The following is a 140,450-nucleotide window of genomic DNA, read 5'->3' on the forward strand; positions in this document are numbered from 1 at the left end:
TCCCTTTTTATATCATATAATAAACTTAATAGACTATGCTTGTACCAATCAATAAAACAATAATCAACAATCTAATATGTAAAGAAGCAATAGCTATAAATCTGCAAATTCACAACAATGGAGATATCATGAGTAATAAAATAGTACATTTTAATATTTGTGAATTATAAAAAGGCACAATAAGAGAATTTGAATTTTTAAAAACAAAACTGGCAAAGATTTTTAGAGATCATTGAACCTATATATTTTTTACTATATTAGATAGTTGTTCAATGAGTATCCACTTTCTCACTCTCTATCTCCGTGGGAGGCTGGGCTTGGCCCCATGACCTGTTTCAGCAAACAGAGCATGAGCAACAGTAACTGGCCAGTTCTGAGCAGAGGCCTCTCTGCTCAGAGACATTGTGAAATTCTTCTTGCCCTTCTGGAAGCTTCTGACCTCTGTGACAGAAACACATGCTCCAGGGAGCTGCCCCTCTCCAGCCTTGGCTGCAGAGAGTGGCATTGCAGTGCAGATCTGAACTCAGCCTGCAGCCTAAAGCAAGCCACCCTAGCAGACTCAGGGCCCCACAGCCTGAGGCAGAGCTACCCAAACAACCCTTGAACACTGGAGTGAGGAAAAAAGTTTATTGTATATGCCATTGAGATTTGGGGGTCAGGGATTATTATGCAACAAAAGGCTGACTTAAGACACAAATTGGTACCTAGAAGTGAGTATTCTATAACACAAGCCTAAGACAGGTAGCAGTAGTTTAGGTATCAAACAGTACAACAAAACATAATAGGCTGATAAACGTGATAAAACGGTTACAGAAAGCTAGAAAAAAGCGGCCAGTGTTATTGTCATGAAAAGACAAAACTCCGTTCAGTTGTTGTCTGTGATAACCTGGAAGACTGAACATGTCTTTTGTGTTCACGGCTCTATGCCTGGCATCAGACTTTGCTCAAAGCAGATATTCAAACACCAAGGGAATGGCTCAAATATTTTGGGCTAAGATGAGCATAGGAAAGAGGTTGAAGGTCTATTAGAGGAAAATAACTCGATTTCCCTATCCACCTTAGTGGTGGTGTATGGACTTTTAAATATCCATCTCCGGCTGGGCATGGTGGCTCATGCCTGTAATCCCAGCACTTTGGGAGGCCAAGGCAGGTGGATCACTTGAGGTCAGGAGATCAAGACTCTTTACTAAAAATACAAAAATTAGCCATCTCCTGAATGGTTAATGCCAGCCACTTGATCAGGCTTGACTCATGGCTGATGCTGAAACGTGTAACAGGAAGCCCTGCAGGGCTCCCGAGGGCGTGGTCAGGACTGCCTGGGATATGGGGAGCATGAGGGCAGCTTGACCAGAATGCAGGGCTTGCCTCAAGGGGGTGGTGATGGGAGCTCTCCGCTGACCCTGGAACTAGGACTAGAAGTTTCTGGCCCTGGCCCGTCACACAGGCTTCATAGGTGCTCCGTTGCCAACTTATTTCATGTGGTTCCTCATTTCACATACCACTGGAGGAAGGGTGCCATCTCGGGCTATTTCTGAATATTGCTGCTCATAGAACTTGCTGAAAATCAAGGTCCTTGGGGGTACAACGAGTTGATTTTCAAACTTATGTTAAGTTGGTGTTTGTACCCAGGCACAGCCCAGGGCTGCAAAGCCCAGGGCAAAAACAGCCCCCTTGGTTTCCCATGAGTTTCAGCAGAAAAGAGGGAAGAAAGGGAGGCCAGAAGCCTCCCATGTCCATAACAGAAGCTTCACGGGATATCTTAAGGCGATAATATCTATAAATCTGTGCTCCAGCATTGCCCTGTCCTGGAATGGGCCTGATTCAAATCCCATATTGTTTCCACAGGCATTTGCAGAGAGTGGACCACTGACGGAACACTGCATTTGCTGGTCGCTACCCTGCTGTGCCTCAGTTACCACATATTTAGGGCATCGACTGTGTTTCTGGGAGACGATGCTCTGATGGCTTCTTCCTGTTTCTTCTCATGCAGCTTCCACCATCTGTGGAAAACAAGATCTGCTTGTTTTCCCCGAAGCACCATGTCTGCAGGGATGGTGACCCTGTTAGCGGTGGGTTTTCCCGTTTATACAATAGATGAACTATATGGAATTGCACTGGGAGCATTTCCAAATCAGCCCGATTTAAAATATTGAGTTTGACAAGTTTTTGCCCCTTTTAAAAATGTTTATTTTCTCCCCAGTGTTGAAGGAAGTGGTTAAGGGAGATGTGAGGATTCTAATCTATGAAATTTGAATTTCTGGGCTTCCACATCAGCCACACTCACTCCGCATCTTCTGTAACCGATTTCTCTTCAAAGAAGAAACTCCTAAGTATCATTTCCTCTTCCTGCTGTTACTGCTACAGTCCCACCATCAAGAACACCCCTGCTTGGAAAGAGGCAGAGAAGCTCCAATGACCTCCCACTGTCCCTGCCCAACCCCACTGCCCTTGCCCTCCGTCTGCAAAGAGGAAAAGGCCCAACCCATGGCCCTCAGCCAAGGTCAGTGCTGAAAGGCAAGGCCAGCGCTTTACCAGCACCAGGTCCAGGACCAACTCATGCTTCCCTTCCCAGGGTGAGAAACTATTGATAAATGAACCCCAACAGGGGCCAAATATGTCTCTTCCTCAACTGAAGGAAAAGACACTTATTTATTTATTTTGGGGGGACAGGGTCTCCCTCTGTTGCCCAGGCTGGAGTGTAGTGGTGTGATCATAGCTCACTGTAACCTTGAACTCCTGGGTTTAAGCGATCCTCCCACCTCACCCTCCTGAGTACCTGGGACTACAGGCAAGAGCAACTGCACCTGGCAGACCTTTATTTTAAATATGTGAGTTTCCTGTGAAATAGCCACACTCAATGATACTGTGCCGGGGTGTGCCAGGCCTCCTAACTCTTGGGGTCAAGCCACAAATTAGCAATACTCTGAGGATCCGTTTCCAAAAATTTCACTTTGTTTACAATAGTAACTCGGGCTGCTTTTGCCCCACACTTCACCAAATTGTGTTGATCATAAATGAAGTTATATAGTTACTGTATGATTTGTAGGGGGATGCAGGAGGTAGGGCTCAAAGATTTGCTCTGTTCTCTGTGAGTGCTATATAGGATCAAAGAGTGAGACGGCATTTCTGGTTAATAACAGAGCCTGAACCAAGTGTAAGTGAGACACAGTCTGCCCATTATGGTGTGTCCCCTTCAAGCAGATGCATTTTCACAGCTAAAAAGTCATTGTAACCCCAGGTGGTTTTGTATTTGAGGAATTTATGTGTGATGCCTCAGCATCCTCTTGTCTCCTCATTCCTGTATCAAATATTCCTGTTTCCTGTATTCCTGTTTCTTTACCCATCTGTCACTCACACCATCTGTATCTTATATTTTCATAACAACTTGCCATAGTTTGGAAAGGACAGGTTTTGCATGTCTGTGTACTTGTGGACATCAAGTGCTTGATTTAACGCCCTTCCCTTATGAGTGCAGCAGGATCTGAAGATAAAATAGTGATCCCTGTTCTTGGGCCTAGTGGAAGGTGAGGAAGGTTATTCTTGTCTGTCACATATATTCATATGCCGGGCAGTGTGGCAAGGGGCAAACTTATCACCAGCCCAAAGCATCTGAGAAGTCAAATGCTTGCTCTGTGTCTCCAAGGACAGATGACTGTGCCCAAAAGGGCGTGATTCCTCCTACGTGATAGTGCCAAACCCTTAAACATTCATTCCTTCATTCACTTATATAAAATAGAATCCGTCTATATCTGTTTTTGTAATCAAGCAATTTATCCTAAGCAAATGTCTAATGTACAAACATATTTGCATGTTAATGACCTCAAGGTAGTATAAACCAATGAATCGTGATTTATTTAATCGCACTCCATCTCAAAAAAAAAAAGTTTCTTAAAATTCAAGTGCTAGGTAAAAGCATGTGGACATTGAGACTTTGATACGTATTAAAAACTGCACAGCAAAAGTGAAACAATTTGCCTTTCCAGCAGTCTTATGGGAGAGTATACAGTCCATGTACTTTACAGAGCTTTGTGTTAGCATTCTTTGTAACCTTAGTAAATTTGGTAAACGAAAAATTATATTGGATAATTTAAATGCTGGCTTCCTTATATAACAATGTAAGGAAGTAACAATGATCTCACTTTCTTTGTTATCCATTTTTATATACACTATTGTTATCGCCTGTGGTGTCCATTTGCCCCCTTTTCTACCATGAAAATTTTTGCATTTGATATACGATAGCTTTCTAAAATATTAATTGATGATTAATATAATTAATAATTATTTTAATATTTTACCTATAATATTGTCAAAAATATTTCCCAATAATACTTTTATATTTAATTCACGGGAATTTTACTGTAAAATTAGTGCTTTTTATTTGTTAAATCTTTAATTTTGTCATTCTTTTACTTATGTTTTCTGAATCTGATATCATGACCTCTACAATGTTTGTTTACAAAAATATTTACTGATATATTTTCATATCTGTTGTTGTAGTTTGTTATGTTGAACTCATTAATATTTTGAGATTAACTTGGGAATGCAAAAGTACAAATGATAACATGAATCTTAATTTCCAAACAATTAACATGCATCGACTCCTGAATAAACCATTCTTTTCTTATTGCATTCAAATCCCACACATGGCCGGGCATGGTGGCAAATGACTGTAATCCCAGCACTTTGGGAGACCGAGGCGGGTGGATCACCTGAGGCCAGGAGTTCGAGACCAGCCTGGTCAACATGGTAAAACCCTGTCTCTACTAAAATTACAAAAATTAGCCGAGTGTGGTGACATGCATCTGTAATCCTAATTACTTGGGAGGCTGAGGCAGGAGAATCACTTGAACCCGGGAATTGGAGGTTGCAGTGAGCAAAGATCGCACCACTGTACTCCAGCCTGGGCCCAAATTGCAAACCATACGGCCCAAATTGCAAAACCATCATCTGGACCTGCCATAAAGCCTTTGTCTGTTCTAGATCTTACTCAAGGCTTTCAGCCTTCCCTGTCCCTAGTTATATGGAATAGAGTGGTATTCCTAGGTGTGGAATGTGTTGCCACCAGAAACCAAAGAAGATACGAGATGCTGTATTTCCTTCCCTGTGGTAGCAGATGCATGATGCCCCCTATATGCCTATCTCAGTATTCCGGGACCACAGGACACCAAAGAACTTCACTGAAATGGCAGGTCCCTGAATCTTCATAGGGTTTATCTCTCACTAAATGTGGAACTAATGTGTCTTAACAAGGCTTCCTCTGTACTAGCCCTCTTTTGTTAGTTCTGACTGATCAGCATGATGTTTTATCGATATAATGAATTTCATGTGATGTTCTCTGGTAGATCTGGACAATCCAGATCTTGTTACACTATATTATGACAGAAGGCAGGAGAATTCACATGGCTGTGAGGCAAAACCATAAATGAATATATTTGTCTAGTCTACCTAAATGCAACCTTTTTTTATTCCTTTTCCTATTTGGAAAGGAAAAGAATGAATCCACCATATTAATAACCACATACATGTTCATGAGGTCTTATTAATACGCTCTAGCAATGATATCACATCTGGCACAGCAGCTGTAATCAGGGCTACTATTTGATCAAGTTTGTAGAAGTCTAAGTTTACAGAATCCACTCAGTTTCTGCAGGGTCCAGACTGATGAGTTCAATGGAGATCTAATAGGGAACACCACCCAGGTCTTTAGTGGTGACACTAATCATCATCCTCAGGATGTGATATTATTTTTTATTTACTCTTGTGGCTGGGAGGACTGTTTTAGAGATTTCCATGTGGCCTTTTTCACTAAGATAGTTCTTATCCCACAGGCCAAGGACCTTGTGTTGTGATTACTCCAACTGTGAAGAGACCAATTCCAATTAAGCCCTCAGGAACTGTAGAAATGACCACTGGCTGGCTCTCCAGATCCAATAGGCCTACTGTAAACTAGACTTCATTTATTGAAGCAAGGACTTCACTTATTACCTGCACCTCATAAGTCCCCACTCTAACAGGAAGACCATAATGGTGCTTTGGGTCCCTGAGTATTAATGTCAACTGAGACCCTGTGTCCAATAGCCCTCAAGATGTCTAGGGATTCTTCTTTCTATACAGCCATCCAAGAAAATGCTCATATGTCCCTTTGAGAAGAAGTGGGACAATCATTACAGTATATACTTGCTTTGGTAAACGAAATCTTCATCCTAGAGACTCGGCCATCTCTTGAGTCGACAGAATCTGAAAATTAGCTATTGTTGTTTTTCAGTCTTCTAAAATCCACCCTAGCCATGAGTTTGACCTATCCCCTGGGATCTTTGCCAGGGTGTTAAATCTCCTCTTTCAAGACAGTGCCTTCCAGTCAATGAATTCTTTCTTACCCGGCCTACATTCCAACCTTCTTGAATAAGCACATTCAAAATTCAATACTAATGATAATCCTTGGTCCCAGCTAGCTAGCTAATTCTTTCAACTCCTTTGGTGGGTAATTTCTTTCTTCTCTTATCAGACACACCGCAGCTCCAGTCAGGTTATGCTGGGATTTAACACTAGTCATTGGACTGGCAACCAGGAGAGAAAGTAGGATAGATAAATAGGGAAACACCTATTGTCTTGTTGGGGAGAGGGCTCTTTAGTATCTTGCGCATAGGGGGAAGTGCTAGCTCTTACTAGGGAAGGGTAGGCCACCTCTGCAAGCTCTATGTGTTTGGGGATGGGGGTGGGGTGGGGTGGAGTAGTCTTCAGAACTCACATCCTCAAAGACATTAATCCAGGTACCCCCATCCCATATTTCAGTACCAGGATTCCCCAGCCAAAGTCCTCACCTTAGCCTAAGGGAGCTGCTTTGGCAATCAAACATTCCTGGACTTCCGTGGCTCCATCAGATCCTTGGTCAGCCACTCAGCTGTGTCTGGTGTCCTTCCTACTGCAGGAGATAAGGCCTCTCTGTAAGCTACTAAATATGTCCTTTAACTCTAACACTTAGCCTTTAACTGCTAGTTAATGACACTCAGTTTCTCCTTACCCTCTATAGGACATCAACACAACTCAACAATAACCAGACAATGCCTGTCTTTGTAGGCACTTTCCCCCATATATATCAACCTGAAAGACTCCTTTTAGTATTTCATTGTCATATCTGGGAATGAACTATCTCAGTTTTTATTCATCATCTGGGAATGTCTTAATTTCTCCTTTATTTTTGAAGGATAGTTTTGCCAGATATAGAATTCTGGACTGATAAGGATTTTTTTCTTTTAATACTTTAAATATGTCATCCCACTATCTTCTGGTTGCCATGATTTCTGATAAGAAATTGGCTGTTAATCTTATTGAGCAGCTGTCCCCAATCTTTTTGGCACCAGGGACCAGTTTCATGGAAGACAATTTTTCCACAGACCAGGGTGGGGGGGATGATCTGGGGATGATTCAAGTGCATTACATTTATTGTGCACTTTATTTCTATTATTATTACACTGTAATATATAATGAAATAATTATACAACTCAACATAATGTAAAATCAGTGATAGCCCTGAGCTTGTTTTCCTGCAACTAGATGGTCCCATGTGGGGGTGATGGGAGACAGTGACAGATCAGCAGCCATTAGATTCTCATAAGGAGTGTGCAACCAAGACCCCTCATGTAGATTTCCCACTCCTATGAGAATCTAATGCTGCTACTGATCTGACAGGAGGCAGTTGGTAATGCCAGTGATGGGGAGTGGCTGTAAATACAGATGAAGCTTCACTCACTTGCCTGCTGCTCACCTCCTGCTATGTGTCCCATTTCCTAACAGGCCACGGACAAATACCAACTCGTGGCCCCAGGGTTAGGGACCCCTGTTATTGAGGGTCTCCTGTATGACAAGTCACTTCTCTCTGGCTGCTTTCAAGAGTCTCTCTTTAGCTTTGGCTTTACTCAGTTTGATTATAATGTATCTCAGTGTGACTGTCATTGAGTGTATTCTACTTGGAGTTCATTGAGTTTTGTGGATTTGTAGATTTATGTTTTCCATCACATTCAGGAAATTTCTGACCAATTATTTTTTCAAATACTTTTTCTTCCCTTTTCTCTCTTTCTTTTATTTCTAGGTCTCTCATAGTGTATATGTTTGTATGCTTGATGATATAACAAAGTTGCTTAGGCTCTGCTCATTTTTCTTAATTTTTTTTTCTTTTTCCTCCTCAAACTGAATAGTTTCATTGTGCCATATTCAAGATCACTGATTCTTCATTCTGTCTGCTCAAATCTGCTGTTGAAACCCTCCATCAAATTTTTCTTTTTAGCTATTGTACTTTTCAGCTCCAGAATTCCTATCTGGTTTCTTTTTCTTATTTCTATCTTTTTATGTTTTGGGGGGGATTTTTTGAGATGGGGTTTCACTATGTTGCCCAGGGGCTAATCTTGAGACAGACAGACCAAGCCTGGAGACCCAGCTGCAAAATTCCAGAGATTACTTCAAGGCAATTAGTTAACAACCCAGCCATAGTTGAGATGGCACCAGCCCACGATCCAGGTAGACTGGGACCTAAATAGCCACCAGAACAAGACACACAGGCATTCTACTCAGCACAATTCTTGCATGCCTTCCTTATCAATGTTTCCCTTTTTAAACCCTGCCTTCCCCCCAACCCCCACCCAAAATCAAAACGGTTGCTTCGGATGGAATCCAGCCACTTCCCCTTTACTAGTTTTGGTTAATAAAATCACTTTCTTTCTACCAGACCTTGTTAATTGGACTCTGCAAGCAGTGAGCATCTAGACCTGAGTTCGGTTACATGGGTAACATGTATTTAAATGTTTTTGATAGACAGATACCTGCAAAGCCAGACCAAGGGGATTAAAACAGAGGTTAGCCTCATATCAATCCCTCACAGAATGCCAGGTAAGTCAAAAAGCACAACCAGAATTTTTTAAGAACAAGATCTGTATTGCCACCCCTTCCAGCAGCAGGAGGCTGCCCTAGGAATATGGGCCACCTTTCTTGTGGCTGTGGCTGAGCTGGGGATAGTAGACACTTAAGTAAAAATGCCGCAACACTCTGTTGCAAAAATTTAGCAGCTTGCTTCTTCATTAAGCACTCACCTGGCTGTTCTGTTTTTGATTAGATTCCAGAATTCAGAAAAAAAGTTGATTCTGATAATTTTTGCTACTTGGTAATTGCCTCACTGAAGGGACCAATTCTTGGCGCTCCCTACTCTCCCATTTTCATGTCACTCCCTTAACATATATTCACATTCCTAAGTGATCCCACCTGCAGAGTATTCCTTTCCACAGGATGTCCTGTCAGGTCACCACCAGGGAAACCTTTAGCAATTGAGCTGTAACATTTTTCCACGAATTACCTGAGCCTTTCTCACCACAGAGAGTGGCATTCTCCTTGCCTGCCAGAGGGTGAGTGAGCCAGTTCCAAATCCCCAGCTCACTGCCTGCTGTCTATACATTAATTTGTGTCTGCCAAGAAACAGACATCAAAATGGGATTAGATATAACAGAAATTTTTGGAGGTGAGGGAGCAGAAGAAGGTGGGAGAAACTTCAGACCATACATCAGATCTGAAACCTGTGGGACAAAAGAGAGAAGGGAAGATGATTGGATAGGAAGAAGCTTTTTTTTTTTTTTTTTTTTCATTTTCCTAAAGACAGGGTCTGGCCCAGGTCTGTCACATAGGCTGGAGTGCCAGTCCCGATCATAGCTCATTACAGCCTCAAACTCTTGTGTTCAAAGGATCTTCCTACCTCAGTCTCCTAAGTGGCGGTGACTACAGGCATGAACCACTGAATCAGAGACAGAGTTTTGCTGTGTTGCCCAGGCTGGTCTCAAACTAATGGCCTCAACGCATACTCCCATTTTGGCCTTCCAGAGTGGCGGGATCACAGACACGAGCCACTGTGCCCAGCCTTTAGGAAAAATCTTATACTGCAGCACTGTTTCAGAAATATGCACCCAGGGCGATGAGGAGTCTTCAAGCCAAAATCGCCCACTGCATGGGTCCAGCATCTCACCAACACAGGCCTGGCTTAACACTCCTGCCACATTCAGTGCTTTGCTGGGAGCAGCCAGCCAAAGCATGACCTCAGCACAAGTGGAGGGGTTTATCTTACTCAGAGGGGCAGCAGGCGAGACCATCAGTCGAGCAGGCTGTCCTCAGAGGAGATCACAGCAATGCATTTTCAGGGTCATCATAGACTTAAATGTTTGTTTTTGGGTTTTGCTTTTTTGTTTTTTGGTTTTTTTTGAGATGGAGTCTTGCTCTGTTGACCAGGCTGGAGTGCAGTGGCGTGATCTCGACTCACTGCAACTTCCGCCTCCCAGGTTCAAGTGATTCTCCTCCCTCAGCCTCCTAAGCAGCTGAGATTACAGGCACCCACCACCATGTCCAGCTAATTTTTGTATTTTTAGTAGAGAAGGGTTTCACCATGTTGGCCAGGCTGGTCTCGAACTCCTGATGTCAGGTGATCCACCCGCCTCAGCCTCCCAAAGTGCTGGGATTACAGGCATGAGCCACCACACCCGGCCTAAATGTTTTATCTCTTTCTAGCAACAACAAAGTCATAGAGAACAGCCTTATACCTCTCTCAAAGTAGACCACAGAATTACGCAACTTTCTTGGTCTGGTGGGTATATTTTGAAGTACAGATAAGAAGTAAAGTATTGAGCTTCAGGATGAAGACATGGTCCAGTTGAGTTAAGCCTCAGGCATTTCTCAAAAATTGCTTTACTGTGCTCTCTCAGAAGTCTGATGAAAAATCAAATATGGAAAGGAAAAAAAAGTCTTCTTCCTCCCATTCTTCTTGTTTTAATTTAACGTGCCGTATATCCACTGGGTTCTTCCCCTCTTGGTAATGGAAGTTTGAATATTTATGATGTAAATTTCACATTGTTCTCCCTTGAATTACTTCTAGTCCACAAAAAAATTGATCATCTTTCCTCTCACATTCAGAATACATGTAGTCCTTTTGATCTTCTCCTGCGTGAAGAAAGCCAGTTTCTATCTGTTTATTAGATGGTCCCCAGGGAGGCGTCTCAGGCTGTAGGCATGGTGTTGTTACTGCTGCATTTTGGCTGGACCTGGGTGAGTCTGTTGGTCTCAGATGACATGAAAGGTGAGCAGTGCCCCTGGGAGCTGAGAAAAGAAATGACCTGGAGAGATATCTGCATAGCCTTCATGAAGAAGATGCCTATTAATCAGATATATCAGAGTCCTATGGATATTAAATTTTTCATCAGCCTCATAGACCTACCAGCAACTGTAACTACTGTTTATGGTAATACCAACTTACTACAAAGCCTGTTTTACTGGAAATGTAGTTTCAACCACGAGGAAGGTGTGCAGCATAACCTCACATTGGGATTTCACCATCAATGAGAAACCAAACTTGCTTAATATTTTCCAGGGAAGTTTTGCTTTTTCACACACACAAAAACCATGAAATTCCAGGTTTCAAACAATTTCTACAAACAGTTAACTCCTTAAAATACCCAGATGATATTTTCCTTAGTCAACAATGGAGCTTTCTTTTTAGTTGCACATATTCTGAATTTGACTGTGAAGTTTTGGGGGGGATGTTCACTAAATACTTCCTTGGAGGCCATGCTCCTGAACCTTCTTGTCATGACCGTGTCTGGCTCCAGACACCCTGTATACAATGCTGTGTGTGCTTTCACCCATGGCTTCCTACAGACCCTGTTCATAGTGAGAGAAATGGAATCTATGGCTACGGCAGAAAGTTTAGTGTTTCCCTCTGGCAAGTAAAGTTTTTCTAAATTGTTTGATTCCCATTTTTGTCTAGTTGGCCAGAAAGCCTATAGGTTTTCTTTTTTCTTTCTTTCTTTTTTTTTTTTTTTAAGAAGAAATATTTCTCTGTTGCCAGGCTGGAGTGCAGTGGTGCAATCTCGGCTCACTGCAACCTCCACCTCCCAGGTTCAAGAGATTCTCCTGCCTCAGCCTCCCAAGTAGCTGGGACTACAGGCACACACCACCATGACTAGCTAATTTTTTTGTATATTCAGTAGAGATGGGGTTTCACCATGTTGGCCAGGATGGTCTCGATCTCCTGACCTCATGATCCACCCACCTCAGCCTCCCAAAGTGCTGGGATTACAGGCATGAGCCACCGTGCCTGGCCAAGAGCTTATAGTTTTTCAACAAAATAATCATTTGTAGGACTTTCTCAGAGCTCAAAAGATCAGATTGATGCAGGGCAAGTGAGCCCCAAAACTGGGGCTTAGCCTGGATGGGTTATTGGCTTTGCCTGGGAAAGGATTCAAGGGTGAGCCGGTGGTGGTAGACAGCAACTTTTATTGAAGCAGCTGTGTATAGAAGCAGCAGAGGTATAACTCCTTGTGGAGCAGGGCTACCCCATAGGCAGTGTGCCCAGAGTGGCAGCTCAGAGACAGGTCTGTAGTCATATTTAGACCTATTTTTAATTATATATAAATTAAGGGGCGTGTTATGCAGAAATTTCTAGAAAAGGGGTGGTAACTTCTGGGTCATCAGGTCATTGCCATGGAAAGGGGTGGTAACTTCCAGGTGTTGCCACAGCAATGGTAAATTGACATGGCACACTGGAGGGCATGTCTTATGGAAAGGTGTCTCCACCCCATTCCTAGTTCCTATTTTAACTAGTCCTCAATTTGGTCCAATGTCTGAGCCCTGCTTCCAGCATTGAGTCCCACCTCCTACCTCAAGATGAAAGGGTAAGTTTTCTTTTTTCTTAGTTATAGGAGGATCCACACTTGTTTCACTTTTTAGATGAGCTCTAGGTCTATGCCAACGTGGTAGCTATGAGCCTCATGTGGTTCCCTAAATTTAAACTTAAATTTAAATTAAATAAAAAAATTCAGCTCCTCAGTTGCAGTCGCCACATTTCAAATGCTCAGTAGGTAAAGGTGGGAGTGGATGCCATCCTGGACAGCACAGGCACAGGACCTTCCCATCACTGAAGAAAGTTTCGCTGGACAATGCTGCTCTAGAACATCAGTCACCTTGATATGAACATTTTCAGGTGGGAATCTTCATCAGAAAGAACACGGTTCTTCTAAATGATTTAGAAGACCAGGGTCAGGGTCGTCTCTGCCACACACAGCGTTCCCACACTTGCCTGCACTACTCTTTTCAGGGTGAGGATGTCTCTGACTTTACCCATGAGATCTTCAGGTGACTGAGTTAGAGGGATGAGCTCCTTAAGCTTCTCCTTTGTGTAAGACATCCTTTGGAGTCCTTTACAAAATGTATCTCAATTAATCCTGTACCATATTAGGAAGTAGTTATTATTATTCTCATTTTACTGATGAACTATCATCTGACTCTGAAAGAGTGCGTCAACTACGTCAATTGCAGGCTGAGGTCAATGGTTAGCCTTAATTTCAATCTCAATGTTGATAAATACAGACTGTTCGCCCAGGGCTACTTATCCGCAATAATGAAGGTGCCACTGACATTTAAATAAACATTTACATATCTATAAATATGAATATCTATGTATGTAGTAACATATAAGGTTTTCGTTTGAGTGTTTCAGATATGACATTTTTCTCCCTCCCTCCCCCCAGATTGTGGCACAATATAAACACAAATTTTCTTTTCCACATTTAGGACTAAAGGAAGCAGTGATTTTCCACAGGTCTAGAGAGTAAAATACTCAAAACTGTGGATTATTCCACATCTATGTAAACTATAGATGACCACATGCTGGTAAGTGATAGAAGGGGGATCTGAAGTCAGGTCTGTGAATCTCAGCCCTGCTCTTTCCACTGCGAAACAGAGTACCTGGAAGAAACGCTGTGCAGCATGAACAAAATGTCTGCAAGTCTCAATGATTCCAATGGGCCAGTCTGTCCTGTTGAGTTGAAGGTGTTTCGATGGGTTTTATTATTCTTTAGGTGTGATGAGGCCGAGATGAGGAGGTGACTGCTATTGGAAACATAGCTTATCATGCCAACAGGTCCCAAGAGAGGGAGCCCCCATGACGCCATAGTGGGGTCACATGGGGAGGCACCAGGGTCAGTCACAAGAGGGGCTGGGGAACTGTGGGCAAGAGTCTGAGTTGTGTTTTCTGCAGGAAGGAATGGGTGAGGCAGGGTGAGTAGGTAATCTCCGCAGGCTCTGGGGCACAGGTGCTGTCCTTGGTTGTCTGGTACCTGGCCCTGAGGTGATTAGGGCAGGAGGACAGTGGCCTGGATCATGAGAGCCCAGTTAGTACGGTGGTTGTGTGTGGACTCTGGATTGGTTGGTTTGTATTTGAAAAGCACATTCCTGTGAGGATGACTTCTCTCTAAGGAGGGAGAGGAGGCAGTGAGCAGGGAAGGGCCAAGGCTGGGTGACTCAGGCATGTCACAGGGTTGTCCAGAACCAGGTGGATCTGGCATACACATGCAGAGCAGATGTTAAGCTTCCATTTATAGAAACCAGAGACGTGATTGATCCAGAAGGGCTATTTCTGAGGCTCCATCCTTCGCTATACTGCACAGGCATCCCCTCAAATGCCAGTTCTGCGGGTATCAGAAAAGAGGACATCCTCGCTCCAGGAGATTCCTGTGTACAAGTAGGCCTGGGATTTCCATTTCCAGCCTCAGAAGCTGACAGGCTCTGTGAGTGACGGGCACCCGTTCCAGGGTCCTAGTGGTCTCAGCACACACAGGGCTCCACTTCAAAGGTGATTTGGTAAGTGCTCAAGTCCTGAATGTCCTCCATGACCTCGGAGAGAAAGAAATAGGTTTGGATAATTGTGCCTTATTCCCGGAGTTAGCATTTCACCTGCACACTTCCTTACACTTTAGCAGGCCCTTTTACACTCCTATTTTCACAATAATTATCATAATAAATATGTAATACAAACGTTCAAATAATGCAGAAAAACATAAGACAGAAAGTAAAAGTTTCTTTTATTGCTTTAAAATTACTATTTATTGTGTACTTATCATGTTCAGTCTACTTTATATATATCATCCCATTTATTACTTGCAACAATTCTACATAAATGGGCATTATTATTCCTGTTTTGGAGATAACAACAATGAAGCACACGGGGTTTATATAATCTATCCAGAATGTCTGCCAGACACCAAAATCCATTCTCTTAACCATTGCACTGTCCTGCGTTTCATTCTGACTGAACTGACTCTTATGCTTTCTCGCTTTGGCTCTGTCCTTTATGGTCTTTTCGGTCCATCATTTGTTTTGGTACTCCCCATACTATTGTTTTATAGTGGCAATATCATTCACATACCATCAAATTTAACCTTTTAAAGTATAAGATTTAGTAGCATTTGGTATATTCACAACATTGTGCAATTATCCCCACTAATTCCAGAATAGTTTTAGCACCCCCTAAAGACCCATTAGCAATCACTCCCCATTCCCCCCATCCCCAACCCCTGTCAGTCACCAATCTACTTTCTTTCCCTGTGGGTTTGCTTATTCTGAGCATTTTGTTAAAATGGAATCATACAATATGTGGCCTTTTGTATCTGGCTTCTTTCACACCATAATATTTTCAAAGTTTACCCATGTTCTAGCATGAATCAGTACTTTTTTTTTATGGCTGAATAATAATTTATTGTATGAATATACCACATTTTGTTTTATCCATTCACCAGCTCACACAACATATGACATTTGTGTTGTTTTCACTTTTGGGTTGTGATGAATATGCTTCTATGAACATTCAGGTACAATTTTAATGACAGACACCAAACCACAGATCCTGGAAGCTTAAAGAACACCAAACAGGATAAATACCCAAAAAACCTATACCTATACATATCATATTCATTTGATATAAATATGATTCATGAAATCAAAGATACAGAAAAAAATAGAGAAAGAGGCCAAAGGGAAAAAAATACCTTACCTATAAAGGAAAAAAGATAAGAAAGAATTACATCAACCACTCAGAAACCTTGCAAGCAAGAAGAGAGTGGAGTAAAATATTTAAAGTGTTGAGAGAGAGAAAAATCCACTAATCTAAAGTTCTATACCTTGCAAAACTATCATTCAAAAGGAAAGGAGAAATAAAGACTTTCTCAGACAAACAAAAATAGGGGGAATTTGTTGCCAACAGAATTTCCTAACCTTGTAAGAAATATTAAAAGAAGTTATTGCACATCAGAGAAAACTGAGTAAAATTTTAAAAATTTAATGTAAAAAATAGAAGTTATTCAGAGGAAAGGAAAATGAGATAGGTCAGAAACTTAGATCTCCATAATGGAAGAGCATTGAGAAAGAAATAAGTGGAGATAAGATAAAAACTTTTATTTTTCTTTGTATTTTTTTTTTTTTTTTTTTTTGAGACAGAGTTTCAGTCTTGTTGCCCAGGCTGGAGTACAATGGCACAATCTCAGCTCGCTGCAACCTCCACCTCCCGGGTTCAGCGATTCCCCTGCATCAGCCTCCCGAGTAGCTGGGATTACACGCATACGACACCATGCCCAACAAATTTTGTATTTTCAGTAGAGATGGGGTTTCACCATGTTGGTCAGGCTGGTCTCGAACTCCCAACCTCAGGTGATCCTCCCACCTCGGCCTCCTAAAGTGCTGGGATTACAGGCATGAGCCACTGCACCCAGCTATTGTCCTTATTCTTAATTGATATAAAAGGTAACCATTTGTCCAAAATAATAATAGCAATGTTGTGTTTGATTATGTATGTGAAATGAATGACAGCGCTGACACAAGGGACAAGAGGGAGGAATTAGGATTATTTTGTTATTATAAGGTACTCACGCTACCTTGAAGCAGTATAGAATTATTTCAAAGTGGACTTGGATTAGTTGTAAATGCATACTGCAAACTCCAGGGCTACCCTTTAAAAAGTAAAAAAATAAGTATAAATGATATGTTAAAAAAGGAAAGAAACTGGGCTCATATAAAATCCTCAATTAAAACCACAAAAGGCAGAAAAAGAGTGAAAGACAAAACAGAAATAAAAAAATAGAAACCAGTAACAAACATGGTATATATTCTTATTAATAATCACATTTTTTTTAAGAGACAAGGTCTTGCTCTGTCACCCAGGCTGGAATGTAGTGGCAAGATCACAGCTCACTGTAGTCTCGACCTCCTGGGCTCAATTAGTCATCCCGCCTCAGCTTCCCAAGTAGGTGGGACTACAGTCATGAGCCATCACACCCAGTTAATTCTTTTTTAAAATATTTTGTAGAGACAGGGTCTTACTATGTTGTCCGGGCTGGCCTTAAATCCTAGCCTCAAATGATCCTTCCAGCTTGGCCTCCCAAAGTGCTTGGATTACAAGCCCGAGCCACAGCACCCAGCCATAAATAATCACTTTAAATGTCAATGATCTAAATACACCAGTTAAAAGACAGAGATTGCCACAGTGGTTAAAAAAATAATGCCCAACTATATGTTGTCTCTAAGAAATCCACTTTAAATACAAAGACATGTATAGATTAAAAATAAAAGAATGGAGAAAGATGTTCTATGCTAACACTACTCAAGAGAACTTGAGTAAGTACTGCCTTTGCTCCTCTGTAAAAATTCAGTTAGCTATATCTATGTGGGTCTATTTCTAAGCTCCCGATTCTGTCCCATTTATATATTTTTCTCTCCTCTCACCAATACCACACTGCCTTAATTACTGTAGCTTTATAATACGTCTTTTTTTTTTTTTTGAGATGGTGTCTCACTCTGTCACCTAGGCTGGAGTGCAGTGGTGTGATCTCAGCTCACTGCAACCTTCACCTTCCAGGTTCAAGCAATTCTCATGCTTGATTCTAAAGTTTACATACCAGACAGAGCAGACTTCAAAGCAAGAAAAATTATCACAGATAAAGAGGGCATGACATACTAATAAAGGGGTCAATTGTCCAAGAAGACATAACTATCCTTAATGTGTACGCACCTAATAATAGAGTGGCAAAATACTTGAAGCAAAAACTGACAGAACTGCAAGAGAAATAGATGAATTCCATTAATATAGTTGGACTCAACACCTCTCTATCAGAAATGGACAGATCCAGATCATGAAGAGATTTATCGTTTGTCTGATGTATCTGGGGTGGGGAAAAGAAAGAAAGAAATGGACAAATCCAGCAGGTAGAAAATCTGTAAGGACATAGTTGAATTAAACAGCACCATCAATCAACAGGGTATAATTGACATCTATCAACTACTTTATCCAACAACAGTAAATACACACAAGATCACATGGAATATTCACCAAGATAGACTATATTCTAGCCCATAAAAAAAAGTTAGCAAATTTAAAATAATAGAAATAGCAATCAATAACAGAAAGATAGCTGGAAAATACCAAAGCACTTGGAGATTAAACAATACACTTCTAAATGACACATGGGTCAAAGAAGAAATATCAGGAGAAATTTTAAAATCTTCTGAACTAAATTAAAATGGAAATACAACTTACCAAAATGTGTGGTATGCACCAAAAGCTGTGCCTACAGGGAAATTTCTAGTATTAAATGCATGTATTAGGAAATAAGAAGGATCTAAAATTATCTAAGCTTCCACCTTAGAAAACTATAAAAAAGAGCAAATTAAATCCAAAGCAGAAGAAAATAAATAATAAAAATGTTAACAGAAATCAAAGAAATTGAAAACAATTCAAATTGAAATAAATGAACTGAAAACAAGGAAATTGACAGAGAAAATCAACAAAATCAAAAGCTGGTTCTTTGAAAAGATCAATAAAATCAATAGGCATCTGGCCAGCTAACTGAGAAAAAAAGAGAGAAGACACAAATCAGAAATAAAAGAGATGACATCACCACAGATCTTAGGGACATTAGAAGAATGAGAAACAAATACTATGCCCACAAATTTGATAACCTAGATGAAATGGACCAATTTCTTAAAAGACACAACTACTGAAACTCACATATGTAAAAATAGACAATCAAAATAGGCCTATATCTATTAAAGAATTTGAATAAAAAATTAATAACCTTCAAAAACAGAAAGCAGTAGGCCCAAATGGGTTTATTGTTTAACTGTACACCCAACATTTAAGGAAAAAATAATACTAATTCTCTACAATCTCTTCCAGAAGATATAAGCAGAGGAAATCATTTCTAACTCATTCTATGAAGCCAGCATTTATCCTAATACCAAAACCAGACAAATAAATTACAAGAAAAGAAAACTATAGACCAATGTCTTTTGTGAACATAGGTGCAAAAATCTTCAACAAAATATCAGCAAATAAAATCCAACAATGTATGAAATGAATCATACACTACCACAAAGTGGGCTTTATCGCAGGTATGCAAGACTGGCTCAACATACAAAAATCAATTAATGTAATCCATCACATCCACAGACTAATGAAGAAAAATCATGATTATATCCATAGATGCAAGAAAAACACTTCACAAAACCCAATACTCATTCACGATAAAAACTCTCAGCCAACTAGGAATAGAACAGAGCTTCCTTAACTTGATAGAGAACAAGAATTCAACTTGATAAAGATCTACAAGAAAACCTACAGCTAGCATCATACTTAATGGTGAGAAACTAGAAGCTTTCCTGCTAAGATCAGGAACAAGGCAAGGATATCCCTGATATCCCCTTTCACCACTCCTTTTCAACATCATACTGGCAGTCCTAGCTAATGCAATAAGACAAGAAAAGGAAATAAAAGGTATAGAGATTGGGAAGGAAGAAATAGAACCATCTTTGTTTGCGGAGGGCATGATTGTCTGTCTTTGTAGAAAGTCTGAAGGATTTGACAAGTCTATGGCCTTACCACCCTGAATGCACCCAGTCTTTTCTGAAAGAGTTCACACACACACAAACACACATACACACACACATACACATGATCCTCCTGGAACTACTAAGCAATTATAGCAAGGTTGCAAGATATAAGATTAATATACATAAGCCAATCTCTTTCCTGTATACCAGCAATGAATGGTGGAATTTGAAATTAAAAACACATTACTATTTACATCAGCAATAAAAAAAGAAATACTTTGGTATAAATCTAACAAAATATGCACAAGATCCAGGAAAACTACAAAAGCCTAATGAAAGAAATCAAAGAAGTAAATAAATGGAGAGATACTTAGTCTATGTTTATGGATAGGAAGACTCAATATTATCAAGATGTCAGTTCATCCCAGTTTGAACTATAGAGTCAGCATAATCCCAATCAAAATCCTAACAAGTTATTTTGTGGATATTGACAAACCAATTCTAAAGTTTACATACCTAAAGGCACAAGATCCAGAATGGCCAACACAATATTGAAGGAGAACAAAGTCAGAGCACTGTTACTACCCAACTTTAAGACTTACTATAGGTTGGCACAGTGGCTCATGCCTGTAATCCCAGCACCTTGGGAAGCCGAGGTTGGTGGATCACCTGAAGTCAGGAGTTCAAGACGAGCCTGGCCAACATAGTGAAACCTTGTCTCTACTAAAAATACATGCCTGGGACTACAGGCATGGTGGTATGTGCCTGCAGTCCCAGCGACTTGGGAGGCTGAGGCATGAGAATTGCTTGAACCCGGAAGGTGGAGGTTGCAGTGAGCTAAGATCACACCACTGCACTCCAGCCCAGGTGACAGAGTGAGACTCCATCTCAAAAAAAAAAAAAAAAGACATATTATAAAGCTACAGTAATTAAGGCAGTGTGGTATTGGTAAGAGGAGAAACAAATAGATAAATGGGACAGAATTGAGAGCTTAGAAATAGACCCACATAGATATAGCCAACTGATTTTTTACAGAGGAGCAAAGGCAATACAATGGAAAAAAGATAGTCTCTTCAACAAATGGTGCTGAAACACCTGGACATTTACATGCCAAAATATGAATCTAGACACACGCCTTACACTTTTTGCAAAAATTAAAACAAAGTGGATCACAGACCTAAATGTAAAACTGTGAAACTCCTAGAAGACAACATAAGAGAAAATCTAGATGACCTTGGGTATGGCAATGACTTTTTAGATACAATCCATGAAATAAATAATTGATAAGCTGGACTTCATTAAAATTAAAAACTTCAGCCTGGTGCAGTGGCTCATGCTTATAATCCCAACACTTTGGGAGACTGAGGTGGGAGGATCACTTGAGCCCAGGAGTCTGAGACCAGCCTGGGCAACATGGCAAAACCCCGTCTCTACAAAAAATACAAAAATTAGCCGGGTGTGGTGGTATGCACTTGTAGTCCCAGCTACTCGGGAGGCTGGGGTGGGAGGATCACCTGAAGTCATGGCTGCAGTGAGCTGTGATTGTGCCACTGCACTCCAGTCTGGATGAAACCCTGTATCAAAAAAAAAAAAAAAAAAGATTTAAAAACTTCTAGCCGGGCGCGGTGGCTCACGCCTTTAATCCCAGCACTTTGGGAGGCCAAGGCAGGTGGATCATGAGGTCAGGAGTTCGAAACCAGCCTGACCAATATGATGAAACCCCGTCTCTACTAAAAATACAAAAATTAGCTGGGTGTGGTGGTGCGCGCCTATAATCCCAGCTACTCAGGAGGCTGAAGTAGGAGAACTGCTTGGAGCAGGGAGACAGAGATTGCAGTGAGCTGAGATTGCGCCATTGCACTCCAGCCTGGGCAACAGAGCGAGAGCGAGACTCCATCTCAAAAACAACAACAACAACAACAACAACAACAACAAAACCTTCTGCTTTGTGAAAGGCACTGTCAAGAGAAGGAGAAGAGAAGTCATAGACTGGGAGAAAATATTTCTGCCAAATATATGCCTGACATAAGACTGTAATGCAAAACAAAGAACTCTTTAAAAAACAATAAGTAAAAGAACAGTTTGATTTAAACATGGGCAAAAGACCTGAAGACACCTCACCAAAGGAGAATACAGATGGCAAGGGGTTTATTTCTGGGCTTTTCAGTCTGTTTCATTGGTCTATATCTCTGTCTCCACGCCAGTACCACACAGAGGATTTTTAGGGCAGTGAAACTATTCTGTATGATTCTATTAATGATGGATCTATGTCATTATACATTTGTCAAAACCCATAGAATGAACAATACTAATGTAAATTTTGGACTTTGGGCAATAATGACATGTTAATGAAGGTTCATCGGTTGTAACAGGCACCATTCTGGTGCAGATTGTTAATAGATGGGGAGGTTATGCATGGATAGGGGCTAAAGGTGTGTGGGAACTCTGCACTTTCTGTATACTTTTGCTGTGAACCTAAAACTACTCTAAAAACTGTGTGTGTGTGTGTGTGTGTGTGTGTGTGTGTGTGTGTGTGTGTGTATTTTGAGACAGAGTCTCGCTTGGTCTGTTGCCCAGGCTGGAGTGCAGTGGGGCATATAGGCTTGCTGCAACCTCTGCTTCCCGGGTTCAAGCAATTCTCCTGCCTCAGCCTCCCGAGTAGCTGTGATTACAGGCACCTGCCACCGTGCCCAGCTAATTTTTGTATTTTTAGTAGAGACGGGATTTCATCACAGTGGCCGGGCTGGTCTTGAACTCCTGACATCAGGTGATCTGCCCACCTCAGCCTCCCAAAGTGCTGGGATTACAGGTGTGAGCCACCACACCTGACCAAAAAAAGAAATCTATCTTTTAAAAGTCTAATGAAAAGCTGATATGCAGCCAAGAATACGAGAGATGCCAGTGAGTTGCCTTTTAATCCATAAAAATTAATTAGGTATTATCATCATCAACATTTTTCTAAACAGAAGTTAAATGTTGCATCTGATGTTAAATGTTGTTGAAGTAGCAGAGTGAGGCTTTAACTCTTAGACTATGTGATTCCAAATTCCCTGCTAGCTCAATAGCATTGGAATAGCAATGAGATTTCATGAAAAATGATGAAGGCAAGTAAGGGCATCCTTTTGCTATGGAGTAGAAAGTTCTACCAGAGGGATATCCAGGAAGTAAGGAAAGCCAGAGGAGATAAATGTGGCAGCCTCGGCTGGTCAGAGAATAATTCCCCAAGGAGATGATGCATGTGCTAAGAGTTTCTCAGCAAGTAGAAATGAACCTGTGGAACTCAAACAAATCAGCAAGAAAAAAACAAATAATCCCATCAAAAAGTGGGCGGTGGATAAGAATAGACAGTTCTCGGCCGGGCACGGTGGCTCACGCCTGTAATCCAGCACTTTAGGAGGCTGAGGTGGGCAGATCACGAGGTCAGGAGATCAAGACCCTCCTGGCTAACACGGTGAAACCCCGTCTCTACTAAAAATACAAAAAATTAGCCGGTTGTGGTGGCGGGTGCCTGTAGTCCCAGCTACTCAGGAGGCTGAGGCAGGAGAATGGCGTGAACCCAGAAGGCGGAGCTTGCAGTGAGCCGAGATCGCACCACTGCACTCCAGCCTTGGGCAACAGAGCGAGACTCCACCTCAAAAAAAAAAAAAAAGAAGAAGAAGAATAGACAGTTCTCAAAAGAAGATATACAGTCAACAAACACATGAAAAAATGCTCAACATCACTAATCATCAGGGAAATGCAAATTAAAACTACAATAACATACCACCTTACTCCTGCAAGAATGGCCATAATTAAAAAGTCACAAAACAATAGATATTGATGGTGTGGAAGTAGTGAAAAGAGAACACTTTCACATTGCTGGTGGGGATGTAAATTAGTACAACCATACTGTAGAAAACAGTGTGGAGATTCCTTAAAGAACTAAAAGTAGATCTACCATTCGATCCAGCAATCCCACGACTGGGTATCTACCCAGAGGAAAAGAAGTCATTACATGAAAAAGACACTTGCACACGCATGTTTATAGCAGCACAATTCACAATTGCAAAGATATGGAACCAATCTAAATGCCCATTGACCAACAAGTGGATCACGAAAATATGGTATATATACATCATGGAATACCTCTCAGCCATAAAAAGGAACAAAATAATGTCTTTTGCAGCAACTTGTATGGAGCTGGAGGCCACTATTCTAAGTGAAGTAACTTAGGAATGGAAAACCAAATACCATATGTTCTCACTCATAAGTGAAAGCTAAATTATGAGGACGCAAATGCGTAAGAACGGCATAATGGACTGTGGAAACTTGGGAGGGGGACAGTTGGGAGCAGAGTGAGGGATAAAAGACCATATACGGGGTACAGTATACACTGCTTTATGGATGCACTAAATCTCAGAAATCACCACGAAAGAACTTATCCATGTAACCAAAGCCCAACTATACCCCAAAAACTATTGAAATAAATATAAAAACAAATCCATTGAAGAGGCAAGCTGGATAGCTCCCATTTACCCTTTTAGATCTGCTCTACACCCTTTCACATCTCTCTCTGCAACCAGATTCTGGGGGCCTCTGGCTCCCAGCTGGGTGCAGCATATGGAGTGGTTGTTTTATTCTGGGCCGCCCAGTGCCAACACCAACGCATACAGCAGCCTCTGCAGGGGGCCCTCTTTCAACCCTTCTCTCACCTGTTTCTCATTAAAGTCCTTCTCTGTTGCCCCATCAGGGCTAGTAATACTAAGTGTCTCACCATTATTGCTAGCCGCAGGGTGATTCCTCTCCTTGTTAGTTTCTCTAAACACAGCCCACACTTTTGGAAAGAGGCCCTACGGTTCCATCTATCAAGAGGACCATCCATCTCTTGCTGCAAACTTGACCAATACAGAACAACATTAAAATCAGAAGAACAATATTAAAATCAGCTGGGCATTGAGGAGTGAATGGGCATGGAGAATTAGGGTAAATTCTGAAACAGGGGTCCCCAACCCCCTTCACAGTACTGGTCCATGGCCTGTTAGGAGCCAGGCCATAGAGCAGAAGGTGAGCAGTGGGCGAGTAAGCAAAGCTTCGCCTGTATTTACAGCCACGCCCCATCACCGGCATTACCACCTGAGCACCTCCTCCTGTCTGATCAGCAGCATTAGATTCTCATAGGAGTGCAAACCCCATTGTGAACTGCGCATGCGAGGGATCTAGGTTGCAGGTTCCTTACGATAACCTAATGCTTGATGATCTGTCACTGTCTCCCATCACCCTTTGATAGGACCATCTCTAGTTGCAGGAAAACAAGCTCAGGGCTCCTACTGACTCTGCATTCTGGTGAGTTGTATAATCATTTCTTTACATATTACAATGTAATAATAATAGAAATAAAGTGCACAATAAACGTAATGCGCTTGAATCATCCCGAAATCACCTCCCCGCCCCGCCCCTAGTCTGTGGAAAAATTGTCTTCCACAAAACTGGTCTGTGGTGCCAAAAAGGTTGGGGGCCACTGTTTTAGAAGATTCATATGGCAGAATTGTAGATTACAAGGTTTAATAAATGCCAGGATTGTGGCTGGAAAGGAGGGTAGAAGTCAATTCCAGAAGGTGCCTTTCCTGTTGTGCAGTTGACTCAGAACTGGGATGCTAGAAAGTTGCTCTGTGATTTGTGGAGGGAATCCACACTAACCACAGGAAATCACCCATGACATTTGCAAGACAGAAGGAAGGAGAAACTGAACTAAAGGGTGGTAGCAGAACTGGACAGGAGGTAGTGCAGAGAAGAATTATTTACATGTTGAACCAATGGAGTTAAGAACTAAATGCTGGACCTCTTTTTTTTTTTTTTTTTTTTTTTGTGGAGATGGGATCTCACTATGTTGCCCCAGCTAGAGTGCAGTGGTGCAAACAAGGCTCACTGCAGCCTCAACCTCTTGGGCTCAAGTAATCCTCCTGCCTCAGCCTCCTGAGTAGCTGGGACTACAGGCACATGCCACCATGCCCAGCTAATTTTTAAAATGTTTATACAGATGAGGTCTCACTATGTTGCCGAGGCTAGTCTCAAACTCCTGAGCTCAAGTGATCCTCCCACCTTGGCCTCCCTAACTGCTGGGAACCACTGCACCCAGCCTACTGGGCATTTTTTAATGACCAGCCTTAGCAAGGCATCTGCCTCACAGCAGACACTCAATGACTAGCACCTGGTGAATTTAGTCCAGTCGCACCTTGATCTCCACCCAGCAGGTTATCAGTATTTGACTATACTAAACATTTCATGTAAAGAATGCTTTGAGCCCGGGCATGGTGGCTCATGCCTGTAACCCCAGCACTTTGGGAGGCCGAGGCGGGCAGATCACCTGAGGTCAGGGGTTTGAGACCAGGCTGGCCAACATAGTGAAATCCCGTCTCTACCAAAAATACAAAAATTAGCTGGGCGTGATGGTGCACACCTGTAATCCCAGCTACGTGGGAGGCTGAGGCAGGAGAATCACTTAAACCCGGGAGGCAGAGATTGCAGTGAGCTGAGATTGCGCCACTGCACTCCAGCTTGGGTGACTGAGACTCTGTCTCAAAAAAAAAAAAAAAAAAATGCTCTGCATGCCCGCCTGTAACCAAAAATAAATATTAATTGCTGAGTTACTTTTACTGTGGAAAAACTACTCATCTGCTTGACATTGCTCTTTCACCAAGGGGCATTCTGTTGTTTCACCTCTGCAATTTAAAATTTCTAGTGAAATTAAATTCTGTTACTTGTTGTGGCTGTGTACCATCTTAAACTATCATTAATCACAAAGACAGATAATACCAAGGAATGATTTCAATGCCGCACCTGCAAGTGGCGGAGAACTGCAAGCTGGAATCAGCCTCTGCCGAGGTGCAGACCCCAAGAGACAGCAGCATCTGTGTAGAAACCAAACACATGCATTTTTTTCCTCTGTGTTTATAGAATTGTCTTCCGTTTACAATTCTGGATTTCCACGTACACAGGGATATGAAGTTTCCCATTTTAATAGATTCCCATTTTTAAGTAGAAGTATAGAAAAACTCTAAAAGTTAAATGATGAATAGTAGGTTTGGCAAGGACTGTTCCATTTACCTAGTGCTGCACTAAAAAGCCATCCCAAAACAATGGCTTGAAACAATAGCCGAAGTTTATTTTGCTCAGGAATCTGGGGCTGACTGGGCTGCTAGGCAGCTGTTGCCTGGGGGCATCTCTAAGGTTCCAGTCCATGGAGGCTGCAGTCACACGCGAGTGTCCTCACTCACGCGCCCAGTGTCTGGGCTGGTAAGACTCCAGGCACTGGATGCTGGATAGGCTGGGCCTATTGGGTCTCTCTCTCTGAGGCGTCCCCACACGGCAGCTCAGGGCTGCCAGACTCCCAGCATGATGGTTAAAGGCTCCCAGAACAAGCATCCCAGGAGAACTGGCAGGACCTATGTGGCTTTCTATAAGCAGCCTCAGAAGGCACTCGGCTCTCTCCTGCTGCAATCATTAAGGGCTGTGGTTTAAGGTGAGGTTCGTGGCCTCTGTGTCTTGATGGGGAGAGTGTGGAAGAATTGGTGGATATGTTTGAAAGCCACCACCAGGGCAGAAAAAAAAAATACTGAGAGGCTGAACATTAGGGGATATGGGGAAATGCCCCTGCAGGTTTTGAAAGTCTTTCTCACTTGGGGTTTGCCTGACCTCCCTGCAACTCATTTCCCAGCTCTCTGCATTCTGGAAAGTCATGCCCTTCTACCTCTGGGCCTTTGACTCTGCCTTCCCCCCTGCCAGGCAAGCCATTCCTCCCTCTGGCAAATTCATTCTTCAAGATCCAGTTTCATGGTGCTGTCTGCTAAGACAGGGCCCCCACCTCTGCCCTCTTCCTGCTGTGACCACACAGACTAGGCATGTTTTCCAGACTCTTTCTCCAGAAGGACGGGGCACACAGGAAACCAATGACCACTCACTTCCCCAAGGTCACCTTTCCTCGGAGGCACTGGCAAGACTCACTGTGTAAGCACAGGTTGATTTCAGCTCACCTGCTGTCATCCGTGCTTGTCCCTGGGGATGCCTTGGCCAAACCTGAAAGAAATGCAGGAACCAGTGATGAACAGTCCTGTGCTAGTGCCTGAGACAGGCCGGGGGCCTCCTGCAGCCACTTGTCCGCACTGCTCATGTACAGATGCGTGGGTGCACCTGCTTGCTCATATGTCCGCCCGGTTTGGCTGCATGACAGCAAGGTATAAAAGATCCTTTCTGGTTTGAAACAGTGGTTCCCTGAGGTCAAGTTATCTCCCATGTGCCTGCTGGCCCCTTTCTCTCTCCTCCAGTGCTCTCTGCCACCCCTTAAAAGGGTCCACCACATTTCCCACGAGGATCAAAGCAATTGTGTGGGAGAGAAGAGCTTGCCTCTGAAGGCAGGCCTTGGAGATGGCCTCTTATTGATGGTCCTCACCCCTTCCTCATGGTCCTGTGCTAACCAGGCCACACAGACCCAGAGTCCTCACTGCACCAGGCACCGCCGCCCCAGCTCCAGGCTGCCACCCTCTGGGCTCCAGCAGCTGGGGGTGCAGAGAGCACCTGGCTCCTCAGGACACAGAGGAAGCACCTCAATGCTCCCCTGGGCAGCTCGGCCATGCAGGTCCTTTCAAGCTATCAGAGCAGGGAAAGATGTCACTGTCCCCAGAGGAGACAGTGGGCAGGGTGCATCTGTCCCAGCCATCAGCAACCTCCACCCAAAGGCACCCCATGCACTCCAGTTAGCTCTGTCTTCACATGCCCTGGCATGGGCTGCAGCACTGCTCTGAGCTCCGGGAGCCAAGGAAGACAGCCAAATCCCCTCGGGCACAAGGTCACATGGCCCTGCAGCTCGGTCCCCGTTGCCCAAGCTGTGACTTCCCACTCCTGTTCCCTGCCCTCCAGGAAAAGCCACATGTTATACTCACCCTCACCTGCACCTCCCTTCACCCCTGGGTCTGGAATTGCTGGTGGGTTCAGGGATGAAGGATTTCCCACTGAGCAGACCTTGGGTGTGGACTTGAAGCTTCAAACCCTCCTTGCTCACTTCTCAGCTTAGTGCTGGGGCAAACAACCTGAAAACCGATCTGAGTCTCCAGGAGTGCTGCCCTCCCCCACGCCACCCCCAGCCCAGAGGGGCCCAGTGGGTCTTATTTCTGTTGGAAATTTCACTGCTGGGTGGTTTAGAGTCCTTGTCATTCTCTTCCCTGTCCTAGCTCATGGATGTGTGTTACTGTTTCAGTTTGGAGCAGGGTCCTTAAAGGGGCAGGGTCATGGCTCCCCAGCCTCAGGGGTGTCATCAGTAATGTTCTGGGCCGGGTGTGGTAGCTCATGCCTGTAATCCCAGCACTTTGGGAGGCTGAGGTGGGTGGATCACTAGAGGTCAGGAGTTCAGGACCAGCCTGGTCAACATGGTGAAACACTGTCTTTACTAAAAATACAAAAATTATCCAGGTGGTGCGTGCCTGTAATCCCAGCTACTTGGGAGGCTGAGACAGGAGAATCACTTGAACCTGGGAGGCAGAGGTTGCAGTGAGTGGAGATCATGCCATTGCACTTCAGCCTGGGCAACAGAGTGAGACTCTGTGGCAAAAGAAAAAAAAATAGTGTTCTGAATTATTCAAGCCCTGTCCTGGAGTCAAACTGAACTCTTCCCTCTAACTCCCCAGCTAGCGCCACACTGAGCAGCAATCGCTGCCTTGAATCCCCCGCTGTTCCATTCACTAAACTAGATTAGATGGGGAGGGGGAGGGCGTAGAAGGTGCTGGGGAGCTGCAGCCTCATTGTTGTGATTCATTCACTTAATGGATCTTGTGCAGAGCACAGTTCAAGGCCCTGGGGATGAAGTAGTGACCAAGACAGAGGAGGCCTCTCCCTGCCCTCCCCAGGCACCCAGTCCAGCAAGGAGTGGGGGATTTAGCCAGGAGAGGGTGTCAGTGAGGACAAAACGTGCTCAATGACAGGATACAGGGAGAGGGCAGAGGCGGCAAACCGCGGGTCAGGGAAGCCTCTCGTGGGAAGCACTGTTTAGCCTGGAACCTGAAGGACAAGAATGAGACTGCTCCAGGGAGAGTGAGGGCCAGGAGGAGGACACCAGTGCAGGGCCATGAGGTGGGAGAGGCTCAGAGGGCTCCAGGAGCATCAAGACAGGTGGCAAGAGTGACGAGAGCACAGAGAGGAAAGGGGGTAGGAGTCATGAGGGGCTGGCAGAGGGATTCCAGGGTGACCCCAGGGACCGGGCCTGTGAGTCAAGAGAAAGAGGCTGGATTGATTCTAGGCACTGGGAAGCCATGGAGGGACGTCAGCAGGGTTGATTTCATGAAGCTGCCTCTGGCTGCAGTGTTGGCACCTGGCTAGGATGGGGGCGGGAGAGGCAGCAGGAAGACCAGGGAGGAGGCTGGGGCAGGAGGTGTCCAGCTGGGAGGGGACCAGGGCCTGGAGAAGGGTGTGCATGGGCACGGAGAGAAGCAGATGTGCCCAAGACCCATGTTGCCTTCGGGCTGACAGAGGTGCTGATGGAACAGAGGTGTGGACGAGGAGGGAGGAATCCCAGATCAGAGTGCTCAGCACTGAGGGGTGCACTCTCAATCAGGGCCTGACCAGGGATGAAGGGAAGCTCTGAAGATGGGTGAGGGAGGGGTGTCAGATCTCCATTAGGAAACGGAGTGGAGAATGGGCTGTGACTCTGCACAACTCCCTGGGAATCTTGCACGTATCCACGCAGGCCACATAAGCAAGGCTCAGCTGCAGTCCAACCTGTGTCTCGGCTGAATGCCCTACAATTCCTCCTGCAGCCAGGGGAGCTAAGACTTGGGAGAAGCCACTGAGAGGTCTTTCTCAGCTGCAGGCTACAAAATTGTTTGGCTGTAATATGGAGGCAGCTCCTAAATGGCTGAGTGACCCTCTGCTCACACTGTCATCCGATCCCTCCGGGTCAGAGTCAGACTGTGGGATGAGAGACAAGGGAGCTGACCTCCTGCCCATTTTGCTTCTGCTGTTCTTGTAAATAATAAACTGTCTAAATCCACGTGGGCTCATTGTCTCATCCCTGGCTGGATGCATGGAAGTGCGCCAAATCCACCAGCAGCTGCAGTCATGTAGCCACCCATGCTGTCGCTTGGAAATTGCTTCACAGTTTGATAAATTGGTCCCAAACGTGGGGCCAGTAAGGGTACAATGCCTTTCTGGAGAGAAGATGGAAGAGGCCCACGTGGCCAACCAAATGAAGAGATGTGGAAGACCCCAGGATCGCCCAGGCATGCTGTCACCCAGGGAGGGTGAGAGGAGGGGTACCCCTCTGTCCTACCTCCTGAGGAATGTTTGCAGGCTGAGTAGCAAGAGGAAGAATTGAAACCAGCCACCCAAATGCTGCCCCTCCTGATGTCCAGAGAGTTCTTGGGCTCAGGGAGATGTAAAAATGAAAACAAAAACAAAACCAGACAGGATGAAATAGAGGAGGAGGCTGGGTCGGGGGCCTGGAAGGAGAGAGCAGCTCTGCACATCAGCCGATGCTGTGACTCCTGACTGCAAGGTCTGCTCCCACAGGGGAAGGGCCACAGTTAGGACAGTGGCCAGTGGGACAAGCACACACCTGGGAGCCCACCAGGCTTCGCCTGCCCAGCCACTTGATGGCAGTAAAGCAGCATAGAATAGAAGAGGGCAGGGGCCACAGCACTAAAGAGCTGGAGAGGAAGAGGTGCGTAAGGAAACCATCCAGCAGCTGTGCGGACTGCCCTCCCCAGCCAATTAGTCCTGAAGAGCCTTGAAAATTATGAGTGTGCGTGGCGGACAATTACTCAGCCTGGAGCCAGTTGCAGCAGGATGCTGGCAGTCAACAAAGGTGACCCCTGGTGTTCTGAGTACAGCAGTCACTTGACAGACAGGGCCCAGCACACCCCCTCGAGTGGTAATTACTGGCTTGCAGCTGGGTGTAGGTAGACACTGAGGGTAGAGCTCCCCATGCATGGTTCCTCCCAGGCAGCCCCTTATAGGGTGGGTCTGGAGGAAAGACACCAACACAGTGGACACTGCCCAGCAAATGTCTGTCATCAAATGACAGGGGGACAGCCAAGAAAGGAGGAAGCCAGGCATCAATGGAATCTCCCACCAGCCTGAAAAAGTGGCAATCACCCGCCAGGGGCAGCTACCCCAGACCTGGGGTCTGCACCGGCACCTCAGGCTCCTTGTGAACTTCACCACAGCGCAGTCCCTGAGGAGGCCTGGGCCTGATTCACAGACAGATCAGCCAAGCTACAGGACCCACAGAAAACACTGATGAAAGCTGCATATGAAGAAAGAAGTCTGGCCAGGGGCAGTGGTGCAGGCTATGGTTCTTGCCCTGGAAACAGCCCCCACCAAAGTTCACAGCCAGTGGGCTGACCATGTGGTCTGGCACTTGACAATGGAACAACTGGATGTCAAGTCCCAACCCTGGTTGGGACAAACATTAGGCTTCAGATTGCACAGGGCCCAGGGCCTCTGAAAACCCAGTGAAAAGGACCCCTTGGCAGTGAACGTCAGTGAAACCAATAAGCTGACCAATTCTGCATAGCCCAGGTAAGCATCAGAGCCACCTGGATACACCATCACACGAGGCCTGGCCATCTGCCTATAGCTCAGGACTGGGGCCCACGTCAAAGCCTAGTGAGGCCAGCACATGAGGCCAAGCAAGCCTGCAAGTGTACCAGCTCCACAGTCAAGGGACAAAGTGACTCCAGTGCACACAGCGACCTGTGCACTCCAGTACACTGACCTGGCCAGTCCTGGAAAACAGACTCCACGGACCCCTTCCCCTTCTGCCAGGAGCACCACTGGGTGCTGACGACAGTAGATGCCATTCTTGGGTATGACACAGCAATTCCCATCTGCGGGGAACGTGGGCCGTGCTGCTTGACAAGTCCTAAATGTACTGCTGCATATCTGAACTCCTGGAGCACATCCAGTCGGACAATGATGCCGCCCTCATAGCCAAGAGAACCAGCAATAGGCAGCTATCTGGGGGCTGCTGTGTGGGACATTTCATGTCGCCTACCACCCACAGACAGCAGGTGCCTTAAAAGATGAACTAAAAAAAAAAAAACTGAAAAGATAAGTGGACTCTAATTGTGGCAATTCTCCAGGAAGGTACCACTCATTTAAATAAAATATTTAGTTATGAGGTAGGGAGGGGGAATAAGAAAAGACCCACACTGGCTGTGAGAGACCCTGCTGCATAATTCATCCTCCTCACTCTTCTCTGCCCACCTCCATCCCTGCATGGAGGAACCCGGGCTACTGACCCGTGGGCTGCAAGGTGGGGGTTGGTGTGGGAGATGCTAATCCGGTCACTCTTACCTCCTGGCTCTGCGTGCGAGCGCTGGGCAGTTGTGGATATTGATGATAATGATCATGATCATTATCTCAGGCGTGATCACTCCTAAGAGTGCCGCTGGCGCAGCCCGCACGTCTGGGGTGATACATAGTAATCACCTCCAGAAGAACACTGTGGGTTAGGAATAGTGAGGATTTCGAAAAGCGGAGCAGCTCTGCTGTAGGAGAAGGAACACCCTAGGCTCCCGGAGGCATAGAGAGGCCAGACCATTAGCGTCTTTTGGCTCTCGCCTGCAGGACACCTGGCCCACCTGTCGTCTCAGAATGCTGTGGTCACCTTGTCCCAGACCATTACCACTCCCCTCAGTCTAACTCCTGGACACCCATTCTCTCAAGAGAGCCTCAACTGAGGACTGTTGACTTTGGAGGCAAGACAGCCCCCGCCAAAGCAATGAAACATGATTAATTTTCCAGACACTGATGAGGCCTCCCTTGGCCTCATCTTATTATTGCTGGTACCCTACTGCCAAAACAAATGAACAAACAAACCAAACACTCTCTTGTGTGCTTTTCACAGATCATAGCTACTGCTCTGAATTTAATGAGCCACTGGACCTATCATCCTCCACCTGACCCTGACGACTAGACCACACTCCCTCATTTCCACCTCCTCCCAAATACTTTTGGACATGAGGGGCCAGGCCTCAGCCAGGGGGCATATGAGAAGATCACTTTGGGAGAAACTTGCCTGTCTTGAAGGCAAGGAACAGGGACAGGTGGCCAAACACCTGGGCTCCAGCTCTGCACCTGGTAGTGCTGGAGTCGTGCAGTCACCCAGCTGGCACCTGGGCTCTGGTATGAGGCCGTGTGGGTCCAGTCCATCATAGCTACTCAGCCCCCTGTTTATTGGGGACAGAGTGTGTGTTTCTGCTTGCTCCTGAGGGCCTAGGTTTCCTGGGTTGTGACTCCTGGGGCTTTGGTCATGAGGAAGTTGAGATAAAGCCCATAAAGTGCTTAGCCCGCACGTGGGTCCTCTTCAATGCATCCAGAGCCCAAGCGGCATCTCTTGCCTGCCCTTCACAGCAAAGGGTGCTCCTCATGGCAGAACAGGGTGTCTGGGCAGCTCCTTTGCTTACAGACAACAAACAGGACCCAGTTAGGAAAAGGACTTGGCCAAGGTCCCAGAGAGACCAAGACCTGGCAGCCTGGACCCCATCCCAGGTTCTCGCCTGCAGCAAGAGTAAACACCAGAGTACGTGTCTGTACAACCCTTGACAAAGCCAACCAGAAAAGCCCTGACCCGATCTGAGGTTGACCTTGACCCTCATTCTCACTCCAGTCCCTAAATCTAACTTGACACTGACCCTGACTTCAACCCTAATCCCTAATTGTATCCCTCACACTGACTTTAACCCAGACCCTCGCCTTATCCTTTCCCAGGTGCCCATAAGAGGGCAGCCCCTGTCCCCTGCTGGGCCCCAGTGGTCAGCCGTCCCTCTGGGAGAGTGACAGCTGAGGTCCTGGGGCCCTCCTTAGGGCCCTACTAGTGAGCATCTGCTTCCCTCACACAGTGACACTGAGCACCTCTCCAGCAGCTCCTGGTCACCCCTCTGGCCTCAGCATCCCTCCAGCCTTCTCTGGAGCTGCAGCAGGCAAGGGGCATGCACAGTGAGCACCCTGATCACGCACTGGCTCCAGCATCCTCGGGGGTGGTGTGAATAAACAGAGGCTTGGTCAGCACTCGGGTCCCTCAGATGCCTGCCAGCTCCCACTGTGGGGTAGCTGTTCCAGACCATACTCCAGACAGGGAACAGGGCTGCCATCCAGGAGGCCCCTGGGGAGGCTCGCTGACAAAGAAGTCAGCAGTCCCTTCAGAGGACTTCATGGGACCATGCTGTGCCCTGGTCCCTTTCAGGACGCCCTCTCCATCCACCACTACCTCTGGGTCACTGGCTATAGCCTGGCCACGCCACTCCGTGGCTTTCCTGCAGCTGGAGCTCCAACCAAGCAGTAGGGCAGTGCCTGGAGGTGTCCTGCCACACTGGCATCATAGCTGCCTGGTGTGGGCACACGGCCCCAGGAGGGCCAGGCCTGAGCCTCTGGTGCCCTGTGTGACTATGGAGCAAGGCACAGAGGGTGTCCATCTTTTCTTCCCCTTCTCCTGAGGCATCAGCATCAACTTGCTGTCTACTCCTGGCCTGTGTTTGCCCGGGGCTCCATTTCCCTGGGGCCCGTCCATCCTGGACACACCAGAGGGGTTGTTTGCACAGATGCTTCTCCAGCCAGTCTGAGATGCTGACCTACTCTGGGGGTCAGGCCCTTCACAGTCCAACCCCTCCCGTGTCATCCTGTATTCTGTCCTCGTCCCCAACTGCTGTGGAGCACGGGCCCCTGGCGAGGCGGCCTGCACTGTGCCCGGGGAAAGGATGGGAAGAAGACACCACAGAGGACTGTCGACTTTGGAGGCAAGACAGCCCCCGCCAAAGCAATGAAACATGGGCCCGGGTCTGGAAAGGGGCTGTGAAGAGAGAAGCCTTCTTCCTAGGGGAACAGGGGCTTCATATGACCTAGGCCTGCAAGGATGGATCTGCCTAGGACCTAGTGGGACTGGACGAGGGCATTTCTGCAAGAAAAGAGATGAGTGAGAGGGGCAGGAGCAGGAGGGCAGGGCAGAACAGGGTGGCAGATGGAGTTGACTGGTGAAGGGAGTAGTGGGCCTGGGGGAAGCAGGACTAGAGGTTGTATGATTGACTGCATGCAGGCCCGGGTGCAGTTGTGGGTGGGGCGGTTGTCCAGGGCCAGGGCTGCCGTCTAGGATAAGCAGGTGGTCTGGCTGTGCAACCTGGACACATCTGCTCACTGAAAAGGCCTTTGGCCCCTTGGGTATCTGTCATTCTCAGCCCCACATCCTGGCCCCCGAGGGCAAGGCCAATGTGTTTGAGTCCCACTGTAGCCTGGGACTCAGCCCTTACAGGAGAGGAAACTGCCTGAGTCCGTGAATGGGCCGTGTCTCCCTGTGCCTCTCTCCACTCTGTCCCAGGTGATTGTGAAGTGCCATTTGGGATTATTAGGAAGAATCTTAGCACTTCCTCAAGATCACCGCTGAAGAGAGAATCCTCATCCCGGGAAAGAGGTGGGAACTAGAATGGTGGAGGGACTGGAGCTGGGCCCTGCCAGGCTGCTCTGAACATCAGTGAGATCACTGAGGTGCTAGGGTCCCTGCTGGCCAACCCTGCCATCCAGAGACTGGGCACCAGCATGCTCTCTGGGCAGCCAGGGGCTCCTGCAGCAGCTGGGAGAGGTCACCCTGGAATGTGGACTGGGTGGGTCTTCTGTGCATGAAGCACTCACTGCAGTGGTCAGGCTCATCTATAGGAAGGACTCCTGCCTGCCTGCCTGCTCTGTGGGTTTCATTGTAAGGGTCTGATATAGCCCTGTCTGCCCTTGGACTCTTCCAGGACCCTTTTAAAACACTGCAGCCCCCTAGGCTCTGTCCAGATGCTCTTTTTTATTTATTTATTTTATTTTTATTTTTATTTTTGAGGCAGGGTTTCATTTTGTCACCCAGGATTGAGTGCAGAGGTGCGATCTCCGCTCACTGCAACCTCGACCCTCCAGGCTCAGGGATCTTCCCACCTCAGCCTCCCGAGTAGCTGGGACCACAGGCACACACCAACACACCCAGCTAATTATTTTATTTTATATTTGTAGAGACAGGGTCTCACTATGTTGCCCAAGCTGGTCTTGAACTCTCAGTTTCCAGCAGCCTTCCTGCCTCAGCCTCCCAAAGTGAGCCACTGTGCCCAGCCAGAGGCTCCAGTTCCACTGGTGTTGGGTGAGGCCTAGTGAGAGGGTGGGCAGAGGGCCTTGTTGAATCTGAACTGCAGCAAGGGCTTGCAGATCTCAAAGGAGGCAGGGAAGTGTGCTGGGGTCCCGTCAGCATCGCATGAACTCAGGGATGGCTGCATTTGAGGCCAGGGTCAGGCTGTCCTCACTTATCAGGGGACAAGAGCTGGCTGATGCCGATTGGAAAGGATAGAATCCTAGTGAGCTGCCCCAGTCCCGGTAAGCATGAGTGCCTGTGCACCCTGCATATCCTCGCTCTTCCTCAGTTCTACCCCCTTCCTGGGGGTGTCACAGGCTCCTGGCAGAACCAGAGCCCATGCCCTGCATTTGGGCTGGCACATTTAGTGGAACCAGCCAGAGAAATGCTGTCCCTCCTTCCTGGGGAAGTGGTGGCAAACAGAGGCACCAAGGCTCTCTCTGCCCACTGCCCACATCATCTCTGGGACTCTGCGGGTGCCCTCTGCCCCAAGGCTACTGCCAGGGACTCAGGTGTGGCTGGGCTTTCCAGAGCCTCCCTCAACCCTCCCCTCACAGGCTGAAGTCAGTACTTTGTTTGGGGGAGCCACACCCAGAGCCAGGAGCCTGACTTGCTCAGGGCCTAGGGAATGGGACCAAGAGTGATCCAGCTTCTTCTCCAGAGCTGCACCCTGCACAAATCCACCCTCTCCCTACGCTTTGCCCTGGACACTTTCAGAACACATCACACTGCCTGTCATCATGCATCTCCTGCTAGGGCAGAGGGAGACCGTGCACGTCACCCGGTACAATGTGACGGAAGATAAACTGTGTGGGGAAGAGAAACTGAGGCCCAACAGGAATAAAGCTGCCCCAAGACCCAGCTCCTGCCTCTCTTGGTCCCACACTAGAACCACTGTTTAAATAAAGTCCTCCCCTCCCAAAGGTACTCCTGCTCCCCAACTACAGCAGGGTCCTGGGTCCTGGGTCTGAGGGTTTATTGGTCAGGGCCCAGGCAGATGTCATGTGCCCCTGTTGTCCCCACGCAGGCCCACAGACGTCACAGGAGAATGATTTACAAGCCACTTGGGGCCTGCTGGCAGTGAGGGTTTACCCACCCCCGCCCCAGCTTGCTCCAGTGCCGCCGTTTACGTCATGGGTACGTGGCCTGCAGTTCACGGATCTCCAGGCCCATCCTGTTGACTGCATACCCAGTGAGGCTTCGAGCCTGCCAGAGGTCAGTACAGCCCAGCAGACTAAAGTCAGTTTTCCAAAAGGACTCTGGAATTCAGCAAAATGAATGGAAGGTCCTTTACAGCGTACTCACTCCACCATTGTACAGATGGCAGCACTGAGGCCCGGAGAGGCTCTGGAACTTGGGAGAAAGGCTCAGGCTAAGAGAAGCCAGGGACTCCTCACCCCCAGCCTGTGAGCTGCTGCAGATTAAGGGGTCATTGAAGATGGGCTAGTGGCCAAGGGAAAACCACCACATCCAGGGCCACACCCGTCACCCCTCACCCTCATCCCAGTCAGGGCAGCAGCAGCATCTTCCTGTGCAAAACAAAATGCTCATCTCCTCCAAGAGCTGCTTCCGAGGGCCTCTCCTGCCCCTTGCCTTGGGTAATGAGGGACAGGCTGGCAGTGCCCTGCTCAGCTCTGCAGTCTGTCCAGGAAAGGCCAGGCTACCAGAGCTCCCTGGAGTGCCAGTGGCCAGGTAAGCAGTGCAGCCTCATGTCTTCTTTCTGGATGTGCTCGTAACAGGACTGGAGGGAGAGAGGCAAGGCTGAGGCCAGTTGACCTGCCTGATCCCAACCACATGCACAGGATCTAGGGCTCAATAGCTGTGTGCACCCACCTCCCAACCCAGAGGAGGCGTGTCTCCAACTCAGCCCTCAGCCACAGTCTGCAAGGAAAATGGGGCCCTTCCTCTCCCACTGTGCTTGGGAATGCAGCATGGAGCAATCATGGCCCCAGGGTCCCCAGGGCTGGGATGCACTGTGGGACCCCTCCCTGGCTCCTTTAATAAGAGCGGGATCAGGGACACTGTGAGGCCCCTTCCCAGAGTCACACATGAGCTGTGAATTTGAGCTCCCTCCCACTATGGTGTTATGATGTCTGGGAAGGGAAAAGGGTCTGCCCCAGGGGCCAGGGCATTTCCACCTCGGTCCACAGCCCCTGTCCCTTACCTCCAGGGCTGTGAGCAGGAAGTCATACAGGCCTCCTGTGTGGTTGGGGTCCATCATGTCACGGATCAGGTGGATCTCGGCTCCAAGGTGCTGAATTCTGGAGAACACCGCCCCACCAAGAGAGCGAGGGAGACAAGGAGAAGAGGGCTGTCGCGGACAGGCAGCTGGGGAAGGAGCGCTGGCCTGGATGGCTGGACACCTGGGGTGTGGTCCTCACTCTACCTCTAGCACCCCAGCACCCTGGCTGGGACCCTCCCTTTTCTGGGCCTTGGCTTCCCCATCTGTACAGAGAGAAGCTGCATCCATAAACCCTGGGGTTCAGAGGTATCAGAAGATATCGTGGTTGGGGGTGGGACCCTTCCCCTGCCCTGCACCCCCAGCTCCTGTCTGCCTCACCGGGCGCGCGACACCACATAGATGAGAAGTGGCAGCAGGTCGTCCATGGGCAGCTTGTACTCCCGGCCCAGCACCCTCGACACCGTGCCCTCAATTTCCCCGTATGTCCTCTCCAGCACCTCCAGCTTCTCCCGTGGGTCCACCGTGGTCCTGCAGCAGGGTAGCTGGCTCCAGGTCAAGGCCCTTGGTTCAGTCCCAACCAGGAGCACCCCACACTCTGCCTCCGGACCCCCAACCCACTACGGCTCACACTCACATGATCTTCTGCAGGCACTCGGTGGCTGACAGGAAACACTTGTCCCTGACCAGGGAGTACCTCTGCATGGTGGAGGGAGTGGACTGGATGAGGCCATGGCCCCCCAGCTCTGACATCCCCTCCTTCCCAGGGCCGGGCCTGAGTCCCCCGCCACCCTTCCCTTCACTGCCAGCTTTAGTGCAGCCCCACCCTGAGGGCTGAGTGACCCAGGGCAAATCACAGCTCCACTGTGGGCCTCAGTTTGTGCAACCATAAAACAGGGTGAATAGTCTCCATGAGGTTGGGAGGATCCAAACGGATAAGAAGATAATAATCATAACAGGCACTGGCCACTGGGTGCCGCCCAGTTCTGAGTGCCTATGTCAATGGTTCTCAAACCCAAGGGCTTGGTGAAACACAGGTTCCCGGGCCCACTCCCTGCATTTCTGACTCGGTAGGTCTGAGGTGGGTCCAAGAATCTGCTTTCCTAACAGGTTCCCAGATGATCCTGATGCTTCCAGCCTGGCAGGCACATTTTGAGAACAGCTGCCTCATGTGCCCACTTCACCCTCACAACAATTTTGAGGTGGTTCTGGCCAAGCGCAGTGGCTCATGCCTGTAATCCCACCACTTTAGGAGGCAAAGGCAAGCAGATCACCTGAGGTCAGGAGTTTGAGACCAGCCTGGCCAACATGGTGAAATCCTGTCTCTACCAAAAATACAAAAATTAGCTGGGCATGGTAGTGAGCACTTGGCAGGCGCCTGTAATCCCAGCTACTCGGGAGGCTGAGGCAGGTTAATCGCTTGAACCCGGGAGGCGGAGGTTGCAGTGAGCTGAGATCGCACCACTGCACTCTAACCTGGGCGACAAAGTGAGACTTTTTCTCGAAAAGTAAATAAATAAATAAATAAAATAAGAATTTTGAGGTTGTTCTAGTGTTGGCTCCCTTTTACTGATGAGGCAGCTGAGGCACAGTGCACGAGCCTCTTGCACACGGTCACACAGCCAGGTAAGAACCTGTGTTTGAGCCTGGTGGTTGCAGGCCAACAGCTTACCTCCACCACACTGGGAGGTCAGAATGACAGTGTCTCCTCCCAACCCACCCTGCCCCTCCCCAGCTCCTCTGCAGCCTCCGCCCAGCAATCATGAGGCAAAGGACTCCTCAAAGCCTGCAGGACCTCTGGGGGCCCCTGGCTTGGGGCTCTGGCCTCCCTCTCACCTGATTGCTCGTCAGCGTGAGGTCCTTGAGGGGCCACAAGTGCCTGAAATTGAAAAAGTGAGACAGGAGGCTCTGCCTCGACAAGGGGCAGAGTCTGAGGTCAGAGGGCAAATTCCCTATGCCACTGTGTCCCCCGGCAGATCTGGGTCCTGAAAAGGGGAAGGAGATCAGCCTAGGTCATGGGGAGGACGGAAGGATTCCTGGAGAAGGCAGAGCTCCAGAAGCTCCAGGGAGGTAAGGGCGGCCCAGGGGCTTGTATAAGCCAGGTCGTGGTGACCAGTAGAGAGGGAGGGGTGAGGAGACTGCACTCCATCCAGGAGGCTCTGCTGAGCCAGCACAGGGCTGTGAGCAGGGGGATGCAGCCCTCATGCAGCAGAGCTGGAGGCTGGTGTGGGGAAGTGACACTGAGGTGGTGAGGGAGGCGGGGCATGCTTGGGAAGCACTGGCAGCCAGGTCTTTAGGCTGGTGGCTGGTCAGATGCAGGACACAGTCACCAAGATAGAGGAAGAAACAGGGATTTGCAGGGTGGGTGGGAAGCACCATCCCTGTGTAACAAAGGAGACCTGGATGTGGGAGCAGAGACAGTGCCCGTGCCCTCTACTGTGGACAGTGGGGTCACTTGTGGCATCAATGGATAGATGGGACACTGAAGAGAAAGGTCATTTTGGAGACTGAGGGTGGAAGGGAGGCCCTGGGGTGTGGTAAACACCTCCCGACGTGCACCCAGAGCAGTCCTCAGTCTCCCCTGAGGGACCTCTTCTCCCCTACTCTCAGCCCAAGTGCTCAGAGCAGGTGATCTTGCCCCAGCCTCAGCAGTGGATATTCAGGCAGGCCTGGTCAATCACGGCTGGCACTCAGGGGTGGGCTCAAGACCCAAGCCGAGCCAGTGAGGGACTTCAGGGGCTCTGAGGGAGCTGTTGGAAGGCAATGCCAGCTCCTGTGGGGACTCTGGGAGTGGAGCTGGGAGGGTATGAACCTTGAGCGGTTGGTGCTTATGGTGTTTGTCACCACAAGGGGGAGGCTGAGAAAGACCAACAGAAATGGAAGGTGCTTCCCTCTGTCATTCAGTTGAACACCTAGATCCAGCCACACCTGAATGCATAAGCTTAGAACTTGGTGGGTACATGAACCTATCAACCCCAGCCCCACCTTTTGGCTGAAGACAGTCTGAGTCGAGTTTGAGTCCTGGCTAACACGGCACGGGGGAAGGGAAGGCTTACTTCTGCACATCCAGGAACTCGAGCAGTTGGGTATCAGGAAAGAGGCTCAAGTTGGCAATGCCCTGGCTGTAGAAGCTGTCCTCCCGCTCATGAAGCAGCAGGTAGAGCGTGAAGAGCTCTGAGTAGAAGCTGGGCAGCATGAGGGGCAGCACCAATCCATGCACCTGGAGGTCCCTGATGGGGAGACCGGAACAGGTTGGGATGAGCAAGGTGGGGTCTGGGATTACTACTTGGAGTCTCGTCTCAAAGAGCTCCTGGTTCCACAACAAACAGTGTCCTGGCCTCCAGCCTCCTCCTCCCCAGAAAACCTTTTCCAAGCCTGTTCTCAGTCATCATTTGCCCAATTCAATTCATAACTTCATTCCCTCCTTTGACTTTGACAACCAAGATGGCAGGTGGGGCAGGAGTTGGATCCCCATTTGACTGAAAGCAAAACCAGGGCCCCAGATGGACCAGCAACTTGCAGCCGAGCTCTCAGCAGCCATTCCAGGCTGATTCAGTTCCACCTCCTGGTTTGCTGTGCTAGGACTCCGGGCGGGGAGTCCTCCCTAATGTCTAACCCCATTTCCCTTGCCTCCTGCAAGGCAGTGACAGGAAGGCCTCTCTGATCAGGAACACTTTCAGGTCTAGAATCTAAAGGCAAATTGTAAGGTTTGCTCCAGGGACTGGGGGAAACAAATTTCATGACCCACCTAACTCCTGTATAACCTCAGGCTCATCCCTACCAGCCCTCGGTTTCCCCATCTGTGTGCAGGGAGAGGAGGGTGCCTCGGGAAGCTACTCACCTTCTGCATGCGAAAGATGAGATTGGGATCATACATTTAGAACAAAGATGCATTCAATGCATTGTAGCAGTGCCCCCTCCCTGGTTCCTCACAGAACAGAGGTCATGGGTCATTCTAATCCACAAACGATCAATGCACAATGTTTGGTCAATAGAGTGAATGCCCAGCACTTCCCCAGAAGCACTTCTTTCCCCAAGGGAGGTCCTAGGAGCAGACGCATGAGGCCTCCCTGGACACAGCAGGCCCCAAGGAGACCTGCGCCAGTCACCTTGTCTCTGTGTCTTCATCCTCCTCCACGGCCTGGCCCTTGCGCTCTAAGGCAACTCGCAGCAGACCCCTGTGAGTCAATGAGAGAGAAATGGTGTGGCTGCCCCTTGCCACAGAACTGGAGTTCTACCACCAGTCAACAAAGGCAAAAGCAGGTGGCCTCTCAGAACTGTGGACATGGCCTGCAGGGTTCATCCTCTCAAACCACAGAAGTTAGAAGGTTGGAGCTCCAGGATGTTAGCCTGAGAATCCAGCAGCAGAAGGAACTATAGCATCTAAGGCTTCTATTTGCAGTGTTTCATGGGGTCACAGCCCAGCCTGGGACTGCAGGTGTGTTCCGAGTCCAGGGCCAAGCTCAGCCTACAGTGGGGTGAGAGTGCACCTGGGGTCAGAGTCAGCCCAGGGCCTGGTTGGGTCTTGGACTCTAGCTGAGGGCTGCAGCTGGGCCTTTGCTCTCACCTCCCCACCCTCTAACCCTTTTACTCAGCAGCTGCACACTGACCAAGCCTCTGGTTCGTTGTTGAATCAGACACTTGGCATTCCTCCCAAATGCAAGGCAGAACTGATGCCTGGAAAGGGCACACTAGTGTCACAGGGCAGTAGCTGTCCCATTTGCCACCGAGCTCACCTGTAGGCAGCCCAGAGTTCCTGGGCATGCTGCTTCACCTCCTCCTGGGCCAGCTCCTGCAGGTGCTTGTTGGCCCCGACACCTGCATAGGTAGCCTGGAAGGTCAGCATCAGTGTCCGGAGCAGCTTTCCCAGGGGGTGCAGTGAGTTGCTCAGAGCCTGGGCCAGTGCGTAGGCAACAGAGAGAGACTAAGCACCGGGGTCTGGAGCACAGCATGCCCACACCAGCCTCCCAACACTTCTCCCATCTCATACACAGGAACACTAAGGTCCTCTGAGGACAAGGGATCCACAGGCCTGTCCCCTTCAGTCAGCACCCTGCTATGAAAAATGGGAGCCCTTCCCCACCAGGGACAGTGAGAATGTCACCCCCTTGGCCACCCCAGCAGGGTTCTCACCTTCCTGAGGTACAGCTGCAGGTCCTTGGGCTCCCGGTGCTGCAGCAGCTCCTCCAGGATGTCTTCCATACTGCCCACACTGTCCTCAGGGTGGGTCCTGGGCATCACACACAGCATCCCTCACCCACACCTGGGCCCAGGCCCCTCCCCCCAGGAAGCCCTCCCCGGCCCACCCTGACCTGTGCATGCTCACACAGCCGGCCTCACCTCTCGCAGCACAGGTAATCCTGAGACCTACGCAGCTCCCTGGAGCTCTGCACGTCGAAGCCCAGCAGGGCCTCCTGCAGGTCCCTGGGGCAGCCAGCACACACAAAGTCCCAGAAGGGGCTGTAGACTCCCTGCCAGCGGCTTTCCACGGGGAAGGCACCCACACCCAGCTGCCTGCGATGGGGATGGAGGGTGGGTGATGGGGCAGAGAGAGATGGAGCTGAGGTAGGCAGGACTCTGCCCAGGCCCTTGGAGGGGTGGGGGTATGAGCCTGGCCCAGGATCAAGCCCCAAGAAGGGTGGATGGATTGAACCATGCAGAGGGGGCTGACCTCCACGGCTCCAGGAGGAAGAGCAGCAGAGAAAGGGACAGAGAATCTACCCTGCGACGAGAAGACAGACAGAAGCATATGGAATCCTGGAAAGATGGAGACAGAAAGGTGGGCAGATCTGGAGGCCAAGCCAGAGAGGGGGTCTTGGCCCAAGAGAGACCAGTGTCCAAAGTCTGGGATTCCCCTCCAAGACATCCCCCTCTGCCCTCCCTTACAGCTGGTTCCTTCCTGTGGTTGATCCCGCCCTGGCCAACAGGCTGGGGCCTGGCTGCACATGTCTAATGGAGCCCTGCACTCCAGTGTCATGCTCGTAGGCTACACGCAGCCCACACGCACACCCGGGCTGGGGCCTGCCCCTAGGGATTGCTGTCCACTCCCAGCTCCTGCTGTCAGGGAGAAGCAGCATGCAGGGACAGCGGGCCAAGTAGTCAACTGTACTCCCTCCCTACATCTGAAATGCTGCCTGGGACCACTTCCCATTAGAACTGCCACCCACACAGATTCCTTCCTCTGTGCAATACTGAGTCTTCCTCAACAGACGCAACAAGAGCAACTGTTTTCCAAGGAGGAACTCTGTTCCTACAGGAAAAGAAGTCTATCCTCCTCTGGAATACTCCTTGATAATGATAATGATTCCACTTAGCAAGTTTCCTTCTTTACCTTGGCTGCCAGGAAACTCAGAGCCAGGCTCAATGATCAGTTGTAAATGCTGTAGGACATGTCTACATATCCCTTTCTTTTAAGGTTAACATATGCTCTTATTTTCTATTTTTTTTTTCCTGTATGTTTGGTTTGTAAACCGTATTGTATCCTTTCGTGACAAAAAAAAAAAAGCAGGACCTAAGCAAAGCCTACAAATAATATTTCTCTCCAGTTTTGTGGTGTACCGCATTATATCTACACAACCCCTGATTCCAAGAGTCTCTGACTGGAGTTGTACACCCTGGGCTCTCGGAACTCTCTAGAGGGCTAAGAGGTGGGTGCAAAAAGGCCCCTCTGAGGAGACCTGAGTCTTTGGGATGGAAACACAGACACATCCCCAGATAGGCCCAGAGCCAGAGGGGCCAGGCACTCACCTCTTGCAGGTACTGCTCGGGTCTGGTGGGAGGGCAGCCGTGTCCAGCACACCCTGTGTGTGCAGTCCTCTCCCTGCCCCACTGCTGAACGAGCCCTCCAGGGTGAAGCCATTGGGGAAGGTGACCTTGCCCTGGGAGCCAGGAGAAGGAGCAGGGATGTCTGTCTGCCCAGTTACCCTTCCAGCCAATCATGACAGGCCACAAGCCTGTCCATCAGTGTCAGAGAGGCTAAGGACTAATGAATGGGCTTCCCGCCATCCATTCAAGCTGCTCCATGCTGAGGGGTTCATAATCCTCTATGCCTGCCAGAGCCCCCCACCAACAGCTGTGCCCACGTCTCAGGGGCTCGCTCACCTCTGAGGTAGGAAGAGGAGAGAGATGGAGAAGGGACTCACAGGCAAGAGTGGGGAGACCACCACTGAGGGGCTGGGGTGGGGGTAAGCCAGGGACAGGCAACGCCTGAGGAGGGCGGTGTCTTGCCACATGGGGCTGTCCCATTCATAGCAACCTGATCTCCACCCCTTTGCTCCAGTCATTATGAAACCAAAACAGCCCCTACATTTCCAAAGGCTCCAGCAGGGACACATTGCCTTTTCCTGGGTTAGCTCAGGGAGGCACACACTGAAGGCCAGTGCCTCCAGGGACAGCTGCTCGAGGCACTGGTACTGGTGGAGGGCGTGTTTTCTGAACTAGGAGGGTATGGAGGGACACAGCCAGGAGACCACTGGTACCCTCTGGATAGCAGGCAAGGCCACTGGTCCCCTCTCACCTCACTCCAGAATCAATCACAACTCTGTGGCAGGGTGGAGTTGCTGTGCCCACTCCTTGGCTCCAAGGGAGGTGGGACAGGCCCTCCCCTACCTGCCCCCAGCCCTGAGTCTAAGTGGGGAGATTACAGACACCAACCAAGGCCTTGGCAGGGTGTGGAGGGGGGCCTCAGTGGTCCTCACCTTCCCCATGAGGGTCAGGTCCCTGGTGAAGGTGCCCTCATACAGGGAGTCGTCTTCAGAGAGGAGGATGCCTGGGCCCTTGTGGAGAGGAAGCCAGGGAGGGTAGAAAGGGTGGGTGAGGAAGGGCCAGGAAACTCAGGGTGGAGAGAGATGGCCAAAGAAGGGAGATGTGCCCTGACACATGGCGAGAGGGGCCCTGAGCCTCATCATGCCCCACAGGACTGTACCTAACTGGGACTCTAGCCTTTGGCCTGCTGAGCACCAGCCCCAAGGACCCCATCCCTGGATTTCCCCAAATGACACCCTCCGCCCTGGCTCCTCACCCCAGTGGCTTCTTCAGGAAGCCCTTGGGAGCTCAAGAAATGTGGGGCTTTCTCTGAAACATCCCTGCTTCCCTGCTTGTCACTGGCCCTGGGAATGGCAGAGCTGACCAGGCTCCCTTGCCCCATGGGCTGCCGGGAAGCTCAGAGCCAAAAGGGATACAATTAGTGTTCAGCTTATTTCCAAATCTATTTTGTGTACTTATTCTTCCCCTTGTCTTCCTCTTTCCTTGAAGGCCTCCTTCAATCCTTTCGAGAATGAAGTAGAGCATAAACAAACCAACAGACCATAATAACAAGAACAGCCATCAGGCCAGAGCCCCACATTCCCCAGGCACCTGGAAGGGTATGGGTGAGGCAAACATGGGAGTCCCAGGCTGGGCGGCCAGGCTCAGCAGACCAGGGTGTGAGTGTCAGCTCTGCCACTCAGTGAAGGTGACATGGAGCAGGTCCTCTGATCCCTCTGAACCTCTCATTTGTCATTCACTAGGGACACACTGGGGATAATAATGACATCAACCTGCAGGGCTCTTGGGAAGATCCCACAAGATCAGGGTGGGAGCTTAGCCCAGAGCCAGGTGTCAAGTTAGGACTCTGTGAATGTCAGCTAATGCATCATCATGAGCAAGTGCTCCATTCTTGCTAGTTCATTGAGTCTATGGTAAGTATTCTTAACCTGAGTTGCTGATGGGGAAACCAAGGTCAGGCAGAGCAGGGATTGGCCAGGGCCAGGGGAGGTGGGTGGTAGAGCTGGCTTCCTGCCCAGGTTCTGGCTCCCTCCAGCACCCAGGAACACAGCCCCCTTTCCCATCCCTCCCTGAAAGGCCTCAGCTCAGCCTCAGGGCCCCCAGCGGGAGTGGGGTGCAAAGAGAGGGATAGCCCAGGATACACTCCACTCACCACCGTCTTGTCTGCCTGGAAGGTGCCCTGGTAGCAGACACCTGCCTGGGTGACCATGACCCCTGGGCCGTGGCGCTGACCAGCCTGCCACATGCCAATGTAGCGCTCACCTCTGGAGGGAGAGGAATGTGGCCAGAGTTGGATCAGACTCATTCCCATGTACCTCCTGGGCACTCTGCTGGCGCGGGGCGGCAGGGAGTGCAGATAAGGGGCAGTGACATCACCTGAATCCACTCAACAGACACAGTGCCAGAGAGGTCAGGACCCCCAAGAGGAATAGAGAATGGAGGAGGGAGGGAGGCAGCCTGGGAAGGGCATCTGGGAGGCTTCTCCGTGGAGGTGGCAGGAAGGACAGGGGGAATAGGAGTGTGTGCAAAGCCATGGAGGTAGGAGCATGTGATGGATACGTGGGGACTTCAGTGGTCCAGAAAGGCTGGAGGGGTGCCCAGGAGACGCAGCTGGGGTGAGGTCAGAGAAGCAGGCGAGGCTGTGATTGCCAGGCCAAGGATCCAGGGCTTTATCACACAGCCCAGAGAGCCAGCAAGGGCTGCAGTTTTTAGACGTGACAGAGCAGGGGGTCAGAAATGCCTCTCCAACACCATGAGGAGGGGTGAGGGGCGGGGGCGACCCTGCAGTCAGCGTGACCAAGATTCGCTCAGCCTGAGCCTCCGCAGCAACCGAGGGACTGGAGGGCAAGTGAGGGGCTTAAGAGAGACACAGTGGGGGACAAACACGAGCCTGTGTCCTGCAACAATCTGGTCTGTGAGGGCCCTGTCCACCCCTCCGTCCTGGGAGTGGTGGCTGCAGGGCGCTCACCTGTCACCATCCTCCTCAATGCCATAGCCGCTCCTCTGGCCCCTCTCCCAGTGGCCCGTGTACCTGAAGGGCTGGGGGGCCTGCGGACCACTCTGAAGGACCCCAAATCCGTGCCGCAGGCCCTCCTGGAAGTAGCCCTTGTACACCTCGTCGGTGCTGTACCTGGGGAGGGCCATCAACAACGAGCTCTGCCTCATGGAGCTCAGCCCAGAGGATGGGCCCAGCCCATGAACCCCCCAGCCAGGGTCACTTACTCACAGATGCCGTAGCCACACATGCTGCCTTCTCGCCAGTGACACTTGTAACAGTCGAACTTGTCCTCAGAGGCCTGGGGCAGCAGGCGGATGCCGAAGCTGACAGCATGGTTGTGGGGGTAGGGATCAGCCCTGACCTGAGACGCCCATTACACCTACTCCATGCCACCCAGGAGTATCCCTGCCCCCAAGGAGCCTTCCAGACAACAGGGAGACTCTCAGAGGCCCTCAGCCTTCCTATCCTTCAAAGGGCCCCTCTCAGGACCCCTCCCTCCAGCCTGGTCCCGTGCACCTTGGAGCACCTTTTGGCCTGTACCACTCCCTCCGTGACCTCGAGCTGAGACGGGCCCCCTATTCAGGCCCCCGGTTCCCCTTTGGTACAGTGGGCGGGGGCTGGACCAGATTGTCTCTAAGTTCCTGCTTGAGGTTTGGGAATTCAGGATGGGGCTGGGCTGGTGACCACAGCAGGGGAGGAAAGCACCCTTCAGCCCACTGCACGCCTCCCAGCAGTAGCCCCAGCCAGCCTTACCCATGCTCCAGGCCCTGGCAGAAATTCCCCACGTGATTCCGCCCATCCGGCCATTTCAGGGTTCCCCTGGAACACAGTGGAGGTTCACGAGCCTCAGGCCTACCCACCCCTCAGCAACCTCAGCCACCTACTTTCTCAGACGCCCTCCCTTCCTCTTCCCTTGGACTGGGCTCCCTGCACCCACCCAGCCCTCTTGTCTGAGCTCCGAATATCCCTTGCAGAAAGCCCCTTTAGCCCTTTTCTACTCCTGGCCCAACTGTACCAGCAGCCTCATGGGGCACACTCACCACATCCCATAAGGAAAGCCCTGGAGACATCTAGGTTCCCTTTTTTCCCTTGACCAACAGGAAGCTCAGAGCTAAGAATCAAGCTCAAGTTTAATGCTGGTCAGTGGGGTTTCTACCACCCTCCTCCCCACTTCTATGTTTTTTCTGTCCTTTTGTTCTTAAGTCTTCTCGAGCCCTTTCTGAAAGGAGGCAGGGTATCAGAAACTAGCGGAGGTGCTTGAGAGTGTAGCCTTGTGAGTCCCTTCTGCTCTCTGGGTCTGTTTTCCCAGCTGTGGCATGGGGTGGGGCCACATGGTCTATAAAGGCTTGCCTGTCTGTGGGGTCACACAGACCTGTGATTGAGGCCGGCTCACCCTATCACTTGCCCTGAGACCTTGGGCAGGTTATGCCCATCACTAGGCCTCAGTGTTTGTACCTATGAAATGGGTAAAAGCACTCCATACAGAGCGTCTTTATGAGGACCGATGGAGATAGAATGTGTGCAAGCCATTTCACCACCTCCAGACAATGAGATACAGATGTGAGAATTATTCTCCCACCCTCCTAAGAATGGAATGGCACCTGCAGGCTGTAAGGCCAGTGCGTGGTTGCTGCCCCTTGTCCTCTAGCGTCACCATCAAGACTTTATTTGGCACAGACTGTCTCTGGGCCAGGCCCAGTCCAAGAGGACTTAAGAGGGACTCTGAGAATTGACTGTCCACAGAGAGTAACCGCTCCTGGAACATGTCCTGAGACAATTAGGTTTGTGTGCTGCTCTCTGCCCCGCAGACCCCCAAGGAGTCCCACCTTGCCACCCAGAGCTCCAGCCACTCACTTGCCGTGGGGCCGGCCCCTGCACCACTCGCCCTCGTAGGTGGCCTGGCAGAGCCGGCCCTCTGCCTGGAAGGTATATTCTGCACAGCGGCAGGCGGGAGGCTGGGAGGGCTCCAGGCCAGCCCCCAGCACGGGGAAGTCCTTCTTCCCACGCAGGGCCTGGTGAACAGCCCAGGTCACCTTCCACTGCCAGACTGCCTGGTGGGAGGGGGAACATGGGGAAGGGGATCACTGCTGCTGGAGGCTTTCCCTCCAGGAAGCCTTCTGGGGTAGCTCCAGGTACCACCCCCTCCACCCTCCACCTCCTACTCCATTTTGTCACCTTGGGGACCCTTCAACTGCTTCTTGCTACTCTCTGGGCCCTCCACCCAACCTGAGATCCTCCTCTGCAGTTTCAGGGCCTGCCCAGAGGGGCCAAACAAGACCTCAGGGCAGGGATCGACACAGGACCCAATTCTGTCTTTAGAAAGAAAAATACCCTGTTCTTTTTGGCATTCTAATGCCTGACCCCGATTTACTCTGACCAGGTCCCCAGAAGCCTGCCAGACACTCGCCGGCACTCCTGTGGGGCCCTGCAGGGTTGCATACTTCTGCCCTCTTCCTACCCTGTCCTCTGACCCCGCTCCCGCAGTTCACAGCTCACCCACACTCACCTGGCCCTGGGAGTCCTTGGCACAAAAGGAGAACTCTTCTTCGGGCGTGAGGAGGTGAAACGTGCACCTAGACAGACGGAGGTGATCAGTAGGCCCCAGCTTTGTCCAGGAGGGTGGAGGGGCCCAAGCCAGAGTCCCAGGGTGTGGGCAGGTGTCACGGGGGTAAAGGGAAGAAGGCCTGGGGTGTCAGCCAAGGGGGTTGCTCACCCGTCCTGCCCAGGATCCACCCACACCAGCTTCAGATCAAAGGTGTGGACGTTGTGGCCCTGGAAGAGGATGGACACAGGAGTCATTCAGAGCCCAGGCCAGATGCTCACCTACCCTCTGGCCAAGGCTTGCCCCAAGCTCAACCTTGTGTGGCCACCAAGGCTATTCTGCCCAGCATGTCCAGGACTGAGTCCCTCTCCCCTCTGGCTTGCTCCCCACCTCAGGGACAGCTCCTCCATGTCCTTTCTACCCCAGAGCTTGGCCAGGAACTCAGAACCAGCCTCTAGCCCCCTGTGGCTACCAGAGTGGTCTAGAAATGAAGCTGGGACCTGGTCAACCCCTGCTGGAAACCTCTCTATGGCTCCTACTGCCTGGGGGTTGAGACACTGCTGAGCCCAACATTTAAGACCTCACAGACCACTACGCCATCACGGCCACTCCACAATCACACCTTCATGAGCTTGCCCCAACCTCTCCTCACTGTGAACTTTTGCTCATACTGTTCCTTCTACCTGGAATGCCATCCTGCTCTGACAGCCAGAAAAAAAGCCCCTTCCTATGGGAAGATTTTGTGTAGCAACTTCCTACCTGGCCCAGTCAGGCCAATCACTGCTCCATACCAGAATGGGGAGGACGTGGGAGGCCCAGGCCTGAGGGGTGAGGAGGAGCTTGCCAGCCGCAGGCCAGGGACAAGAGATGGCCCACCAGACACAACAGCATGTGCAAAGGTCCAGCGTCAGGAGAGGGCTAGCACAGGGAAGGGACAGTAGCTCATCAGTGTACCTGGAGTGGAGTGTGAAGTTGGGAGTGGAGGGGAATTCAAACTAAATCAGAACCAACCCCAAAATCAGGCTTCAGGGGACACAGGTCTAGGCTGGGCAGCAGCTTCCTGCCAGGCCCCGGCCACCTGTCTGCAAGGGGGTTCCAGGCCAACCTTCTAAGGGGTAGAGAAGACAGTGCTGTGGACCTCACCAGGACAACGTGATTTCAGGATGGATGAACCACAGTTGGTGACTGGCCATGTAACAATTCCCAGCCTCAGTCCTGGCTCCCTTCTGACTTCCACAATGCTGAAAGCCCAGGCACTGCTCCTGTAGGGTACTTTTCTCTAGAAGCCTTCTCATCCAGCCCTCCTTAGTCACCCCTCAGTCACCCATGACTTTCTGTCTGGGGTTCCTCTCTCATTTGTGTACAATGGGAACTAAGAGTTGTCTGGTGTCTACTGTAGAACAAACTCACTCACAATGACCCCCACATTCCAGATGGGAAAACGAAGGTGAAGACATGTAACCAAGGACACCAGCTGGGAAGGGCTGAAGCCGGGACAAGCCCTGGACAGCCTTTCCCCTCAGCCCATGCTCCTCTGGGGACAGCTCCAGTGGACCGCCCCTCCCCAACACAACGCCTTTCTATCCCTGACCATCCCTCCAAGCCCACTTTCTCAGTCCCAGCAGCATGCCCCTTTACTGCTCCTTTTCCAGCCAGACCCCAGAACCCTACTGTGGCCTCAAGACCTTGGGTCAGCCCCACCCCAACCTGCAGCAGGACGAGGGCATCATCAAAGAGCAGCACACGCTCAGCCCGCAACGGTGCGACCGTCACGGGTACGTCCTGGCTATCCTGAAGGAGTCTGTGAGCAGGGGTGCAGAGCACATCCTGGTGGGGCAAAGAGGACAGTACAAGGCTTAGGCACCTCTGTCCTGCAAGCTGCCTGCCACTCTGCCACCTCCCACTGTACCCCAGACACCTCCCAGAGGCCCCCTCCAGTAGACCTGGAGTGGACCCTGGGTCAGTGATAGGCAGAAATGCACTGATTATACATTCCTGGCTCTCTTGAAGCTTCAGTGTCCCCTCCCACACCTCTGTGCCACGGCCCCAGCCATGCCCCTATCAGTCCTCTCCCAGTACTCGGCCACCCCTGCCTCCCTTCCACAATTCTCGTTCCTCTACCTAGTCTCCTAATTCTCCACACCAGGTCCAAACCTCAGGGCACAGGGGACTCTCCTCCCTGCAGGGGCAGTCCATGCCATGGTGGGCAGTGACGCAAGGGTGTGATCGGTGATATCCCCAGGGGAGAGGACTGGTTCTGCTGATTGCCTCTTCCCTAGGCCAGGTCAGGGCCTGGCCCAGGACGTGCTCAGCAGACAGATAAGAATGGCTGGACAGAGGGACCTTACAGCCACCTGCTTCAGCCATCACTCCCCCTTCCATATAGGGAAACTGAGGCCCGGAGAATACAGCAAGCAGCTCAAGCCCCCCAACATCTCCATGCCCAACGTGGAACCCCCTCCCTAACTGCCCCTCAGGCCCCCAACTCACCCTCAGCCGGCCTCTCAGGGTGTGCCAGAGAGCCTGTGTGGCCACAGCCTGGTCCAACTCCTGCTTCATGAAGGACTGCAGGTTCCCAAAGAGGGTGACTGCGTTCACCACCAGCTCCCGGGTTGGGTGATGCTGAAGGGGGACAGGGCAGCCAGTGAGAGGAGAGCTTACTGGAATCTTCCCTAGCCCAGTCCTGGTCCCGGCTGGTGGGGAGGCCTGAATCTAGGCCAGACTTTGCCCTTTTCTCCCTGACAGCTCCTCTTCCGCTGGTGGGGCAGGGGGTGGAATATGAAGGTGCTTCCCCAGCTTGGCCCTGGGCCCACGTGTCCTCATTCCCAGGACGTGATTCTACCCCTGCTCTCTGGGTCTCTGCTGGCTCTACCAGGGCAGGGCCACGTGCCTCAGACACCGCAGGGAAGGGCAGTGCTTTCACCCACTAAGATTCCCTAGGACAGAACCATGTCTTCGGACCCCCTCCTCAGGGCTGGGCCACGTCCCCCATGTCCCCTGAAAACCACAGGCCAGGCCTGTGACTTCCTCAACCCTCTCCCACCTGCCGACATGGCTGAGTCCTTCTTGTACTAGGGTTCCTGAGTATAGGCTGAGCCCCCTGAGTCTGGGCCCTATCCCTCCCTTCCCTCGGCTTCCCCACATGCTGCTGCCCCTGGTACCCACCTCCCCAATGGTGTCCCCGAGGCTCAGCAGGAGGAGCACGTACTGTTGCACGTGATGGGCGAGTGGCTGGTGGAGGGCCTGGCCCAGCGATGCGCCCACTGAGCCCTCTGAGCTCACACCTGAAAGCAGCTGCCGCAGCACCTTCTGCTGGCCCCGCCAGTACTCGCTGCGTGTAGAGAGGGCCACACACCACCTTCACCCCTTCCTCCATTCCTGCACCCACACCGCCACCTCCCTGCCCCAGCTAATCCCCCCAGATCCCAGGGCCAGCCCCAGGCCCAAAACCTCTACCCTATCAGATCAACACAGTACCTGAGTTGCCCTCACAGGTTTAAGAGCAATATCTCAGAGTATGAAGGGATTGCTGATCACAACCATCCACCCTGAAGGGATTCCCCTCCTTCCCCGCCCCAAGGCCAGCCCAGCTAGAGCGGGTCTGGATTCTGTTCCTGGCCTCACTGGGCCTTCCCTGTTTCTCTTCCAGTGTGGATCAGTGCAGATTTGTAGAGCCAGGAGTCCTCCAGGATGAGGTGTGGGCTGTGACACCTGCTGCTCTGGGGAGGGGGCTTCCCTGACCCCACCCTCACTCAGGCAGTCCCACCCTGTCAGGGGCCAGTGCACCAGCCCTGTGCTCACCTTCTCCTCTTTGCTGCCTTCTGGAAGGCCTGCACCACCATGCAGCTTGTGTAGGACTCAATGTACCTGCAGGCAGCACAGGGGACACCCTGCAAACCCAGTCCTCAGCCCCAGACCTAAGCCCCTGGTCCCTGGGATCCCCAGATCCCACCCACTAGTCAGCTGCAGCCCTGAGGGCCCACACAGTGGCCTGGCTCTGGGCACTGGAGACCTCAACTCCTGGGCCAACAAGACAATTCTAACATACAGTCCGTCTTCCCTGAGAGGCCCCAACCCTCAGGTCTGGAGTGTCTGAGCCTGCCGTCAGGCGAATACCCAAGCCCAGGTGAGGCTGAACCCAGGTGAGCACCAACCATGGACTGAGCCCAAACCTTTGCTTGAACCCTGACCCATGTGAGCCCCAACCCCAGGTGAACCTTAATGCCAGGTGTCACTCTGACACCAGGGATGAGCCCCAGCCCCACCTCCAGTGGTCTTACTCTATGTGGGCCTGCAGTACACGGTCAGCACCTCGCAGCAGCAGCAGGGACTCCAGACCGGTGGAGTCCGGGTAACGCAGCCTCTCCTGCAGTGAGTGCAGGCTTTCCTCCGTCACCTCCCAGAGTTGCTGGGAGCTCTTGTGCAGCTGTTGCAAGAGCCGCAGGCACTCTCTGCCCCAGGGATCCGAGGGCTCTGGGGCTGGGGAAGGAGTACAGTCACACTGTGAGTAGAGGACGTGGGCTCCATCTCCCAGGGAACATGCACAGGCCCCAGGTGTTCACATGAGAGCCACCAGCACCGGCCAGCGCTGGAGCTGCAGCAGGGTCTGCATCCCTGGGATCCGCAGGACAGAATTGGTGAACCCTAGAGCTGAGCAGGGGAAGGGCAGGCTGGAGCAGTGGGCAGTATCCTCGAGGAGGAAACAGGAGACACACCCACTCCTCACTAAACAGGGACAACCCTGACAGCCTCAGGGAACTAAGTACATACACGAATTCCCCCCTGGCTCTGGGCCTCCTCATCCTGGACTCCTCAGATCCAGAATGTGAAGTCCACAGGGTCACACAGTCCTCTGCCATTTCACAGATGCACAGAGGCACCTGTCCAAGGCCTCACAGGTGAGAATTAAACTGGAAGTAAAACCTAGGCATCCTGTTCCAGTCAGTCTTGTTCCCCTCCCGGCACCATCAGGTGCCCTAGGTGGGAGCAAGATGAAAATTCAAGCAAAGGGCAGTTTCCAGTTTTTTACCCTGGGAAAGGAGGAATTCCATCTCTTTGCACAGCCTGGTCTGGGCTACAGGTAGGTTCATGGCCTGGCCCCTCAGCATTCCTTTAAAAAAGGAGCAGTCAGACTTGGCGCAGTGGCTTATGCCTATAATCCCAGCAATTTGAGAGGCTGAGGCGGGCAGATCATTTGAGGTCAAGACTTTGAGACCAGCCTGGCCAACATGGTAAAACCCCTGTCTCTACTAAAAATATGAAAATTAGTCAGGCGTGGTGGCAGGCACCTGTAATCCCAGCTACTCAGAAGGCTGAGGCACAAGAATCGCTTGAACCTGGGAGGCAGAGGTTGCAGTGAGCCAAGATCGCACCACCTGCATCAGAAGATGCTGATACCAGCTGTCACCACTCCTACTTGAGGTTGAGAAAGCTGTGGCTCCGCGAGTCCAACAAGGTAGGTCTCCTGTCCCTGGGATCATTCCTCGGTGCCCTTCCCTCCCCACTAGAAAGCCTAGACTCACCGGCTGGGAGCAGGGGCTGGAGGACAAGGCTGTTGACACGGGCGAGGGTGGCTGAGAAGACCTCCTCCAGCCGCAGCAGAGCTGCCTCCTCAGGGTTGCACATGGCCAGGTGCCGGACTCAGGGCCTCCTAGCTAGGGCACAGGTTACAGCTAGATAGCACAGACAGGAGCAAGGCCAGTGCCCATCCTCTCAGGCAGGGTGCCCAGAAGCAAGGTCCATGACCACCCACATCAGAACTGAGCAGTGAGCCCAGATCGCCTCAAAGGGGAGTTCCTGGACTGGCCACTGACCTCTGCCCTGCTCCGTGCCTAGGCCCAGCTGAGGGGTCCTTGAAGGAGAGAGAGAGCTCAGAGCTGCCAAGGGAAGCAACCCTTTCTTCCCCAGAGGGTAGATGTTCTTTAAGCCCAGTTTGGCCTGCTCATTCCTCTGCTCAAATACCCACCATGGATCCCAAGTGCCCAGGATAGTATTAGTGGTGCCCTGGTCTTAGCCTCCTTTCCATCAAGTCTCCCTTCAGGGATTCTGCAGTCTCTATAAACAGGGTCATGCTGTCAGAGGATCCCAGCCTTGTCCTCTAGCCCATGGTTCGGGACTCCCTGTCACCCAACCGGGCTGTGTAAGCAAGGAGAGTTTTGGAGGTATGGGGGAGTCTGGAGGCCTCCTGCTAGAGCCACGAACGATGGGCAAGAAATGAAAAGGAAGACAGGACCCAGCAGGCAAGTGGAGGAACCCTGAGAGTAAAGGCTCATGGGTGTGAGGGCCCAGCCTCTGAGGGCAGCCCACCAAGCAGCACCCCAAAGGACCACAGCTTCACTGTGCCTCAGTCAGCCATGGACAGCCATGGAGGACTTTAGAGCAAGGTAATGATGGGATCCAAAGTCACATTTGGGGAAATAAATGTATGACAGCTGTAGAGGAGATAGTGCCAGGCAGTGAGAGAGAGTTCAATGTGGATGGGACCCTGGACCTTCCATGGTCCCCTAACCAGACAGAGGGATCACTGATCACAACCATCCACCCTGAAGGGGTGCCTGCTGGATGGGTGGGGGACCTTGGGGTGGGCAGGTGGGCTTGAGCCTTGAGATTTCCTGCCCTGGAGTGAGGGACCTTCCAATCAGGCAGGAATCACCTGGGAATGCGGTGTCCTGCCTAAAGGGAGGGGTGAAGAGAGGCCTGGGCTCAAACCTACCCCCACAGCCAGGCTACAGCCTCTACTCCAACAAAGCCCTCCCCTACCAGACCCTGGTACCCTCACTTGGCAATGTTCATCTGCCCAAATGACCTGATCAGGTATCTGGGGCGGAGAGTTAGAGGGTCTTTTAGCCCAAGACCCGCAGACTGTCTCTCTCCTTGTCTCTGACACGCTGAGGCTTTGGAGTTAGCCAACCTGTGTGGGGCAGGGGACAAAATCAGGGCAGCCAATGATGGGCAGGTGACACAGGCAGACCCAAAAGGGTGAGTGGGAAGGGGTCTCAGCCCTCCCCTCTCCACCCCGCCCCGAGAGTGCCATGGGGGCATCCCAGGCCCCTGGCAGAGCCTACAACTCCCAGGGAATTGGCTCTGGAATGGAGTGGGGCGGGTCCCTCAGAGCTCAGGCCAAAGGCCCGGGCCAGGCATTCCTGCCCCACCTTTCCTGCTACTGCTGCTTCGAGAGGGTGAGGCTGCAGAGAGAGAGGCAGGAAGGGGAAGCCACCAGACACCCAGCTGCAGCTTCTGTGCTGCAGCTTCTTCTCCCTCTGTGGGCCCCTGAGGCAGACCCAGGCCCCCAGGACACAGGGGGCTCCAGGTCAGCTCAGGCAGACAAGGAAAGCCCAGCCAAGGGAATAGGGGTGCAGCCAGGCCCACCTCTCACCCGTATCTCCCGAAACTGCTGGAATGGAAAGGGGCTTTGGGGGTGACCTTTTCACTCTCAGCTGGCAGTCAGCTGGGGTCTAAGCTAAGAGGTGAGGATATCCAAGGCTGGTTGGGGAGGTAGAAGAAAGGGTGAGGCTAGGATGGGAGATGCAGACTAGGAACCAGATCAGTGCAAGTAGAAAAGATACTGCAGTAAATAACTCGCTGCTAGGAAGACTTGAACACCAACATCCCTACACTGTCCGGGGGGCCAGCACCAAGACCCCAGCCGACACCATACCTTGGCAAGGAGCTCTCTGACCCTAGAGATAGCCTCTCCTCCTCAGGCTTCCTGTCCCTCGTCCCCACTGCCCAGTCTCAGCTGCTCCCCCAGGAGCAGCCCTCACCTGGCTGCTCAGCCCTGGACATGCTTCAACTTATCCACAGCCTTACTCCTCTCTGTACCTCAGCCACCCCTCTACGAAATGGGGGTTCAACCAGATCACAGCATTTTTTTCTTTTTATTTGTTTGTATTTCTTTCTACTCTTTTTTTTTTTTTTTTAGAGATGGGATCTCACTATGTTGACGAGGCTGGTCTCGAACTCCTAGCCTCAAGTGATCAACCCATCTTGGCCTCCCAAAGTGCTGGGATTACAGGCGTGAGCCACTGCGCCCAGCCAAAGCAGATCACAGCTTTTCAAACTACTTAAGTCTCCCCTCAAAAGGACAAACAGGTGGAAGGGGGCTTCTCTGGGTGTGGGGATCTGGTCCTTAGACTCCCCACCCCACAAAGCAGCCTATGACCCCGGGGGTGAGTCCTCCAGACTCAAGTTGGCAACTGTTAATCTGGGAGTCTTCCACATCTGTGGCCCCAAAGGGATCTATAACCCTGGGAAACTGAGTCACACCACCCGGAGGAATGGGCAGAAGTTAAGCATGGCTGGTGAGGCAGTGGGTTGGGGGAAGGCTGCAGTGGAAGCTGGGATTCTGGTTAGGTGACCCTAAGGGGCCCAGCTCCCAGGCTAGGGAGTCTGGGGCTTCATCCTGGAAGTGATGAGGAGAGTGTAAGTGCAGGGGTGAGGCAACGTGAATGTGCATGAGTGTGCACGTTTGCGGGGCAGGAGGAGGAGGTGCTGAACCTTAATATGAGGAGGATCCTGCAGGAGTACCCCCCTCCCCAACCCCTGTCCCATCCCTAACCTTCCAGTCAAGGGCATAGCTTCCTCACCCTCTCCCTCCCTCCAGTTCAAAGGTTCCTTAGTGACAGGCTGTGCCTAATGTACAGATGGGGAAACTGAGGCCCAGGAACAATGGGAGGGTCCAGAGACCCTTGTGTAGAACTTGTGCAGGGCTCAGACCCAGACTTCTGGCTCCAGCCCACCAGGTTCACCTAGCTAGATGGCTCAGAGAGGGTGGGCAACTCACCTGAGGCACAGAGCAAGATCCTGGCGGGCCCTGCCTCACAGCTGTCCTCAGGCAGCCCAGATGCTCACCACGGGGTGGGGTGGGGTGGGGCAGGGTGAGGACAGAACTGGCCAGTCACGGCGTGCCCAGGTGAGTCAGCGGCTGCCCCTGTGGCGCTCTAACCAGTAGCCAGACCTGGTCTCTCCTCTGCATTCCTGGCCTCTGTCCATGCTAGGTCCCTCCCGGGCAGGGTCACTGGGGCCTTCCCTGTGCTCTCCCAGGCCTGGCTCCTTAGGCCCCTGACACACCTTGTCGTGACACTCACTCACTCTGGTATTTCCTGGTCTGAACAGGCAGGGAAGTTCTGCCTGCTGTGGAGGCTTTTTCATGGGCTGCCGTGGCAGCCCCTTCGTTATCTGGTGCCCAGTGGGGGAGAGTAGAGAGACGCACTGCCCCAGGGAGGGGGCGCTGAACTGTCACACCTGATCCCTCAGTCTCATGCTCGCCTCTCCCCGCTGCACCCTTCCTTGGCCCCACCATGGCTACAAGCCTCTTGTCCTAGACAAGCACCCCTCCCTGCTGTCGCATATGTCCCAGCTTCCCTTCCTCTCCCTGCCCAGGCACACACTCAGTCGCTGGAGTTTCCCAGACCCGAGCTCCTATTCCGGCCGCCAGGCATTTGCCATGCCGCTCCCATGCGAAAAGGCCACCTCCTGGAATCCCGGGTCGGGCCCTTCCGCCCTAACCAGCCGGCGTCACCTCCTCCTGGCAGTCTCTCCTGCTGGCTGGGGCCCCGTGGCCCTGCCACCACGGCTCAGGTCAGGCCCGGGGCGCTGCCCCGAACCCAAGCGGGCTAGCAGCCAGGCAGGGAGGACGACGCTGTGGGCGGGGGATCTTACGAGGGACTCGGACGGCCGGGGGATGACTGCCGCCGGGACCAAGGAGCTGGGCGGGGACCGCAGCAGCCGAGAAGGTGGGAGCCCCCACCTGGACGGGCTAAGCTTGGAGCGCAGACACCCGTCCGCAGACGCGCGCCCTTCGTCGCGCCCTTACCTGAGCGCTGTGGTTGCCCCGCGCCGGGACTGCCTGCGCGGCTCCTCGCTCGCACCCCCACCCTGCCCCCTGCCAGCCCCGCCCCCTTCGCCCAGCCCCGCCCCTCCCCGCCTCGCCCCGCCTCCGGGTGTTGCTCTGGAGTTGCGGGGGCCACGGGCGGGCCACGGAGGAGGTGGCGCGCGGTATTGATCCGTCCCGCCGCCCCAAGCCTCTCCTGAGGCCTCCCTCTGGCGTCCCCCGGGATCCGGAGGCCCCTCGGACCCGGCGCGGGGAGGAAAATTGGGAGTCTTGACCCCTCCGCCCCCTACGCACCCACGCGCACACTCAGGCTCGCCTCTCGCGCCCCGCTTCCCCTGTAAGGCTCCGAGGCCGCCGTGCCACCACCTCGCCCTGCCAGTCAGTCGCTCTGCGTGCCTGTGGTGCAGCCCCGTGACCTCCCGGGTCTGCCCTGAGTCACAGAAGCCAGCACACGCGGAGCGCTGTGTGGGTTCGTGGAACTTGCAGCCGGTAGAGGGGTATACTGAGGCGCCCTGCGGCCCCCTGGGCTGGGTGTCCACGGCCGGCCGCCCCTCCTGTGCGACCTTGGGGAAGTCCCCTTTCCTCCCCACTCCTGAGTCTCAACAGGCCTAGTACAGCATGAAGCCGGCCGCGTGTGCTTTGTGCGAAGGCCTGAGACCTTGGAAAGGGTGGCTGAAGACTTATCTGGGACAGACCCCCCGGGAGTGGGAGGGAACTTAGTTCAAACCTGTAACAAAGAAGCCCCCCGTCAGTAGCCTGATTCCCCCTCTGGCCACCAGGTTAGTCACCCATTGCTCTCAGTGGCATTCAGGTTCCAGTGACGGGGAGGCTCAGGGTCCAAGGCGGCCGTGGAAGAGCAGAAAGAGTGGCCCACCAGCCCCCTACTCAGCCCCCTACTGAGGAGGTGGGAGGCATCCCCCAACCTGCCAGGCTGAAGAGACCCCCAGTGGAGGTAAGTAGGGGCCTGGGGCTTGCCAAGCTCATCCCCTGGCTCCCTTGGGTTGTTGCGAGGTGGGAGTTTACTGTCTGCCAAGCTGCACATCACCCCTTGGAGGGTTTCCAGCCTGGGACCCTTGTCTGAGTGACTGCAGGCCCCAGTGACCTCACCCTCTTGCCCCACATTGCTCTCCTCCTGGGTCCCAATCCTGCAGAGCCGCCCCTTCCTGCTTCTCCATCCCTCCCCACATTGCCAAGGCCCGCCCTAGCTCTGGCCTCCCCTTTTCCAGCCTTGTTTTCTTGCCCCCTTCTGCACCCCCTGCTGCCTGAGGGGCTCCACTCCCAAAGGCCTTGCTCCTCTGGTCCCTGCCTGCTAGAGGTGTTGCTGTGTTGGTGGGTGGGGGCTGCCTCAAGGAGGCTTCTGGTGAGGTGTCCCTCTGGCCCTCTGGGAAAGCCTCCCCTCCCCATGCCCTCCACCCCCAGGCTCCGTACCTTGGCCCCCACTCCCCTTCACAGCCCTGTTGGCCTGCGGGACTGTCTGCTGGGGCACTTGGCTCCCTGAGTCTACAGCACAGCCTGGCAGAGCCACCGCCCCAGCAGGTGGAATGAACTGAGGCTTCAGGTTCTAAACAGGCCTCCAAGGTCTTCCCTGTGGGGATCCTTTGTGCCTGTGGGGCAGTGGGAGGTAGCGGTACATTCTGGAAGAGCTGGTATGGGGCCTTGTGCTGCTTTCCTCTTGCTGTGTGATCACAGGCAGTGTGTGGCCTCTCTGTAACTTAGTGCCCCTGCTGGTGAAATATCTTACCTGCGCCTCCTTCTCGGGGTTCTGTGGGACTCTGAGAGGAGGGGTATGGTGGGTTCAAGGGGCTCCTTCAGGGACGAGCACGGTTTAGAGGATCTATGGGTCCCCTAGAGCATGGGTGTGGGCCACCAGGCATCCCTGGGGCTTAGGAGGGAGGCAAGGGCTGGAGAGTGGCCATGGCCTCAGGAGGAGCATATGGCCTCACCACTTGTGACGAACAGGGACAGGTGGGGCAAGGCCCCGAGTAGGACAGATCTGATCTTATGCTAGGTGTCTCTGGGCCTCACTTTCATCATCTGCACGTGCAGCTGAGGGAAGGCAGTGCTGCCTGGGCTCGAGCAGGAAGGGAAGGGCTCCCACGGCTTCCTCCCTAGAGCCCAGACTTCCTGTTCAGCCACATCTAGGGGAATGGAAAGGCTGACTGAGCTCTGGGCAGCAGACCAGTCCTTCCCCCATTCCCTGGGTGACCTCATGGGCATTGCAAACCCAGTTTTCCTATCTGCTAAATGGGGCAAGACCTGCCCAGCCTCTCTTCCAGCTCATTCTTGGCTTGGGGCCAGGTAAGGCCTCTGGTAGTGCCCAAAGGACAGCCTCTGCTGAGTCCACCTGCCTTCAGTCCCCTGCAGCACAGCCAAGGGCCCCTGGCCAATCCCACCACAGATGTGTATACCCACCCACACCACTCCCACACCCGCTGCACACAGATACAATTCCGCAGTCAGGGAACGGGTGGGTCCCTGTGCCACATGGACCCATCTACCATTGAACCCACTGGTAAGGACTCCAAGTTGCACAACTCTAGTGGCAGCCCTGGGTATGCGTGTGCAGATCATGTGCCCATCCACAGGGACACAGACCTGCACACTACTCCAGGGAACACACACGTATGTGAATGGCACCTGTGATTCTGGAGCCATTGAGACTCATACCCAGCCACACACAAAGCTGCATGCAGAATGCACACGCACTCCCATGTGCACCAGTGCCTTAGTACACAAAGCACATGCTCAAGCACACGCAGGTCTGACACAGGCCTGGCCCAGCCCCACAGCTATTCTGAGCTGAGCCTGGGGCTGATGAGGTCAGGGACAGCCAACTCCCAGCAGGCCCCAGTTGCTGTGGCACAGGCCTAGGCTGCTCAGCTCCCACCCCCACCCTAGGCTGAGTCCCTGGATCCTAGCCTAGCTTTGTGACTGGGGGTCCTCATTTCCTACCCCCAACTTCCCCAGAGCTAAACTTTAAGCCCTGGGATTTCAGGCTCCAGGAGAGAACATTCCACAGGGTCCTCTGGCCACTACCCCCTGCCTTGCTCACAGCTTCCAATTCAGAGGCCCTGGAGGCTGGACTGGGTCCCTACAGGAAACTCACAGGAGCTAAAAATAGTACAGGAGGGAGAAGCAGGGATCTGCAGACCAGCATTCACAGCACCATGTATGGAGGGGACACTGTCTTCCAGGGAGCAAGGGTGGGGGACTTGGAGTCCAGAGCTCCCCAACCCCAGATATGATAGGCCCAACTGATTTTGGGGTGCAGGGGGATGTGGAGGCCTCCTAAGAAGCAGAAACAGTACTGGACACTGAGCAGTGCCCTGGGTTGGAGGCAAAGGCTGAGGTGGAGGCCATAGTTCCTGTGTGACCTTAGGCAGGGCATAACCCCTCTATGAGCTTAAATTCCTCACTGAAAAGCCCTCAGAGATGTAAAGTCCCTCAAAGATGGGGGAAAAAAAAAACCCATGTGGTGTTAGGTATTGATTTTCATCCTCGGCTCCTGGCTCATAGCTCCCATTGCCCTTGTTACGGTCTTTGGCTATAATGTGTTGGGCCTCAGGGCAGGCCCCAGGAAACGGAATCTCTCTGCCTTCTCCTGCCCTGCTTTCACCTGCCCCAAGCCAGGACCCTAATTTTCCCACACCTTTCTGATTGCGAATCTTAAGACCCTCCCCAGAGAGGGTCCTGCCCTATACTCTGGGAGGAAGGAATGCAGATGTCGTGAAGCCTCCATAAACCCCAAGAGGACAGGGTTCAGAGGGCTTCCGAATAGCTGAACGTGTGGAGGCTGGGTGGCATGCCAGGAGGGCATGGAAGCTCCATACCCCTTCCTCCATATCTCGCCCTATGCATCTCTTCAGCTGTATCCTTCATAATACCCTTTACAGTAAACCACTAAAAGTCAGTCAGTGCTTCCCTGAGTTCTGTGACCCACTCCAGCAAATTAAGCCCAAAGAGGAGGTTGTAGGAACCCCAACGTGAAGCCGGTTGGTCAGAAGTTCCAGAGGCCAGACTGGCGACTGGTGTCTTGGGGCTGGGTGGGCAGTCTTGGGAACTGAGGCCTCAATCTGTGGGATCTGACACTATCTCCGGGTAGATCATGTCAGAATTGAATTGGAAGGCACCCAGTTGGTGTCTGCTGCTTGGCATTTAGGGAAAAAACCCACACATTTGATCACAGAAGACTTCTGTGTGGATGATTGTTGTTGTGTTGGTGTACGAGCAGAGGAAAAGATATAGTTTGAGAGAGTTTTCAAAACTACTTTAACTTTCAGGATGTTCGCCTTAACGTGGTGTTTAATACTGGAGAATTGGAAGCAATGGACATGTCCAACAATAGGACAGAGATCCAACAAGGTTTTTTTGTTTCTTTTGTTTTGTTGTTTCTTTTTTTTGAGATGGAATCTTGCTTTCGCCCAGGCTGGAGTGCAGTGGCGCCATCTCAGCTCACTGCAACCACCTCCTCCTGGGTTCAAGCGATTCTCCTGCCTCAGCCTCCCGACTAGTTGGGACTACAGGCATGTGCTACCGGCTAATGTTTTGTATTTTTAGTAGAGATGGGGTTTCACTGTGTTAGCCAGGATGGTCTCGATCTCCTGACCTCATGATCCGCCCACCTGAGCCTCCCAAAGTGCTGGTATTACAGGTGTGAGCCACCGCACCTGGCCCTTGCTGAGTTTTTATACAGTGTAGTATCACACAGCCTTTAACAAGAATGATAATAATTATAATGACTAGCGTTTAATGAAGGCTTGTGATATGCTGGTGCATGATACTGAATTAAAAAAAAATAGAGATGGCGTCTTGCTGTGTTGCCCAGGCTAGTCTCGAACTCCTGGGCTCAAATGATCCTCCTGCCTTGGTCTCCCAAAGGTGTGAGCCACTGCACCTGGCCCATGATCCTGAATTATATCTGTTTCACAGATGAGGGACTGAAGCTCAGAGGGGTTAAGTAGCCCACCTGAGGGTTCACAGCCGGCAGTATGCTCATGTCCCAGAAACCTTAGTGCAGTTTTAAGCTTTAACAACTTCAGAAGTTAGGACATATAAAGCTATGAATTTACCAAAAATTTTTTGGAAAGTTTGTTTAAATTCTCTTATGCTACTTTAGTTTTGTGAATTTTGAATGACCTAAGTTTCTTTTTCTTTTCTTTTTTTATTTTTTATTTTTTATTTTTTAGAGAGACAGGGGTCTCACTATATTGCTTAGGCTGGTCTCAAACTCCTGGTCTCAAGCATTCCTCCCACCTCAACTTCCCAGTGTTAGGATTACAGGCATGAGCCACCACAGTCAGCCGACTTAAATTTCTTTCAGTCAACTTTTACCATCTTCAGAGGGCATAAAAGGAAACTTAAACTTTCAAATGGTGTTTCTTTTTTTTTTTTTTTTTTTTTTTTTTTTTTTTTTTTGAGACAGAGTTTTGCTCTTGTTGCTGCCCAGGCTGGAGTGCAATGGCACGATCTCGGCTTACCGCAACCTCCGCCTCCCGAGTTCAAGCGATTCTCCTGCCTCAGCCTCACGAGTAGCTGGGGTTACAGGCATGTGCCACCTCACCCAGCTAATTTTGTATTTTTAGTAGAGATGAGGTTTCTCCATGTTGGTCAGGCTGGTCTCGACGCCTGACCTCAGGTGATCCGCCCACCTCGGCCTCCCAAGGTGCTGGGATTACAGGTGTGAGCCACCATGCCTGGCTAAATGGTGTTTCTCATACATTTGTAGCTTTATACTTCTGAGGTTATTAAAGCTTACAACTGCACTGAGACTTTCGGGACACCCTGCTGTTTAAGTTCAGTCAGTTTGATTTTGAAGCCCGTGTGATAGTATTTGGCTGTGGTGGGGTCAAGGAGGATCTAGAGTACTTGAGTTGGTTAAAAAAAGTTCTGGGTACAAAAGTATACTAGAAATAGTGTACTGTAAGATCTCAGCTGTGTTCAGGAGTCTGCAGAGAAGTGGAACCCACGCAGAGCAGTGGCCATCTCAGGGAACACCGGGGGACACACATGATTGTATTTTCTTTCAGATTTCTTCACTAGGCTTGCCCTACTTCTTGATGGATGGATGAACTTTACAGAAAACAGAAACAGCTCTCCTCTGGGCTGAGCTGTGATTGGGAGCCTGTAAGCAGCAGAGCGCTGCCTGTCCTGCTAAGGAGAGCCAGCACTCCCATATTCATTAATTCATATCATCCTCACATCAATCATGGGAGTCTCACCCTCCCCAAGCCATGGATAAGAAACAGAAACAGAGGAGTAATGCTTTGCTCAGTGCATTACTGACAGGCTCACTTAGTCCTCACCCTGTCCAGCCTCCCTGACCCCATGTCCCGAGGGTGACCTCCCTGACTGGTCAGTGTGGCTTTCCCTAGCCTGGCCTGTGACCAGCAGCATGAGGAAGTGGGGATTGGAGTGCTGCAACAAGTGATTTGGATTTTAGCAGAGTTCCTGTTTGCCTGGCCAGGGCATGCCTGGGGAGGACTGGGTGGCCCAGCCCACTCAGTCCCCAGACTTTGCCTCCCACTGTTGAGCGTTTCCTCGATGGGTCTCCTGGGCTGCAGTCCTTCTCCAACAGCTCTCGTTTTCCTGCCTGGCTGTCATCTCCGGGCCCTGACACTGGCAGGTGACCGCAGGTGGCCCTCCGCTCCCTGCTGCAGCCTGCTGTGGTCCTTGCCCATTCATGGCATGTCCAGGCCAGAACCTCACAGGGCTCTGGAGCCACAGGGTCTCCCTGGTTCTCAGGGCAGGACTTGCTGGGCCATCCCCAGCCTGCGCAGGCCTTCACCAGTGCCCCTGGTGATAAGGGTTCCAGGGGCCCAACACCTGGGCTGCTTGTCCTAACACTCAGCAGCAGGAGATAAATAAGAATAGAAGGAAGGAAGAAAAGGAGGGAAGGGGAGTCTACCAACTCCAGGCCTCCCCACTCCTCTTCCTAAGTCTTCAGCCCCCACCCAGGTCTCTACATCTCCTCAGAACCTCCCTCTGTCCCTCAGTTGTCAAGGCTCAACATGGGGTCAGGGCCAGAGTGCAGTGTGGGTCAACTTCAGCATGAGGTCAGGGTCCTGGCTTAGACTGAAGTCAGAGTCAGTGTTCAGGCTGGGGCAGAGATTGAGGGCAGCCAGGGTCAGAAAATGGTCCTCCAGCCCTTCCAGGGACAGCCCACTTCTGTCCTGTGGGGCTGAAGATGCTGGCTTCCTCTGGAACCCTCCATAACACTGCCGGCTGGCAGCTCTGACCATACCATCCCCTGCTCTCCAGCTCTGGTGTCCAGGGTGACCAGAGCCGCCTCTGGGCAGGAAGCCAAGCCAGAAAGCCCAGGACATCCCTGAGCGCCTGTCACCATGGCAACCTGCCCGCTCTGCCCCCCCAAACTCAAATCCAGTATATTTTTCAAATCCAGCATGACAGAATGGGAAGGGCCTCCTAGATCAGCAGATTCCAGTCCCACCCCCTTGTCCCAGATGGAGAAACTGAGGCCCATTTGCAGAAGGGAGGGGGACCTGTTGATTAGGGACCTGGCCCCAGCCTGTCCTCCCTCCCGCCCACCCCCACCTCAGTGTCCCTGGGGATGCGGAAGGTGGGGGCAGGGAGGGGGAGCCTGCGACCCGATCTCCCGGGAAGGAGGGGGCGGGCCCTCCACCGCAGCGATGGCGGGGGCGGGCGGCGCGGGAACCTGACACCGAGGATGAATAAATGATGCTCGCTGACTACCCGTGGCCAAAGCCCGTGGCCACCGAGCGCCGGCTGGCAGGGGCAGTGACCGGCGGCCGGCCCGTTCGTCCCTGGGCTCCGCAAGCGGTGCGGTGGCACGAAGATGGCGGGGTGGCCGGGCGCGGGTCCCCTCTGCGTGCTGGGCGGCGCCGCACTCGGGGTGTGCCTCGCGGGGGTTGCCGGGCAGCTGGTGGAGGTGAGGCCGCGGCGCGGAGGGACTGGGGAGGCTGTCACCCTCCAGGCAGGGGGCTGGGGGAGAGGGGACGCCTTTTTGATCCGGAGCTTGTTTGATCCCTTACTCTTGCCCTGAGAGATCCAGTCTCCTGGGCGATGCAGCCCTGCCCCAAGCCCTGCCAGGCTGTGAGAGAGACTCAGCCCCACTCTTAGGGTCCCTGGTCTGATGCAAGGGCACAGTACCCGATTTCTGGAACATTAGTCTGACGGGGGAGACTCACCTTGACCTTAGGGATTCCCAGCCTGACTGGGGACACAGCCCTGCCCAGACTGATGGGGGATACTGGGCCCCCATCCTCCAGCCTTTGGTCTCACTGGCAGGGAGGTGCACAGCCCTGGGTTTCCTGGACCTCTAGTCTGATGGAGCACATCCTGGACCTCTAGTCTGATGGAACAGACCCTGAATTTAGGGTCTTCTGGAGGCAACAGCCTCTATCTCCAGAGATGTTCCAGGGACCCCTGTCTAATGGAGGGGGAGACATAGCCTTAAGATGGAGATGAGGGCATTCCAAGTTGGAGGGTGGGGGCAGCAGGATGAGGAGACCCTTTACAGAGAAGCTATGTGGAGCACTAGGTCCAGAGGGGCAGGCAGGGCAGGACCTAGGGACTGGGAAGTCTGACTTGGTCCTGGTGATAACCGGGAGCTTTAGAAGGTTTCTGCTCAGGGACAAGTCATGATGAGTTCTGGTTTGGAAGGAGGGTAAATTGGGAGCAGGCACACAGTGGGAGAGGTGGGAGGAGCTGCTGAGATAGCACAGAAGCTGGGGGAGAGCCCTGGTGGAGAGCCTGGCTGGGGCCAGGAAGGGTGGGGCCATCTGTAGCCTCCCTAACCCCCTTGTACCCCACTCCTGCTGAGCCTGAAAGGGGAGCCAACGAGGGAGCTGGCAGACCAGACCTAGAGTTCTGGATTGTGAGGCCAGAGGGAGAAGGCCCAGGAGCCAGGGCCAGGGAGGAGCAGGGGATGGAGGCTGTGCAGGCAGGGGCGGACCAGAGGGAGCAGGAAAACAGAAATGCAAGAGGCAGTGAGAGGTGCCCAGGGAAGTCCTGAGGGGCGGGGGCTTGGGGACAGTGTGGGATAGAGAGGACAGAGCCATGGGGAAGTTGTTATGGGGGGACACAGCCCTGAACTGGAGGGTTTGATGGGGACATAGGGACAGAGCCCTGGACCCAGATGTAGCCTGTCCCTGCTGTTGCCCAGAGGGCATGACCACAAGGCTGGGCTAGAGTCAGGTGTCAGCTCCAGTGTCCCTGTAAGGGGAGCTATGCTGGCTTGAGCCCTGTGAGGCGTACTTGGGCCCCTCACAGGCTGCCTTGAGGCCTGGGTACAGAAACTGAGCTGGCCTAGGTGCAGACAGAAAGCTGGGGGTGGGGGTTAAGTCAGTTCTCAGCCAAGGACTCTTCTCCCTCACCCCCAGGAACTCATCTTTTCCCAGTTCTAGGGAAATTGCATTTGGAGGCCATCTGCCTGACATCTGCCTACAGTCTGAGCAAGGCCTTAGCTCTTCCCTCACGGAAGCACCAAAGACATGGGCAGGGCTGGGGGCCATGTCACCACCCACCCGAGCCCTGTGTGGGTCACCATCACCCTCCATCAGCCCATGAGGCTCTGAAGGAGGTGGGGGCCTCCATGCTCCAGAAATCAGACCCCAGCAGGGCCCAACATGAGGAGAAGACCAGCTGTCATCTGCTGCCGTCCACCCAAGACCCCTATCAGTAAGAGTAGGCCCAGCTCCACCCACATCAGGGCTGGGGCAAGAATGTGTAGGAAGTGAGCTGCCTTGGCTCAGAATCTGAGAACTTTGCCATGGCCCTCAGAGTCTTCCAGTCATACAACCAGCCGGGCCAACACATTGGGCCTTAGAATTAGGGCAGCTGCCACCATCAAGCCCCTAACCCTAATGGCACAGACATGTCCCTGACCACACCCACATGCATGCCAACCACACCCACATGCATGCCAACCACCCATGTGCCCAACCTCACACATGTTCCCCAACTTTATGTACATGTCTGACCCCACACATATATCCAGGGGAAAGTACTGAGGAATGGTGTCTTCTTGTCAATAGCTCACCCTGGCAGGGAGAAAAGAGCCTGAGAATCAGGTACCAATCCCAGCCCACAGATCCTCTGGGTTACCTGGGACAGATTGCTGATCCTCTCTTGAGTTCTGCAACCCATGCTGAAGGGTGGCATTCACTAGATGAAGAAGCGCCTGGCTCATGACAGATGCCTAATCCATGTTTATGGACCTGGGGGAAGAAGGGCTGGATGGTCGAACTACAGGTTGCCTTTCTTCTCAGAGAACCAGAAGGGACTTCTCGTGTCTGTCCTTATTTGGTAATCAGTGCACAACATCTCGCTCATATGCCCCAGGGTTCTCTCTCCCTCAGAGGACAGACCCCTCTCCCTGTCCCTCAGCCACACTAAGTGACAGACATGGGGTCATATCCATCTCTGGTCAGGGACAGATCTTACTCAAATTCTACAGTGTGGGTCCATGTCCCTTCAGACCTAGGCAGGACTGTGTCCCCTAGACACCCAGGGTAGAGCTGTGTCCCCTAGACACCCAGGGCAGGACCGTGTCCCCTAGACACCCAGGGTGGACCATGTCCCTAGACACCCAGGGTGAAGCATATCCCCTAGACACCCAGGGCGGACCATGTCCCCTAGACACCCAGGGTGGACCATGTCCCCTAGACACCCAGGGCAGGACCATGTCCCCTAGACACCCAAGGTGGACCATGTCCCTAGACACTCAGGGTGGACTATGTCCCCTAGAGACCCAGGGTGGACCATGTCGCCTAGACACCCAGGGCAGGACCATGTCCCTAGACACCCAGGGCGGACCATGTCCCCTAGACACCCAGGGTGGACCATGTCCCTAGACACCCAGGGTGAAGCATATCCCCTAGACACCCAGGGCGGACCATGTCCCCTAGACACCCAGGGCGGACCATGTCCCTAGACACCCAGGGTGGACCATGTCCCCTAGACACCCAGGGCAGGACCATGTCCCTAGACACCCAGGGCAGGAACATGTCCCCTAGACACCCAAGGTGGACCATGTCCCTAGACACTCAGGGTGGACTATGTCCCCTAGAGACCCAGGGTGGACCATGTCGCCTAGACACCCAGGGCAGGACCATGTCCCCTAGACACCCAGGGCAGGACCATGTCCCTAGACGCCCAGGGCAGGACCATGTCCCCTAGACGCCCAGGGCAGGACCATGTCCCCTAGACGCCCAGGGTGGACCATGTCCCCTAGACACCCAGGGTGGACCATGTCCCTAGACACCCAGGGCAGGAACATGTCCCCTAGACACCCAAGGTGGACCATGTCCCTAGACACTCAGGGTGGACTATGTCCCCTAGAGACCCAGGGCAGGACCATGTCGCCTAGACACCCAGGGCAGGACCATGTCCCCTAGACACCCAGGGCAGGACCATGTCCCTAGACACCCAGGGCAGGACCATGTCCCCTAGACACCCAAGGTGGACCATGTCCCTAGACACTCAGGGTGGACTATGTCCCCTAGAGACCCAGGGTGGACCATGTCGCCTAGACACCCAGGGCAGGACCATGTCCCCTAGACACCCAGGGCAGGACCATGTCCCTAGACGCCCAGGGCAGGACCATGTCCCCTAGACGCCCAGGGCAGGACCATGTCCCTAGACACCCAGGGTGGACCATGTCCCCTAGACACCCAGGGCCAGGGTCATGTCCCTAGACACCCAGGGTGGACCATGTCCCCTAGACACCCAGGGCCAGGGTCATGTCCCTAGACAGCCAGGAGCAGGGTTGTCTCCCCTCAGACCTGGGCAGAACTATGTCCCCTAGACACCCAGGAGAAGGGCTGTGTCCTCTCAGACCTGGGGCTGGGCCATGTCCCTTAGATATCCAGGATGAGGCCATGTCCTCTCAGAACTGGGGCAGGACTGTGTCCTCTAGACCCTGGGGCAGTGTCCTATCCCCTCAGTCCCCCAGGGCAGGGTCATGTCCATCTGGAAAGTGGGAGTGTCTGGCTGTGCTCTATTCAGGCTTGCTACAGCCGCACTTCTGCCTTTTGGCCTCCAGGTGTCGCCACAGCACTGCAGACCTTTTATTTATCCAGTGCCTGTCCTGTGGACACTCTGGGAGAGTCTTCTGTTCAGAGTGACTCCTAGTAGGGTAGGCGACCAAAGGAGGCCACCTGGCAGGGGTCCAGGCCAGCTGGCAGAACTATGTGGCCCAGACTCCTAGCTCCACACCCCACCCTCACTGGGGAGATGTGAGAGCAAAGCCAGTTAGCCAGCACCCCCTAGGCCTCGCCTTGTCTCTGGCCTTGGTCCTGAGACCCCATCTGCCTGGGTGGAGCCCAGGACTGGAGTAGGAGGGTGTGTTCATAGGGGCCTTGAACCTGGCCAGGACAAGCCATCCACATTTGCTCCTCCAGGCCTTGGTTTCCCCAAGCATCAACCACCCTCCCACTTCAAGTACCTGGCTCTGCTCAGTTCTCTTGCTCTAAATCTGGAACTTTCCAAGGTCTAGGGTGTTGGTAGCGCATGCTTAAGAGAGTTGATTCTAGGAGATTCTGATATGCTTGGGCTGAGTGTTTGCTGAGACCTGGGCCCTTCTCAGCTGGTTCCAGCCAGCTGGCCTCTGCCTAACTCACTCCCCTCTCTCCTGACCCACAGCCCAGCACGGCCCCACCCAAGCCCAAGCCGCCTCCGCTGACCAAGGAGACAGTGGTGTTCTGGGACATGCGCCTGTGGCACGTGGTGGGCATCTTTTCGCTCTTCGTGTTGTCCATCAGTGAGTAGCTGTTCCCTTCCCTCTCCACCACACTGCAGTGGGAACACAGCACCCCCTGCCCCCCAGAGGGCTCAGAGCAGCAATTCCGGGCAGTGCAAGTAGGCCAGGCACCCGCAGGAGACCCGCGGTGGTTTCTGGCACCTCCTGATCCACACAAACTCCCCGTAGAGGGCTGACAGGCCGGTGGTGACCTGAAGTATTCTGCAGGACCCAGGGAGGTAGCCACATGGCAATTATGGTAATTACAGGGAACTCCACTGAACCAAGGACTGGGACGAGGACGTGTCATTTTTCCCTATGGCTGGCCTCCTGATGCTTTTCCTGCAGTTTGGCCAGCTTAAAGGCCCACACCCAGGGGCCCCAGCAAGGCCATCCTCCACTAGAGGCTCCCCAGACACCCAGCAGATGTGGCTCCCAGGCTTCGATCCCTGCCTTGTCAAATACCATTTTCCGGGAGTGACTCACACCCGCCTCAATTAAAAGCAGGAAACCCATTCCTCTCCTGGCCTCTGGGAGCTTCTTGATGCAAAGTCGCAGCAGAAATGGGCTTGGCCGGCTCCCCTTAGCCCTCCCCTCAGAATGGAGGTCTGGAGTTGGGGAAGGGGACAGGAAGGCACAGGAGACAGAGGCCAAGTGGGGAGGCTGCCATGGCACAAAGCAGTCTGACAGAGGTTCCCACGAGGCAAAAGCAGAGTGGGGGGGAATGTAGGAGGTAAAAGGAGAAGCAGCCCACTCCCCTGCAAAGGCATCACAGAGGAGGGTCCTCTGAGCTGCAGACCGGTGGGAGGGTAGGTGGGGTTTTGCAGGAGGGAAGGCTGGAAAGGCATTCCGGGAGAGGGGATAGTGTGAGCAGAGGCTGGAGGAAATGCAGCCTCACGCAGGGTCTCAGATGAACCCAACTGGACATTTGCTGAGTGCACCCTGGGTGGGGAGGCAAAAGCTGCACTTCATCCCAGCCGGAGCTGTCCCGGGATGAGGTGCCCCAGAGAGCTGGGTGGCCCACAGAGAGCCCACCCAGATGTGAGGGGCTCCAAGGAAGACGTGACATCTGATTTGCACGTGCTTCTCCTGGCACCAGAAGTGCTGTCCCAAGAGAAAATATCTGCCCTGCAGAAAATCCCCGCCCCCCATCTGAGCAAGAGCCTGTGCTTTGTTCCCAGCCGAGGCTGAGAACCAGTCAGGCATCTTTGTGGAGGCCCCACAGACAGATAGGTGTGCCTGCAGCCTCAGCCAGGTGTCCAGAGAGGGAAACAGCCCGCTGCAGGGCTCGGGGGTCATCTGCCCTACAGGAGCCACAGGCGCAGCCTAGGATGCAGGTCTACGGAGCAGCAGAAAGAGCACTGTGGGCCTCAAGACACAACAAAGGTGCCTGGGGCCACATGAGAAAATTGCAGTGTCAGACCCCAAGCAGCACTTGGACATCAACCACACAGACCATCTCTAACCCCATTTCCTAGAAAGGGTAAAGGATAGTCCCAAGACACCTGAGCAGCAGGCAGCACTTGTTACCTTCCATTGCCGGATCTAGGCAGTGGGGGCAACACAGCTCCCTCTCCTGGGGGGAAACATTTTTCCTGCTTCCCAGTCTGCCTGGGCTGTTATTGGAGCATCACCCCCAAAGCCCTGCAGGAAAAGGGGCTGGGGCTAGAAGGGGTGCCCCTGGAGGTCTCCTCCAGCCCCAGGGACTTATATCCCAAGCCCCTGCCTGGGCCCTGGAACCTGATCCAAAGCTCTTTGCATCTCCCCTTCTTTGAAGAGAAGCAACCAGGCCAGGCTGTGCGGGGCAGGCCTGAAGTGAGGGGTGGTGTTTGAGCCCGGCTCTGGCTGCCGTCAGCGGCCCACTGAGCTCCTTAGGAAGCCCCAGCCTCCCGGGGCCTGGGACCAGCCTGCATGGAGCCTGAGTGGGCATAGTCCCAAGGAGGTTCCTGGTGGGGTGGCTAGAAGAGGTGGCCTAAGCCGGGAGGGTTAGGATTGGGTACCAACTTCGAGTCTCAGGCATGAACACAGGTTCTGGAGAAATCCAGGACCCAGCTTCTTGGATAAGGCCTGCTGTCTGCTCAGGTCCACCCCTGGACAGTCGGATCTATAGCTGGGGCCCTTGTGCAGCACCCTCCTCCAAGTGTATGCCTGGATGCTATTGGCTCCCCAATTCATTCACTCTAGTCCAGTCCTGTTCCCAATAGCAAAGGCTTTGAGATCATCCCATTCATTCATTCATTGATTTTTTTCTTTTATTCTGAGCCTGGGTGAGACCTAGTAGGACCACAATATTTGTCTGAAGGGGTTCTGACTTGGTTGCATAAAATGACCCCAGAAGGTACTCCAGTCCAGGCTACATAGATCTGATCCATCTTCCCCAAAATAGACCTGGTTAATCCTCCGTGGGCCCTTCTGCCCCCAGGAGTCTGCCAGGAAGTTATGTCTGGTCATCTGGTTTATAATAGGAACCAGCTCCATCCCCTCCCCTAGGGCTGGGGCCAAGGTGGTCAGGCTGTGGGGGCCTTAGAAAAATAAACTCAGTCCAGCCAGGTCCTGGCAGCCCTAACCTGCCCTACCCATCACTAGACAGGCCAGCTCCATGACCTGGCCCAACTGGCGTGGGTGCAGCTGCCCTCAGCCGGAAAACCACTCCTGAAATAACTCCGTCTGAGGTGAATGCCTCAGGGCAGGGTCTGTGCCCTCTCATGGGCTCCCGCCCTAGCCAGGGAGAGCCCAGGGATGTCCTCAGGGAGGCTGAGGAGGACATGCAGAGCCACGTCCTCTCACGACTGAGGCAACTTTGGCCTAGCTCTCAGTGGTGTGGGAAGGAGAAGCTAAGTTGCACACCCGGAGGCCTGGGTTGGAAGTGCTGGATGGCCCCCAGGAAGCTATGGCTTAAGTCATGGTGCAGACCTCTGCCTTACCCTCCAGTGACTCTCAGTCTAGTCAGAAAGACCCTCAGGACCAGGACTGGTGACATAATTTAGCCAGGGTCCCTTCCAAGCACGGGGGCCTGTGCAGCTGCATGAAGTCAGCCCTGCTTAGGAAAGCCACCTTGGTCATCATAGGGTCCACAGGAGTTTTGTCAAGATGCTGAGCCTCCTGCCAGGGTCTGGTGGGTGAGACACATGTGGGTGGATGGGGGCGGGCCTGAAGGAAGGCGGATGCCATTCCTTGGGTGTCTGAACCCCAGCCAAGCCTGCTCTGTCCTCCCTACAGTCATCACACTGTGCTGTGTCTTCAACTGTCGTGTGCCACGGACCCGGAAGGAGATCGAAGCCCGGTACCTGCAGCGAAAGGCAGCCAAGATGTACACAGACAAGCTGGAGACTGTGCCACCCCTCAATGAGCTCACAGAAGTCCCAGGAGGTGAGTTGGCCCTGGCTTGAGCCCTGCTGCGCCAGCCAGTTCCTCAGTCCTGCTGCCTGGAGTCACCCTGTTCCTCTGCTCCAACCAAAGCAGGTTCAGGGAGGGGCCCCAGCCCTGCCCCTGGAGACCAGAGCACAGAAATTGGTTGGCATGAGGCAAATAGAACGATGAGCCTATTCTCCAGTAGGAAGAAGGAAGAAAAAGGCAGAGTGTAGGAGGTTCTGGGGCTCTTCACCTCGGGACAGTCAGACCCCAGGACCTTGTCTCACCACTATCACATGGTCTCTTCCCCCTGCCCCACAGAGGATAAGAAGAAGAAGAAGAAGAAGGACACTGTGGACACAGTGGCCATCAAAGTAGAGGAGGATGAGAAGAATGAGGCCAAGAAGAAGAAAGGAGAGAAATGAAGACATCCTGGACAGCTTGGGCTGGCAGGCCCTGGAGCTCAAGCCATGGCCGGGGTCCAGGCATGTTGGACTCTGAGCTCATTTGGGGACCACAGAGGCTGTGGTCAGAGAGGGAAGCTGAGGCCCATGGCCACATCCTCATGGCCCATCAGGGGCAGGAACCAGACAATCTCGTAGGTGTCCTGCCCCCCAGCCTAGGCTTGGCTCCTTTCACCCCATCCACATGGGTACTGTCTCGGCAGAGGTGGTCTGGTGCCACCGTCCCTCTGCAGATACACTGCTCTCCCCACCCAGACCTGCCTGTCTCCCACCCTTTCTGCCAGGGATGGCAGTGGCTGTGAAGGAGTAATGGGATATGGGGTTACTTCAGCCACCCTTTCTGGCACGAAATGGCTGAAGTGCATGGGTCAGGGTGTGAGGCCACACCCAGAGTAGCCATGAGGAGGCAGAGAGGGTCACTGGGGGACACTGTGGCAGCAGGAGGGACTCTGTCTGGCCAGGGAGGAGCCCCAGTGGTGAGGAGACTTCCCCAAGCCTGGCAGGGGATCCAGCTCAAGGGAGTAAGTAGAGGTGGCTTCAGAAATGGAACCCCCAGCCCAGCAGACATCAAGCTCAAGGCAATGGGCTACCCTCATTTCACACGTTGTGATGAAGCTGAGGCTGCTGCCAGGCCCGGCATGAGGCCCCGAGGCTCGAGCTCGGGGCTGGGGGCTGCAGGGCTGGGTCAGGGGTACACAGAGCTAAGGCCAATGGGCTAGAGGGTGCCGGAAAGAGAGCTGGAGTCTGGGCTCCTCTTGGGAATCAGAGTATATTTAAGAAGCCAAGGGGGACCTCGGGCTGTTCTGGTGGCCCCTTCTATGCCCAGCTGTGCTGGGAGGTCCCAGGGCCCTAGAAGATCACAGCAGGGCCTTCTGCCTGCTGACCATAACAGTGCCAGCTTCTTTGCAGCTTCCTCTTCTACCATTTCCCACTACGGGCACCTAAAAGAAGCATCTCTGACCAGAAGACAAAGGCCCAAATAGCACCTGGGGGAGGGAAGATGCACAGAGGCACTTCCAGATGGCATCGAACAGACTAAGGCTCTGAAACCTAGGCCTGAACACTAAGGTCTCGAGACACCAGAGGTTTCTGAGCCAGGAGAGCCTGCTGGAAAAGCAGCCTGCAGAGATTTGTGAATAAAGCTGATTGCCTTCTCAGAGCCAGGGCTAGAAAATGGCCTCCTGAGATGACCCCTCGGATGCGCTATTCCTGGGGCATTTATGTGGTGGGTGATGCAGCAGTCAGTGACAGATGGCTCAGGCCAGGCTAAAGTCCCCTCCCTGACTCTTCTGCCAGCCTGAATTAGGATGAGATAGAGGGAGAAATGGGAGCCAAGAGGCTGAGGGGCAGCTGCAGTCACCTGGGCCCACCCCGGAGGCAGGCACAGGACTCGGGAGGGACGCTGCCAGCTCTCTGGGTGCTGAGTTCACAAGGCTGCATTCATGATTTTCAATAGACCTGTGATGGTCTGTGCCCAGTGCTGGGGACACAGAAGAGTCAAACCTGGCTCCTGACCTGGACCTGGATCATCACTGTACAGGGAGGAGAGTGATCCAGGCTGATGAGGAAAGCGCATGACATGGGGTCTTAGGAGCAGTGAGGGGCAGAGCCATGGCAAAAGGCCCCGCCATGGAAGCTGAGGACTCTGACACCAGATGGAGGCAGTTGACCGACCTCTGCCCTTGGGGTCCAACCCATGGGCTTCTCATACATAGGGGTGAAAAAGGCCATTCTATTTATGCAGAATTTTCCCATGTGGCCAGGCAGCAGAAGTCCAGAGGGGTAGGGGCCACTCAGGGTCACACAGAGCAGCAGTTGCTGAAGACTGGGGAAGTCCAGGCCTAGGCTCCACCTGCCCTTCCCCTGACATGGGGCCACCACTAGCCTTTTATGGGCAGGCCTGGCTGCTGGTGGTTGGAATAACATCTGACTCCAGTGGGTGTCTGTCACTGTCTCCAGACAGGAGACAGAGACAGAGGGTCAGAGTTCACTATGGCTCTTTGGGGCAATGAAATGCTGTGTTCTAGTCTCTTGCCAGAAATCAGCCAAAGTCAAGGAAAGCCCGACTCCCACAGTTATCACAGAAAGAGCACCCACTTTCCAGCCCAGACAGCTGCACCCCAGCTGGGTCCTGGCGGCCCCAGCTTCAGCCTGGGCGGTATGTTCCAGGCCCCTCGATCATCTGACCCTAATATCACCCCTTCACACCCCCTCCACCTTCTGCGGGAGCCACCCCGAACCTTTGAATGGGGGCAGATCCTGGAGGCTCTGCAATTTTCAGTGTAAACTGCCTGGAGTTCCCCACTTCACCCTCATCTGGTTCACCTGTGGACTCCCAACAGAGCAGGCCCAGGAAACGCGGGGCCTCTGAGGCCGGGGAAGAAGGAGGCATGGAAAACAGTAATGTTTAATTGAGCACCTCGTCTCCACCCTGACTCTCAGGGCTGTGAGAGCTGCACCCACAGCAACCTGGGCACGGAGGCAAGGGGGGCCCACAAGTGAGGGAGGGCACACGGAGTCAGAGGGCAGCAAGGAGGCTGAGGGGCAGTGGGAGTGCCAGGAGCAGGGTCCTGGATGGGGCTGGCAGGGCCAGGGCCTGCCCGTTGAGGCAGTCCCAGATCCAGTGTTGGTAGGAGGAGACCTGTAGGTAGATGGGTGGGGCCTCGCTCTTCTGGCAGCCTGCACCCCAGCTCACCAATCCCACCAGGTACCACGTGCCCTCCATGGAGCAGACCAAGGGCTCTCCAGTTAGCTCCTGTGGGAAGGGTTGGGGGAGTAAGGGTCAGGGAGGCCAGGCAAGGCCAGAGACGACCCAGCTCCAGGACAGGCAGGATGTCCTCACACCACACCTCCACAGCCCCCCAGTGCCAACATAGGTGAGAAGTGCTCCAGACCCAGGAGATCTTCCTCAAAGGGTTTCATCCCCCACCTCTTAACACCCACCCTCCATCTCCCCACGGACCCCCCACTCCTCTCACCTCCAACAGCCATCCCCATTCCCAGCCCCCATCTGTTTCCTCCCAGTCTCCCCCGACATCCTCCATCCCCATATCCCAGAGTCCTGCCCACCCCCTTCCCTTCCCCTACCCAACCTCCACCCTTCCGCTCTCCCTCCCCAGATGCCTCTCCCCCAGGTGCCCCTGAAGGGGAGTGAGCGAGGAGAGGCCGCTCACATAGCAGAACTTCTCCCTGTGGGTGTCCTCCGCACACATCATCTGGGACTTGATGATCCGAACCAGAGTGGGGATTTTGGTGAAGTTGTGGTAGAAATTGTCACACTCTTTGTTGTTCAGGATGATGACTTCCTTCTCCTGAATGGTCCGGAACTGAGGCCACATGCCTGTGGGACAGGGCCCCATTTAGGCGCAGCCACTCACCGCTGCCCACTACCGCCAGCCTCACTCGTCCTCTCTCCACTGTTCCCCACGTCCCACCTTTTCTGCTTTAGCCACACACCCCTGCCCTCGTTCTAGCCCATACCCATCTAGGGCCCTCAACACAGAGCCCCCGGAGCAGAGTGCCCCCAACCCAGCCTTGCCGGGCCTGCTCTCGCTTCCCGCAGCGCCCAGGCCACTGGGGCCCTTGACACCACCTCCACCACACTCGGCCTCTTGGCTTTTGCCACTCCTTCCCTCCTGAGGGCCTGCCAAGCCTTCCTTCTCTTCAAGCATCCCTTCTCCCACAGGCCTCTTCCCTGCTGAGCCTTCCCAGACCCCTCCATGGAGGCCAGGCACTGCTTCTTCCTTCTGCCTCCCTGAGTAGTGTGTCCCTGTCCCTGGCCTAAGCTCCTGGGAGACAGAAGACAGGCCACAGCAGGGATGACAAAGTCACTCCCAGGTCCTCCCACATGGGCTGAAGCCCCCTTGAGCTGTTTTGAGAGTAAGTTGGTTCCTTGAGGCCACAGGGAAGGGCATCTCTCTTATGGGCTGGGGACCCCCTGAAGGAAGTAGACAGTTCTAGGGTCCCCTGGATGTTCCTGAGAGAACACACCTGCTCTCTGGGCCTTGCTCCTGAATTGGGACGAGAAGGAGTTGAGGCCCACTGAGGGGAGGGGAAACCATGAGCTCCAGGTGCAGACGGCCCCTAGCCAGCCATGTGGGCCTTCTGGGCAGCATTTTACAACACAGAAGACTGCTCCCCCGACCTCAGGTGCTCTGCTGCAAGCTGCCGATGCCTGGGCAGTGGGTGTGGACTGTGAGGTATTACTCTGTGCCTCTCTTCCTTCAAGGAAGTTCTGTTTACATGCCCTGGCCTGACTCAGGATTCAAAGGCAATCAGGGTCCCCTGAGGCTGGAGCAGCAGTGAGGTGTTCCCCACGAGATCCTCAAGGGGAAGGAGACCTCAGAGATGAGAGCCTGGCAGGAAGGTCCTGGGAGCGGCAGGCTCCCTGGGGAAAGTGCCTCAGAAACATCCATCTGTGGTGGCACCCTGGCCTGCACCCACGTCCTTTCTCACAGCACCCGCCCTGGTCTGCGGAGGCTTTGACTCACCGTCAGCCTTGGAAAGTCCCCAGCCCGTCACAGTGCAGCGGGAATGGTCCTTCAACACATAGTCCGTGCCAGGCAGGCAGATGGGCCGCACATAATTGCTGTACTTGAGTTCCTGCTTGAGCTTGAGGAGGCCGATGTCGTTGGCCTGGCCCACCCAGGACCAGAACCGCTGGGCCCGGTACCTGCTATGCATGATGACCTGGAGCACCGGGACATCGGAGGCGGTCTGCGTCATCTGGTCAATCCACGGACTCCCCACCCTCACTGAGTAGATAACATCACACCTAGGGGGGCCGTGAGGGGAGGCCATGATCAGCTCCAGGCCCCCTGCCCCAGCCTCCAGCCTGGGCCTTCCCCCACTCTGCTGCCCTCCCAGAAGATCCAGGAGGGGCCACCCACCCGCTTCAAGCCCCCTGAGCCTACTCCTCACCACAGACATGAACAGGGCCCTGCACACTCACTGTGTGGTCCAGTCCTCAAGACCCTTCATTTTATGGAGGGGGAAACTGAGGCTCAGAGAAGCCCAATGAACCACTCAGGGCTGCATAGCTAGGAGGCAGTGGAAGGGATGCGGACCCAGTTTTCTCTGGTTCCAAACTCTACTCTCAGTCCATAGCATGGACTCTTTCACCCCATGCTGTGCTCTGGAGGAGGCAATTCTACTCCTTCCAGCTCCATGGAATGTGCCATGGCCTGGCTGTCTAGCTGCGCACCCCTGGGGTACCCCTTGGAGTCTGTATGTTGGCCCTTAGGCCTGGAACACATTTCACTTGTCAGCTCTGACAGCCAGCACTCCTGGCCCCAAAACATCAGAACACACCCTCTTTTGTCCCCACACCAACCAGGCACCCTTGTGAGCATCTATCTTCCTTTCTGTCTCCCCCAACAAGCTGGAAGGAATGATCCATCCCTCCTCTGCCCCCAGTGTCTAGGCCAGGGCCTTGCTCAAAGAAGTGTCAGAGACGGTTGATTGAAGGGAGGAACAAGGATGTGGGTGCAAAGGGGGTGAAATGAAAGAACTAGGAGCTTCTTCCCGTGGAGAGGAGGCATGAGGCTAGACAAATGGCTTCTGAGCTTCCATTTCCCATCTGCGGAATGACTGCACGGGACTGAGAGGCCAGACGAGGGGAGCGAACGGTGGGACACTGAAAAGACTGGAGCTCTGAAGGAATTTTCAGGACTCAGCCTCCACCTGCTTGGAGCCCAGATGAGGCTGGGGCTGGGACTGTGGGGCTCTGCAGAGCACATAGCTGCCACTGCTGCCACCACTGCCAGAACAGCTGGCAGGGAGGGGATGACTGGGCCCACAGCAGCTCCAAATACCTCTCCACCCACCCCACCTCAGCCTTGACTCACCGGATCAGGCAGTGGGCCACAGTCAGCACCCACTGGGAGGCAATGATGGTGCCGGCACAGATGTGTGTGCCATTGGCCCGCACGCTGACCATCCAGGGCCACCGCCGAGCCACGCCTTCTGGGTCCCTGAGGGTGGGGTCCTGCTCATAGGAAAAGCCACAGGCTGAGGAGGAAGGTGAGAGCTTGATGAGGGATGGATCTTTCCCTGTCCCTCCCCTCCCCCAGCCTGACCTCGTGCCTCTCCAGCCACTGGCCTGCACCCATCCAGGGGTGCTCCCTTTTCACCTGTCACCATGGAATGATGCTGTCCACATGTGGACTGGAGTCTCATGCCTCAGAAGGGTCCAAGCACTGCCCAGATATCTCTCTCCCTGTTCCCACAGCCCGGGCCCTAGAGCATCCCCAGCCGACCAGCCCAGTGTACCACCAGCCCCTCTGCCGTCACCAACACACTCTCAGCTCCAATCAGATCCTTCACTAACTTGTTCTCATTTCCACCTGGTTCCACCCTCACCATGTCCCCTACTTCAGCCAAGGCAGAGCTCTCTCCCTCCTCTGGGAACCGCTTTCTGTGGCTCAGTGAGAGGAAAGTGGATGCCCCAACAGAAAAATGGGCATAGTCCAAGGAGGAAATCCCAGTAGCCAATGACCACAGAAGCTGCTCCGCCCTTAGTCTGCAGGGAAATGCAGACTGCTTCTTCTTCTTTCCTCTTCTTCTCTCTTCCCTTTTCCTCCTCCTCTGATGAGGTCTTGCTCTGTCACCCAGGCGGGAGTGCAGTGGTATGATCATTGTTCACTGTAACCTCAAACTCCTAGGCTCAAATGATCTTCCCACCTCAGCCTCCTGAATAGCTGGGACTACAGGCACACACAAACACACCCAGCTAATTTTTTTATTTTTTAATTTTTTGGAGAGATAGAGTCCCACTATGTTGCCCAGGCAGGTCTCAAACTCCTGACCTCAAGTGATCTTACTGCCTCAGCCTCCAAAAGCACTGGGATTATAAGCATGACCCACTACCTCCAGCCTGAAAATGCAGATTTCAATCACGATGAGATTCTGCTCTGTACCATCCGCCTGGCAAAAACGCAACATCTGTGACACCGAGTGTCAGTGAGGATTATCACCCAGAATGCCTACCCACGGCTGGTGGGAGTGCTCACTGCTGCAGCCGCTTTGGAAAACAATTTCTCTAGATTGAAGATGCACATATCCAACATCCCAGGAGTCCCATTCCTAGTGTTTTCCAAATGGATTCGTGGATTGTAAATGTAAGTGGGCCGTGACCAGCCTTTTTAAAGGATAACATAGGCAAGAAAACATCGGCATGCACAGCACAGGGTACTGGAAGTCCTGTTTGGGTGACTTTCTGTGGCAGTTAAATGCTATGTGCTGAGTCCCAGTCTTATGTGGGTCTGTTAAACATGCCTGAAAGCCACTGGGCAAGAGAACGTCTTACGTGTGCACCCTGGAGACACCACAGGAAGGCTCACACAGCCTGGCCCTGAAAGCTGTGCTGGAGATCCCAGAGGTCCCTGGCTGGGAGCCTGGGTCAGAGGCACGATGGGTGTCAGGGCCTGGAGCAGGGTGAGAGGCCACCTGCCCCACGGCCAGCTCAGGCGAGGCGGGAACACACAGCCGGCCCCAGGCCCCTCTGACTTTCCTGCCCCCTACCTCAGCAGGAGGGGAGGCCTGTGAGGACAAGACACCCAGAGCTCTGGGCCTCCAGACAGGACCAGGCCTAACCCACAGGTGTTTAGTGCTCAATGAACACCTGTAGAAGGAGGCGCTCCTCTATCCTGCTCGCCCCCGTCCCTTCTGCTCCCCTAGCCCCAGCCACGGTCCTTAAGACTCCTCTGTCACCCTCCTTGCCCCACGGAGTCTACACCCCTGGTACTCACAGCGGTATGGGTCGACTTTGCCTTCAGAAACTGGGAATTGGGTCTCCATGGTGGTCGAGGGCAGTGTCTGGGTGGTCGGGGTCTGCCAGAGAAGGCGAGGCCGGCTGGAAGGACAGGTGGCCTTGGGGACACACTGGACGCTCTGGTCGGCGGGATCAGCAGTGGACAGCGCCCCCGGGGCTTCCCCTGCGCCCCAGCAACCTGCGGAGGACGTCGAGCGGATTAGAGGTGGAAGGCGAGGGCCGCGTCAGGCGGGTGGGGTAGGGATCGGGAGGGACTCACCTGCAGAGCTCAGCAACAGAAGCAGCAGCAGCAGGGCACCGGCGCGGGAGGGGGCAGACGTCCGGGGGCGCTGCCCGCGCGCGACGGTCTGGCACCAGCGACCCATCCCTGGGTGGCAGCCGACTGCGTCTCTCCGGAAGGCGCTCCCAGTGCCGCCCCCACGACGGCGCCCCCTGTTGGCCGCATGCCGCGGCCTCTGGTGAGCTGGGTGGGGAGGCTCCTAGTGCCCCGCCTGCGTGGCGCCCCCCAGGGGCCACCCGCCACGGCGCTCGTGGTGTCTGACCCGCAAGGGCGCCCCTAGTGACAGCCCTCCCTTATACCTCCCGGGCTGGGTACGCCCCGGCTGACTTCCCTCCTTGGCCCCTCCCTCTCCTCACTCCGCTGGTCCAAGCAGTCTCCTGGAGTCCCTCAACTTAACCTCGGCCGATTCTCAGACCTCCTCACCCTTGCAGCCCATTGCCCTGGACTGGCTCATGGTGTCACACCTCCCGCAGTGAGATGAAGACCAAACCTCAGGGGCTGGCATCCAGGATCTCCAAGTGACCCTACTTTCCCTCCAGCCCTTCCAGTGGGGCTTTGCCCAAGGAACTGAAATTAAGCAGATAGATGTGTTTTAAATAATGATTTTGAAAGACTGCTTCATTCTAAGCAACTACACCCCAGCCCCACCCCATTCAGCAGATGCCCTTGCCCCACAGATCCATCTGCTTAGGAAAGAGTGCAGGCAAAGGGTCCCTCCACAGAGGAACACTGGTGCTTACCATTGCGCCACTGTGGGATGAGGAGGCCACTTTGCACGTTACAATTTGGGGAACACATTGATGGTTCAGTGACACAGGAGGGTAATACATTTAAAAAGTCATGTGGGGTACTCAAAGCTGTTGGAAAATTCTAGCCTAATAGAAGATAAGGTGATCCAGCATTGTGGCATGCACCTGTCCCAGCTACTCTCAGCTACTCAGGAAACTGAGGCAGAAGGATCACTTGAGCCCAGGTGTTCGAGTCCAGCCTGGGCAACATAGCACCCCCATCTCTACAGGAAAATAATTTTTTCTAAGATACGGTGAAAGTTAAATCAAGCCAGGATATTCTAACATGTGTCCAGGCTTGTGGTCTTGGGATACACACTTGAGCTGGCCAATCCATGCTCCAATCTCTGAAAAGACAGTAAATCACACCCTTCAGGTGCCCTGAGGGATAGGGGTGGCTGGTTGCTCAGCACCTGAGGACCACCAGGTCTGAGCAGCCCCTCATTCCTCACACAGGGGCAAGGCTCTGTCCTCAGCTTGGCTACCTCCAGTAACCTTGCTCGTGCTGTAGAGTCTAATGGAGGTCACCAAGGCAGCTCAGGAGCTCAGGGCATAGTGATCTCACACATTCATTACCCAGGCAGGCACTCTGCCCTATCCCCACATCACCTACCTCTGCCAAAGAGGGAGGAGGAATTGGTCAGGCTCTGCAGACCCATGGAAGGATATGAAGGGTAGGGAGAAGCTAGTGGGTTCTGAAACATGGTCCATGGTTGTGGGTCTGTGATCTGGCCATGGTGAGTTACTTGGGAAGAGGCCAGGCCTCGCAGGAAGGCCTGAGGGAAAGTGTCTGTCACATACCCAGGGGAGGGCCATGGGGACCTGGGGATTACTGGATTGCTGGGATGACTAAGAAGGAGCTGCAGTCCCACATTTGGAAGAAGAGGGAGGGGAACAGTCTCCCAGGGTCACACAACAAGCACAAGACAGACACGCGGCATAAAGCTATCAGAGAAGGCTCAGCTTGAGAGAACAGCCAGGACTGCTTGGGGGTTAGGAAGGTTGTGAAGGGCTCTGGCCGAAGTCAGGAAGCAAGATGATCACTTGAGTGGCTCAAAGTTCAAAAGCATCCTCATTGAACAACAGAAAGTAACAGTGGCTCTCGGACCCTCCCCCTCACTCTGCCCTGCCATCCTGGGCAACCTCTCGTCTCCACTTCTGAGGGTAGAACAGAGGGGAGGGAGAAGCAGCCTCTGGGAGGGACTGTCCTTGAAACACCGCTCACAGGAGCCACAGGGAGCCCAAGGAGCCCAGTAGAATGTAGCCAGTGAGGAAAACTGGGCTCAGGAAGGCAGGGCCAGCCCTACTGATGAACCTTATGTTAGCAACCTCAGTCCTGATCCACTGGTTGAAGTGGGCAGTGCTGGTGTAGATACCTGGGAAGTGGCGCTGGCCACAACTAAAGCTCCAGCTCACCACTCCTATCTGAATCCAGGTCTTGTCCATTTGGCAGACAAGGGAGCTTCCAGAGTCAACCTGTAGAGAAAAGGAGGGAGGGCATAAGGATGGCAGCAGGAGGGCATCCCTGGCCTGAGCCCGCCCCTCAGGATGAGCTCTGTGACACATAAGCTCTGCACTGGACCACGCCAGCCTCTGTCTTCATTTTCCTGCTAACTCTGACCCTAACTCCCCATCCCATCCCCTCCTCTGCCTTCCCCTTAAATCTTGGTGGTCTTTTTCTTTCCTGAAATCCTGCTTGCAGAGTGAGCTGTTTGAAATGCAAACCAGTTCTCCTCTTTTTGTACAAACATGGGTTTACAGATAAGAATACTGTTTACAATGACATACAACAAAAAGTCATAGCTGTTATTGCTGCTGATAGTGGGTTTCTTATGATTTTTTAAAACTTTCTTTACACTCTTCTGTAATGTCAGAAAATTTTATAAATCAGAAAAACCACTCAATTACATTTATTTTTAAAACATAATGCACACCAAGATTTACAGGACATAATCTAATGAAGAATGCAAAAGACTCTTAAGGAAAAAAGTAATAAACTGTGCCTAAGAATATAAAAAAAGACCTACATCAATGTATAGATATACTGTTGTTCAAAGCTGAGATAACTTAAAGCAATGTGAAAATGTCAATTCTCAGCATTTGGCTTCCTGCAGTATGGAAGACAAGATACCCTAACCAAATTTATTGCTAAAGATACCTACAAATGTGAGTCTTTTTTAAAAATTATGATTTTAAATGCATGGGTAAGCTAGCAAGAAAATAAAGACTCTTCAAAGTCCAAAACCTAAATGAGGGTTAGAATATAGAGGTCAGTAGAGCCCAGAAGACAGCTTTTGTCCCAAGGCCGTTTGTCAAACCCAGCAAAACTGAGCTTCAGTTTTCATAGCCTTGTTCATGGGCTCAGGAGACAAAAGACAAAACCCAGGGCCTAACTAAGGGGAGGAGCCTCAGAGTAGACCCCTGCAAAAAGTTATGCCTTCAAAAAATGACCACACCCTCACAGTGAGGGTGAACTGGAAACACTCTCGTATGAACTCACAACATGACTTCACACTGTCTGGGTGGTTCAAAAAACCTGAACCAAGGATGGATGTGGTTTAAAGTGGTGCTGGGATATTCACAATAGCAAAGACATGGAATTAGCCTAAATGCCCATCAAGGATAGACTGGATAAAGAACATGTGGTACATATATACCATGGAATACTACGCAGCCATAAAAAAGAACATGATCATGTCCTTTGCAGGGACGTGGTTGCAGCTGGAGGCCATTATCCTTAGCAACCTAATGTAGGAACAGAAAACCAAACACCACATGTTCTCACTTGTAAGTGGGAGCTAAATGATGAGAACTCATAAACACAAAGGGAACAGACACTGGAGCCTACTTGATGGGGGAGGGTAGGAGGAGGGAGAGGATCAAGAAAAACAACTAATAGGTACTAGGCTCAAAACTTGGGTGATGAAATAATCTGTACAACAAAGCCCCATGACACAAGTTGACCTGTGTAACAAACCTGCGCTTGTACCCCTGAACTTAAAAGTTAAAAATAAGTAAGTAAATAAAGTGATGCTGGGTTGGTCATACCTGCAGGCACCTGGCTGAAGCAAATGTAGATTCTGTCTGGAAGAACCTATCTTTCAAGCCACACCTCAGAGTAGTCGTATAATTAACACTCTAAGGAGCATGTCCTCCCTCCTCAAAACATTGCACACCACACAAGGAAGTTGAGGCACCACGAGCAAATGTCAGCCAGCAAAATAACTGGGAGCAGTCAGAGCCTTTGAGGCTTGAGATACAGGAATGGCCACGGGGAAACTTTAACATGCCCGTAAGGGCACTCTTTCTTAGGCTTGCTGATGGGTACGTGGATGTTGCTAATGTTATTCTTTATTCTCCATATATGTTTTATAAATATCCTTTTGTCTATTCAATACAGAGTAAAAGCAATTAAAAATCATAACAATGTCAGTTCTCCTTACATTAGTCTCTCAAAGCAATTCCAATTAAAACGCCAGCAGGGTTTTCTCAGGAACTTGACAATCTGATTCTAAAATTGATATTGAAGGATAATAGTCCTTAAATTCTAGGATGGTTTTGAGAAAGGGGAGAGAATTGGAGAGTCAGGTTGGGGGCAGATTTGACCTACCAGATAGTTACACATATTTTAAAGCTATAATTATAGAAATATAATTAAAGATGAGAAAGCTCTAATTATAGAAATAGTGGGGTACTGGCATAGAAACAAAAAAAATAGCCCAGTGGGGGTCGCGGAGAGCCCGTAACCTGATGCCTATCCAGGAGGACACTTGACACATGTCACACAAAGCATCACGTCTGCGGGAAATGAGGGCTCTGCAGTAGATGGTGGCAACATTGGCTCACCAGAAGGAGAAAAGCGAAGTTGTATCCTACCGTAACAAAACTTCAGAGGAATTAAAACTCTGAATGTGAAAAGTAAAAATGATAAAGCTAATTAAAACATATAAGACCAGCACAGTGGCTCACACCTGTAATCCCAACACTCTGGGAGGCCAAGGTGGGAGGATCACTCGAGCCCAGGAGTTCAAGACCAGCCTGGTCAACATAGTGAGACCCTGTCTTCACAAAAATAAAATTAGGTAGGCATGGTGGCACACACCTTAGTCCCAGCTACTCTGGAGGCTAAGGTGGGAGGATCGCTTGAGACCAGGATTTCCGGGCTGTCGTGAGCCATGATCATGCCGCTGCCCTCCAGCCTGGGCAACAGAGCCAGACCCTGTCTCTAAAATAAAAAATAAAACCGAAACCAAAATGCATATAGGACCATGTTTTTATGACTCGGGATGAAGCATATTTTTAAAAATAAGGTTCAAAACCCACAAACTGCTGGGTGCAGTGGCTCACACGGGTAATCCCAGCACTTTGGGAGGCTGGGGTGGGAGGATCTCTTGAACCCAGGAGTTCAAGATCAGGCTAGGCAACATAGTGACACCCCATGACTACAAAAAATTTAAAAATTAGTTCCAGCTACTCAGGAGGCTGAGGTGGGAGGATCGCTTGAGCCCAGGAGGTTGAGGCTGCAGTGAACCATACCACGCCACTGCGCTGTAGCCTGGGTAACAGAGCAAGACTCTGTCTCAAAATAACAAAACAAAAACAAGCGAACAAAACAAAACTCACAAACCTGAAGAAATGTGTTAGGCTTGATTACATCAAAACTAAGGTTATCTGTTCAGTAAAGGACACCAAATCTCAATGAAGACTGATGAATTAAGATAGGGCTCTGTCTAAAACAAACCAGAGGTCAATATTGAACATATCTAAGGACCTCTTGAAAATAACAAGCAGACCGGGCGCGGTGGCTCCCGCCTGTAATCCCAGCACTTTGGGAGGCCGAGGCGGGTGGATCACGAGGTCAGGAGATCGAGAGCATCCTGGCTAACACGGTGAAACCCCGGCTCTACTAAAAATACAAAAAATTAGCTGGGCGTGATGGCGGGCGCCTGTAGTCCCAGCTACTCGGGAGGCTGAGGCGGGAGAATGGCGTGAACCCGGGAGGCAGAGCTTGCAGTGAGCCAAGATCGCGCCACTGTACTCCAGCCTGGGGGACAGAGCGAGACTCCGTCTCAAAAAAAAATTAGAAAAGAAAATAACAAGCAGAGTGAGTTGGGGGAGATGTGAGGCTTCCATGGCCTCACCATGGAGATTACACCAGGCCAGCTTCCTGATCTCCTGGCAGGGCAGGGAACCCCATCCCCAGGAGCACCAGAGAGTGGGGGGCTCCTGAAGTGAGGTTTAAATTTAAATAGAAACTTTTAATGGCACAAGGCATTTCATAACTGAAAGTGACTCAAAATTATGAGCTCTGCCCAAAATGACGTTTGGGGAAGGAAGGAAAATTTGACATAGGATATGTGGGGGCAATTATTTGAAAGAATAAAACCATTTAATGTGAATACCTTATCAAATTCAGATGCCTCAGTAAACAACTACAGGAGGAGATATGCAGCACAATATAATTTATACCAACTAAAACACACACAGCAGCACTATGCATTCTTCAAAGACACAGATATCTTTAATTTCACTTTATTATCATTATGATTATGATTATTTGAGACGGAATCTTGCTCTGTCACGCAGGCTGGAGTGCTGTGGTGCGATCTTGGCTCACTGCAACCTCCACCTCCTGGGTTCAAGCGATTCTCCTGTCTCAGCCTCCCGAGCAACTGGGACTACAGGCGCGTGCCACCATGCCCAGCTAATTTTTGTATTTTTAGTAGAGATGGGGTTTTGTCATGTTGGCCACGCTGGTCTCGAACTCCTGACCTCAGGTGATCCACCCACCTTGGCCTCCCAAAGTGCTGGGATTACAGGCCTAAGCCACCGCGCCTGGCCTAATTACACATATTAGACAGATTTCAGTTGATGTTCTTTTGCGGGGAAGGGCAAATAGAAGATGAAGGAGAAAATGAAGCCAGTGATAATCACACCAGCAATGATAGTGTGAGGGCCCTTGCCTGAGATAGGACTGATGGGACTCTAGGGGCCCAGAGAAAGTAAGAACATGAGAAAAGAAGAGAGAGAGAGAGATCCGCTGTAGGTAAGCATTCTCTCACCTCAGTGAAATAAAACCAGAGTTTAGTAACAAAATGTGAGTCACTCCATCAACAGGAAAAAAATAACTTTCAAAACGTTAAAGTAAAAACGAAATCTACAATTAGAATGTAGAGTAAAGAGAGCATCACGTATTGCACAGGATGTGGGCCTAAACTGCACACAGATTGTCCTGGTCTAAAGTACTTTTAATATCAAGCAAGAGAGAATAAAAATAAATTATTTGTTATTATCATCAATTATCACTGCACATTCAGCTCAAGACACTTGAAAAGGAATTAATAAAGACAAAAAGAGGATAGTTCATGTGTTACAAAGCAGAAAAATCATAGACTTGAGAAATAAAAATCAATAGCTTATTCTTAAAAAACAACAAGGCTGGGCACAGTGGCTCACGTCTGTTATCCCAGCACTTTGGGAGACTAAGGCAGGAGGATTACTTGAGCTCAGGAGTTCCAGACCAGCCTGGGCAAAACATAGTGAAATCCTGTCTCTACAAAAAATTTAAAAAATTAGCTGGGCATAGTGGCACACGCCTGTAGTCCCAGCTTCTCAGGAGGCTGAGGCAGAAGGATTTCTTGAGGCCATGAGTTCAAGGTTAACAGTGAGCTATGATCACACCACTGCACTCCAGCCTGGGCAACAGAGTGAGACCCTGTTTCAGACAAAACAACAACAAGAACAACAAAACAGATAAGCACCTTGTGACTCTTACCAAGAAAAACAGAAAGAGAAGGAAAAATGGAAACACTTCATGATTTGAGTAGAAAATAAACTAGAACACATCCAGGGAAAATATACTTTCTCAGAATCTCAAGACTGTTGACAATTTCCTCTTTGTGGATTTACACTCTGGATGAAATGACCTTTTTCTATGAAACAGAAATCATTTAAACAAATTTAAAGAGTGACAGAAAGCCCGACAAGTCCAATAACTATGGGCAAAACAACTTAAAATATTCCCCAAGAGCAACCACTCAAAGGAAAACAGGCTTATGTGGTTTCACAGGCAACTGCTATCCAGCGTTCAAGGAGGAGATAATTTGTGTTATTTCAAATGTTCCAGAACATGAACAAATATTTTTCAAGTGAAGCATCGTCCTGATACTATCACTTGACAAAGGGGTGTCTTTCTCTCTACATACCTTAAAGTGGAGCCCAGTGTCCCTGGAGGAAAAAGTAAAAAGGTTGTGTGCATTGTGCTGTGTGGACTGTGCCACGTGGTACCATTTGTTCCCCGGGCCCAGACCTTTCTTAAGCCCAGTGTTATCCATGTCTGGCCCAGAGCCCAGCATACGGTGTCTGTTGAGTGAATAAATAAATTAAAGTGTGCTCCACAAAAAGATATTATGAATCTGAATCCAACAGATGAATGAAACAAAAGTACACCATAAGCAGGGAGGAATGATCTTGGAATGCAGGGCGCATGGACATGAGGAATCTGTTTAGGGAACAGACTCTGCACCCTGAGTTAGAGCAGAGAGTCAGAAAACATGTGTATAAAGGAGAATGTTCTTTCCTGAAATCAAACGCTGTGGTCAAACAGAAAGGAATGGCTCTCCCCTCAACAGATGACAGGCCAAATCACCACCATGGCATGCTTCAGGGTGAAGTGTAAGAAGCACTTCCCATCAAAGTGGGCAGCAAGAGAAAACACAGCCATGACTCTAGGTTGTTTTGGGGAGAGAGGGGGACTCAAAACAATAAAAAAGTAAAACACAAATAAAAGAGGTGAAATCGTTACTAATTACAACTCATATGAGCATAGGCCTAGAAAGCTCAAGAGTCCACTAAAAATTCTTAGATATAATAAAAGAGTCAAGCAAGCTGAACTCCCAGATATCTTCAACAAGAGGGGGAGTCTGGAGGATGGAAATGAAGAAAGCAAAAATGCAGGAAGTCTCTGGCCCCCTGCTAAGGAGGCTGTAGACACTGATTAACTACGTGATAATTCAATTTTAAATATATATGTGGAAAATACAAGGTGACCAATAGCAGAAGGAAATGTACATACGTAACTTCTAAACCGCTAGAGGATAAAAGTAGAGTGAAGAAAAAAAAATCAAACCAAAATGTAAGGTGAGGGAACAAAAAAAATCCCCAGTCTTCTAGGTAAATAGATTAAAGAAAAATCTCTCAGATGTGTTGAAAAATAATAGCATCCAGCTTTGTATTGTTTACAAGAGATACACCTAAAACTATATGACACATTGTCTCATGGGAAATAATAATTTTTCTGGAATATGGTTCTGAATATTTGCAATTACACAAAAGAAAGAAATAAGAGGAAGACTTACAGGATTTTATTTTAGGAAAGAACGCTCAGCTTTATAAATGTGTTTTCTGACTGTATGCTCTAACTCAATGTGCAGTCGATTCCCTGAACAGATTCTTCACGTCATGCACATACACATTGGCAGGTGATGTGTCTGTGGTCCACTCAATTGAAGAGAATCAGCTAGGTCCAGGAAGGTTGCTTATTACAAAGTAAATACACAAAAATCTAAAATAAAAAAACAGAAAATACAACAAAAGAAAATATACCAGTCTGGGCACAGTGGCTCGTGCCTATAATCCCAGCATTTTGGGAGGCTGAGGAGGGCGGATCACCTGAGGTCAGGAGTTCGAGACCAGCCTGACCAACATGGTGAAACCCCATCTCTAATAAAAATACCAAAAATTAGCCAGGCGTGGTGGCACACATCTGTAATCCCAGGTACTTGGGAGACTGAGACAGGAGAATGGCGTGAACCTGGTAATCGGAGGTTGCAGTGTGCCGAGATCACGCCACTGCACTCTAGCCTGGAGCCACAGAACGAGACTCTGTCTGAAAATAATTAATTAATTAAAAATATATATACACCACTCACAATAAGGACATAATATATAACATTTAGGAATAGACTCAGGAAGCAGCATGCAGTAACTACATGGAGAAAGCTACAAACTCCTGCTCTATAGACATAAAGAAATAGTGCAAAATAAAAAGTCTTTATTTCCCTAAAAGGATCTATCAATTTCCACCAAAATCCCCATGTGGTTTTCTTTTTGACAACTTTATTCTAAGACTGTGAAAAGGAACGTGGGAGAACAGCAGGTAAATTCTTTAAAAGATGGAGAATGAAGGAGGACTTGCATTACCACATAAAAAAGAATTCTAAAGCTACAATAATTTTCAGAGTGGTGGCGGCATAGAGATGTAAATGGTAGGAAGACAGCAAAATAGAGTGGGAATTTAGAATACAATAAAGGGGGCATTTCTAATTCATAGCCAAAAAAACAAGTATTCAACAAAATATTTTTATGTAACAGGCTACCCATTTGGAGAAAAATAATACTGAACTTCCTCTCTCAATCATCCAGATGAATCAAAATTTAAAGTATTTAAAGAAAAGAATTAGAAAATGATGAGTAAATAATTTTATAATCTTAGGACAGGAAAGGTATTTCTTTGTTGTTGTCATTGTTGTTGTTGTTTGAGTCTTGCTCTGTTGCCCAGGCTGCAGTGCAGTGGCGCAATCTCGGCTCACTGCAAGCTGCGCCTCCCAGGTTCAGGCCATTCTCCTGCCTCAGCCTCCCGAGTACCTGGGACTACAGGCGCCCACCACCACACCCGGTTAATTTTTTGGGGGGGATTTTTAGTAGACACGGGGTTTCACCGTGTTAGCCAGGATGGTCTCGATCTCCTGACCTCGTGATCCGCCCACCTCGGCCTCCCAAAGTGCTGGGATTACAGTCGTGAGCCACTGCGCCCGGCCAAGATAGGAAAAAAAAACCTAAAATAATGGAGGAAAATAATGATAGATACAAACACATAAAAATTTTACATAACCATATGGGGAAAAAAACCTACACCAGAAAAAAAGGGTAAATGAGGTACAAATAGGGTAAAATATTGTAAAGCATTTTACAATGGGTTAAAACTTCCAGTAACCCAAAGTTTTGGGGTAAATTTGTATTCTGAAATAATTTGAGACTTTCAGAAAAGTTGCAAGTATAATATTTTACCCAGATTCACTAATTTTGATGTTTTACCATATGTTTTATGTCTCCAAATGTATGTATACATATACACATATATATAAATGCTTATGAGCCATTTGAAATTAAGCTGAAAGAGACATAATGCTCCTTTACCACTAGTTACTACAGAATAGAATATCCAGAGTTTTTGTAAATCAACAAAAACAAAAGTAGTTTAATAGAAGAACATGGGCAAAGGACGTGGAAAAGTGTAAATGGTACATTAAATGAAGCAAGCATTTTATTTGGACTTCCTTTGTTCTTTTAAAATTGATTTAGAAGGTGAGGTTTTTTCCTTGACCCCTGGTAAAAACTTGGGCAGAACCAGAACATTTTGCCCACTGTGGTTAACGTAATCGTAATTGCCATGATTACACCAAGTGTCATATGAACATCTCACTTCAGAAATCAGAATATTCATTTCCATATAATAATCACAATGTTAGACTTGATTTAAAGTAAAACTCCCCATTGCCGTCAGGGCTTTAGCAAGTAGGAGGCTTCCCTCCCTGTAGCTTCCACTCCTCCTACCCCATCTTACTAACCTGATCTTCCTAACCTGCCAAGGTAACAGCAGCAGAGTGAGAGGGAAAGAACTGTCTTAACCGCCCCCACCCCTCCCCTCCAGGCCACTGTGAGCTCTCTGAGCCTGGAGGGATTTAGAGCTGACTCTCCCCCTACCTTGAGGGGTACGCATCAGGCTTTCTGAGCGATCCTGCGGGTACCACTCCCAGTAGACTTGCAGTGTGGAACGGGCACCCCCAGCCCGCTCATCCCTATCCCCTTAAAGGGAGAAAGGTGAGCTCATAGATGCAGTTCTCTCCAGAGAAATTCTCCTCACAAAATCACCTCCAACCCTACCCTCTGGACCCTTTGATACAGACATGTAGCCAAATATCAGTCACACAACTCTTTGAATTCTGATACTTACTGTATTTTGATATCTTTATTGAAACTTCCTACTTATCCTATTAAACAAGCAATTTACAGAATTTCTCAATGTCATGAAATAACAACAAAAATATGATACAAGTTTTAGTCTACCAAAAAGAGAAAAGTTAAAATAAAAATAATACCTAGTTCTGGTGATGATGCAGGAAAAGTCATTTATCTACTGTTGGTGTTAATATAAATGGATCAAATCTTTGGGAGGCTAATTTGCAAATATCTATTGAAATTTTAAATATATATACAACTGATTTTGTAATTACACTTCTAAAAAATTATTGTAGCTAAATGTTTGAACAAATGTGAAAAGGTATTCAATTTTTTTTTATTCTGGCATAGTAAAAAAATACTGAAATGAGCTCAAATATCTGTCAATAGAAGAATGGTTAAGTAGATTGTGGCATAGCCATATGAGAAAATTATTATTCAAGGAAGATGGAATATATTTATATGTATAGACCTAGAAAGGAGTCCAAGATATATTTTAAGTAAAAATTTAAAAGTTGGAGAATAAAATTATATAACAGTCCTTTATTAAAAATCATAACCAGAGGCCGGGCACGGTGGCTTACACCTGTAATCCCAGCACTTTTGGAGGCCGAGGTGGGTGGATCACCTGAGGTCAGGAGTTCGAGACCACCTGACCAACATGGTGAAACCCCATCTCTACTAAAAATACAAATTAGTTGGGCGTGGTGGCGCATGCCTGTAATCTCAGCTACCTGGGAGGCTGAGGCAGGAGAATCACTTGAACCCGGGAGGCAGAAGTGCAGTGAGCTGAGGTCGTGCCATTGCACTCCATCCTGGGCAACAAGAGCAAAACCCCGTCTCAAAAACAACAACAACAAAAAAAATCAAAACCAGAAAAAAAAAAAACTAATGTAGAATTTTATATGTATAGAAAGACATGTTAGGAATATAAACCAAACAATTTAGTGTAGAAATTTCTAGGTAGTTTGATTATAGGAGAGTCTCATTTTCTAATTTTGCACTTACGTATTACTTTTTAAACAAAATGTGTGCTTTTTTTTCAAAATCACAGAACATATTTTAAAATAAACTAGTGATGATGGAATCACAACAGTGAAAATTTAAGAGATGAATTTAAAGTTCAAATCAAAACTGATTTTATGATCTTAAATTCTTTAAACACAAAACTAGAAAGAGTAAACCTTCTCAGCATATTCCATATAATTGATACCACTTTAGAACTAATTTTAAGACAAGGAAACTGAGCTGGAAATCAATAACAACAACAAAAAAACCATGCATAGGTCAAAATAAAATCAAAATAGAAATTTTATAAAATATTGTGGCATGAAACTAAAGCCATACTTAGAGGGAAATATGTAGCCTCAAAAATTTGTATTGAGAAGGAAGAAAGAACAAAAATAAATTATGTAAGTGTCCAACTGAAAAAAACTATCCCTTGTGTTTACACAACCTTGATATATGAGAGAGGTAGTGACAGCCAGTGCAGGAAATGACTTTTTCAATAAATAGCATTAGGAAAATTGGTAGTCCACATGAGAAGATAAATAAAAATAGATTCCTATCTTACACCATTCCCAAAATGAATGCCACATGGTTTCAATACGTGAAAACCGTAATTTCCAAATTCTGAGGAAAAAAATATAGGAGAATGTCTTTATGACCTTGGGAAAAGGAATGATTAAATAAGACACAAAAAGCATAAATCAGAGACATGATATATTTGACTAAAATAAAACCTAAATTGCTGTTCAGCAAAGTACAGTACAAAAATAATAAAAAGATACAAGGGAAACTGGGAGAAGATTTTGCAGTATACACAATGAACATAGAATTTGTATCCAGAATATTAAAAAATAAAAAAAGAAAAAGGAAAACAATAGTAGAATATCCAAAGTATATGAATAAGTGCTCATAGAAGAGGAATCACAAATGGTGAATTAACATATGAACTGCACAACCGCATTAGTAACTGGGGACGTGCACATTACAACCGCAACGGGTGCTATTTCCCGTCCATTGGAATGGAAAACATTTTATAGTCTGACAATACCAAACCCTGGCAAGAAATGGAGCAAGGAACTCTCAAATACTACTGTTAGAATATAAATTAATACGATCACTTTGGAAAACAATTTGACCATGACTATTAAAGATGAAGGTAAACACAGCCTATGACCCAGCACTCCTGTGCAGATACATCTTGCTGAGAAATTGTGGAACATGTAAATAGGGAGGTGTGTGTGAGAATACTTAGAGTAGCAGCAGAGTTTCTGATATGAAAAAATTGGAAACTCCCTCAATGTTAATAAACAAGAGCTTGGGTAAATTGCGGCATATTCACAAAAGAGAATATTGTAGAGCATTTAATGCATAAAACCTGCACGTATCCATATGAATAAATCTCAAAACCAATGTTGAATAGAAGGTGCAAGTGGCAGGTGGCAGAAGTATTCATTCTGTGCTTGCAGAATGAATGTCACTTATGCAAAACAGGTTCTGCCCGCACATGGCCCACATCTGGGCATGTAGCTGATGCCCAGAAGTGGTAAACTAACCTGAGAAGGACTGCCATCACTACCTTCATTGTGGACAGGGACAAGAGTATTTTACCCTTATTTTACAGGCTAAATGGAAGCCCAGGGGAAGGAGATTTTCTTTTCTTTTCTTTTTTCTTTTCTTTTTTTATTTTACTTTAAGTTTCGGATACATGTGCAGAATGTGCAGGTTTGTTACATAGGTATAGTGTGCCATGGTGGTTTGCTGCACCTATCAACCCATGATCTAGGTTTTAAGCCCTACATGCATTAGGTATTTGTCCTAATGCTATCCCTCCCCTTGCCCCCTACCCTCCGACAGACCTTGGTGTGTGTTGTTCCCCTCCCTGTGTCCATGTGTTCTCATTGTGCAACTCCCACTTATAAGTGAGAACATACGGTGGTTAGGTTTTCTGTTCCTGTGTTAGTTTGCTGAAGATCATGGCTTCCAGCTTTATCCATGTCCCTGCAAAGGACACAATCTCATTCTTTTTATGGCTGCATAGTATTTCATGGTGTATATGTACTACGTTTTCTTTATCCAGTCTATCATTGATGGGGCTATTTAGGTTGGTTCTATGTCTTTGCTATTGTAAATAGTGCTGCAATAAACATACGTGGCATGTGTCTTTTTTTTTTTTTTTTGAGACAGAGTCTCACTCTGTCACCCAGGCTGGAGTGCAGTAGCACAGTCTCGGCTCACTGCAACCTCCACCTCTTGGTTCCTCCTGAAGACTGTAGGGGGTACTTGGGGTCACTGAGGAAACAGAGAGCCAGCCTTGTCATCCCCTCAGCTTTTCGGCACATCCCCATCACAGAGTTGTCCACATTTGCTAAGGTGGGAGGGAGGGCCATTTCCTGGGATGGTGATTGATAAAGGCCCCAGCCCACAACCTAACTTTTGAAACAGCCCAGCTCATTAAAAAAGACTACACAAAAGTGTCCCAAGGGGCTTGGAGTGATATCCAGGCACCAAAGGACAAATAGGACAAGAGGGGATTTCTCCAGGAATTCAGGTTCCATGAGGGTGAAGAGTTCAGTTCTGCCCCATGGCCACCGGCAAGGTGCCAAGACCCTAGAGCCCCAAGACGGCACCCCCTGGAAAGCAGGCCCCCACAAAGCCTCCCAGATTCTAGGACCCAAGGAGAGCACCAACAGGGGCCGGACCTCCAGGAATTTGGGGGTACCTCAGGATAGCCAGTACACAAGATGGATAGAGAAACCTCAATACCTCAGTATGTCCTGAGATCGTGGCCCTCATGCCATTAATGGGAACTCCATTAATAACCAAGAATTCACTTCCTGCCATGCTGCAGGGTAAGCACTTGGCATTTCATTTAACTTCACTTTGGGAACTGAGGTCCATGCAGGTCACATGTGTCTTTTACACTAGAGCACTGGGTATATCTTTGTATTAAGAGTTCAGGAAATGTTTGCTGCCTGAGTGAATGACTGAATAAAGGAATGAATGAAGGAGCCCGTGATGGGGCTGTGTTCTGAGGAGGCGAGTGTCTTGTAACCTCTGCCAGCCTTCACTCACCTTTTTTCCCTGTAGTTCCCCAGCCGATTACCCAGCACATGCTTCCAATGGATGGCTTGAATTTGATGTTAGGGAGGCAGGCAGACAGGCTGGACGAAGGGGGACCACGAGATGGAGTCCCTGAGCTTTAGGAGGGCAATGTCCTGAGACATGAGATTGCTGAAATCCTTATGAATCACCATGCGAGTGAGCGGGAGCTGAGTGCTATTTTCTGGGCGCTGGTGGACTCCCACCATCACGGAGTACAGGCTGGGGTCCTTGGATCTGCAGGACCATGGGTAGGAGGCAGGTCGCCAATGGTAAGGCCATAAGTAAAGGAGGAGACAGGCCCTGAGCTCAGGACCACCCAGCCAGGCCCCCTGCTCCCAGATCCCTAGATTCACCAGGGACTCCCCAGGCCAGAAAGCAAAGTCCCCAGCCCCCGCTGACTGACCTCTGCAAGCAGTGCGCAGCCGTGAGGACCCACTGGTGGTGGATGAGGGAGCCGCTGCAGATGTACGTGCCCAGGAAAAGGATGCTCACCTGCCATGGCCACTTGCCTACCTCTACCAGCTTCCCCTTCACCACCCTGCAGGACACGTTGGTCTGACCGCAGGCCCGGAGCCAGGGCCCTGAGGAAAGAGGATCTCAGGCAGCAAAGGGCAGCCCTCACACCCCTGGACACAGCAGATTTGAGACAGAGAGAGCTGCCTTCCAGCCCTGTCATAAGCAGCCACTGCCACATGCACATGTGAGAAGGGGCTTTTCCCACTGCCTCAAAACTGGCAACCAGCCGGGCGCAGTGGCTCACACCTATAATTGCAGCACTTTGGGAGGCCAAGGTGGGTGGATCGCTTGAGGTCAGGAGTTCAAGACCAGCATGGCCAATATGATGAAACCCCATCTCTACTAAAAATACAAAAATTAGCCTGGCGTGGTGGCACGTGCCTGTGATCCCAGCTGCTCAGAAGGCTGAGGCAGGAGAATCGCTTGAACCTGGGAGGTGGAGGTTGCAGTGAGCCGTGATCGTGCCACAGCACTCCAGGCTGGGCGACGGAGCCAGACTCTATCTCAAAAAAAAAAAAAAAAAAGGCAACCAAAGGCCAGGGTCAGCAGGTACCCCACATTCTAGAGTTCCCAAACAATGAGGACCAGACAACTCCTCCTGGGCTTGTTGTAAGCCATCACCCAGGACTCATCCTTGCCCGTAGTTTACACAAACAGATGGTTGGGGGAGAGAAGCAGAAGAGAGAATCACCACAGGGGCGAGCTGTCAGCCAGGGGATAGGTGATGGGGCACAAGTCGGCCAGGCTGCCTGTCCCCAGTGAAGAGTAATGTCACACTGCACTGCTCTAGGGGCCACCCATGCCCCTGGAGGTGCAGTCCTTGTGATCGTGTAGGGAAGTGAGTAGAGATGTGTGTCCATTCCCTCCTTGACTCTCACTGGCCCCAGCAGCAGGGGTGAGAAGAGAGCAGGCTGCACTGAACCAGGTGTGAGATGGAGATTTTAAACAGGCCCAGTCTGGATTGCTACAGGTATTTACTAACTAAACATCATAAAGGATAAGAAAGGGAGAAAGTCACACCAGTAATCACAGAGCTTTGGAAAGCCCAGGAGGGAGGATGGCTTGAGGCCAGGAGTTCAAGGCCAGCCTGAGCAACATAGCGAGATCTTATTTCTACAAAAGCAAAATTAATCAGGTGTGGTGGCGCACACCTGTAGTCCCAGCTACTCAGGAGACTGAGGCGGGAGGATCACTTGAGCCCAGGAGTTCAAGGCTACAGTGAACTAGGATTGCACCCTCCATTCCAGCCTGGGTGACAGAGCAAGACCCTGTCTCTAAAAAAATTTTAATCTTTTTTTTTTTTAAATATGGAACGCTTCACGAATTTGCATGTCATCCTTTTTTCACCCCCAAAGAGTCTATTGAACACAGGTATTGAATTCTGGCTACAGCACTCGCAAACCACTGAGGCTCTGTGAGTCTCAGTTTCTCACTGTGAAATGGGATGCTGGTGAAGCTCGCCTCACAGGGTGTTGCGACCTCACTCAGTCTCAGCCGCGCTGATACATAGTGGGCACTAAGCCTCACTTCCTCATCATCGCAAGATGGGGTCTCCTATGACTGTGCCTCCCAAACAAGCTCACTCGTTCCATGGATGTTAGTGTTAGTGTTAGTGTTAGTCTGTTCCTTTTTTTTTTTTTTTTTTTGAGATGGAGTCTCACTTTGTCACCCAGGCTGGTGTGCAGTGGTGTGATCTCAGCTCACTGCAACTTCCACTTCCCAGGTTCAAGCTGTTTTCGTGCCTCAACCTCCTGAGTGGCTGGGATTACAGATGTGCACCACCATGCCCAATTTTTGTATTTTTAGTAGAGACAGGGTTTTGCCATGTTGGCCAGGCTAGTCTCAAGTGATCCGCCCTCCTTGGCCTCCCACGGTGCTGGGATTACAGGCGTGAGCCACTGTGCCCACTGTGTTCCTCAATTTTTAATAAGGCTCTTCCCTCCTGTCATGGTCACCCTTGAAATTGGAACCGCCCTGACACCGTTTGGGTCCCCAGTCTGCTGAGGATGTACCACCCACCAGGACATGGACACACCAAGGCCCTTCAGGCATGAGGACAGCCCGACACAGGCACCCGGCAAACAGACCCCTCCAGCCTCCGTCCCATGTCCCTGAAGCCTTACCTTCAATAGACGGCTGATAATCTAATCTGGCAGAGGAAAGCGGAGATGTAAGGCTTTGAAGATCCCCCAGCCCACAGGCCATGGCAAGCGGGTATCTACTCCTCAATGCTCCTTCTAACAGATGTGGAGGCAGAGGGGATGGGGCACCTCTACTATGACAAGATTCTAGAACTCATGCTTTGTGTGTTCATGACTGTGGGGAGTAGGCATCTGCCCCAAGGTTGGAGGCCTACCTGGCTGTGGCAGTCACAGGACTCTGAGAAGGAGGCAGTGTGGTCATGGCAAGGCCCTGCCAGGGCCACAAGGTGATGCTGCTGTCACGAACCTCCCTGGAGTGGTACTCCAGGTGCTCGGCCCGTGACAGTGCCTCCTGGGCCCAGCTCTCTGCAGTGTACCCTATGTCCAGCCTTGGCCTTGATGGTGCCCCCGGTGTGTAGTTCTGAGCCTGTGACAGTACGATGTGCCTGGCTCGTGACAGTGCCTGGTACCTGGCCCATGAAGCACCCTAGTGCCCAGCCCAGGCTCCTTTGTGAACCCCCTCTCACGCCTCCCTGGAGGTGTGGAAACTGAGGCACTGAGAGGGAGATAACTAGTTCTTGTAGTATGTGATGTGATTGAGGTGGAACTGGAGGTTTCTTTTTTCCCTCAGGGTCTGTATTTTCTTTTCTTTTTTTTTTTTCTTCCAGACAGGGTCTCATTCTGTCACCACGCTGGAGTGTGATGGTGGTGAGATCATAGCTCACTGCAGCCTCCACCTCCCAGGCTCAAGCAATCCTCCTACCTTAGCCTCCCGAGTAGCTAGGACCACAGGTGTGCACCATCATGCCTGGCTAATTTTTTTTTAATTTTTTGAGAGACAAGGTCCCACTGTGCTGCCCAGGCTGGTCTCAAGCTCCAGGGATTACAGGCATGAGCCACTATGCCCAGCCCAAGGTCTGTATTTTCAAAGGAAAGAGCTCCTGGGTTGAGGAAATCTAGGTATGTTTAACCTGGCAGGGTGGCTTCCTGAGAGGAAGCCACTTGCAGACTTGGGTCTTCACAAATCGGCAGAATGAATGACATCTGGGGACACCTCGTCACCACTCCCCCGAGGTCTCCCTTCCCAAGGATCCCAGGCTCCTCACACTGTCCATGCAGGAAGCTCCTGCTCCACCCTGCAGCCAGTGCTGCTAAGGACACGGAGTGACGAGGTTGTTCACACACTGCTGGGGAGATAAACTGACATGACCACTATAAATGACTGTTTGGAATCATTTAGCAGAGCAGAAAGTGTGCCTACCCCACAACCCACAGTTCCACTCCTGGCTTCATGCCCTAGAAACTGCACAGATGCAGCAGGACAGGTGCAAGAGACTGTTCACTAGCAGTGCTGCTGGGAAGGGTCCCAGCTGGAAACTACCCAACTGCCATCCAAGGTGCAACAGCTACGCGGAATCTTCAGCGGCAGTGAGAATGGATGAGCTGCTGCTACACCTAGCTGGAAGGTGACGCTCATAACCCTATTCTGAGTGAGACAATTCAGATACAAAAGTCAGATACAGTCTGTGTACTGTATGAAATTAAAAAACAGGCAAAACAAACTAATTTTAGAGCTATATGGTAGAAAATCAAGGAAATTATTATCTGTACAATCAGATTCCCTCCAGGGGGAAAGACATAGAAAGGGAAAGAGGGAGAAAGAAAAGAGAAACTTCAGAGAAGAGAAACGCTATCACTCTTCTGCCTTTGCAGAAAATAATTCTTTGGGGGAAACAACCAATCAATAAAACAAAACAGGATAACTGAATAAAGATCAGGCATATCTGTTATCACAACCAATGTGAATGCATAGAATTCTACTTTTAAAATAAAAAGATCCTCATGTTGGGTAGAAAAAAACCCATCCACATACTACTTATTAAAGACACACCAAAAACAAAGTGGCATAAATAAGGTGAAAGTAAAAAGATGTGGCTGGGCTTGGTGGCTCACACCTGCAATCCCAGAACTTTGGGAGGCTGGGGTGGGTGGATGGCTTGAGCCCAGGAGTTCGACACCAGCCTAGCCAACGTAGTGAGACCTCGTCTTTACAAAAAATTAAAAAAATTAGCCAGGTGTGGTGGCATGCACCTGTGGTCCCAGCTACCCGGGAGGCTGAGATTGTAGTGAGCTGAGATCACGCCACTGCACTCCAGACTGGGCAACAGAATGAGACCCTGTCTCAAAAAATATTAATTTAAAAAATTAGAAATTAATTAAATTTTTAAAAGATAGGCAAAAATATATTTATATGCAAGCAAAAGTGGCAATGGCAATGTGAATCTCTAAAAATGATTCAAGACAAATTATTTAAACAGAAAAAGAAAGCTATTTTGTGTTGAAAAAGGCACAAATTGCAATATGTAACATCATAAAGTTCTGTCCATCAATAAAATAACATCAAACATATGAAACAAAATCAATCAGCAACACATGAGAAACTGGAAAATCTCTCTTGCAGTGGGAGAGTCTTCTCCAACTCACTCTGTCCTTGAGAGATGGGATAGCTATAAACTACTAATAAAATAATACTAATAATTAGAGCAATACGTTATTTAAAAACCTTACTGGGTGTGCCCAAGGCAAATTCATAACCTTAAAGATATTTATTATTGAATAACAGAGAATGAAAATAAATGACCTAAATACTCAAATCTAAAAACTATAAAAAGTGGAAAATAAACCAGAGGAAAATCTGAAGGAAAAAAAGTACAAAATATAAAATTGTACCTTAATCGATTAGAAGAACTGCCAAAATTAAGAATGAACTCTGATCTGGATCTTTGAAAAAACAAGTAATGTTACATAGGACAAAAGGCATGTTTTATATTGATAGGGTGTAACCCACTAAGATAATACAGCAGGCATGAACCCTGTATTCCTAACAACACAGCTTTGAAACATAGAAAGCAAGAATTGTGCAAGAAGAAATAGGCAAGTTCTTAAGTTTTGCAGTAAACTTCTTAGAAATCAACAAATTATGTAGCCGTAAAATATGTCAGGTGTTGAGATAATCTGAATAACACAATCAACAAGCCTGATCCAATCAGTTATGGCTCAAACTTCGTTCTAAAACACACACTTTTAACTATTTTAGGTTCAGGAGTACATGTGCAGTTTTGTTACTTAGGTAAACTTGTGTCACAGGGGTTTGTTGTACAGATTATTTCATCACCCAGATACTATGCCTTGTATCCAACAGTTATTTTTTCTGCTCCTCTCCCTCCTCCTTTGCATCACTAAAACCAAGGAGGCTCCAGGAACAATGCTGTTGTTGTTCCCCTCTATGTGTCCATGTGTTCTCATCATTTAGCTCCCACTTAGAAGTGAGAACATGTGGTATCTGGTTTTCTGTTCCTGCATTAGTTTGCTAAGGATAATGGCCTCCAGCTCCAACCATTTTCCCACAAAAGACGTATCTCATTCTTTTTTATGGCAGCATAGTATTCCATGGTGTTTGTGTAACACATTTTCTTTATCCAGTGTCATTGATGGGCCTTTAGGTTGATTCCATGTCTTGGCTATTGTGAATAGTGCTGCAATGAACACTTGTGAAAACACACACTTTCATTTCAGACGCACAACACTCACTAAGACTAACCAAATACTAAGCCACAAATAAAACCTCAAAAAATTCAAAAATGCAGAAATAATTAAATTCATACACAGTCGTGCATCACTTAATGACAGGGATACAGTATGAGAAATGCATTGTTAGGCAATTTCATCACCATGCAAACATAAGACTGTGCTTACACATGCCTAGATGGTACATATATATTTTTATGTATATGTATTTTTTCATCAGGAAAACCAAATGTCCCAGCACCATTAGTGAATGTCAGTCATTCCCTTACTTGTCTGCAATGCCACTATCAACTACCATATATCAGGTTTCTATATATGCTCCATTATAATCTTATGGGACCACTCTTGTATATGTGGGCTGTAATCGACTGAAATGTCATTATGTGGCATATGACTGTAGTGATATAGAGAAAAAGAAGCCCTCATTCCTCCCAAGAACTACCCACCAGGAAATTAAATAACACCCTTCTATATAACTCTTGGACTAAATAAGAAATATACTGTGAAATTATAAACAATACAGAAATGAATGACAATGAGGCCAGTACGTATCAAATCCTGTGAAATATGGCTAAAGTGGGACTCAGAGGAAAATTTACGGAATTAACTGAAAATACTAGAACACAAAGAAGTCTAAAATAATGAACTAAGCCCACTACTCAAGAGGTTACAAAAAGAGCAATAAAATAATCACATGGAGGCATCCACTTCTCATTTTGGTATATTTTCTTCTACATTTTTTTCTTAAAAAAAAAGATTATGATATATATATATCTAGATATATATATCTTTGAAATATATATATGTATTTGAAGGCAAATTCATAACCTTAAAGATATTTATTATTGAATAACAGAGAATGAAAATAAATGACCTAAATACTCAAATCTAAAAACTATAAAAAGTAGAAAATAAACCAGAGGAAAATCTGAAGGAAAAAAAGTACAAAATATAAAATTGTACCTTAATCAATTAGAAGAACTGCCAAAATTAAGAATGAACTCTGATCTGGATCTTTGAAAAAACAAGTAATGTTACATAGGACAAAAGGCATGTTTTATATTGATAGGGTGTAACCCACTATATATATCTAGATTATATGTCTAGATATATATCTAGATATATAATCTAGATATATATCTAGACATATATAATCTAGATATATATCTAGATATATGTATCTATATATAGATATATAGAGATATATGTAGATATATATATCTCTAGAGATATATGTAGATATATATCTATATATATCTATATATCTCTAGAGATATATATAGATATATATCTGTATATCTCTAGAGATATATATAGATTTTTTTTTTTTTTTGAGACAGAGTCTCACTCTGTCACCCAGGCTGGAATGCAGTGGCACAATCTCGGCTCACTGCAAGCTCCGCCTCCCAGGTTCAAGCCATTCTCCTGCCTCAGCCTCCCGAGTAACTGGGACTACAGGTGCCCACCACCACGCCCAGCTAATTTTTTGTATTTTTTAGTAGAGACGGGGTTTCACCATATTAGCCAGGATGGTCTCGATCTCCTGACCTCGTGATCCACCCGCCTCAGCCTCCCAAAGTGCTGGGATTACAGGCGTGAGCCACCGCGCCCGGCCTATGAGCAATAATTTTTAAGAAAAAAATGTAGAAGAAGATATACCAAAATGAGAAGCGGATGCCTCCATGTGGTGGGACTCCAGGGGAAGTCTACTTTCTTTAGGCTCGACTATGTTTTCTAATTTTCTACAATAAACATGCACTACTTTTATAATTGGTTTTAAAAAAAAGAAAGCTGCTTTTGGAGTACTATTGTGAGTCACTCCTACTGCAGCCTAAAAGCCTGCATGTTTCAACTGTTCCCTTAATAGCATGCCCACTTTACAGACAAGGAAACTGAGGTCACAGGCCCAGACCTTTTCCTTAAACCCCAGCACTAATGATACAGCAAAAACCAGCAGTCCCCACTCCAGACAGCCTCCTGGCAGACTTAATTCCAGGAAGCTCTGCCATCCCACCCACGGCCAACCCCCAGGACTACCCCAGAAAAGAGAAAAGAGTCAGCTCAAGTTTGCACATGTTTAATCCCTGCTCTCCTGGTCCCAGATTCCAGAATCCTTCTAGGCCACACTTCCCTTCTCCTGCTCACCCAAGGCCTAGTTATCCACCACACTTCTCCTCACCGGGATGCCAAAGCCAGACCCATTCTCTCAGGGGTTACTCTTCCCCACCCTGACTCTTGTTGAAGATGGACACATGACCTTGGTCAAACCATCTGGCCCCATTCAGCAGAGGCAAGGCAGGAGGAGGAAAAGGTAGGGAGGTCAGGAGCCCATCTGGGGCTGCAGCAGCCAGCACAGGAACAGGAGGCAGGCAGAGGCGCAGGGACCTGAGAAGGCTCCATTGCTCATTTGCTTCTTGATCCATTTGGTGTATTTGGTGACGCGGGTGTACACGCCTGGATTCTGTGCCTTCGCGCAGGCCTTTTCCCAGGACAACACCCCAGCCAGAATCCATCTGCCCTCAACTTCACAAGCCAATGGCCCTCCAGAATCCCCCTAGGCAAAAAGAGAGGAGTGATGGAGGCTGTGGGTCCAGCTGGGCCTGCTGGGCCCTGGGGACCCATGCCCACCCTCTGAGCTCTGCTGGGAGGGTTTTCACTCCTCCAGGACCTCACTACTTGGGGTCCTCTTTTGGCTCCTCAGCTGGGACCCACACCCCAGAATCAGGGCAAAAGTCAGCATCACAGGGGAAGGAAGACAGGAGCAGAGCACTACTGGGTGATGGTAACGGAGGGAGGCCGGGCCAACCCCGCCCCAGGGAACTGCCTCCACCCGGGAGTGGTTCCCAACAGAAGCAGAGCTACCAGAACCTCCCAGAAACTCACATAGCACAAGTTTTCTCCATAATTGGTGGCACAGATCATGTCCCCCAGGACAAGGGGGACAACTGGGGGGAAGAAGGACTTCTTGTAATGCCGGTCACACCTCTTGTTGTCCATGATAAACACCTCAGCCTCCTGCAGCTCTGGGGTCAGCATGGAGTTGGCTGTGGAGCCTAGCAGGGTGAGCAGTGACCTCTCACTCCACCCAACCCTGACCTCTGTCCAGGGTCCTGTCCCCTTCACCCTGGAGACTCAGCCCAGCCACCGCCTGTCATACCTCCAAGCCCTCCCCTCCTTCACCGGCCCCTCCCCCTGCAGTGCAGGCCTTGTCTGAAAAGCCCCCGCCCTCGAAGGCTCTGAGTCCAGATCCCCTTCTTGGGAAACTTCTGCTTCTGAACCAAACCAGCCATAACTCAAGTCTCAGTGCAGCCGCTTCCAATCTGGGGCCCAGCCCCGCGCTGCTTCCCTGCAGACTCTCAGCTCTGCTGGCACGGCCGCTCTCTCCACCTTCGTTAACACTCGCTCCTCCTCCAGGGCCTCAAGGCAGTCCCTCTGCCCAGAGCTCATTCCAGATCCCTCCCAGCTGGATCTCAAGACCACCAGACAAGAACTTTGCCTTGTTCTCCTCAGCCTGTGCCCACACCCACACCCAATCATGACTTCCCTCCAGGCAGGGCATGCATTTCTAATCCCAAGGGCTGGGTGCCGACACTCAAAGTGTGTCAAGTGAAGGAATGAGTGAATGCCCAGCTCTGAGCTTCTATAAGACACAGATGGTCATGCCCAGCCCAGGCACTACCAGGCCTGAATGAGGTGTCCACATAAACAGTGACAATGGTCACCACATGAGGAGTGGTCAACACATTCAGAGAACCAGGTCCAGCAGGAAAGGCCCCAGAAGGAAAGGAGTGTGCTCTCGGTGGTACCGCACCCACCCCCCATCCCATCCTGCTCACCTGAAAAGCGCTGCTTAACCTGGCTCCAGTCAGTCACCCAACACTGCGTCCCAACCTTCAGGTTGAAATTGGGCTCCGGGAGGCAGATGGGCTGCACGTACTCACTGAAGGTGACAGGTGTTTGAAGGTGGACAAGGGCAACGTCACCCATGATGAAGGTCCGGCCCCAGTACTTGGGGTGCATAATGATGTCCCTCACAGGGACCCAGAGGGCCCTGCTGAAGTTCATGGGCTGCAGCTTGGAGGTGCCAAGCACCACTGAGTACTCTTTGGTGCTGTGGGAAACAGAGAGCCCCACCTGGTAGGTATCAGACTCCCAAGCAGGAACACACTCCTACCTCCCCACGGCCCTACCCCTTTAGCAGGAGTCCTGCCTCCACCCAATCTGCCTAATCCAGCCTGAGGGCACTGAAGATCTCAGAGCTGACTGCCTCCTCATTCATCATTCAAATTGATTCAAGGTGGCCTGGTCTGTGTGCTGTGCGTGCAGGTGTGGAAGTGTTGGTGTACACATATGCTCTCATGCGTGATGGGGTAGGGGGCGTGTTCTGGGTTTTCCTGTTGCTCAGCTTAGGGTGCAGTCTTTGTTGCTAGGGGCTCCTGCCCTAGCTCAGTCCCTGGCCCCCAGGAGACCCCCAGCACAATTCTCACTTATCCCAGGTGCCCTTCCCACTCCCTACCTCCCTCCCACACTGTTTCACTCAGGAAATGAGGAAGCTGGGCTGGGCCCATGGTAGCTTGGGGTCTCCAAGCCCTGGACACATGGGCCATACTCACCCTTGGATGCAGTGGGCCGCAGTCACCACCCAGCTGGGGTCAATGAGGGCCCCTCCACACACGTGCTCATTTTCCATCCGGAGGCTCATCTCCCAGGGCCAATGGCAGGTCATTTCCAAATCCTCCGACCACCAGGGCTCACCACAAACTTCAGGAAGAAGTGTGCCAGGGAGACACAGGAACCACATAGAGGAGGATGAGAAAGACTGAGACCTAGATGCCCTACAGGGCCAATTTGCACAAAGCTGTAAACTCAGGGCCTCTTCCCATTTCAGAGATGGGGAGAGTGAGGGTGAGAGAAGGGCAGTGGCGTGCCCAAAGGCACTGAGCTTGACGGAAAGTGACAGTGACAGAGGTAAAAAGCATCAAGGCAGAGACATGGAGAGAGAGAGATTCTGAGTCACAGGGAGTCTTCAGCCCAGGACCTCAAAACAAAGGCAAGCAGAGAAGGAGCCCCAAGGCAAGCAGAGAAGGAGCCCCAAGGCAAGCAGAGAAGGAGCCCCAAGGCAAGCAGAGAAGGAGCCCCAACGCAAGCAGAGAAGGAGCCCCAAGGCAAGAAATGCATTTTCTTGCATCTGGGGAAGTTCCTCCACCACTTCTGAAAAGCTATAATGCTTGCTGCATTTCTTAGATGCAGAAGGCCTGTGTCCCCTACACTGCTAAGAGTCAAGAAAAGCTCCTGACTTCTGTGTCAGAAGTTTTCACATTGAACATTCAAAGTGCCAGCAGGGAGACCCCAGAGGCCCCTCATTCACAGGTCACACACTCAGTTTTCACACAGTTCTATCAGTCAAGTTATATGGTTGTATGAATGTATGAAGAAACACAGATGCACGCATTCTAAATAAAATAGTAGCTAATGTTGTATTTTTGAAAAACAATGCACCATGATGATTAAGGACTGGCCCAGGAGTGCAAGGGTGGTTCCACATTGAAAGAATTCTCAGTGGATTCTCCACATAAAAGGTTCTAACAATCTGAAGACAGAAAGACCATGTGCTTTCCTCCACGGACACAGAAAAAGTCATTTGAAAAATTTAACACATATTTATAACTTACAAAAAAACCCCTCTTACTTAAACTAGAAATAGATGGAAAACCCTTAACTTTACAAAAGTTAGATATACCCCAAACTTACAACAAACATCATACAACACTAAAGAACAGGCAGAAAAGAACCTATCCCACCAGAGACCAGGAATAAGGACACTTTGTGGAAGGAGGGCAGAGGAAATAATTGAGAGAACGCAAGGGGGCTGCTGGGTGCTGGTTTAGCCTTTTTTTTTTTTTTTTTTTTTTTTTTTGAGACAGGGTCTCACTCTGTCACCCAGGCTGCAGTGCAGTGTCACAGCTCACTGCAGCCTTGACCTCCCAGGCTCAAGCGATCCTCTCACCTCAGCCTCCCAAGTCACCGGGACTACAAGCAGTTGCCACCACACCTGGCTAATTTTTAAAAAAAATTTTATAGAGACAGTCTTGCTATGTTGCCAGGGCTGGTCTCAAACTCCTGGGCTCAAGCAATCCTCGCACCTCAGCCTCTCTACATACTTATTCTACTTTTTAACCTGGGTGGTGATAACACAGGTATGCTCACTGTGTGACAATTCCTTCAGCTGGGCCTTCGTAATTTGTGCATTTTTTTTGGAATGCATATAATACTTCAATAAAACAATTTCCTTTTAAAAACAATAATGTTTTTTTATCCCAGCACAACCAACTAGAAAATATACTGAAGTAACATACATTTTCAGCAGCGAAAAAATGATAAAAGTTCATAGGAATTAACTTACCTAACACCACATAAGACTCCTGTGGTAATAAATTTAAAACTCTAATAAAGGACACAGAAAATGATCAGCATAAATGGCAAGACAGTCCCTGCTCTTAAAACAACAGCTAAGGCCTGGCACGATGGCTCACGCCTGTAATCCCAGCACTTTGGGAGGTGCAGGCAAGCGGATCACAAGGTCAGGAGTTTGAGACCAGCCTGGCCAACATAGTGAAACCCCGTCTCTACTAAAAATACAAAAAAATTAGCTGGGCGTGGTGGCGGGCACCTGTAATCCCAGCTACTCGGGAGGCTGAGGCAGGAGAATTGCTTGAACCCAGGGGCCGGAGGTTGCAGTGGGCCAAGATCACGCCACTGAACTCCAGCCTGGGCAATAGTGCAAGATTCTGTCTCAAAAAAAAAAAAAAAAAAAAAGACCAGCTAAACATTTTAGATGTAATTTTTCCAAAATTAATCTATAAATTCATTTTGTAAGTTAGAATTTTTAAGAAACTTGATAAACTTATTCTGAAACTGAAACAGAAAAACAAAGGTCTATGAATAGTTCAGTCTTTGAAGAAGCACAGCAAAGAAGGGTCATTTGTCCTAGCAGATATTAAGACACATGTGAAAGCCATAATAATAAAAACAATGTGGTACTGTCACAAGGACAGACAATGGAAAGTGACAATGGAAAAGAATAGAGAGCTTGAGATTGTTTCATGTGCTGCACAAACTTGATGTAAAGAAAGGAGCCACCACTATCAGTGGGTAAAAGAAGGACTGTTGAGTACATGGTGTTGGGAAAACTCGCTCACTATAAGAGAAATAAGAAATCCAAAACTGGATTCTTTGCTAATAGCACTTGAAGATCTAAAGGTAAAAGGTAAAACTGTAAAATAAATAAATCATGTGACATGGGGTAGGAAAGGACTCCTTAAAACCTCAAACACAAACCATAAAGCATAAACTGATTAACGTGATTATATCAAAATCGAGAGGTTTTGGCCCGGGAGCAAAGTTAACAGACAGAGAACAGATAGGGAGGAAATATTTGCAATATCTAAAATGAATACAAGACTTTATGCAAGAAATTTTAGGAAACCAACAAGAAAAAAAAAAAGATAATAGGCAAAGGATAGAGACAAGCAATTTATTAGAAGAGGAAACTCAAGAAGCCAACAACATATTGAGACATGATCAAACTCATCAGTAATGAGAAAAATGAAAATTAAATCAATAAGTGATTTTTCAATCTATTAGATTGGCAAAAAACATAAACGCAGGATCACACTAAGGGTTGGTAGGTCTGTGGCAACCTATACACCTTCATGCACTGCTGAAGTAGGAGTTTGGAGAACTGACCAAATTAGAATATGGATAGTAGATAAAAGTACGGTATGAATGTAAACTTTTGAAGTTGTTAAGCGCACTGTGGTTATGGAAGAGAATATTCTCAGAAAATACATACCAAAGTATTTAGCAATAAAGAGCCATGCTGTATGTTACCCTCCACTGATTCTGAAACAAATTATATATGTGTGCGTGTTCCTTGTACTACTTGTATTTTTGCAGTGTTTTGTAAGTTTAAAATTATTTCCAAATTTTAAAAAGTCTTAATGAGGCTGAATTAAAAGGGATAACCGAAAGAGATACAGAGAACATACCATTTATGTAAATTAAAAATACATGCACACAAGACAGCAATATGTATTTTTACAAGAGCACACACAAACAGAAAGATCCCCAAGAAAGATTAAGCGGGTGGAGAAGGGGAATGGGAGTGGAGCTTGGAGAGAAGCAAGGATAACTAACTTAATCCATCAGTCATCCATTCTATAATGAATTAGGGTAGAGTTCTGGCAGGACCGATGAGAATGGAGGCCCATAAACTGAAGAACAGGAGTAACCCAACGCTCCATGCCTAAGGTGTAAGGAAAAAGACAGGAAACCCAGAAGAGCTGGGCTCTACTGACACTGCCACAAGGCCCAGGAAGTTCTATCTGCAACAGAATGGCTTAGAGCTCAAAAGGTTCTGTGTGCAAAAGGGTCTGAGATGAGGCCTGGGCTGAATTCCAAGAGGCTCAGCATTCTTATGGGAGGCCAAGATCCTCTTTCCTCTAGACTGTTAGGTCTATATGTTCTGGTAGCTGCAGGCTGTTCTTTAGAAAACAGACCCCTTAGACCAAATGCTTGCTTCCTACAAACCCAGCACCACTGTCTATGTGACTCCCTTCAGACATACCCTCCCAAGAGCTTCAGCTTTTCCTGCAGCAGGGTCTCACCCTACCTACCTGGATTGGTTGTGTCCTCTTTATAACCTGGAGGAGAAAAGAGGGACAGAGATGAAGCAAGCATTCACGACAGGATGACAGCAAAGAGGTGCATTTTTAAATTAGTTCATTCATTCATTCACCAAATAGGTCCTAATCTCCCACTCTGTTCCCAGCCTGGAGCCAGAGGCCGGGGAGACAGAGGTGTGTCAAATAGAGCCTACTCTCAAGGAATACAGTGTCCAGCAGGGTGGACAGAAGTAAATACACAACCACCTGCGTGAGATCAGTGCAGGGACAGGGCGGCAGGCTTCAGGGGAGCCCAGAAGAAGTGGTGGACAGAAAAGACCACTTCAGTGGGAGGAAGGCTTACTGTGCCAGGTGTTAAAGATGAGAAGGTAAACAGAAATGAAAAGTGATCATCACATTCCTTGCAGGAGAAACATCGTCGTGTATGCCAGACTGCAGAGGATGAAGGGCAAGACCTGTGATGGCAAGAGATGAGCCAGGGGAGGAAAGTCAGGCATCAGTCATGAAGGCCTCGAAAGCCTGGCCAAGAAGCCAGGGTGAGACCCTCTGGGAAAAGGGAGATCAACAGAGGTATGACTGAGCCAGGCTTGCACAGGCAGCCCAGATATTAGACAGGAAGATGACAAGACTGAGGCACTGAGATCCCACCAGAGGCTCTGCAGAACCAAGGCAAGAAATGAGGAGGTCTGAATGAGGAAGTGGCTGTGAGAACAGACACGGTGAGCTGTGTGGGGGACTTAGGCACATGGGTGGGTCTAGGATCACACCGCAGTTTCTGATTTTGGAGAAAAGTGGCTGCCATCCACTTAGTTAGGAAACAATGAGAGAAGTCAGTTGGCAAGAAGAAGAAGACCTCAGCATTGACCCCAAGGGGTTGAGATGTTCCTAGGTCTTTCAGGTAGAGATGTCCAGGAGGCAGCTGCACATCCAGACATGTTTTATGAGGCACCATCACATAAATGGCAGCTCAAGTGAGTTCACCCAGGGAGCAGTTAAGAGGGGAGGAGCAGGAAAAAGAGAGCAGCTTAGGGGACACCAACACGTCTGGGATGAACAGAGCACGGTGGCATGGGACAGACACAGAGGAGAGGGGGAGTTACCCTTGAGGTAGAGGAGAATCAGGAGACCACAGAAAATGAAAGAGGAGGGGGTGGTACAAAGGTCAGGGATGATCAGGGTGGAGAGAGCCCAGGAAGGAACTAAGGGTTAAGTGGAGAGCGAGGAGGCACTGGCAGGAAGCATGGAGTGAAGACATTTGGGAGGTCTCGCAGTGAAGGGGCAAGAGATGGGGGAGAAAAATCAGCAAAGCAAAAACAAGAGAATACCTATGAGAGAGGATGGTGGGGGGCGTGTCGCACAGGGAGAGCCCACACAGCAGGGCACAGGTGAGCCGCTGGCCCTGCACCAGAAGCAGGCCTCTCTGACTCCTAAAGAAGTAGGTGAGGGTGGTGTTGAGCAGTCCAGTTTGGAGGGGCCCCTGTGGGTTTGGGGATTGGGTTCAGGAAGACAGCACCCAAAGCCTGTGTTTTCTGAGGGAATGATGGGCTGCTAGGGAGGCAAGCTGGGTTGGAATCGAGGATCTGGGAAGAAGGTGAATTTTAGAATATTCCTGTAGTGGATGGGGACCAAGAATTTTCCTGGGCCAAAGAGCATGTCCAAGTGGGGTCTCCAGTGGGGCTCAGCTCCATGAGAAGATCAGAGCGGGGGGTGGAGGGGGAGCCTATGAGAGGCCTGAGGGCGGCTCGGGTGGTAGGGACATTAGCCACGGTGTCCAGACTGGCAGCGAAGGAAGAGACTGCCAGTGGAGGAGAGAAGGCAGGGGTTCCCGCACCGCTGGTTCAGGGCGCTGTAGGACAGGTGTGCCCTGACGGAGGAGGCCAGAGAGGACAGGAGTTTAAGATCCTGGAATCGCCCTGGCGAGGTCCTGGGCGCGAGTAGTAGAGGAGAGCTCACCGCGGGGTGCGTGGGCCGCAAAAATCCCCGACCCAGGAGTAGGCAGCCACACCCCCGGGCCAGTCCCCCGCCTCCAAGGCCAGGCACGGAGCCGGAGGCGGAGCAGGGCTGGGGCCGGGGAGAGGGAAGGTAGAGCTGCGGAGGAGCGCCCACCTCACCCGAGCTCAGCGGCAGCAGAAAAAGCAGCGGCAGCAGAAAAAGCAGCGGCAGCAGGACGCGGCGGCTCAGGACCGAGGGCCTGGAGGTTCCGGGCCCCACGCCCGGCCATGAGGCTGGGGGGTCGAGGCCATGAGGCTGGGGGCCATCATGAGGCCATGAGGCTGGGGGGTCGAGGCTCGACCGTGAGACGGCCATGAGGCTGGGGAGGTGCCACCTGGCGGCTGCGGAGACGGTTCCCGAGAGCCCGGCACGTGCCTGGCGTCTGCACACGTGACCGCACTGTAGCACGTGATGGCGCCGGGAACTCCCGACAGCTCCCCGCAAAACTGGCGCATTTCCCTCACCTCTACCTCCTGCCTGTTCTTGAGGACGACCTGGGAGTCCTGAGTCTGTGATTGCTCCCAGGGTGGCGGGCCCCATGAAAGCACCCCCAAGGGTTTTAAGTTGGTGACAATGCCCAGAGAACCTGGCCGATGAAGGTGCACCGCATCCCTGGACTACTAATGGCATCCTGTTGCCCAGCCTCTGACTACACCCTTGGTTCCCTGGTCCCAGCGCACTGGAGAGTTTCACAATTACTCTTGGTTTGAGAATCTGGAAAGATGGAGAAAGCACAAAAAAAGGAAAAGAACTGTAAGGCTATGGAATCAGAGAAGATGTCTTTGAAAAAGTGATATTTGAGCTGGATCTAAGACTACTGTAAAACAAGGACTCTTGGGGGAGACCAGAGAAAGGAAAGACATGTGTCCTCTTCCACAGACAACCAGTAAGATCGTGGCAGCTAAAAGGAATGGTGGCTTGTGCCAGGCCTTGGGCTTCCACAGGGATTTTTTGCAGAAGGATGCTGTCTTTGGATCTGCTAGGCATGGCAGAGATTGGGAAGTGATCAGCTGGACTTGGAGCCACATTCCCTCCCCAGCCTGGCACCTAAGTGGGTCCACATGAATAGAGGTGATGTGTGCCACTTCCATGCCAAGGCAGTCAACAGGAGGTTGCCTTTTCTATTCTTGTTAATGCAGAGCATTGCTTCTCAAAGTGAGGTCTCCAGACCAGCAGTATTAGCATGAGCCAGGAACTTAGAAATGTACATTCTTTAGGTCTTTCAGGTAAATGTACATTCTTGTTAGAAATGTACATTCTTTTAAGGTCTTTCTACCTGAAAGACAGAGAATGTAGGCCCCGTCCCAGACCTACAGGATTGAAAACTCCAGGGGTGGAACCAGGAACCAGTAATCTGTAATTTTGTCTTAAGAGATGAGGTTTCCTCCAGTCCCCCAGGCTGGAGGGCAGTGGCATGATCATATATCTCTGCAGCCTCAAACTCCTGGGCTCAAGACTTCTTCCTGCTCAGCCTCCAGAGTAGCTGGGACTACAGGCACAGGCCACCATGCCCAGCTAATTTTTTTTAAGAGACATGCTACATGCTCCTGGCCTCAAGGGATCCTCCTGCCTCAGTCTCCCAAGTAGCTGGGATTATAGGGATAAGCCACTGTGCAGGCCAGTAATCTGTATTTCACAAGCCTTAGGGGATTCTGATGCAGGTAAAGCATTAACTACAGGACTGAGAGCAAGCCACGAGATGGAGAAAGCTACCTGCTGACCAAGAACGCTGTAATGGGATGTTCTAGGGGAAAAAAGTTAAATTTGTTTTATTAATCTATGAATAAATCAGTGGTTTCTTAAAGCAGGTAGTGCTATATTCATTAAGAGACTGGGTTTGATGTAAGCTCTCAGTCTCTTGGCCTCAGCCTTCCTCAGGCAACAGAAGGGACTGATACAGACTGTCCACTGAAGCCCACCCATACCTGGGGGTTAAACATTCAACCCTAGAAGGGCAAAGGGCAAGAGGCTGGGAGGGGGTTGATCAGTAGCTAGACAGAGAGACTCCAGGACACCAGACTTTGTAATGAGGGGAGAGAACCTATGTATACTACAGTGAATCTCTCTTGCCCTTCTCCCGGTGGGAACGCCTATCTTTGGTAACCAAGTGGGAGGGAGCAGCAAGGAGAAGCAGTAGATGAGGAGGAATATTTCTCACACCCGAACTTCACTCCTGGGCCTACTTCCAGTGTCTCTTGATCCCCTATCCCTAACTGTAGAGACTGTTAAGCTCAACTACAGAGCTCCCTGCAGAGATGCTGATGGCTATAACAGGCATACAGGGAACAAGACCCATTGGCTCAAATCATCCCTAGAGCTCATGTCTGAGGAAGCAGGGCCTCACCTGTCCTTCTACATTTTAATAAGAACCATAAATAGCTTCCTTAGTTAAATGGGAAGCCAGTTCTCTATAGAGTATGTTATATTCAACCAAACTCCCCAGTGAGCAGAGCTTCAGAAACAGGAGACTCTCCAAACATTTAATCAGTTGATTTATGAAAACTCCACACTTCATAACTGCCTCAACACAACTTGTGGTGTCCCTGAAAGTGGCCACTAGGGCACTGAGGAAGGGGGTGCCAAGAATGGGTTGCTCCAAAAGAACTAGTGTGGCAGAGGCTGTCCACTCACAGATGGATCCACACTGGGCTGCAGGGGAACTTCTCCCAGCACCAGACAACTGAGCCAGAGTGGAAGTCCCAGGCCTCACACGTCTGCAGGGACCTGGTAATGCCTCCTTCACTCTCTGTGAGCAATCACCCAGCTGGCTGGTTTCACAAAGTCTCAGGTGAGAGCCCTGAAACCAGAACCAGGTCTAACGCTTGCTTCACCGTTGATGATGTCTCTTCTTTGATAGATGTTCCTCCAGATATTGACGAGTCACCGTGGCCCACCTGGCAGAGCAGCTGGCCCTCTAGACCAGAGCACCAGGCAGGGGCACTTTCCAGGCCCCAGTCTCCCTGCCATGCTCTATTGTACGGATCTCCAGAGGGCCTGTGGATTCCAACTGGGATTTGCGGAAAGGGCATTGAGAAGGAGTGGGAAGTTGGTCAGAGGAGACACCTAAGTGTGAGACTCAGAAACAGCAGAAGAGTGGAATGGGGTCTGATCACGAGGTCACCAGGATGCCCAGGGGCATCACCAGACACAGGACTAGGATGAGGAAGTCTGCTGAATTCAAACAGGAAGCTTGTCTCAGGTGATCAATAATCCATTTCTTGTAGAAACTAACTTCTGTGTAAACTCCAGGGTATCCTTTGCGACCGCAGCCAATGCCCCAGCTCACAATCCCCACCTGGACCCATGTGCCATTTAATTCACAGACCAGGGGCCCCCCAGAATCTCCCTGGAAAAAGAAAGACAGTCACTGTAGGAAAGAAATAGGATCCACATCAGAGCAGGCTAATTGCACTGCAATGCGCTACAGAGCTAGGCACTCAGGGGGCTTCCCCAGGAACCCCTAAGACCCTCCTAGCCTTAGGTATCTGTCAATATGAGATCTGAGAATTGACAATTTCCAATAAACCAAAATCATGTACCTACTAAAAAGGCGTGTTCCAAAAAACGGAATATACCTAATGAAATTGTGCCTACTCTGAGACAATAATGAGTCAAGTGCTAACCTGAGTACACTGCCTGTCACACAGAAGGGTCTCAAAACATGGAGCATGTATTGTTGGTGGGACCTGCCTGATTCACCCCTCCTCCCACTCCAGGCTGTGTCAGTTGCTCTCTCCTGAAGGATCAGGTAGGCTGCCCAGGAAAGCCTTGGTGGCTTGTCCTCACGTCCTATTACCATGAATAAGGGTAAACGGAGGGGCTAGGAGATAACCCAGGCCCTACTGGCTGGGGATGAGGAAGCTTTGAGGAGACAATTGCAATGCTGAGGCAGCAAGACGCCCATGAACTGACCTGACAGGCATCCTTCCCTTGGTCATTATAGCCACAGACGGTCCCCCTCGTGACCATTTTACTCTTGGATATATTCTTGTTCTTGAGCATCTCACGACATTTCTCATGACGCATAATGTTTAGCTCAGTCTCCTGAAGAACAAGTGGCATTGGTCCTGAAACTGCAAAGACACAATTTACAAGAGAGTGGATCTTCACAAAGGGATAGAACAGGAGCCCCCAGTGCCCACTCTGAGTCCTGATTGGTGTGTTTAACACAACTGCCCAAATTAAAGGAAGTCAGGGCAGTGGACAATGTCGCCACTTGACATAGAAGGAAACTCAAGCTTAATGTTGACATGGAGAAAGGAAAGGACAAGAAACAAAATCAAGACAGTAAAAGGAAAAACAGATCAGGAGAGGGAGAGGCAAGGCCTTGTCAGCCTGAAAAATGGCAACCAAGTATCTGTCACTCTGAGTATCAGCAAAAATGACAGGCTGTCCTGTGCATCAGTAAAGCATCTTTACTTTCTAGAGCAGGATCACAGACTCTTAGACAGGTAGTGCCTCTCCCTAAGGATAGGAGTCCCCACAGCCTCACTGGCAGGGTTGCTCTGGCTTGGCCTACACTGCTAGGGTGAAGAAGTTCAACCCATCAAGGCAGGTCTTTCTAGTGGGGGTTGGCTCCTATTGGCAGACAGCTCATCACCCTGAGCTGAAATTCACCCTCAAGAGAACCCACTACACTTGGCCCCCAAGCCCCAAGGTCCCAATATGACAACAGAAATTCATAACATAGTTGTTAAATTACTTCCTGGCAGCATCTTCTCCACCCTCCTCCCTCACCCACCTGCTAGAAAATGGCCTCCCTGCCTCTCCCAATAGCTTGCAGGCCAAGCCCAGCCCACCAGACTGTCCCACCTCAGCATCCTGCCTGTCTCACCACTCTCTGACACTTGGCCCCATCCAGTCACCCAGCACTCTGTCCCAGCTTCCACTTCAAAAAGCTTTTCGGGGAGGCACACAGGCTGGATATGTGAGGAATAATTCACAGAGTAGGCGAGCAGAGCAAGGGCAATGTCGCTTGTCAAAGTGGCAAAATCAAAATTGCTAGGAAAAATGATGTCTCGAACAGGGATCACCAGTGCCTCTTTGGAACCAGCATGCAAGTCAGGGTCTCCCAGCTTCACCTTGTATTCCAAATTACTGTTGAGAGAAAAGATGGCCTTCACAGAGATCCTGGGGGGGACGTCTATGCTCCCCTTCCACACCTTCCAGGTGCTTCCAAGCCTGGTCCCATCTTCCTATGCCAGCCAGCAGCCACCTCCCTCCCTCCCAACCACATCCCCTCAGGACCCCTGACCACTTTAGCCAGTGGTCCCCAGATCGGCGGCGGCGGCAACACCCGGGAACTTGTTAGAAATGCAAATACTCAGGTCTCACCCAGACTGGATAAAAACTATGGGGCTGTCACCCCCTTTTACAGATGAGGAAGAGGAAGCTCAGGGAAGGGGACAGACTGGCTCCAGGTCCCACAGCCTGATCAGGGCCCAAGCTCTGAGCCCCAAACACTCACCTAAAGACACAGTGGGCGGCAGTGAGCACCCAGCGCCTGTCGATGAGGGAGCCTCCACAATGGTGTATGTTGCTGGTCTGCAGGCTCACCTGCCAGGGCCACTTCTTGTTTGGGGCTGGCAATCCTCCAATTATCCTTGAAACACGGTGGCCACAGGCTGGTGGGCTCAGTAAAGAGAGGGGACTGGAAGTGAAGCCACTACCTTCCCACCACCCCCACCAGGCTGCCCAGGGCGGAGGCGTGTTATCTATCCTCTCTCTCAAATCATCTAGGTCAGGGTCTGACCCTCAACCTCCCTGAGCCAGGCTGCGTCCCCTTTGACCTCCCCCGCAGGCCAGGACAGATCTAGCACCAGAAACAATACCCTGAGAAAACTGCCTTCCAAGGTCGGAGATTCCGTCGGATTCCAAGGCTTCTCCCACTGTAGATGCTGAAGTAACCCAGGATCCTGGAGGCCCTGCGGTCGCTGGAGACCCTGGAGCTACAGAAGTTTCTGGAATTTTGGGGAATTTCGGGTGCACAGGAGACGTCCGGGCTTCTGGGCTTGCCAGGGTCATTCTGGAATCCTCCTCGGGTCGGTGTGGCTCACCTGGTGAAGACGGGGACCCGCGGCGAACAGGAGCTGGCCTGGCGGCGCCTCCTCCGCGTCTGCCTGTTCCCACAGCGCCCCCACTGCCACCCCACACCCAACGTGGGTGCAGCCCAGCCCCGCCCTGTCCACTCCCAGCCTCACTGAGCAGGGGTTGAAGGAACTGAAGCCAGATCAGGAGGTGGAGGCTCAGGCGTGTGCCTCCACGGCCCCTGCGGAGGCCGTCCTGGGACGCCATGGGCACCGTCAGCACGCCTCGTGGTGCCCCCTCGCGGCGGCTCCGCCCTGGTCGTGGTGTTGGCGGGACCCCGGTGTGCCGGCGGAGACCTGAGGCGGCTCTCGCGAGCCCTGGTCACTCAGCAAAAACTAATCCGGGTAGTGCTGTGAAGGAAGTGACTTTCAATATGTAATTCGTCCTGTGAACCTTAAGATAGAGATTTTCCTGGATTATCCAGTTGAGTGTAATTTTTTTTTTCTATGGAGTTTCACTCTTTCGCCCAGGCTGGAGTAGTGGCATGATCTCAGCTCACTGCAGCCTCCACCTCCCAGGTTCAAGCGATTCACCTGCCTCAGCCTCCCAAGTAGCTGGGATCCCAAGCGCGGGCCACCACGGGCGGCTAATTTTTATATTTTTAGTAGAGACGGGGTTTCACCATGTTGCCCAGGCTGGTCTCAAACTCCTGACCTCACGTGATCCTCCCGCCTCGGCCTCCCAAAGTGCTGGGACTATAGGGGTGAGCCACCGCACCCGGCCCAAGTTGAGTGTAATCTAATCACTGGATATCCTTCAAAGCAGCAAAAAATACAGTCTACCCAGTGGAAGGTTTCAAGCAAAACAGAAAGAGCCTGCTTTCCTGCAGCCTGGGGTTCCAGCTACTCCGAAGGCTGCGGCTGAAGGATCACTGCAGCCCCGGGGTTTGCGTACAGCCTGGACAACATATTGAAATGCCATCTCTTTAAAACAAAACAAAACAGAACAAAGTATGATAAATAGAAAACACAAAACAAGATGGCTCTAATCAATCCTAATACAATAGCAATTGTGTTACATGTAAATGTATTGGAAAAAAACAAACAAAACAAATACTTTATAATTAGAGAAAAAAGATATCATCCAGAAATATACTATATGGAGAGACAAATTTAAAACAAAAAGATACAGATAAATTGAAAAAGGGGGATAGAAAAAGAAATACCAAGCAAATCTGAAACACAAAGTAAGTAGTATAGCAATTTTCTTCTTAGATCTTAGTATTTAAGGCAAGATCATGATAAAGGGACAAAAAGGAATCTTATTATATAAAGTATAAATAAGAAATGACCAAGAAGATGCAGAAAAAAGCCTATAATACTCAAAGAAACAGGTGACCAATTAATGGGAGACTGGAGTTTTTGATATGTTACCCTTAAGAAACTGCTGGATTACACAGACAAAATTAAGCAAAGATAAAGAAGATTTGACTATTAATAATCTTCACCTTAGCTATATAATAAATTTTACAACTACCAACAGAGAACACTTGCTCAATGACCACTAAGGGAACATTCAGAAACGATGCCACAGAGAACAACAAACTCCAGGGAAGGATTGGTATATAGATTCTGTTCTTGAGTCACAAGTCAATAATATTAAAATCAATTTTTAACATATCAAAAAATCCCATCTTTCTGAAACAAAAACAAAACCCTTCTAAGTGGTTCTTCTATAAAAAGAAAATCATGAGGGAAATAATGAACATTTAGAGGTGACTGCCAATGAAAACACTACATATCAAAGCATATGTGATGCAGATAGACCAGTCCCAGAAAGTAATTTACAGCTTTGACAAGATCAGAAAAGAAAGACTGATAGCAAATGAGATAAACATCCAACTCAGAAAGTGAAAAGGATCAATGGAGTAAACTCAAAGAAAGAATTTGCAACGAAGGAGAAAATAATGGAAAAAGGAGGCAGAAATCAATAAAGTAGCCAGGCACAGTGTCTCAGGCCTGTAATCCCAACACTTTGGGAGGCTGAGGTGGGAGAATTGCTTGAGCCCAGGAGTTCAAGACTATCCTGGCAACATAGTAAGACCCTGTCTCTACTAGAAATAAAAAAACCAGCAGGTGTGGTGGCGTGCACCTATAGTCCCAGCTACTTGGGAGGATGAGACAGGAGAATCGTTTGTGCCCAGGAGTTCAAGGATACAGTAAGCTATGATCAGGCTGCTGCACTTCAGCCTGGGTGATAGAGTGACACCCTCTCTCTTAAAAAAAAGGAAATCAATAAAATAGAGAAAAAATTGTGGAGAGAATTAGCACCATCAGAATTTTGTTATTTGAAAAGCCTAATAAATTAAACAACATTCTAGTAAGATTAAAATAAAAGAAAAAAAGCAAATACAGAATGAAAAAGGGAAAGCAACTTAAAGAGATATTTTTAAATTACCTATGATCGATATTTTTAACTATAAAGGAATATTGGCTGGGCACTGTGGCTCATGCCTGTAATCCCAACACTTTGGGCAGCTGAGGCAGGATTGCTTGAGCCCAGGAGTTTGAGACCAGCCTAGGCAACATAGTGACACCCTGTCTCTGAATCAAATAAAATAAATTAGCTGAGGATAGTAATGCATGCCTGTAGTCCTAGCTACTCAGGAGACTGAGGCAAGAGGATCACTTGAGCCTAGGAGGTTGAGGTTATAGTAAGGTATGATTGTACCACTGCACTCCAGCCTGGGTAACAGAGCAAGACCCGGAAAAAAAAAAGAAGAAGAAAAGAAAAGAAAAAGAAAAGAGAGAGAGAAAGAAAGAAAAGAAAGAGAAAGAAAGAAAGACAGAAAAAGAAAGAAAGAAAGAAAGAAAGAAAGAAAGAAAGAAAGAAAGAAAGAAAGAAAGAAAGTTATTAAATGCTGACTTCTCCTTCTAGCCGTGGAATATAAAAAGACTGACCTTCCCACCTGAAACAACCAAAAATGGACAAACATCTGAAACAATAGTTTTTAAGATATTGGACACCCACCAAAAAAAATAGAATCCCTAATAGATGGGAAACAAATGGTGTAAGCCCTGTGACTGCCTCAGGTTTATGACTTGAGAGAATTTCCAGGCCACAGTACAGAGAAGGAGAACGTAGGCAGAATCCAGCAGGCTCCTGGATGTGAGCAGGTATTGCTGAGAGGCCAGGAACATGGAAGCGGCTGTGCTGATAAAATACTGCAGAGGAGAGTGGCACAAAGAAAGAACACAAAGATCTGCAGAGGCTCCCTGCTGTAGTTTGGATGTTTGTCGCCTCCACATCTCATGTTGAAATTTGATCCCCAGTGTTGGAAGTGGGGCCCAATGGTATGTGTCAGGGTCATAGGGGTGGATCTCTCATGAATAGATTAATACCCTTCCTGGAAGAGGAGGAGTGAGTGAGTTCTCACTATATTAGTTGCCAAGAGAGCCGGTTGTTAAAAAGAGCCTGGCACATCCATGTCCCCTCTCTTGCTTCCTCTCTTGCCATATGATCTCTACATACTAGCTCCCTTTTGCCTTCTGCCATAAGAAAAAGAAGCCTGAAGCTCTCATGAGAAGCAGATGCTGGCACCATGCTTCTTTACAGCCTAGAGAACCATGAGCCAAATAAACCTCTTTTTCTTATAAATTATCCAGCCTCAGGTATTCCTTTATAGCAACACAAATACTCCCCCTTGAGTATTAAACTGAGTATTGGTCAGTGCATGTCTGTGAGGAAACGACCTGAAGCTAGAGAAATAACCACTGAAAATAATTAGAAGTAACAATGCCTGGTGCTCACACAGGGCCAAGAATAGAGCCTGCTTCCATTAGTTGGACAAAGAAACTCAAGATTCACAGAGCACTGGGTAGAGTATCCAGGAAGGTCTTGCCTCAGCAATGGGGAATAATTAGGCCTAGACTGAGAATTGTCCTGCTTAAAAAATCTTAAAAGCAAGATCTGAAAAGATCAAACAGTTTCCAAGTAATTTAAATGCATCCCCAAACAAAGCTCAAGAATATTTATGAGAATATGAAAATATCAAACAGCCAACAAGGTAAAAGTCACTATGTCCAGTATCCAATCAAAGAATACCCAACATGCAAGAAGCATGAAAATACAACTGATTATGAGGGGAATCATCAATTAATCTTATCCTCTCCAAACTGACACAGATGTTAAATGCACAGGCAAGGGCATTAAAACAGTCATTATAACTTTAAGTTATACATATACATATATATTCAAAAAGTTCAGGAGAGATATCTAAGATGAAAAATGACCCAAATCAAACTTCTAAAAATGAAAACTACCATGTATGTCAGAAACACACTCACGGGATTAGTAACATATTAAACTTTGTGGAAGAAAAGATTAGTAAACTTGAAAACCTAACAATTAAAAAAAATTTGACCGGGCGCAGTGGCCCATGCCTGTAATCCCAGCACTTTGGGAGGCCGAGGAGGGCAGATCACCTGAGGCTGGGAGTTCCAGACCAGCCTGACCAACACAAAAATTAGCCAGGCATGGTGGTGCATGCCTGTAACCCCAGCTACTCGGGAGGCTGAGTCAGGAGAATTGCTTGAACCCAGGAGGCAGAGGTTGCGGTGAGCCGAGATTGTGCCGTTGCACTCCAGCCTGGGCAACAAGAGGGAAACTGCGTCTCAAAAAAGAAAAAAAAAAAATTCAAAATGAAACAGAAAGAGAGTGTTAAAAGAAAAAAAGAGAGAGAGAGAGAGAACATCAGTGAGCTGTGTCCTAATGTGTGAGTATTTGGACAAAAATATTTAAAGAAATAATGTTCAAACGTTTTTAATTTGATAAAAACTATAAGCCCACAAATCTAGTAAGCTCAATGAACACCAAAGAAAGAAACATGAAGAAAACTAAACCAGGCCAGGAGTGGTGGCTCACGCCTGTAATCCCAGCACATTGGGAGGCTGACGTGGGCAGATCACCTGAGGTCAAGCGTTTGAGAACAGCCTGGCCAACATGGTGAAAGCCTGTCTCTATTAAAAACATGAAAACTAGCTGGATGTGGTGGCATGCACCTGTAGTTCCAGCTACTTGGGAGGCTGAAGCAGGAGAATTGCTTAAACCCGGGAGGCGGAGGTTGCAGTGTGCCAAGATCGTGCCACTGCACTCCAGCTTGGACAACAGAGAGAGACTCCATCGAAAAAAAAAGTATATATATGTGTGTGTGTATATATATATATATATATATAACAAGTATGTGTGTGTGTGTGTGTGTGTAAAACTAAACCAAAGCACAACTTAATCAACTTGCTTAAAACCAGTGATAAAGTAAGTACAGAAGAATAAAGATAAGGATGACAGTAGATTTCTCATCAGAAGCTGTACAAGCAGGAAGACAGATAAGCACCATTTTTTAAGTGCTGGAAGAAAAAAACTTCTAGAATTTTATTTCAAAAATGAAGGCAAAATACAGATTTTTTTCAGGCATGCATAAGATGAAAGACTATCACCAGCAGATCTGCACTATAAAAAAGTTAAAGTCATTCAGACAGAAGGAACACTATACCAGACGTAAATCTGGATTTACATAAAGAAATGAAGAGTGCTGGGAAAGACAACTGCACAGGAAATATGTAAGATACTTTTCTTTTATGTAAATATCTTTGAAAGATAATTGAATTGACTATTTAAACAAAAATAACAATGTACAGTGAGGTTTGTAACACGTATGCAAGAAGATGTATGACAGTAGCACAAAGATCGGGAGAGAGAGAAATATAAATATGTTGTTTGTGTGTGTGTGTGTGTGTGTGTGTGTGTGTGTGGTTGGGGTTTTTTTTGCGTTTTTTGTTTGTTTGTTTGTTTTTGTGTTTTTTTTTTTGAGACAGAGTTTCGCTCTTGTTGCCCAGGCTGGAGTGCAATGGCACAATCTCAGCTCACTGCAACCTCTGCCTCCCGGGTTCAAGCAATTCTCCTGCTTCAACCTCCCGAGTAGCTGGGATTACAGGTGCCCACCACCATGCCCGGCTAATTTTTTGTATTTTAGTAGAGACGGGGTTTCACCATGTTGGCCAGGCTGACCTCAGGTGATCCACTGCTTCGGCCTCCCAAAGTGCTGGGATTACAGGCGTGAGCCACTGCGCCTGGGAAATATGTTGTTTTCAACCTGAGAAAGCTAATTGAAAAAAAAGAAAAAGAAAAAGAAAGAAAAAAGAAATATGTCATAAGTTTTTTATCCTAAACATGAAGTGGTATAGTATCACATTCAGCTGCAAGAGCTACAAAGTTCTCCAGGATAACAGCACAAAGAGAAGACCAAAAGCCAAGTGGAGGAGGCAAAAACAAGGTATTACTGACAGACTTTTAAATCTCTGGTGCCCATAGCCACAAAAAAATTCAACTCTGGTAGCTACAACAACAAATTAAAGCACAGCCCACTCCTGATTAGAGTATCACAAATCTCCGTAATAACCACCAAGCAGAAGGAAGCCTGTGTTTTTCTCCAAGCATAGAAAATATTTATATTAGTTATCTCCTGATACAGTAACAGAAATGGAGAATGTCTAACTTTCAACAAAAATTACAAGGCAAATCACAAGGCAAAAAAAAAAAACACAGTCTAAGAAAAAGCAATAATCAGTACTAGACTCAGATATGACATAGATGTTGGAACTGTATGTATATTTAGGAAAGACCTGAGAAGACCCTAATCTCTCACCTCCAGCTAGCCTTCTGACATGTCTATGCATGTCAGAAACGAAAACTAAGAATGCTAGGGCAAACTGAAGTGTTGTAGACATGCCCCAACAAACAGAGCTCCTTAGCACAGGCTGGAAAATTTGTTGATTTAAGGCACTTAAGAAAATCTCTAATTATTAGCTGAGCACTAAAGCTAACAAGCAGAGATTTCATGGCCATATATGACAAAGAAGAGGCTTACAGAGTTAGTTTAGAAAAGTCACTAACCAAACAAACAGCAGCAGCAACAACAAATAGCAACAATAACAAAACAAAACAATAACAAAACCTGAGGAAGGTGAGAATGTGATTCCCATAGTTACAACATATAGTATTTAAACTGTTTCTGTTAAAAAAATTATGTAACATGCAAAGAAACAAAAAAATATGGCCTGTACCAAGGGTGGGAAAACAGGGAAAAAAGTCAAAAGAAACTGCCACTAGGAAGCCCAGAAGTTGAACTTACTAGACAAACAATTTAAGTAAGCTATTTTAAATGTGTTTGAGGAACTAAAGTATGCTGTCTACAGAAGTAAGGAAAGTATGAAAATGCCATCTCGCAAAATAAAAATATTACCAAAGAGAAATGATTTTTTTAAATAGAAAATCTAGAGTTGGAAATTACAAACACTGAAATGAAAATTCACAGGAGGAGCTCAGAAGTAAACATGAGCTGGCAGAAGAATCAGTGAACTTAAAGATAGGTCACTTGAGATTATCTACTCTGGAAGACAGAAAAGTAAAATAATGATGAAAAATAAACAGGGCCTCAAAAACCTGTGGGACTCCATTAAGTATGTCAACATACACATAATGGAAATTCTGTGCAAAGAGGAGAGAAAGGGGGAAGAAAAGATATCTAAAGAAATAATTGCCTACAATGTCTCAAATTTGATGAAAAACATGAATCTACACATCAATGAATTCCAAATAAAATAAACTTGAAAATATGCACATTTCAAAATTTTATAAGCAAAGAGTTGCAAGACAATGACAAAGAGAGACTCTTCAAAGCAGCACCAAGGAAGCAATGCATTACATACACGGAATCCCCAATAAGATTATGAGAGGACTTCTCATCAGAAAGTATGGAGTCTGAAGGCAGTTGGGTGACACATTTAAAGTGCTGAAAGAAAAAGACTGTCAACCAAGAATTCTATATGCAACTCAAGTATCCTTTAAAAATAAAAAATATAGGGAGTTATGTCAGGGAAGATGGCAGAGTAGGAAATTCCAGGAATATAACTCCTTACTTAGATGACAATTGTATTGGCAGGAACTGTTTGAAGTAACTAGAGTCTGGAGTCTATTTGAACCCTTACAGTTTCAAGGAGAAAACTTGGCTAGTAGATTAGTTAGTTTCTACCAATTTAAGCTTTAAACACCCCTTACTCCTAGCCTCATGGCAGCCAACTATGCCCATGTTCCTGGTGCAGCTTACTGGAGCCAGAATGGGCAATAACAACCTTCTCCTCCAAGTAACAGGAATCAGTGTTCTGTAACTTATTGCTACTTTTGATCACTGAGATGTAGGCACACAGGCTAGCCACCATTGATTCAACTGCCACAGGCTGACACAGCTTTCAGGGGATTTAAAGGAACCACACCTGCTTATTTGTTTGTATTTCTTTTTTCCCTTTTTTCCCACTGGGGAGCCAGAAGTTTAAGGATCCAGACATTTCAAAGCAACTGTGAGCTGGGCATTGTGGCTCACACCTATAATCCCAGCCCTTTGGGAGGTCAAGGCAGGAGGATCACTTGAGCCCAGGAGTTTGAGAGCAGCCTAGGCAACATGATGAAACCCTGTCTCCACAAAAAATACAAAAATTAGCCAGGCGTGGTGGGATGCTCCTGTAGTCCCAGCTACTTGGGAAGCTGAGGTGGGAGGATGACTTAAGCCCAAGAGGTAGAGGTTACAGTGAGCTGAGATTGTGCCACCGTACTCCAGCCTGGGCGATGGAGCCAGAACCTGTCTCAAAAAAAAAAAAAAATTATTGAGTCTGAGGAACAGAAAGGAAAAAATAAAAATGAAAGGAAATAAAATATAGACCAGGCCAGGCATGGTGGCTCACATCTATAATCCCAGCACTTTGGGAGGCCAGGGCTGGTGGATCACCTGAGGTCAGGAGTTCAAGACCAGCCTGACCAATATGGTGAAACCCCACCTCTACTAAAAATGCAAAAATTTGCTGGGCATGGTGGCATGTGCCTGTAATCCCAGCTACTCAGGAGGCTGAGGCAGGAGAATCACTTGAACCCGGGAGGTGGAGTGAGCCAAGATCATGCCATTGCACTCCAGCCTGGGTGACAAGAGTGAAACTCCATCTCAAAAAATAATAATAATAATAATAATAATAACATATAGACCAGTATTTCTTAAGAATGAATTTAGATGTAGACATTCTCAATAAAATAATAGCAAACTGAATCCAACAATAAATATAAAAGGTTATACACTATCAACACCATGACCAGTGGACTTTATCCTAGGAATGCAACTTTAGTATAACATCCAAGAATCAATCAATATAATATACCACATTAATAGGATTTTAAAAGACATAATTATCTCAATAGATGAAGAAAAAGCATGTGAAAAGATCTAATGCCCTTTCATGATAAAACATTCAACAAAATAGGAATAGAAGGAAATTTCCTGAACTTTATAAAAAGGCATCTATGAAATCCCCACAGGTAAAATCATACTTAATAATGAAAGAATGGATGCTTTCACCCTAAGATCAGGAAAAAGTCAAGGATGTCTGCTTTCAGCACTTCCATTCAACGTTGTACTGGCAGGTCTAGCAAGGTCAATAGACAAGAAAAATAAATGAAAATCATTTAGATTAAAAAGGAAGAAATAAAACTCTCTCTATTCAAAGATGAAGCTTGTATGTAGAAAATTCTACAGAATTTTAGAGAAATTTTTACAGAATTCTACAGAAAATTCTGCATGGATAACAAAGTGTCAGGCTAACATGACACAAGCAAAGGAAACTAATAAAGCTCCAGTAGCTGAGCCCACAAAAATGGAGCTCTATGAATTGCCTGACAAATAATTTAAAACAACCATCTTAAAGATGCTCAATGAGATGCAAGAGAACACAGATAGACAACTAAACAAAATCATGCATGAACAAAATTAGACATTTAATAAAGAAATTAAAACAATAAAAAGTCCTGGAACTGAAGAACACAATGACAGAGCTGAAAAGTCAATAAAATTTTTTTTTTTTTTGGACAGAGTCTCGCTCTTTCACCCAGGCCGGAGTGCATGGCACTATCTCGGCTCACTGCAAGCTCCGCCTCCCAGGTTCACACCATTCTCCTGCCTCAGCCTCGTGAGTAGCTGGGACTACCAGTGCCCACCACCACGCCAGGCTAATTTTTGTATTTTTAGTAGAGACGGGGTTTCACCGTGTTAGCCAGGATGGTCTTGATCTCCTGACCTCGTGATCTGCCCGCCTCAGCCTCCCAAAGTGCTGGGATTACAGGCATGAGCCACTGCATCCAGCCTAATAAAAAATTTTAACAGCAGAAGAGATCATATAGAAGAAAAATATCCGTGAACTCAGTGATAGGTCATTTGAAATTAGCCACTAGAGAAATAAAAATACAATAGAAGTAAAAAGAATAAAGGGGCTTAGTGCAGTGGCTCACATCTGTAATTCCAGCACTTTGGGAGGCCGAGGCAGGTGGATCACTTGAGGTCAGGAGTTCGAGACCAGCCTGACCAACATAGTGAAACCCCGTCTCTACTAAAAATATAAGTATTAGCCGGGCATGGTGGCACACACCAGTAGTCTCAGCTACTCAGAAGGCTGAGGTAGGAGAATCACTTGAACCCAGGAGGTGGAGGTTGCAGTGAGCCAAGATTGCACCACTGCACTGCAGCCTGGGTGACAGAGTAAGACTCCATCTTAAAAAAATTAAAAAATAAAAAATAAGAGATCTATGGGGTACCATCAAGGTATGTATTTATGAATTATGGGAGTTCCAAAAGAAGAAGAAAAAGAGAAAGAGGCAGAATGTTTAATTAAATGTAGTTTAATTAATGATTCCTGATGCCTAAAGGATCCCAAGCAAGATCAACCAAAAGAAGAATATCCTGAGACACACCACAGTGGTCCTTCTGTCTCCATGGAAGATTGGTTCCAGACCATCCACAGATACCAGAATCCATGAATGCTCAAATACCTTAAATAAAATGCATAGTATTCACATGTAACCTATGCACAACTTTCCGTATACTTTAAATTATCTCAGGATTACTTATGATACCTAATACAATGTAAATGCTATGTAAATGGTTGTTATATTGTATTTTTGTATTAGCTTTTATTGTTGCATTATTATTTTATTTATTTTTTAATATTTTCAATCTGTGGTTGGTTGAAGCCATGGATGCAGAAATCACAAATTTGAAGGCTTGATTGTATAGTCAAATTATCAAACGCCTAAGACAAAAAATGATGAAAGCATAAGAGAAAAGAGATTAATCACAAAGTCTTTTAGTCCATTTGTGTGCTCTAACAGAATACCACAGACTGGGTAATTTATAAAGAAAAGAAATTTATTTCCACCACAGTTCTAGAGGCTGGGAGTTTCAACATCAAGGCGCTTTGGCAGCTGGGCAGGTTGTTCTGCTACATCCTAACATGGCAGAAGGCATCATATGGCAAGAGAGCAAAAGAGATCAAACTAGAAGCCTCTAACCCTTTCATAATCAGCATTAATCCATTCATGAAAGTGGAGTCCTCATAGCCTAATGACCTCTCAAAGGTCACACTTCTTAACACTGTTGCACTGGGGATTAAGTTACTAACACATGCTTTTGTGGGGACACATTCAAACCACAGCATGAGAGAACCCTCATAAGGATATCAGTAGACTTTTCAGTAAAAAGCTGTAGGCTAGGGGAGGGTGGGTGAAAGATTTAAAGTGCTAAAAGAAAAAAAAAGCTGCCAACCAAGAATACTATTGCCAGCAAAGCTGTAATTCAGAAATGAAGGAGAAATAAAGACATTCACAGACAAACAAAAGCTGAGGGAGTTCATCACCGCAAATCTGCCTTACAAGGCTGGGCCCAGTGACTCACACCTGTAATCACAGCACTTTGGGAGGCTGAGGCAGGAGGATTGCTTGAGCCCAGGAGTTCAAGACCAGGCTAGCAACATAGGGAGACTCCACCTCTACATAAAAAATTAAAAATTAATCAGGTGTGGTGGTACACATCTGTGATCCCAGCTACTCAGGAGGCTGAGATGGAAAGATTGCTTGAGCTGGAAGGTCAAGGCTGCAATGAGCCATGATTATACCACTGCACTTCAGTGTGGGTGACAAAGCAAGACGCTGTCTTTAAAAAATAAACAACAACAAAAAAATAGAATGAAAAGAAAAAAGAAAAAGGAGGCCAAGCACGGTGGTTCACGCCTGTAATCCCAGCACTTTGGGAGGCTGAGGCGGTTGGATTACCTGAGGTCAGGAGTTCAAGACCAGCCTGGCCAACATGGTGAAACCCCATCTCTACTAAAAATACAAAAATTAGCTGGGCTTGGTGGCACAACCCTGTAATCCCAGCTACTCGGGAGGCTGAGGCAGGAGAATTGCTTGAGCCCAGGAGGCAGAGGTTGCAGTAAGCCGAGATCATGCCACTGCACTCCAGCCTAGCCGACAGAGTGAGACTCTGTCTCAAAAAAAAAAAAAAAAAAGAAAGAAAGAAAGAAAGAAAAGAAAAAAGAAAAAGGATAAGAAGTTCTTCAAGTTGAAATAGAAGGATGTTAAGTAACAATGTGAGAACATGAAAATATAAAACTCACTGGTAAAGGTAAGTATAACATCAAATCTATATATTATAATGATGGTGTATAAATCACTTTGAAATCTAGAATATAAAGTAAAAGACAAAAAGATTAAAAATAACTGTAGTTACAATAATTTGTTAATGGATACATAACATTAAAAGATGTAAAGTGTGACATAGCATAAAATGTGGAGATGGGGGAGAAGCAAAAGTGTATAGTTTTGTATAAAATTGAAATTAAATTGTTATTAGGTTAAGATAGAATGTTATAACTTTAAAATATTTTATATAAACCTCATAGTAACCACAAAGAAAAACCTCTACTAGACCTGCAAAAAATAAATAGAAAGGAAATGAAAGCATACCATTACAAAAAAATCAACAAATCACAAAGGAAGACAGCAAGACAGGAAAAAAGGAACTAAAAAATAGAAAACAATTAACAAAATGGCAATAATAAGTCCTTACCTATCAACAATTACCCTAAATGTAAATGAATTAAATTCTCCAATCAACAAATAGAATGGCTGAACAAATTTAAAAACAAGATCCAACAATATGCTACCTACAAGATACTCATTTCAGTCTTAAGGACACACATAAGCTGAAAAGTGAAGAAATGGAAAAAGATATTCCATGCAAATGGTAACCAAAAGAGAGTACAAGTAGCTATACTTACATCAGACAAAATAGAATTGCATTCAAAAACTGCCTCAAGAGACAAAGGTCACTATATAATGATAAAGGGACCAATTCATTAAGAGAGTATAACAATTGAAAAATATATACATTATGTATATTTTATTTCTATCTATGTATGTATGTGCCCCAATATTTAGAGCACTTAATTGTATAAAGCAATATTAACAAAATAGAGGGGAAAATAGACAGCAACACAATAATAGTAGGGAACTTCAATACCCCACTGCCAATAGTAGATAGATTATACACACAGAAAAACAATAAAGCAACTGTGGTCTTGAATAATACTACAAACCAAACAGACCAAATAGATCCAACAGACAAATACAGAATATTCCATTCAACAGCAGCAGAATACACATTATTCTCAAGCACACACAGAACATTACCCAAGATAGATTATATATTGGATCACAAAACAGTTCTTAACAAATTTCAGAAGAAGATTTTAATTATATCAAATGTATTTTCTGACCACAAAGATATGAAACTAAATGTCAAGGCTGGGAGCGGTGGCTCACGCCTGTAATCCCAACACTTTGGGAGGCTGAGGTGGGTGGATCACTTGAGGTCAGGAGTTTGATACCAGCCTGGCCAGCAGGGCGAAACCCTGTCTCTACTAAAAATATAAAAATTAGCCAGGCATGGCAGCACATGCCTCTAATCCCAGCTACTAGGGAGGCTGAGACAGGAGAATTGCTTGAACGTGGAGGGCAGAAGTTGCAGTGAGCCAAGATCAAGCCACAGCACTCCAGCCTGGGTGACAGAGCAAGACCCTATCTCAAAATAAATAAATAAATAAATAAATATCATTAACAAGAGAAATTTTAGAAATTTCAGAAATATGTGGATTCTACATAGCCAATAGGTCAAGAATAAATCAAAACAGAAATCAATAAGTGAGACAAATGAAAATTGAAACACAACATACAAATGTGTGGAATGCAGCAAAAGCAGTTCTAAGAGGGAAGTTTGTAGCAATAAATGTCTACATTAGGGAAAAAAAAAACTCAAATAAACAACCTAACTTTACACTTTAAAAAACTAGAAAAAGAACAAACTATGCCCCAAATCAGCACAAAGAAGGAAATAAGATTAGAGAGCAGAAATAAATGAAACAGAGACTAGAAAGATAATAGAAAAGATCAACAAAACTAAGAGGTGATTTTTTGTAAAGATAAACAAAATTGACAAACCTTTAGCTATTAGTAGAATAACCAAGAAAAAACTGAGAGGACTCAAATACATAAAATTATAAATAAAAGAAGAGACACTACAACTGATACCACAGAAATACTAAGGACTATAAGAGACTACGAACAATTATATGCCAATGAATTGGATAACCTAGAAAAAATGGATAAATTCCTAGAAACATACAACTAAACAAGACTGAATCATGAAGAAATAGAAAATCTGAACAGACTGAGTACAGAGATTGAATCCATCAGCAAAAGTCCCAATAAAGAAAAAGCCTAGGGCCAGACAGCTTCACATGTGAATTCTGCCAAGCATTTAAAGAAGAATTAATGCCAATTTTTCTCAAACTCTCCCAAAAAAATTCAAGAGGAGGGAATACTCCCAAAACTCATTTTATGAGGCCAGAATTACCTCATACCAAAACCAGATAAAGACACTATAGGAAAAAAATTACAGGTCAATATCTTTGCTGAACATAGCTTCAAAAACCCTCAGCAAAATACCAGCAAGCCAAATTCAAGAGCACATTAAAAAGAATCATATACTGTGATCAAGTAAGATTTAGTCCTGGAATGCAAGGATGGTCCAACATATGCAAATTAATAAATGTGATACACCATATTAACAGAATTAAGGATAAAAATCATATGATCATTTCAATAGATGCAGAAAAAGCATTTGACAAAATTGAAAATCTTTTCATTATTTTTAAAAAACACCCTCCCAACAAATTAGGGGAGCCAGGCATGATGGTGCATGCCTATACTCCCAGTGTTTTAGGAGGCCAAGGCAGTATGATTGTTTGAGGTCAGGAGTTTGAGACCAGCCTGGACAACATAGCAAGGTCCCATCTCTAAAAAAAAATTTTTATTATTATTATTATTATACTTTAACTTTTAGGGTACATGTGCGCAATGTGCAGGTTAGTTACATATGTATACATGTGCCATGCTGGTGCACTGCACCCACTAACTCATCATCTAGCATTAGGTATATCTCCCAATGCTATCCCTCCCCCCACCCCACAACAGTCCCCAGAGTGTGATGTTCCCCTTCCCGTGTCCATGTGTTCTCATTGTTTGATTCCCACCTATGAGTGAGAACATGTGGTGTTTGGTTTTTTGTTCTTGCGATAGTTTACTGAGAATGATGATTTCCAATTTCATCCATGTCCCTACAAAGACATGAACTCATCATTTTTTATGGCTGCATAGTATTCTGTGGTGTATATGTGCCACATTTTCTTAATCCAGTCTATCATTGTTGGACATTTGGGTTGGTTCCAAGTCTTTGCTATTGTGAATAGTGCTGCAATAAATATACGTGTGCATGTGCCTTTATAGCAGCATGATTTATAGCCCTTTGGGTATATACCCAGTAATGGGATGGCTGGGTCAAATGGTATTTCTAGTTCTAGATCCGTGAGGAATTGCCACACTGACTTCCACAATGGTTGAA

At 49.2% G+C, this 140,450-nt stretch overlaps 6 protein-coding genes across 13 annotated transcripts; 1 reads left to right on the plus strand and 5 right to left on the minus strand.

The window, feature by feature from the left end:
• Positions 1 to 38,074: 38,074 nt before the first annotated feature.
• ALS2CL (ALS2 C-terminal like) lies at positions 38,075 to 61,170 on the minus strand. 4 transcript variants are annotated; one of them, XR_010111538.1, is made up of 26 exons: positions 61,098 to 61,170; positions 56,806 to 56,937; positions 55,564 to 55,762; positions 55,085 to 55,150; positions 54,449 to 54,614; positions 53,774 to 53,905; positions 52,991 to 53,110; positions 51,455 to 51,513; positions 51,248 to 51,314; positions 50,596 to 50,792; positions 49,495 to 49,560; positions 48,966 to 49,064; positions 48,712 to 48,873; positions 47,896 to 48,007; positions 46,676 to 46,753; positions 45,726 to 45,856; positions 44,319 to 44,492; positions 44,112 to 44,208; positions 43,715 to 43,872; positions 43,088 to 43,156; positions 42,035 to 42,208; positions 40,815 to 40,857; positions 39,616 to 39,677; positions 39,360 to 39,509; positions 38,964 to 39,244; positions 38,075 to 38,540 (listed from the first exon to the last, which is right to left on the minus strand). XR_010111538.1 is itself a non-coding variant. In XM_057301714.2 (26 exons), exons 2-26 carry the CDS (start codon positions 56,906 to 56,908, stop codon positions 38,460 to 38,462), a joined length of 2,862 nt encoding a protein of 953 aa, XP_057157697.1. In that variant the 5' UTR covers positions 56,909 to 56,933; positions 61,098 to 61,164; the 3' UTR covers positions 38,075 to 38,459. The 4 variants fall into 4 exon arrangements, 1 of the variants encoding a protein (XP_057157697.1); XR_010111539.1 differs by having other exon boundaries at positions 56,806 to 56,933; positions 61,098 to 61,164; XM_057301714.2 differs by having other exon boundaries at positions 38,964 to 39,060; positions 56,806 to 56,933; positions 61,098 to 61,164.
• A 7,578-nt stretch (positions 61,171 to 68,748) lies between these two features.
• Positions 68,749 to 78,858, plus strand: TMIE (transmembrane inner ear). The gene is made up of 4 exons (XM_034956282.3): positions 68,749 to 69,021; positions 73,737 to 73,854; positions 77,053 to 77,202; positions 77,506 to 78,858. The coding sequence occupies exons 1-4, from the start codon at positions 68,929 to 68,931 to the stop codon at positions 77,607 to 77,609; spliced, it is 465 nt and encodes a 154-aa protein (XP_034812173.1). The 5' UTR covers positions 68,749 to 68,928; the 3' UTR covers positions 77,610 to 78,858.
• A 1,117-nt stretch (positions 78,859 to 79,975) lies between these two features.
• On the minus strand, positions 79,976 to 86,289 carry PRSS50 (serine protease 50). The gene is made up of 6 exons (XM_008971799.3): positions 85,679 to 86,289; positions 85,397 to 85,597; positions 83,495 to 83,657; positions 82,139 to 82,422; positions 80,822 to 80,988; positions 79,976 to 80,403 (listed from the first exon to the last, which is right to left on the minus strand). The coding sequence occupies exons 1-6, from the start codon at positions 85,782 to 85,784 to the stop codon at positions 80,167 to 80,169; spliced, it is 1,158 nt and encodes a 385-aa protein (XP_008970047.2). The 5' UTR covers positions 85,785 to 86,289; the 3' UTR covers positions 79,976 to 80,166.
• Positions 86,290 to 87,863: 1,574 nt separating this feature from the next.
• Positions 87,864 to 106,594, minus strand: PRSS46P (serine protease 46). 2 transcript variants are annotated; one of them, XR_008955365.1, is made up of 4 exons: positions 104,256 to 106,594; positions 102,020 to 102,197; positions 101,587 to 101,850; positions 87,864 to 87,963 (listed from the first exon to the last, which is right to left on the minus strand). XR_008955365.1 is itself a non-coding variant. In XM_034956285.2 (3 exons), the coding sequence occupies exons 1-3, from the start codon at positions 104,335 to 104,337 to the stop codon at positions 101,655 to 101,657; spliced, it is 456 nt and encodes a 151-aa protein (XP_034812176.1). In that variant the 5' UTR covers positions 104,338 to 106,594; the 3' UTR covers positions 98,080 to 101,654. The 2 variants fall into 2 exon arrangements, 1 of the variants encoding a protein (XP_034812176.1); XM_034956285.2 differs by lacking the exon at positions 87,864 to 87,963 and having other exon boundaries at positions 98,080 to 101,850.
• Positions 106,595 to 109,923: 3,329 nt separating this feature from the next.
• On the minus strand, positions 109,924 to 118,915 carry PRSS45P (serine protease 45). The gene is made up of 6 exons (XM_008971797.3): positions 118,657 to 118,915; positions 116,537 to 116,563; positions 112,475 to 112,622; positions 111,698 to 111,972; positions 110,745 to 110,914; positions 109,924 to 110,415 (listed from the first exon to the last, which is right to left on the minus strand). Exons 1-6 carry the CDS (start codon positions 118,850 to 118,852, stop codon positions 110,182 to 110,184), a joined length of 1,050 nt encoding a protein of 349 aa, XP_008970045.3. The 5' UTR covers positions 118,853 to 118,915; the 3' UTR covers positions 109,924 to 110,181.
• Positions 118,916 to 120,996: 2,081 nt separating this feature from the next.
• LOC103786098 (serine protease 44) lies at positions 120,997 to 131,842 on the minus strand. Of its 4 annotated transcripts, none has more exons than XM_057301716.1 (6): positions 124,738 to 131,842; positions 124,369 to 124,593; positions 124,005 to 124,161; positions 123,372 to 123,634; positions 122,450 to 122,610; positions 120,997 to 121,904 (listed from the first exon to the last, which is right to left on the minus strand). In XM_057301716.1, the coding sequence occupies exons 1-6, from the start codon at positions 124,829 to 124,831 to the stop codon at positions 121,902 to 121,904; spliced, it is 903 nt and encodes a 300-aa protein (XP_057157699.1). In that variant the 5' UTR covers positions 124,832 to 131,842; the 3' UTR covers positions 120,997 to 121,901. The 4 variants fall into 4 exon arrangements, with proteins under 4 accessions (XP_057157699.1, XP_063458353.1, XP_054965764.1 ...); XM_055109789.1 differs by having other exon boundaries at positions 120,998 to 121,883; XM_063602283.1 differs by having other exon boundaries at positions 124,369 to 131,842.
• Between the last annotated feature and the right edge of the window lie 8,608 nt (positions 131,843 to 140,450).

The sequence above is a fragment of the Pan paniscus genome, chromosome 2, assembly GCF_029289425.2.
Source record: "Pan paniscus chromosome 2, NHGRI_mPanPan1-v2.0_pri, whole genome shotgun sequence".
Taxonomy (NCBI): Eukaryota; Metazoa; Chordata; class Mammalia; order Primates; family Hominidae; genus Pan; species Pan paniscus.

Coding starts and splice junctions, on each gene's coding strand:
- LOC103786098 (XM_057301715.1), bottom strand. CDS start 124,831: ATGGCGTCCCAGGACGGCCTCCGCAGGGGCCGTGGAGGCACACGCCTG. Junction 122,611..123,371: donor GGGCCAAGTGTCAGAGAGTG/GTGAGACAGGCA, acceptor GTGTCTTTGCAG/TTTCAGGACCAATGCCACTT. Junction 121,884..122,449: donor AAGGGAAGGATGCCTGTCAG/GTCAGTTCATGG, acceptor TTCTTTTTCCAG/GGAGATTCTGGGGGGCCCCT.
- PRSS46P (XM_034956285.2), bottom strand. CDS start 104,337: ATGGCCTGTGGGCTGGGGGATCTTCAAAGCCTTACATCTCCGCTTTCC. Junction 102,198..104,255: donor TTATCAGCCGTCTATTGAAG/GTAAGGCTTCAG, acceptor CTCTTTCCTCAG/GGCCCTGGCTCCGGGCCTGC. Junction 101,851..102,019: donor GCTGCGCACTGCTTGCAGAG/GTCAGTCAGCGG, acceptor ATGGTCCTGCAG/ATCCAAGGACCCCAGCCTGT.
- PRSS50 (XM_008971799.3), bottom strand. CDS start 85,784: ATGGGTCGCTGGTGCCAGACCGTCGCGCGCGGGCAGCGCCCCCGGACG. Junction 85,598..85,678: donor TCTGTTGCTGAGCTCTGCAG/GTGAGTCCCTCC, acceptor CGTCCTCCGCAG/GTTGCTGGGGCGCAGGGGAA. Junction 83,658..85,396: donor CAAAGTCGACCCATACCGCT/GTGAGTACCAGG, acceptor CTTCCTCCTCAG/CCTGTGGCTTTTCCTATGAG.
- ALS2CL (XM_057301714.2), bottom strand. CDS start 56,908: ATGTGCAACCCTGAGGAGGCAGCTCTGCTGCGGCTGGAGGAGGTCTTC. Junction 46,754..47,895: donor TCCAGGCAGACAAGACGGTG/GTGAGTGGAGTG, acceptor CCTCTCCACAAG/GGCCCAGGCATCCTCCTCTC. Junction 40,858..42,034: donor GAGTTCCTGGATGTGCAGAA/GTAAGCCTTCCC, acceptor TTTCAATTTCAG/GCACTTGTGGCCCCTCAAGG.
- TMIE (XM_034956282.3), top strand. CDS start 68,929: ATGGCGGGGTGGCCGGGCGCGGGTCCCCTCTGCGTGCTGGGCGGCGCC. Junction 69,022..73,736: donor TTGCCGGGCAGCTGGTGGAG/GTGAGGCCGCGG, acceptor CCTGACCCACAG/CCCAGCACGGCCCCACCCAA. Junction 73,855..77,052: donor GCTCTTCGTGTTGTCCATCA/GTGAGTAGCTGT, acceptor TCCTCCCTACAG/TCATCACACTGTGCTGTGTC.
- PRSS45P (XM_008971797.3), bottom strand. CDS start 118,852: ATGGCCGTCTCACGGTCGAGCCTCGACCCCCCAGCCTCATGGCCTCAT. Junction 111,973..112,474: donor GCGGCCCACTGCATCCAAGG/GTGAGTATGGCC, acceptor TGTTTCCCACAG/CACCAAAGAGTACTCAGTGG. Junction 110,416..110,744: donor ATGGAGAAAACTTGTGCTAT/GTGAGTTTCTGG, acceptor CTTTTTGCCTAG/GGGGATTCTGGAGGGCCATT.